General features: G+C 41.9%; 2 protein-coding genes across 2 annotated transcripts; both read left to right on the top strand.

Moving 5' to 3' along the window:
- The first annotated feature begins 16,260 nt into the window (after window positions 1-16,260).
- Window positions 16,261-17,169, top strand: LOC147453478 (uncharacterized). Its single transcript, XM_086517144.1, has one exon. It carries the CDS (start codon window positions 16,366-16,368, stop codon window positions 17,134-17,136), a length of 771 nt encoding a protein of 256 aa, XP_086373270.1. The 5' UTR covers window positions 16,261-16,365; the 3' UTR covers window positions 17,137-17,169.
- Window positions 17,170-93,925: 76,756 nt separating this feature from the next.
- LOC147453477 (Ribosomal protein S5 domain 2-like superfamily protein) lies at window positions 93,926-138,178 on the top strand. The gene is made up of 5 exons (XM_086515660.1): window positions 93,926-94,734; window positions 104,096-104,539; window positions 106,220-106,300; window positions 137,599-137,719; window positions 137,802-138,178. Exons 1-4 carry the CDS (start codon window positions 94,053-94,055, stop codon window positions 137,688-137,690), a joined length of 1,299 nt encoding a protein of 432 aa, XP_086371786.1. The 5' UTR covers window positions 93,926-94,052; the 3' UTR covers window positions 137,691-137,719; window positions 137,802-138,178.
- The last annotated feature ends 6,001 nt before the right edge of the window (window positions 138,179-144,179 follow it).

Below are 144,179 nucleotides of genomic sequence, written 5' to 3'. Positions count from 1 at the left end.
GCTTTATAGCACCAGTGTTAAAATACCACACATGTGAATCTGCAACAATTGATATGCATGCATCATTGACAACAAGATTATAGATACACTCTGCACTAAAAGCCTAATCTACATCAACTTCAGCATCACAATCTCCTTTCACAGAAGACTCAACAATAAATGCATTTTTAGTGGAACCAACATTTGCAGTGGAACCACCCTCTTTCTTCTTAGCCTCTTTGGCCTTCAACTTAGGACACTGCTTGATCAAGTGATCATTAGCTTTACAATAATGGCAACGCATCTTTTTTTTGCCCTTATCACCAAAATTTTGAGATGAATTGTTGCCAACAGAAGCATTAGGAATAGGTGATTTTCCACTCGCATAAGAACCATAAGAAGTGGCTACATTGTTGTTACCACCTTTTCTTTGAGCAGCAATAAAGGCTTGTTCAACTGCACGCTGTCTAGTCCTATTTTTTTGTAAAGCAACTCTTGCAATAGCAATGTTCATAATGCATCAAACTTGACAACTTCAGAATTTTGTTGGGTCATAAGTCTCCAAGTACTAGCAAAAGTCTGGTAAGAATTTGGCAAAGTGGCATCAAGAACAGTCTGCACAAGGGAACTCTCTGAAATGACTTCTCCTGCAAAAATAAGTTTCTCATTGATATCCTTGATGCTAGCAAGGAAAGTGTCCATGTCATCGTCGTCATGCATGATCTTTGACTCCAGCTCTTTATGCAGCAATGCAATTTTAGCCTCATTGCGACTTGCATAAAGATCAACCAGAATATCCCAAGCCTGTTTTGTAGATTTTGTTGAACAAATGTGAGGAGTAATAGTGCGCTTCACAGACAATGCAATCAAAGCATGAGCTTGCACATCTTTTACATCCCAACAAGCTTGTTCCCCCGTAGGCAAAAGAACTCTAACAGCAGCAATCTTTGCAGCAAGACCTGCAATATCCCTTGTATCCTTAGAACTAGGATGTACATCAATGCCCTGCACAATGTTCCTAACGCCCTTTGACACAAGAACATGTTGTATCAAATAAGCCCACATAGGGTAATTGTCCCCATCCTATATTTTCTCAATAGCAAACATCTTAAACATATCTGTGTTGTTGGCAGCCATGGTAAATGATGCACCTGATGTGAAAACTATCCGAAAAGAGGAGAAGGAAAGCGTGAACAACACGTGCTATATAGCTCAAACCGTAGAAGACCGTAAGGACCGGTTATGCAAAAAATGGCACTGGCAGCATTTTTGTACAAAATGACAAAATAGCCGACGCAGTACTACCTGTAGTGGAAATGGTGGCCGAAATGAGCCCGAAGCAAAAATCTGAGCAGACTAAGCTCTTCGAGATCCCAAAATTTTTGTCGACCTGCGAACGATCACCAAAGCTCATAGAAATCGCAGAAAGTGAGCAAGCATGTGTTGGAGCTGCTGGCAACTAAGCCCGGGAGGATGCAACCTGCTCTAATACCAATTATTGGAATTATGATTGCAAGAAAACACACAGATCTTGGAGAAGACGAAGGAAGCTCAAGGCACATAACAAAGAGTGTATTACTTAGTGTGCAATGAAAAGGGAGATAGCCCTAGAATGATGGATGTATATACAATGCATGGGGCAAAAAACTTTAGCATTCAAAATTTTGAAATTCTAATATTGCCAACATCTCCAAAACATTGATAAACTTTGGGATAGACTCTTACATCATATAGATCCGAGTTTAAGTGTGACAGATACGTCAAAAACAACGTTTTTTGACCTAAAAATACCAAATACATCTGTTGTTGTGCTTGTTGCAATTTTGAAAATAATTTCAAAAAGTTAACATCTCCATCGCATTTGGAATGTGCCAAAATATCAATCTAAACTCCTAGATTATATCCATCCGACTCTATGTAACAGAGATATGCAGACAATGGTATTTCAAAGCCCACAAATTGCAAAACGAGCTACAAATTTTTTATTCCTATTGTTGCTTTGTTGTCCATGATGAAATGTCAAGTATTTCGTTGCCACTACCCCTACGCTCTGATACCAATTGAAGAGTATGCCAATGGGGAGTCTGTGTGGTGTCGATGCATGTGCAATGAGTGTAGATTGATAGACTGTGTGCGGGTGAAGTGCTTACAACAACTAATGAGTGAGATCCTTTATTCTTTCTACATCTTTCATGTAGAAAGAATAAGGTTAGTGCTCATTGAAGTCAGTGAACGATCGAACATTGGGCGTCCTATCTCAAGGCAAGGCACATCCGCCTTTACCCCAAGACTGCAAACACACCAAACTAGCAAAATTCAGATAATGTGGATGGGTTTCCTAACCTCACTTTTATCTTATTACAGACATAGCAAGAATCACGAATATAATTGTCAAACCATGGGACGAAGCTGACTTGACTAGTGCATGAAGGCTACAAGAGGGTGTCAATCTTCTGGAAAAAAACGGACAACTTGCGTCTAACACAAGCTACACTCAAATGACCTAAGTCATCAAAAGCTATTCACTAATCGGAAAACAAAACATGACCATTACAGCATCAGACGACATATGAATGTTATGAGACTTCTAAGACAAGTATGTAAGAGCTAAACACACATGCTTATGGTCTCAAATCTCACTTTCGATGAAGTGAAAAAAATACGATTATTAACAGCAATTGAGATTGTAACCTAATCGTTTTTGACCCCGAATGCATCTAAATGATTAGCAATGATACCCCAATACCCCGTCTATGCTTATTTTGTGATTTCCTAGCTTAAATTTGTACTTATGATAAGATTAGGCCACGAGTTGGCGATGTCAAAAGCTATGATATATCATGATATGTTTACGTCAATGCGTAGAACTCTTACATGTGGTTGTAACGCAATAGACAGCACTTCAATGTGAAAATCAACAAGGGAGATAAAAGCATGAGAAAGAGAGAAGTGAGTGTCGTTAGCTCACGCTGTGTATTTCTTATCCAAAAACTTCTAATTAACTTTACAAATTGGCTTTTATACCTTAGCCAAGGTTTCTTTGATCAAAAACTAATCATTTGGGAGCTCTAACTAAGGATAATTTGATACAATCTAGAAGCTTAGAGCTCCGGCTCATAGATCACAATATTCACTCGTTCAATAGGAGTTGCAACATTCCCAATTTATCAAAAGAATAAATGTTTTTACAATAAATCTCCTGAAAAATGTTACATGGGTTAGCTTGCTACTAACATTCCCCCCTATCTTGACTGTGTCGTCCCTTGACACGGTTTCATGGATTGAAATAGTCTTCGGGTTGATGGCTGGCAAGGCGATCTTTAAGTGCTTGAATCGCTTTTTGATATCTGATGCGCCATCCTTTCTCAGGGACTTACAAAAACTAAATAGTAACTTTATTTTTGAGTTCTATGGCTGAATATCCAACGAACCTTGTTGTTAGATTGTTGATCACTGGTCCAAAAATCTTTGTATGCCATGTGAAGAATTCTGTGTAAAAAGCTTCTTCGAATGCCAACATATTGCTAGATGGCAAGAACATGCATCTGACATAGAAGCTGGGACTTCTTCTGAAGGTTGCCCACTCAAATCATATCACAAGCCTTGGTTACCTTCTAAAAAGGACATCGATGGGGCTCTTGCTTATTCAAGCTCATGAAAAATCTGGATGCACGTGAGCAGCATTCTGCAGATTTTAAATAGCATTGCACACAAGAGGTTAGGGAGGCTCTTGAAGAAGTTCATGGCGCCCGTTAGGATTTCCACCATGTATTCTTCAGTTGTCGGTCCTTGCTCTGTAAAACTGGCAGTTTTGGGTAGTTGAGCCAAGTCGGACTTTCCTTGTTTAATGCTTCATGTGCTTGCCATGTCCTTATCCTTGGTACATGACAGCATGTTGGGTCTTTTGGGATTGATGTCGGTGCCCTTGTAAACAAGATGAGATACCTTGAGTTTTTGTTGAGCCAATTTTTCCTCCATTTGGGGTGAGAGCATCCGACCCCTCTTCTTGCATATCCTTGTAGAGTCTTTCTTTTACTTGTAATAGCTCCACCTTTATCAAAGGATAAGGCAACTACTGTTGATGCCACTGAGAATTGATTTGATTAGGAGTGAGTTGAGTTACATTGACAGAGTGAGAATCCTCAACTCCCAATCCATAGCCGCTTTCCATTCAGCATCCACTTTGTGAACAATCTGCTCTTTAAGGACATCTTCTTCATCTAGGCTATTACCTTAGGATTTTTGGCCCAAATATCAGTGTTTCCTTGAAAGTAGCTTTGAGCAATGATCGACTCATTTGATGCTATCCACCCTATTACCTTTGGTTGTTGAGGTTGAACTTTGGCAGTGGTACATCCAAACCGAGTCTTTGACTTCGATGTGCTCTTTGGATACTAACACTTGGTTAATTCTTTTTGGATTTTTTTGGAGGCTTTGTTGTGATGGAAACTTTGGTTGATAAACTTTTTGCTTGGGTTTCCATTGCATTGTTGATAGTTTGGCTTTTGATGTAGAGGCTGTGTAGGAAGTTTGATGGAGACTCATTGAAGGTAAAGTTGATTGCGAGGGTGATCAGCTTCAATGTTTTCCGTAGCTTTATCTTTTTCCATTATGGATAGTTGTTTCTTCTTTGCATGGATTTGAGATGCTTCTTGGACTATTATCATTGTTGTTGTTGATGTTTTTGGTTGTTGGTGGAAGAAGATGTTCATCCAGCTTTTTGTTAGGACTATACTCTCTTTGATGTGATAGGAGTCGATGATGTAGAAGGTTTCCTTGAACTCCTTGGTACTCAACTTGATTATGGCTTTTGCCACACCAAAGCTAAGAATTGGTGTTGTATAACTTGTGTACACTGTTTCTTCTAGCTCTTTGATTGGTGGCTTTCCCATCATTATCCACATGCCATAAGACATTAGATTCTTTGTTGCATAAGGATTGATCACATTTGAACATGTGATTCCGAGTCTTGTTTCTCCAGATACGTTGAATTTGATCAATGTAGGAGACAATCAATCTTCTGTCATATCTTTGTTCTTCTCTTGATTTTGAGTTTGTTCAACATTTGATGTAGAACTTGGAAAGATTGCTTCTTCATCTCCTTTCACTTGTGCTTTTTTTTTTGGACTCGGATTCTTTGAAACAACTATTATTGATTCTTTAGGTGAGTTAATGATGACATATTCTCATGGTTTCTTTGCTTTCTTCGTTTGTGCTCTCGCACCATGCTTCATCACACAGTTGTTTGTCTCACTTGTTCTGCTTTCATACTCACAATTTTCATTAGATTCCTTCAACACCTCTATCATAAAATAGGGAGCTATGTCATAGCCATCCTCATCACAAAACTTCATAGGTATTATTTCATTTACGTACACATCTAGAGTAACCAATATATGAGGTATGAAGTTCATATTGCAAGTAGCCTGATGTGTACATGTGGAGACTTTGATACTTTGGATTGGATTTAAACCATAACGTGTTCATCCATTAGAGCAAGCTTTTGAATGAGGATCTGCTTCATGTGTTCAATTGTCATCATTACGAAATAACCAAGGAGTGCAATTGAGTTGCATCCCTTAAATCTCTTGGTCCAGTCATGTAATTGTATTGCATGAATTGTAACTGATCTTTTAATATAGTTTTTTTGAGACATTTAGTATATGCTAAATTCTCCCATTGAGAGAGACTTGTTTACAATACAATGTTTATGTTTTTTAAAGCCCATGAGAACATGGAGGGCAGTATGTGGCTTGTGTTGTCTTGTTTTGCAACTTATTGGTGTCATATAAATAAAGTCTAGAGTACCCTAAATAGAGGACATTGTGTTGAGCCTTGTGGATAAAATCCAAAGCATATTTTTTGACTTTGTACATATTGGTTTGAAGGTTCTATTTTCATCAAAAATTGCACAAAAAGCTCTCTCCATCCACGGTATGGAAAGATTTTTCACTTCAAACATCGCATTAGTGAACGTCTTTGAAAAAGCTCGCTCGTGAGGTTGCTCCATTTCCATCCCCTAGCACATGTGGTAATGAGTAAATGCAAACAATTATGGAATGCTACATTGCCATTAAGGAAAATTAAATTGCACTTGGTGAAATAAATTCATCAAGAGTTTTGGGCTTATGGATGAGTCTCTCAATTAATTACCTATGACTAAGGGTTAAAACAATTACTCGAGTACCACCTAAGTTAAGTAGATGATCTAAATGCAAGATTTCCTAATTGTGTTTTTCAGCTTTGATTAGCTAACTAACTCTCACAACTCCAAACAAAGCTCACTGGAGGTTTTTTCATTTCATTTTTTTGGATTTTTCCCCTTTTTTTTCTCACATTTATTCAAAGTCAATTGATGTGTGTGCTTATTTTGTATGCCTGAGGCTTTTTGCTTCTCAAAGAAAAGACCTCACATTGGGAACCTCTAGGGCTCTAGTACCATAGGCAATTCATGTGAATGAGGTACCAAAATCAAGCCAAGATTTATCTTCCAGCTTAAGCTTTTACACTTGTGGAACTTTTGTTTTTTGCTTTCATTTCCTTTGTATTCTCACTAGTGTTCTTTGTTGTTTAAGTGAGCGAGTCTCTCTATGCGTAAAACACTCCTAATGTCTCAAACACTCAAATATTTTTACTAACTAGGACTAGTAGTCAAGTAAATGAGCTAACCTAAAGGCCTCCTAACCTCATGGCTCATCCATAAGACTAAAATCTAGGTCATTTAATTAAGACAAAGATAGATTTATACATCTATAATGCTAGATAACAAAACCAATCAAACCATGGAAAACCACAATCAGCAAATATAAATGCACTCAATCAAACCATGAAAAACCACAATCAGAAAATATAAATGTCCACAAACTTGAAACATGGAAAGTAGTACACCTAGAGATATGTGATACGTCTCCTCCATAGCTATGGAAGCAAGCATGTGATGTTGAAGCTTGAGATATCCATGCTGCATGATGCAAGCTGAAGTCCATCTATGCTACAAAATCATAAAGAAAACACTACCACGAAAGGCATGACAACATATAAATGAAATTTTATTTCCGATATGTAAATAAAAAGAAATCATATACTAAGATCTCATACTTGAATGTCTAGAGGAAAAAAACCCAAAGAGAAAAAAGTGCCTCTAGTATATGTGCATGTATCTAGTGCACCATAGTCAATCTACACAAGTCAAGAGTATAGTGCAACTAGGAGGGATAAGAAAACTCTTTCCAAACAATAAAATCTGCAATATCCTAGCTCTTTGTCTAATGGAAATCAATTGGCTAGCACCTATCTCCATATGGATAGTAGAATTGATAGGACAACTAATGAGTCTAGGGATGACATCAACCTATGACTGTGTGTCAATGTACTCTGTGGTGCAGGATCCCTCAATGGCTGACTCCTGGCTAGCTCTAAGTCAACAATATGGTCAATTGAAATCTCACGTGATCTATGGCTAGTGTCAACCTGTGGTGTGAGAATGAGCTTCATAGCTCAGATCAACATGAGACTAACAACATAGAGTGTACATGTGTTACTCACCATCTCGATACATAGCAAAGTGACACCTTATTGAGTGATTCACCTACACAGCAGCCACATCATATAAATATTTCCATAGAGCCATCTGTTCTTACAGTTACACGACCACATTCCCCGATCATAGAGCTAGTAGATATTACTTGTGAGACACTGTCACATCAGGTTCCTATAGACCATGTTGATGAGACCACATTAGAGGCCACATCATAGATATTAGATCCATCTGATCCTAGTTTAGCCTCTAAACCCCATTGTAGTGCTACTTTAGCAAGGCACATGTAGGATTCTAGCCATAGATCAACTCCTAGAGCTTACAATAGGACTAGACAGGTTTATGTTCCCCTCAAAGAGCATCATGATAGATTTTTGCCTAGTGACAACACACTTGTGTTGATAGCAAGCCATAGAGCACATGATGGTGCATCGCATGGATGGCTAGCTTCTAGACGGTCATTAGAGGCACATCATTTTATGAGGGACATAGACAGGTTTGGGTCACTAGAGGTCGTGTGGTAGCACACTCCACGTTGAGCGCTCATAGTTCTTTTATGCTTTGTAGAGGAGATACATTACAATATAGGCATCTAGTAGAGGGACCACAATAGTATACAAGACGTTCATGACGGTGACAACAGTCCTCTACCACAAGAGAGTCTAGACCTAGAGTTCGACGAGCTAGACATTCATGATCACATGTGAGGAGAGCTCTACCTACATTCATTGAGACATCGGTAAGCTAAGCTCTAGAGCTACATATGGGGGTGGCATAGTCCTAGGAATCTCTCATGGAGGATCACAATCACTCATGGGTCTAGGAGGTGATTTATGACCTGATTGGGCTTGAGCTGTCGTAGATAGTTTAGCTCCGTAATGTGCTTGATTGATCAATGTTCTAGGTGTGTGTCTCAATCTGGTAGTCAACGCATAGATGGCATGATCAGTGCCTCTATATACCCGCTCTTGACAATCTTGATCAAACATGAGAATGACACTCACACTCGGAGGTAGATCGCCAAATGTGCTAGACTCTCGTGTGTACCTACATCCGGAGTGCTCAACATATGTCTACGTCTACTCAAGTCTATACAACTCTACCAATATTGAATGAGTATACGTATCTAGGGACTCGTTGTAAGATAAAGGCTCTATGGTCCGTAAGTCAATCTCAAACATCGGCAAGTATAATGCATCATACTTGTCTCTAAAGGATCTTGGCATGCTTGGGCTAGGCATAACTTGCACTAGTCGATGTGTGAGAGGATCCTAAACAAAGCACTTGAGTTTTCCAAAGAAAATCGAGCGGCTCAAATCATGAAATATAGACAATCCCATCCTCTCACCACACAAGATTAGCATGGGTCTATTTGTCTGCATAGTAGTGGCTGGCCAGTGTAGCTCATCTCTCGTTGTAGAACTTGTGACACTCATCAAAACTATAGCCTTATGTGACACAAATCTATCATGGTCATGTAGGTGAGGCATCTCCTTGAATGTAGGCTTCAATGGAACATCTACCTCTATGATAGGTGCACTAGAATCATCAATAAGTGTAGACTCTGGCATGCTTTCTCTCTGTACTAGATGGATACTCATCTTTTCGTGTAGGAGCTATCTCACTAGGCTATACCTCCTCTGTAGGACAAGTAGAAACCTCTAAAATAGTCACTCTAGGTGGATTTAGGGTAGTGCTCTCTGGTGTATTCGTCTTTTCATCAATCTAGGCATTCATCTCCTTCATCTCAATCACTCTAGACCTCAAATTGTTAAGTGTGCTCTGACTGACGGAGATTTGGGAGGTGACATGGTAGGGGAAGTTTGTCGAGCAAGTGTTTGTGGACTCTATGTGAACACTATAGAATCCTGGCCATGCCATGGAGAATAGGGTAATCCAATCATCAAAGAATATCGGGCTCCATCTGTGTCACTCTAAATCCTATCACGAGGGTCTCCAACAAGATATTCCATCATGCTCATGGTTGGCTCAAAACGTCCTAAGGTCTTCTCTCGTCGATATCTACGTCCACAACCATCAACATAGGTCATTGTGTGCTCCAGTCTATGTAACTACACTATCCTAGTATGTACCTGGGTGTTTAAAAACTCATCGGGATGTTCTTTTTCCACAACATTGTATGGGATGATCGACATGGACATGTATGTGTCGTGAGCTCATCAATAAGGGTCTCAGTCAATGTGATCCAATCTATGTAATTGCACTATCCTAGGAGGTACCTGGGTGTTTAAACAATCGTTGAGGTGTGCTTTGTCCACAACATCGTATGGACTGATCGGCAGGGACATGTATGTGCTCGCGAGCTCATCAATAAAGATATCAGTCAAACCAAGGTGATGTCTCTGAACTCTGACTACCTACCGTATCAAAGGGTCAATGTCATCCAAGAAGGCGTCTCTAGTGTAAGAATGTCCAACAAGGTCAACAAACCAAGGCATGGCTCCTCTATAGCCTAAGAAATGTAGCATAAGCTCAATATGGTTATCTCTGCTCATCATGTCAACTCTATCATGAGGTGGATCTGTGTGGTGTCTCTAAGCGGTGATACATGTCTCTTCATCGTATCTAATGCATGTCATCTAGTAAGAACAATGTTTCGTGTGCTCACAATCTGTGGTGTGGTCTTTGGTGCAGTCTCTACAGCCTCTCTAGTATGTGCACTAGTCATAACAGCCTGGGATGTGGCTGTATTTACTCTGACAGTGCATTGGTAAGGCTCTTTCTCTTGCACTCTATATAACAACATATATATAGCCCCATCGTAAACGCTCCTATAGGTACCTCGTAAGGAACCTAGTGGGATAGCACTGACTGTATCGTACCTCCAAATCTGGCTCTAGTGCTTATGTACATCCTCTAATCCCATTAGCATAAAAGGGTCCACCGTCAAACAAGTACAAAGACATAATTTGTGAAGGCTCAAGGGTGTTTGGGCGATCCTCACGAAGGGCTAACATGAAACTTTATGGAATATCCTCCATCGTATGTCTATATTGTGTACCAAAACCATCAAGAATGTGATTTGGCAAGGTTGGGTGTGCTCGGGCTTTAAGCACTTGGAAACTAGGTGTTTTTGACGATCGAGGCTGAAGCTGGCTATAACTTTGCTGGGTGTCTATATGTGTGTATATAGTCAATCCACTAACTCACCATAAATCCACAATAATCTATCAAACAAGGCCTCTGATCCATGATTGCCAAAAATCTATCAACTTAGGTCAAATCTGGTGCCAAGGAGGTGAATAAGCAAGTTCACTAGCTAGGGTGGGTAATCTGGCAATCGAAAGCTATCCAAGTGCTAATCTAGGATCATTGCGTGTGAACAAGCTCTAAGAATCATCTCTCAGCCCAAGTCGTGGTAAAAAATTAATCAACGGACCAAATTCCACTCCAATCGTGTGCAAGCGTGTGATCAATCGCTAAAGCTAGGCCAAGATCTCGCATGTGAATGGGCTCTATCTAGCGTGATCTAGTCAATATCAAGGCCACAAACAAATCTCTACAACAAATCAAGGACAAATGTGGCCAAGTGTGGAATCTGATGTCAATCAAGCCAAAATGGAATAATGCACGTGAACTGGCTCTAAAGCTAGTCAACTCGTCAAATGTGGAACAAAGTCATAATGCGTGTAAGAACAGGGTTTATACGTGCGATCTGGCTCAAATCTGGTCAAATTGGGCGTAGTCAGACAACATCAAACAAAATCTGATAAAATTTGACTCTCCAAGCTTATCTAGTATTAATGTGCATAACTGTGTGTTAATGCGTTGCATGTGGGAAGCTGGAAGAAGGAACATGAGAAAAAAGGAATTTTTTTTATTTTTATGGCTTTTTAAATAAAATAGAAATATACACAAAGAATAACAAACAAACAAATGAAAATAAAAAATAAAAAATAAAAAATTTTGAAAAGGAAAAGAAAAAGTACTCAAAAGAAAAAAAAGAGAAAAACAAATGCATCTTTTTTTGTTTTTATAAGTTTAATTTTGTTTTTTGTGATTTTTTTGAATTTGTATTGATTGTTGTCTTTTTTGTAAATTTTGGGATATTTTGATTTTTTTCTAAGATCTATTTAAGATTTCTATTTTTGGTGAATTTTTATTTTTTTCGAAAGGTTTTTTGGTGATTTACTTGGGTTTTTATATGATTTTTCTCTGTAATTTGTTTCTTTTTTTGAAAATTTTAGCTCTTTTTGAATATATGGATTTTTTGGTAAACTTTAAATCTTTTTCTCTTTTTTTGGGTTTTTAATTGCTTTTTGGTTTCTACTGTTTTTTTTGTTATTATTTTTTGGGTGGTTTTTTAGATTTTTATATTGTTTTTAAAAAATGAAAGTAATATGTAATTTGAAACAAAATAAAATTGGAATGAGATAAAATCAAAGTGAAATAAAACTCAAATAGAAATCAAATTAATGAACAAATGAAATAAAATGAGAAATTTAAATAAAGTTTTAAAAAAAACAAAGTGAACACTTAAAAAAATCAAAACTTGCAGGGTGCACATGGTAAAAGTAATATCGGGAAAAAAGAGGATTCATGGGGCCAACATGTGGGCGAAAAACGCAAGACTCCGGCTGAGAGAGAGAGAGAGAGAGAGAGAGAGAGAGAGAGAGAGAGAGAGAGAGAGAGAGAGAGAGAGAGAGAGAGAGAGAGAGAGAGAGAGAGAGAGAGAGTATATATGTCCGCATGATGTGTGTGTGTGTGTGTGTGTGTGTGTGTGTGTGTGTGTGTGTGTGTGTCTCTATGTGGGTTGTGTGCGTGTATATGATTGTGGGGTGTGTGTGTGTGTGTGTGTGTGTATGTTATTATTTATTTTTTGTTTCTTTTTTTTGTTTTCATAAATAATTGTTTTTGTTTTTACATTTTTTTATTTTTGTGGTTTTGTTTTTTTAATCTCTTATTTATTTCTTTTGTTTCTTTTTTAAAATATTTCTTTAATTTGTTTGAAAATGTTGTTTGGGGGAGGTGGGATTTTCTTTTTGTATGATCTTTTTTTGGGGAGAAATAAATCAAAAGCACAAAAAAGAAGATTTATAAAATTTTTAAAAAAATTAGACAGTAAAAAAACCATGAAAAAATCTCATAAAATGTGCAAAAAATAAAAAAAAATAGCAAGAAGAGCGGAAATGGGTGCATGTTATGTGGGATGTGTGTGGTGGATTTTATTAAAAAAAACCAAAAATCACAAATAGTGCAAAAAGTAAAAAACAATTGCTCAGGGTTCAAAAAATGCGCTAAAACTTTCAAAAAATGTCAATAATAGCTATAATTCATCGATTTGCAATGCACATTTTAGATCCATGTCAAAAAAAATTCAATTTTTAATCAATTTTGATTAAAAAAAAATAGCCATTTTAAACAATAAATTAGCAAAAAATGCCAAAAAGTCACAAAAAATATCCAAACAATTTCTACAAAATATGTAGCCAAATCAATTTAAATTGTAGCACTTATCAATGTAATCACTCTATTCAATGAATCATGCATCAAATTGCTAATCAAAATTGAATGATTTTGGACCGATTTTACTATTTTTGATTCAATTTTGACCAAAAATTAGTCTAATTAATGGTCTAATTAGGATTTTTCAACGTTTGAATCAATTTTGACCAAAAATTAGTCTAATTAATGGTCTAATTAGGATTTTTCAACGTTTGAATCAATACATTTTTCACATAAATTCACTCATTCAAATAAATTTTCTAGTGTGTAAATTGTACATTAACTTAACATGATTACACACACAAATTCTAACACAATTTGAACGACAATTTGAACATATCCCATAAGTGAATCATAACCGCAAATATTCAATTGCTTCACATCACTTGATTGGCACCAAAATTGCCATATATTTGCACTCAAATGTGTCTACTATGCCTACACATAGGCACACACTAACGCACATAAAATTGCACCAATTTTGATTCACGTAATTTACATGCACATAAATAAGGACATGAGTGGGTTAGTCGCACTTTAATTATTAGTTACTTAGTGAATAATTAGTGGAAAAGAGAGAAAAACATGAAAAATACACACAATCTCTTCACAAAATCTCATCAGAAATCAGCCATTCATCATCACCAATACCTAATGTATAGCCTAAACTACTCTATTTGGTGATTCATAACTCTTCTACACACTAACGGCTTCGCTAACTTAGGCGATCGATCTTGATAACGGCAACAAATGTTGGGGGGTTGTAGCATAGCTCAATCCATTGACATAATGTCAATCTGATGGATCAAAACCCGGCTAGTGCATGGAGGCATGGAGTCAAGAGAACGTGTAAGAAGAGAATCCTAATCAAGAGCGAGAAGAAGAAGGAAATGCAGTGCTAATAGAGGGTGCTACTCAATGCCTACTCTCTAATCTATGTTGATCTCACCAATCAAGAGGACAATGGTGCACACTCTCATTAATCACTCACACATATAGATCAAACTTAATGAGCTCACAAATCAGGTGAAAGAGAAGAGAAATGAGAGCAAGAAGCAATAATTAGAGACTAATTGATACTTAATCACACACTATTAACACAAATGACGAAGAGAGAGAAGAACAAGAGCACTTAGCTTTCTAGTGCATGCCATAGAAAGTGTGGAAGCACAAGAGTAAGGTCCACTACAAGCATCATCATCTCTACCTTCTTTACAAGCTTTCCATGAAAGCTCTACTCTCAAGAGGATAAGGGAAAAAGTGACATTTCAGTTTTATAACTAGGGCATTCAAAATTTTCAACAACACCATTTTTTTGAGGAGTATACGACACTGTACATTGTTGGTTTATCCCCTGACTAGCCAAAAAGGCATTAAACTCATGAGACATATACTCTCCCCCTCGATATGAACGGAGGGTGCCCATAGTACATTTAGAGACATTTTTAGCCATAGCCAATAAATTCTTGAAGCACATAAACACTTCGGACTTATGTTTAAGCGGATACACCCGTTCATGCCTAGAGTAATCATCAATGAAAGTCACGAAGTAAAGGTAATTGCCTAAGGACAAAGTCTGCATAGGCCCACAAACATCACTATGCACAAGTTGTAATCTGCATGTAGCACTAAATGAACCATCCTTTGAAAACTTCGAATGTTGTGTCTTACCCAAAATACAGCCTTCACAAACATGCTTCACAGGTGCTTCAAGAGGCGACAAAGAAGCAACCATATTAGATTTTTGCAAACGCAACAAACTGACAAAATTTAGATGTCAAAACGTGCATGCCAAAGTTTTGCATTTGAAACAGCCTTTGAATCCACAAATGCATTTGCAAAATTCTGCCCACACCTATCATACGAAGTGAGCTTATACAACCCATGACATAAAATGCCAGATTCAACAATTTCTGAGATCATGAACTGTACATTTGGCATTCACAAATTTCACAACAAGATTAAGTCTAGCAAGTGCAGATACAAACAAAAGGTTCTTTTTGATCCCAAGTACATAAAGTGCATCAAAAGTGTGAAAGAGCTGCCATTGGCAGTAGTCAACAAAATCTTTCCAACACCCTTGACCTGATAAAAGGCATTGTTGGCACAAGTGACTATATTCTCATGAGGGCCTTGAGAGAGGTAAACAAGTTACGATGTATTGTACTCACAATTGGTATAAGAGTGCATGGTGATCATGGAGAGAATGGCGATGTCGAGAGGTTTGAGGCGGTAGCTTGCTCGCTCTTGGTGGTAGAGAGATCAAGAAATCTTGGAAGCTTTGTGAGAATGCAATGGGAGCTTGTGAGCTCAGTTGAAAGTGGTGTATGCTCTTTTGGAAGCTCAGAAAGGAGTGCGAAAAAGAGAGTGTGTAAGTGAAGGTGTTGTGTGCACAACAACACTATTTTCAGATTTGTTTTTCTCCTTGTAGAATGTAGATCTAAAAATTCTATCTAAAGATGCCCCTCCGGTTTGACGTGGTCTACAACTTTGCAAAAGAAACTTCTTGATAATTCATCACCATTTTGCTAATATTCAACTCAAACTGACTTTATACAAAAAAATCAAGTTTTTTGTTTTCGCATAGTGTGCGAGTTTGATATACTTTTGGAAGCACAACAGGTGCTCGAAGTTAGGTGCATAAATTATGAGCTAAGGATGCAATTTGAGCTTGTGCAAAGCTTGTGATTTAAGGATTGTTTGGTAGATTTGGGCAACAAAGCACGGAGGCGTTTGCACACCATCGAAGCAGTCTCTTGAGAGACACCGTTTTCCGAGCACACATGTGGAGCTTCTTTCACAGGTTTTAACACGATGCTTTGGCAAAAATTTTGGGTTTCGGTTCATGGTCTTTGCGAATTAAGCGTACACTTGGCCAACAGTGTGACATTGTGACATAGACCCGGACTCTGTCCCCATCAAAGTTGGGAGTCGGAGGGCTACAAATCTCCAAAGTGGAATTCATGCTTGCAACCGTTGGCAGATGTTGGATCGATCAACATGCGGAATGTCACGGGCCACACATAGTCTGTACGCCAATCCATTACCTCCAATTGAGCATGCAGAATCGAAAACACATGAAATTTGGACACGTCAACCCTGGAATCACTTGCCTGCCTGCTTGGGTCTGATTTGTTGAGCCGGTAGCCCTCCTCCCCCCGATCATTGACGGCAAGGAATGGTCACAAAGTGACCATTTTCCACAATACAAGCTCGCATGTACATTATGGGGAATATTCGGACCATTCCCTACACCGTCGCTTCATTTCCGCCACAAGAGGTCTTGAGTTCAAACCTCGTCGGATAGAGCGTTGAGTGTCCCTTTCCTTTCTGTTCCGCGCGCACAGTCTTGACCCTTCGTCTCGCACTCGCCCACATACATCATGCAAACAGAGAGCGAGAGCGAGGATTATGTCGAGCAGCGCAGGCAATGGACCCAAGAGCAGAACAGGTTAAAAGGGCAGCTCCTGCTTCACGACGACTTCCCATGGAAGTTAAGCCCTCCTTTGTCAGATCCACATCAACCTCTGTGTTTGGTGGGTGGGGTTGATCTAAGCTTTTGCAAGCACGATCTTACAGTGGGCTGTGGGGCTCTTGTTGTTCTCAACATAAATACTATGAACGTGATCTATGAGGATTTCGCGGTCACGCATCTGCGCATGCCTTACATACCAGGTTTCCTGGCTTTCAGAGAGAGCCCTGTCTTGCTGGCACTCCTTGAGAAGTTATCCAGGAAGCATGTGGACATGTATCCACAAGTTCTCATGGTTGATGGCAATGGCATTCTCCATCCTCGCGGTTTTGGGCTTGCCAGTCATCTTGGAGTATTGGCAAACATCCCAACCATTGGCGTTGCAAAGAACCTTTACCACGTGGACGGCCTTTGCAGACAAGACCTTCGCATGGGCCATGACATCACAGACGCCTCCACCCCTCTGGTCGGCAATTCAGGCCAAGTTTTGGGCATGGCTCTCAGAAGCCATCCAGATTGCACGAAGCCCATTTTTGTTTCGGTTGGTCATCGAATTTCATTAGGAACTGCTGTGAGCGTGGTGCAAAAGTGCTGCAAGTATCGGATTCCCGAACCTGTAAGGCAGGCTGATATACGCTCTCGGAAGCAGATAAAGGTCATAACGGTCTCTTCAGATATGTAATTCGTTCTTGTACTTTGTAAAATACATTTGTGATATCTGTCTGCATTTTTGCAGTAGTGTGCAAATATCTTGAGTTTATTTGCACTATTTCAAGGTAATAACAGATAATCTTCTCGGGCCGGGGCACTCATAGTGGAGGCAAAGAACATTGCAATCCTAGTGTGAATTGGCTTCTCTAGCTTGAACATTAGGGGGGCTGCTAAAGGGTAGCATGTCATGAAGTCCATACCTACCAAGAACTACCTTTTTTGTCCAGCATTTTAAGGAAAATATGAGAACCCTTGGTGTTGAAGAAGCAGGGATTACCTTTCAATGAAGGCAATGAACAAGGTGATCCGTGGGGTGCATCCATTCTTGCAATACACAAGGTTTCAACGAATATTATATCTTTTAGCGTATTTTATTAGGGACTTCAGGGTTGTTTAGTCAAGGTCGCTTTACTATGATGGAAGGTGCCATGAAACCTCGATGGTTTGGAATTTGTAGTGAATTTCTTCACGTAGTGATGGCCGTCATTAGTTCAGCTGAATACCCCTTGTGTGGACAGTTGTGGACTCTCATAAGGCTTGCGTAGTGATGGCCATCATTATATATACAGTAGCTTCTGTGGACACTTGTGGACTCTCATAAGGCTTGCCTAGGGCTAAAGAGGATCTCATTCGGGTGTCTCTGATGTACAACCTTCGGTCTGCTCTTTTAGACTTTATGAACTGAAAAAACACTCTCTTACTCTTTACCGCTAGTTTCAGGTAACTATCTGCCAGAAACAATCAATCAGTTACTAGGGTTATTTAAGAATTCTTGCTTGTGATTAAGATTGAGGGAGGCTATAAATCATGAAACTTAATGAAGCCCAATTGCAGGTCACTTCCGCGGTTCCATCTATTCGTGTGACTTTTGATGAACACGCTTCTCCATAGAAAAGGGAGTCTTATCTCGATTAATAGCAATTTATTGAAAGATGAGTCGCCTGTCATGGACATTTAAGAGGATCAAGATAACATGCATGGCCGTGAGGAATGCTTCAATGCTCGAAATGAATGAAGAGGTGAAGTGTTATAGAGGAATGGTGTATGATGAAGCTCACTAAGGCATCGTTGTCCGGGCTCTCCAAACAGTGGCTTCCTAGCTAAATCAAAACGAATCTTTCTTGAAAAGTCGAAAAAATTCTAGACGTAGATCCCATTGATGAAGCACAAGCTAATATCTTCAAAAAGTTATCATGAGTGGTGGGCTTGCCTCAAGGTGCAAGGAAGAGAGCCGAAATGCAAATCTAATATTACGGAGGAATTCTTGAACAAGTAGGCAAGGTTGGTGTCTTTAGCATCTAGTTGCGCTTATGGATTTTCATCACAAACCCACTAATTTTAGAAGCTTTGATTTCTCTTAAAGTAACAATGTTCCTTTGTCACTTTGAGGTTATAGGTCACTCTGAAACGAAGAAAACTTTTTATCTTTGACATGAGACCATCAAATGACAGAGATATGACAGAGATAGAAGACAATGATTTGGCTGCTCTTTCATTGTGCCAGGAGCAACTATGAGAAAGAAGAGAAGAAGTTTAGTAAGGTCTCAACAAACTATTTCACAGATGGATAATTGATATGATAGGGTTGTGAGAAAGGATGCTATAAGGTGTGGGTGGTAGGGCATAAATGGCATGCTTGCTCTCACATGCATTAAAAGAACAAATTTGCAATTTGCAATTTCTTTTGCATGGTCTAAGGCATTAATCATGAAAATTTTATCCCTCTAACTAGTAAACGTATTGAGCTTTTTGAAGACCCCCTTTCCCACACTTATGTGGTGCAAAGGTCTGCCCCTAGTAATGTCTACTTCTAAACCTATACGTAGAGAGGGTACGATCTATGTTTCAATGGAGAGGGGAGGAGGAAGGAGAAGAGATAGAGATGTATAAGAAGGAGAGGGACATATAATCTTTGTATGAAGTCTATCAATAAAGAGTTTCATGAATACACTAGATGTCAACATTGCTTGCATAATATATATAATTCCCATGCGATATCTATCACGTGGACATGGCTCTGTGTGCCATGTGGGCATGCTTCATCGACTTTGTCATAATAATCAATATCTAATTCTCCTAAATGATTTTCTCATGTTAAACTGATCATTTAATATGGGGAAGTGCCAAGGGAGAAAAAGCTAGAATATTGGTTAAGCTAGCAGGCCGGCCACAGTAGGGATCCAAAGGGGGGGCCATCTGAAAAGAGCCATATGCAACAATGGGCTTAAAAGACCCTAAGGTTCAGCCCATTAAGACTTCCAAAATGCTAAGGTTCCAAAATTCAAAGGTTGTGTCCAAAGGTCAAACATTGGGGGAATTGGATGCTTTGTGTGAGTCCCAAAAGTCTTTGGCAATCCCTACATAGGAGGGGGCGAGCCTTGCAAGTAGGAGATGAGAGAGAAACTCACACACACACACACACACACACACACAATCTCCCTTTACACAAAGGGAATGAGGGACACATGTCAGTTCCCTAGCCCAGATGTCCACAAGGTGTACCCATTTCCTATTGGATGGCCTTGGAGGTGGACCAATGAGAGTTAGGCTAGAGTAAATCTAGTTTAATTAATTAAAAAACACTTAATAAAAGAACCAATAAGAATTAAGCTCTCTAGAAGACTATTGGACAGTCTCCTAAGGGGACCAATGAGCATTCATCAGCCCAATGGCTTGTCTGATTCCTATTGGCCAGGAGGCAAAGGGGTCCAATGAGAGTTTAGTTGAATGAAATAATTACCTAAAGCTCTCACAAAAGGGGAAAGGGAGACACATGTCAACAGACCATCACTTATGCTGCTTAATTACCATTGGCTAAGCCTGGGGAGGTCCAATAGGATGCTAACAAGAGCAAATAGCAAGAGGGGTCGACCAAGAGAGAGAGGGGGCTGATTTTTCAAAGGCATTATCACCTACACACTCACACTGGCTCATGGTGAAGTAAAGAAGACTCTCTCTCCTTCTCAAGCTTTAATGGAAAGCTTATCACCTACTCCAAGCTTGTGAGAAGGGAGGCCTACACCAACAACTCTTGGCTTTGTGATGCAAATCCAACCAAGAGCCAAGCTTCAATGCATGCTCATCTCCTCTACCATGCTAATTCCTAAGCTAAGCGATGCTAATATGAGTGATTATGTGAGGAGATGTACATCTTTCTCGTAAGAATACTTCTTCTTCCTCTCAACCTACTCTCATACCCCGCGAGCGCTCACCATCTTCGAAGGTGTGTGAGGTCTTGGGCCTGAGACCGTGAGGGAATTGATGTTGTGTTTGATAAGTGTTTTGCGTAGTGCATGACCTTTCCATCTTCATTGCACTAGCTAGTATTGAAGGAACACAAGAAATTGTATTGTAAAATGTCTCTCTTGATGGGAGAAACCATAATACAGAGCCTTTTGGAGGGGGGATGTAACAAACTTGGACACTCCAAGTCAAGAATCAACCGCGACAGCACCAAATAACCACTTCAAAACAATTCACAGATCACAATAGATTTGCACTGGCCCGGCGGAGTTCCGTGCCTAGAGATATTGGCCCCAAAGACTGGCGCCCCTTTCGGTATTTCTTTTTGTATTAATCAATCATCAAAGTACAAGAGAGCGGTTAGGGTTTCACTCTCAGACTCTGCGTCCAGATGCTCTGAGAAGTGAGGCCCTCACCACTAATTTAAAGGTTACAAGGGATGCCCAAAAGCAGAGCCCCAAAAGCTTTTAAAATCAAAAGCATCAGTTCTCTCTCTCTCTTAGAGAATCTTTTCTCTTTTTTTTTTATAAAAAAAAATCAAAAGCAAAATTCGCGTCGCTCATCATTTTCCAAAAAAATAAAAATAAAAAAAATTTAATAATCCGCCTCCGCGATTTCCGGAATTTAGGGTTTTTGGCAAAAATTAGGGTTTGCAGGAATTTTAGGGTTTCTGGCAGAAATTAGGGTTTCTGCTGTCCGCCACATCATCACTTTGTGACATACCCCCCTCTTGAAAGCATTGTAATCGACCGCGATTACGCCTGCAAAACCGACAAAAGCCATAAACCGTTTTAGCAGACACTGACTGTTAGTACCTACGTACTAGGAACACACATCTAGCACATGTACAAAATCGACAGTCACATCACACGACATCACAGGACATCACCAGACATCACAGGACATCACATGACATTCAACATTCATTCGGATCTTAGACCATGATTTATTGGCAATGTAGCTAGCAATCACATCTAGGTCCAATCGGGACCTCATCGATGTCCGATTGACTAACCCCTATTGCAACCATGTCTATTCGAGATCAATCAGACCAAAATGCTGCAGTCATTTCGGCTATCAGTTCCTGCACTCACAAGAAGTCGAGAACAAATCAGTATCATAATCAGGAATTCCATTTCATAAAGTCATCCAGCAGAATACTGTCAGCTCTCAGTATCCCTGAAGCTCAAAGAGACATCAATGACTTTAGTATCAAAATCGAGGCATCTGTTGACAAAGGAGTGGAGTAACTCCCCTCTTGTGCATCCCACTGCACCAGATCTTCAGCCAACCTGAATTCTGGGTTCCATTTGGAGTAGACTATGCTAAACCAAAAGCATCGAGGTAAAGTTTCACAAGCTGAGGAGTATCTGCTAGGTCCTCCTCCTCCATCCACTTCGCATCAAGTGCAGGATAATTCTTGAACTTAACCAAGAACCGCCTTCGAACTTTACCCTTATTCTTCGTATCATTATGTGCCAAAATCTGTTCAGGAACAAGGATCTCCTCGTTTTCTTCCACTTCGGGTTGCTCATCAGGCTCCCCATCATCAGGCACATCACCCTTAACAGGGTTCAAGAGACTCACATGCAATGCATTATGAATCCTCCAAGTATCTGGCAGGTCCAATCGGAAGGAGACATCATTTATCTTGTCAGTAATCTGGAAAGGTCCGTAGTATCACATACTAAGCTTTGGAAAAAGCCTCTCCTTTCCCTTTTTCTTTCTTAGGCGTGCCTTCTCAAAAGTAAGAGCACCCAATCATCCTCCTTCAGTTTCCAGTCGCGACGATGGCGATCCGCTGCCTTTTTCTGTCGTTCTTGAGACTTCTGTAAAGTCTCGCGAACCTTGGCAAAAGCCGTATCCAAATCTCGCGAATATTCATCCGCTTCAAATTTCTAATCTTTCGTGCTCAGGAAGGATGGAACCTTCGCAGCAGTTTCAACAATCTCTCATGGCGTCTTCCCCGTCGAAGAGTGTATCGTGTTATTGTAGGCAAATTCCACCAAAGGTAAGTTCTTTTCCCATTGAGTCTTCTGATGCGAGATACAAGACTTCAATAAATCTAAAATCACTGAATTGGCAATCTCAGATTGCCCGTCAGTCTGCAAGTGGAACGATGACGAGAACTGCAACCGCGTGCCAATGTTTTCCCAAATTGCCTTCCAAAACAAACTCATAAATCTGGGGTCTCTGTCGGAGACAATCGTCTCAGGCGTGCCATGTAATCGGAAAATCATCGTGATCATTCTGTATTCTCGGGAGATCAAAAAAAATGAAATCCATTTCAATACTTTCCCAGGGGCGGGTGGGTATGGGTAAAGGCTGTAACAATCCCTGTGCTTTATGCCTGTCAAACTTGACCTTCTGGCATACCAAGCAACTGCGCACAAACTCTTCCACATCCTTCTTCAGTCTCCGCCAAAAGAAATCTCTCTCTACCCCTTTCATGGTGGTAGCAATGCCGCGGTGACCCGTAAAAGGTGGACAGTGGCAATCAGTCATAACCTTTTCCCTCAACGGCTGTGTAACGCACAACATAGTCTTTTTCATCAAGTAGCCTTCCCGAAGGGTGTATCCAGCTACTGTCTCCCCATCCCATATCCGTGTGAAAATATCTGCAAAACCTGTATCTGTGGCATACTGATCGACCATATCCTCGAAGCTCCTATGATGTATCGCGGAAATAGCCAGAACCAACGATTTCCGAGACAAAGCTGCCACCACATTCTTCTGTCCCTGCACATGGACAATCTGGAAGTGGAACTGTGACAAGATGTTCACCCACCGCATCTGCTTTTCCGAAAGCTGCTTCTGTGACAAGAAGTAGCGCAAACTCTGATGGTTTGTAAAGACAGTAAAATCCGCTCCGAGTAGGTAATGCCGCCACTGAGTAAGAGCATGGATAACCGCCAAAAGCTCTTTCCCATAGATCTGTGTTGTCATCTCCGGCCTAGAGAACAAACGGCTCTCGTAAGCTATGACATGGCCTTCTTGCATCAAGACCGTACCCAGACTACGACCACAAGTATCACAAAATACTTCAAATGACTTCTGCAAGTCCGGCAAAGTCAAAATAGGTCCCGTAGTCAATTTCTCTTTCAATGTCCGAAAGGTAGTCACCTCTGTGGGTCCCCACGAAAAAGGTACTCCTTTCTGTGTCAAGGTATGCAAAGGGGAAGCAACCTCTGCAAACTTTCGTATGAACCGCCTGTAGTATGAACATAGTCCCAAGAAGCTTCTAACTTCATGGACATTCCTCAAATCGGGCCAATCACGGATAGTCTCTATCTTGGCCGGGTCCATTTGCACTCCTGTTGTGTTGCTGACACAATGTGTCCCAAAAAGTGTATCCATGGTAGGAAAAAATTCACTTTTCTTTGCATTAATCACTAGCGTGTGATCTCGTAATGCCTAAAAGACTTGAAGCAGATGATCTCTGTGTTCTGCCTCATTCTTCGAGAAAACAATGATGTCGTCAAAGAAAGTGCCAACAAATAGCCTGTACTCTCGAAAAATCCTGTCCATCATCCGGTTAAATGTCGCAGGAGCATTGGTTAAGCCAAAAGGCATCACCAAAAACTCAAATAACCCAAAAGTCGTCCGAAAAGCTGTCTTGTAGACATCTCCTGGCGCTATCCTGATCTGATGATATCCACTCTTCAAGTCAATCCTGCTAAAGCACGAGGATCCCTGTAACCTGTCGAGTATATCATCGATCCTAGGAATCGGAAATCTGTTCTTGATGGTGATTTCGTTGAGAGTGCTATAATCGATGCACATTCTCCAAGATCTGTCTTTCTTCAAAATCAACAACACTGGAGAGCAATATGGTGAAGTACTAAGCTGGACAAGACCCTTTTCCAAGAGGTCTTTCACTGAGTTCATAATCTTTTCATTCTGTACTCGGCTCACACAATAAGGTGGCCAATTCGGTGGTGTGCTTCCAGATATCAGATCAATGGTATGATCTTCAGGCCCTCTCAAAAGCAATCGGCATGAGCGTGGAGAAAAAAAATCTTGGCGTTCTTTTCTTCAGGTCAAAACATATTCAACTTTTATCCATGGTTCAGTTCTCCCAAAAGAATGAGTAAGAAAACTGAAGTTCATCAAGTACAATCTCTAAGCCCTTCATTTATCAAAGTCGCTTTCTCGGCCCGATAGTCAACCACGGCGTAGTTCTTGTGGTACCAAGGGATCCCGAGTAGAACGTCACTCACGTGCCCTGAACACCCCTGTCATTGCAAACGAAGTTTGCCAATGCTCGGTGTAATGGCAACATCCCATCCGGGTGCCAGTCGAACTACCTCCGCCAGTGGCGTCAGTCTGTCGGGCGCAGTTCCAAATCGAGCCGCCAATTCCAAGTGAAAAGAAGTTGGCCTTGGCTCCTTCAAAAGAGCTTCTTGATCCTTCACTTTGCCCCAAAAAAAAACGGCAAAGTTTGTACTTTCATTCATTTGATTCGGTGCAAGTCCCACGCCATGTGGTACCAGTTCTGCTTTTCTATCTGCCTTTCCTGCCACATTCCTCAGCTGCTCTCGAACTCTCAGACCTGTCGTCGTCTTTATCATTCTGTTCTTTATGTGCCTTATCAGGGCACTTTGCGGAAATATGTCCATGTTTCCCGCATCCAAAGCACTTCCCCTCTCTGATGAAGCGAGCTCTCTCCTCAGGAGTAAGCTTGGGTCGTGCATCCTTTTTTTTTCTCTGGGTTGCTCTTTTTCATTCTACTTTCATTCCCAGAAGTCTGTTTGGCTCGTTGTGTCATGGCCTCATCTGTGGGGTAGGTCAGACTGCCAGAGTGAATGGCAAAGCCCCGCTTCGCATGACTCATCAACTCCTGAATAGAAGCTGACTTCTGTTCCAAGCAGTGATCTCGGATCTCTGTAGGTAGACCCAAGGTAAACCGCTCAATCTGTTCTCTGAATGAAGAGGCGGGTAGAAAAGAGCTCCAGAATCTTTCACAATAAGAATTCACTGTATCGCTCTTGGTCATCCGGAGATGGTTCCAAGCAGCTCGTATATCTCGCTCAAACTCTTGAGTCAACCAAGAAGAAATAAAAAGCCTCTTGAATTTCAGCCATGTAACTGGCACAGTCTTGCTTAATAGAAGTATGGACCACCAAGTACGAGCATTCCCCTCAGAGTAAGAGGCAGCTCTCCGAATCTTGGAGTGCTCTGAATAGCGTCCTCCCGCGAAAGCGATGTCAAACTGCTGTATAAGAGACAAAGCCTTCGAAGCATCTGAGTATCCTGAAAAGTATCAAACTTGATCGAGTGGCCACCTTCCTTAATTTCTCGGACTTTCTTGCTGTTATCTTCGAGAAAGTCATACTGGTTGGCTTTGTAAAAATTCTTCTTGTTCGCATAAAACTTTCCGTCATCGGAATCTGAGCTGTCTGTAGACGAGTCCTCAGTAGAACTGTCAGTCTCTGGGCGAGATGTAGCCTTCTTTGCCTTTTTCTTGCCCGTTCCGAAGCTTTGTGTCTTGCTTCGCTTTTTGCTTTTTTTCTGTCTTCTTCGCTCTAATCCGAGGAGCTAGAAGAACTGTCAGAAGAAGAAGAAGAAGAACTGGGTACTCCTTCAAATCGAACACGCTTCTTCCGTTTCTTTGCTTTGTCGAATGTCGACTGACGACCCAAATATCCCGGGAAGTCAGTACCTTTGTTCTGCTTTTTGCCGTGCTTTTTGCCTTTCTTTTGCACGTCGAAAAGCTGAGCAATCCGTGCATCAACCACGTTCTCCAGTTCCTTCTCCGTATATTTCTTGGAGGTAGAAGGTTTCTTGAGAGCGGGTTTCGGGAGTGGTGTTGTGGTTCTCTGCCACTCCATCTGTACCTCTTTCAAAGAGGTCTGGTTCATATATTTTACCATCTTCGGGTCCTTGGCAAAATTGAGCATCATCTTTGTTGCATCGCCAATCAATTGACGACGCTCCATCTCTGTTTGCTCCGCCTGAGTAGGCCGAGGCGGGCCATACTCTCTGTCTGAATCTTCGTTGTGATCCCAGCCCGCATCTCCAGATGCAGAGGGAGTCGACTGATCATTGCCTGAAGCCATAGGTGCCGCGGAAAAAAAAATTCGGGGATCGGATTTCCCGTAGAAGAGAAATCGGCCGTGCTCTGATACCACTGTAACAAACTTGGACACTCCAAGTCAAGAATCAACCGCGACAGCACCAAATAACCACTTCAAAACAATTCACAGATCACAATAGATTTGCACTGGCCCGACGGAGTTCCGTGCCTAGAGATATTGGCCCCAAAGACTGGCGCCCCTTTCGGTATTTCTTTTTGTATTAATCAATCATCAAAGTACAAGAGAGCGGTTAGGGTTTCACTCTCAAACTCTGCGTCCAGATGCTCTGAGAAGTGAGGCCCTCACCACTAATTTAAAGGTTACAATGGATGCCCAAAAGCAGAGCCCCAAAAGCTTTTAAAATCAAAAGCATCAGTTCTCTCTCTCTCTTAGAGAGTCTTTTCTCTTTTTTTTTTATAAAAAAAAAAAGCAAAAGCAAAATTCGCGTCGCTCATCATTTTCCAAAAAAAAAAAAAAAAAATTTTAATAATCCGCCTCCGCGATTTCCGGAATTTAGGGTTTTTGGCAAAAATTAGGGTTTGCAGGAATTTTAGGGTTTCTGGCAGAAATTAGGGTTTCTGCTGTCCGCCACGTCATCACTTTGTGATAGGGGACCGGCTCCATGCAAATCCGATCCTCAATTGTTGTCAATTGCTTAATTTCTCTCTCTTTTGAAGTATTGTTAATGCTATCTAACTAGGTGTTATGCTTTTTGTTGCTCTCTCCACCCAAGCACTCTTGTTAATCTGATTAGGAATCTATTCTAATGAAATGCTCACTAAGTTCATGCTATTTTCCGCTACACACAAGTTACTAGTCCATTAAATGTTACATCGGTATCAGAGCACAAGGTTTCTCTTTTATTTACTAAATAAGGGAGGTCCTCAAGCTAGCTATAAATGGTTGGTACTATTAATTGCATGTGAGTAAGTAGAATAGGGATTTTTCAGCCTTGCAGTGCGCCTGTCTTTGTGCAGTTAACGGGGCATCACCGTCGAGAGCTATGGTCTTAATAGTGGAGTCTTACGGGGCTTGCCTACGGCTTAACCACTATTGAGCTATTAGAAGCTTGGCAGGAGCCGGTGCTATTTTGGTGTTGAACGACCCTCTCTTCCATTTTTTGCAATTAATGGTATTCGAGCCACGGGTACAGTAGCCTGAGTGCTTTTTCTAAAGGGGTAAAGAGGAGTAGCAACTAGGGCTTGAAGTGCCAAAGTACACCTAAAAAATTTACACCTAAAAGTTGTTAGAGTGGCTGACAATAGTAAAGAGAGTGAAATTAATGTTGATAACTTTGATTTTGCTAATGAGCAAGCTACTAATGATGCCCCGATGCTTGTTAACTATCTTGTTTCTAGGCTTCAACAAGCCATGCGCAATCCATCCCTCCAAAGTGAAGTGCAACGGCATCTTCGTGCTCATGGGATTCTCCAAGCTCCCCACCATGACGAGAGAACACCTAGGAAGCCTCCTTGCGAGACTTCCAAAGGAGGTCTCTCTCCGATTCAGGAAGAAGAAGAGGATCCCTATGAAGGGCTCAAATTTTCTCCTTTATGACGCATCTCCTTCTCAAAGGAGAATTCAAGAGCCTCCACCGAAGGAACGAGAAAGAAGTGAGTCTCCCGCCACCTCGGCGGAGATGGCTCCACAAAGACGGCAGGCTAAACGCTCTCCATCACCTCCAAAACGGAGAAGACCATCGCATACTTCTCCACACCATACTTCAAAGAGGGATGACAAAAAGCAAGAGAAGAAAAAGGCGAGAAAGAGGACACCCTCTTTTCCATCTTCTTCATCCTCTTCCTCTTATGAAAGTGATGGTCAAGACAACGAAGATCAAGGCAAGAAAAAGACGAGAAAGAGGTCACCCTCTTCTCCATCTTCCTCAAATTCTTCATCTTATGAAGAAAGTGATGGTGCAACCTTTGAACCATAAAAAAGAAGACGCCATAGGAAATCCTATGCCGCGTGGAAGAAGTCATCCAAGCTCAAGAAATTCAAAGAGGGAGGGAAGAGCATCTCTTTCCTTATCTACGATGGCACTTTTGGTGCTACGGACAAAGTCTTGGCCTTTATCCAACAATTTGATGCGGCGTTTGGAGATGAGGGCTTCACGGAGTCCTCTAAGCTACGCCATGTAGCTATGCACTTTCAAAAGTCCGCCAGACAATGGTGGTCTAGCCTACGGGCCAACGGTGAAGCTCCACGAACATGGAAATCTTTAAGAGCTTTCATTATGAAGCAGTTTTTGGCCACCGATGCCAAAGACAAAGTACTCACCGAATGGCGAAGTTTGAAGCTCTCTCCCTATGAATCCATCCACAAATATGTAGACAAATTTTGGGACCTACAACTCAAAGCCACTATCTTCAAAAAGTTGGATTTTGGAGAGCAAAAGCAGCAATTTTGTGCGGGCTTAACCGAAGAAATGGTGGAGTATGTCAACTCCCAAAGGCCACGCACCATATCGGCGGTAATACATCATACTATGGTGGCCTCTCGAATCAATTTCCAAACAGGGGCTAAGAGGAATTCTAAGCCCCCTGAAAACAAGGGTTCCAATGAGCCTAAGGGAAGGACAGTGTCCAAAAGTCTCCTAAGGGCAACTCCAACAAAGCTAAAGAGAAGGGAGTTTATAAAGGCAAAAATAAACTCTCTCCTGAAGAGTTTGAGCATTATCGCAAGGATAACCGATGTTTCAAGTGCGGCGAACAAGGGCATGCGTACCGCGCTTGTCCCCAAAATAACAACCGCCATGATCCTCCTAGAGCTACCTTGGTCGAAATCCAAGAGGAGGAAACTCACCACAAAGTATCCTCTATGCCATGCTTGGGGAAAGGTAAGAGAACATGATGCTTTTATTCTCTTTGACCCCGGTTCTACTCATAATTTTATATCTATAGAGTTGGCCACCAAGCTAGGCATACAAACCTACGAGATGGGAGATGTCCTACCTACAGACGGTGCTTTCAAGGGGCAAGAAGCTTCAGTCACTCCCTTAATCGGGAAATTGAGGCTCCATGTCCAAAGCTATGTGGACAAAGAGGACTTCTTTATCTCTCCTCTCAAGCATGAGGATGTAATCCTAGGGGCACCATGGTTTGATCGCATGGCTGCCAATGTTGAATTCCCTGAAAGGAGAATCTCCTTTAAGTTCATGAAAAAAGATATGTATATAGATGCTAAGGAAATGGATAACACTATACCCATTGTGCATACACAAGCTTTCAACAAGTCATTAAAGAGCTCTATTTCCGTGTACATGATTTTTGTTAAAGATTCTCAAAATGAACCTAATGTTTTAGCAAAAGAAAATATACACAACCAGAAGGAATTAGAGTTATCCAATTTTCTCAAGGGGTTTCAAGATGTCTTTATTGATGACATCCCTTGTGAGCTACCTCTTGAACGAGGTAATGATGACCATGCAATTGAACTTCTTCCAGGAAGTTCACCGCCTAACAAACCTCCTTATAGAGTTTCTCAAGCTCAACAAGAGGAGGTTGACCAATGAGAATTAGGCTAGAGTAAATCTAGTTTAATTAATTTAAAAACACTTAATAAAAGAACCAATAAGAATTAAGCTCTCTAGAAGACTATTGGACAGTCTCCTAAGGGGACCAATGAGCATTCATCAGCCCAATGGCTTGTCTGATTCCTATTGGCCAGGAGGCAAAGGGGTCCAATGAGAGTTTAGTTGAATGAAATAATTACCTAAAGCTCTCACAAAAGGGGAAAGGGAGACACATGTCAACAGACCATCACTTATGCTGCTTAATTACCATTGGCTAAGCCTGGGGAGGTCCAATAGGATGCTAACAAGAGCAAATAGCAAGAGGGGTCGACCAAGAGAGAGAGGGGGCTGATTTTTCAAAGGCATTATCACCTACACACTCACACTGGCTCATGGTGAAGTAAAGAAGACTCTCTCTCCTTCTCAAGCTTTAATGGAAAGCTTATCACCTACTCCAAGCTTGTGAGAAGGGAGGCCTACACCAACAACTCTTGGCTTTGTGATGCAAATCCAACCAAGAGCCAAGCTTCAATGCATGCTCATCTCCTCTACCATGCTAATTCCTAAGCTAAGCGATGCTAATATGAGTGATTATGTGAGGAGATGTACATCTTTCTCGTAAGAATACTTCTTCTTCCTCTCAACCTACTCTCATACCCCGCGAGCGCTCACCATCTTCGAAGGTGTGTGAGGTCTTGGGCCTGAGACCGTGAGGGAATTGATGTTGTGTTTGATAAGTGTTTTGCGTAGTGCATGACCTTTCCATCTTCATTGCACTAGCTAGTATTGAAGGAACACAAGAAATTGTATTGTAAAATGTCTCTCTTGATGGGAGAAACCATAATACAGAGCCTTTTGGAGGGGGGGACCGGCTCCATGCAAATTGGGTCCTCAACTGTTGTCAATTGCTTAATTTCTCTCTCTTTTGAAGTATTGTTAATGCTATCTAACTAGGTGTTATGCGTTTTGTTGCTCTCTCCACCCAAGCACTCTTGTTAATCTCATTAGGAATCTATTCTAATGAAATGCTCACTAAGTTCATGCTATTTTTCGCTACACACAAGTTACTAGGCCATTAAATGTTACAAACTTCCAGAGCCAAATTTCCTCTTCTTCCTAGATAGGAGTGTCTAAAATCATAGGAGGATTAGTACCAGCAATTTTGTGAGCTTGTTTGCAGGACCTGCATGTCTGAACAAGTCCATTATATTAGGTTTTCTAGTTTTGGAACCCTCTTGTATAAATGGATTGTACACGTGTTTTGACAGATGTTATTACACTACGGTGGGCATCTTGCATGACGTGCATGTAGTTCTAGGTTAGAGGATTCCATTGAGCCATTCCCCGCATTGATCAGATTCCCTAGTGGGCGGATGTGCGACAGTTTCACCCAAACGGACACCACCCCTTGGTTCAATTTTTAATAAATCATGTTTATGATTTATTTGTTTTGTGACCTGTGGGACAGTTACCCTACCTCTCAACCTAAATAAATTCATAAGACTTGTACCTCACCTATAAAGGGAGCTAGAGATCCCTCATTTGGCATAGGTTACACAAGGAAGATACATAGAAGTGCCTAGCACTAGCACAATTGCAGATCTACTTAGCGTTTTTAGCGTTTTCACAAATAGGATCAAACTGGTGCTTCTGGATATCAGCTAGCATTTTCAGCTTGTAGCCTCATCACCATCTCCCAATTGCAGATCAACCCTAGCGATTTCAGAATTCAACCCTTTCCTTCCGAATTGGCGCGGGTTTTGCAATCGCTAGTCATTCCTTTGGGGTCCGGTACTTTGGCAGCCCATCGAGCCTCCCCTTGGCCATTCCCTCGCCAGCATCGATTGCTCCATTGCTGTCCATCGTCGTCGTCATCAAGATCTGTGTTTTCAACCCTTTATTCCTCTCACATCGGGCATGTAGATCAGCCCTTTGGTGGCCATTCACAACCCACATCGAGAAGGATCCAAAGGTGCACCAAATCAGCCCCGAAGGCGCCTCATCTTGAGGAGTTACCACAGTGACATTCCCCATTTGAGTCAATAGAGCTTGCATTGAGGTATTGCATGTGTTTTTTTTCTATTTACGTAATCGAAATCAAATACCACATCGGCAACGGTGTGGGGGACCCTTGAGAGCGTTGGTTGGGACCCCATCAGGTGTCATTCTCTCGTCAAGTGCATTGGAATTGAAATGGTGAAGATCTAGTTATACACTTCCACAATCCTTTACTTCTTTCCTTGCGTTAGTGATTTCTTTTTTCTTGAATGAATGTTCTTTTTACTTTCCCTTGAAGAGAGGGGCTGAGAGAATGCAATAGAGGGAGAGAGAAAGAGAGAGAAGAGAAGAGTGACACCCAATGGTCCCAATAAACCCTCTCAATGGCCCCCACACCATTACCGACGTGGTGTTTGCTTTAGATCGCGTAAATGGAATGTATACAAGATGCAATACCTCAATGCAGACTTTACTTACTTGATGATGAAAAATCACCGCGGTAACTCCTCAAGAAGAGGCACCTCCGAGGTTGATTTGATGCACCTTGGATCCTTCTCAATGTGGGATTGCGGATGGCCGCCAAGAGGATGATTTGCACTCCCGATGTGAGAGGAAAGAAGGGCTAAAAAGGCAGATCTCGACGATGCCGATGATGGATAGCAATGGAGCACTCGATGCCGAGAGGGAATGGCTGAAGAGAGGCTCGAGAGGCTGCCGAAGTATCGGAGCTCAACAGGAAACACGCGTAGGCAATTTTCCAAGAAATCCCGTCGCGAGGACGTGCTAAAAACTGAAAACGTTGGCCTATTCTGCTAGATTCTTTTGGCACTTGGACTGAAACCAAAAAACTCTAGTTGTTTTGCTGCCTTCCCAAAACGCAAGGACTGAAACTAGAAAACGTTGGCTGCTTGCTACTCCTTCACTTAGCGCTAGCTGATCTAGATGTAAACGCTTGCTGAAGGTCCTTTTTATAGGTGGCATATGAGCCTTAAGAACTTTTTTGTTAGGCTTAGGTAGGGCAACTGTCCACCAAACTTTCCAATAAATGAATCAATAAATTGATTTATTTAAAATTGAGCCGGGGTTTCTGAACCGGGTGAAACTATCGCACATCTCACCATCCGGGAATTCGATCGACGCGGGGAATGGCTCTTTGGATTCCTCAAACCAGAAATTACATGCTCGTCATGCTAGATGCCCACCGTAGTGTAATAACATCTATCAAAACATGTATACAAACCATTATGCAAGAGGGTTCCAGAACTGAAAAACCTAATCAATGGACGTGTTCGAACATGCAGGTCCTGTTAACAGGCTCACAAAATTGCCGATACTAATCCTCCTAGGATTCTAGACATCCCTATCTAGGAAGAAGGGAAAAATTGGCTTTGGAAGTCGACGAAGCATGTCCATTTGACACACTAATCCATGTGCACGTGACATCTCTTCTCTCTCTCTCTCTCTCTCTCTCTCTCTCTCTCTCTCTCTCTCTCTCTCTCTCTCTCTCTCTACACATCTCTACTACACTCTTTCATTCCCTGTCTTTGGGGAAAGGTAAAAGGAATCACCATTCAAGCTAAAAGGAATCACTAACGCAAGGAAAGAAAGGAAGGACTGTGGAAGTGTAAAACTAGGTCTTCACCATTTCAATTCTATTGCACCTAACATTGATATCAGAGCCTTGAAAATTTTCACTAATTCGCTAATTCCCAAAAAAGTTTTTTTTTCCTCTCGTGTTTTTGGTTGTGTTGACAGCCCTTTGGTGTATATTCCTCCCACTCTTGGAAAGGCAAGCCTGCCATTGCGTGTACAGCTGTGCGCCTTGAGCATCAAGAAATAGCAACCAATTGTATACCGGGTGTTGCATGCAGGGTGCGTTGACAAGCGGGTAGATAATTTCCCAAAAATTAGTATGCGACCTTTCTTGAACCAAGAGCAGGAGATCCTTGCATGGTCGAGCCTCGTAGTGATATAGAGATCTCCACCAATCAAGAAGGCGAGCAAGTCCCACCTACAGATCCTCCCATGAGCCCTTCCCCTTCCCCTCCCTCTTTGCTACCAAATCCCATGGATTCTGTGATGTGGATGATGATGGAGATGATGATGCGGCAAGACGAAGCACACCGACAGGTGTGTGATGATGTAGAGGAGGTACGTCGCCTAGAGCGTGCGGAGGCACATCGATTAGAGCATGTGGAAGCGGGGGAGCGAGAGGATCATCAATTGGCAGCCGAAGCCGAGGCTCATAGACGAGAGCGCGATACGGACATTGAGGCTCAAAGGCAAATTATGCGTGATCTCCTCACCACTTTGGCGCTATGATTCGATACCTCTCCTTGGGATACTAATTATGAAAAGCTCGCCAAGACCATCACGGAGGTGACCAATGCTATATGTATGGCCCATGGACCAATTCTCGAGAAGATCACGTTGAGTAAGTATGATGGTAATATGGATGCTATAGTCATTTATTCTTGGTTGCATCAATTGACATCCTATTTTGTGGTTGTTAAAAATTTTGATAATAACAAATTTGTCTTGGCTTCGATGCATCTCACGAGTAATGTGTAAGGTACAACGGAAGTGAATGTTGAACTTTGCTCAAGATGAGTGCTCCTAACTATGCTCAAGGGTTCCTTTTACTTACAGAAGAGCCTTCCGTTCCTTTAGTGAGAGAGTGCAAATGATTACAAACAAAGTGGTAAACACTATGAACGAAGGTGCTAAGACTGAGAGATAGGGAGAGAAGAATACGACACCAGAATGTTGTCAAACCCTCCTTCAAGGGTCCCACTCTCTATGGCAAGAGCAGTCTACTATTGATTGCACAAATCTCTACAATGGTTTGAATGCAATGGTCTTGCCGACAATGTCGTCGACGATCATGACGATGACGAGACGGGTTGAAAAATGAAAACGCTAAGGGCTGAAATGTGAAAATCTTGTATCTGTTGAATTCTAACTCTATGTCGATGACGACGGCAAAGATGACGACGTTACCATGATGCGCTGAAAACGCAGATGCTGAAATCTGCGAATAGCAGATTGAATCTGCAAACACTGGCTGATATGACCATGTGGCAAGGATGTGAGATCTACGAGGTTTGGGAGTTGCGGTGCGGAGTCAGACGTTGAAAACTGAAAACATTGATGCAAAAAATGAGTCTTGTCGCAAGGAACTGCAAACGCTAGGGCTGATGAGGTATCTGCTGCAAAAACGCTATGGAATCTTCTGTTGCTAGGCTGATCTGCAACTTGCAAAATGTTGAGCTTGTTCTGCAGTTGATGAAAAACGCTGACTGGTCTTTGGTGGCTGAAAATTCTAGGTTCCTTTGCCGGTCTTGCTGAGAAGGTGCACTGCCATATGCTATTTGCTGCCTCTTCTGCCAGATATTGCTAGTTTGCTATGTTTTGTATATAGTTCCTTGTCAAAAATGCCCTATCCAGTTTCCCAACAAAGTCACTTATTAATAATAAGTGAAAAAAGGCTAAAATAGGAAAAATAGGTTTTGTGCACTGTAAAATGCTCCTGATGGATTCTGATGATAATGCTGCTAATCATGTTGTGTGCAACCAGAGGATATGCATCTACTCTAAGTGCTTGGACATGCACTGTAATGTGCAGCGGAAGTGAATGTTGAACTTTGCGCAAGATGAGTGCTCCGAACTGTGCTCAAGGTTCCTTTTACTTAGGGAAGGGAGAGCCTTTCGTTCTTTAATGAGAGAGTGCAAGTGATCACAAACAAAGTGGGTAAACACTGTGAATGAAGGTACTGAGACTGAGAGATAGGGAGAGAAGAATACGACACCAAAATGTTGTCAAACCCTCCTCCGGAGACCCCACTATCTATGGCGAGAGCGGTCTACTTATGATTGCACAAATCTCTACAATGCTTTGGACTTGCTGCCCCCGATGTCGATGACGATGAGGAGGACGACGAGACAAGCTGAAATGTGAAAATGCTAACGGCTGAAATCTGCAAATCTTTATCTGCTGAATTCTGACTCTATGTCGGTGATGATGTCGATGGCGACGACGTGACGACCACACGCTGAAAAGGCAGATGCTGAAATCTGTGTTTACGGGACTAAATCTGACTGTACGACAAGGATTTGCTACGAGAAGGTGAGATCTGCGAGGTTTGGGGGTTCTACTATTGAAAACTAACTGCTGAAAACTGAAAACGCTGAGTCTAGAGCTGATTCTGTCGCGAAGATGTGCAAAAACGCTGAGGCTGATCTGCAAACCAAAAACGCTAGGGTTGAAAATGGGTCTTGCTGCAAACACGCTGTGGATCTGCTGGTGCAAACCACTAACGCTAGTGCTGATCTGTCCTTTGTTGTCGCCAAGCTGATGCAGATACAAAAACACTAGCTGATCTGGGTTCTTGTCCAAAAACGCTAGCTCATCTGTAGTGATGCAAAAACGCTAGAGAATCTTGGGGTCCTGCTGAGAAGGTGCCTGTGAGCAAGCGCTCTTGCTGCCTCTTCTGTCAGAAAGTGCTAGCGCTAGGTTTCTATATATACAAACTTAGAAAAATTGCCCTACCTAGTTTCCAACAAAAGTCACTTAAAAATAATAAGTGAAAATTGGGAAAATAGATCTATGCACTGTGAAAATGCTCCTGATGGGTTCTAATGGAAATCTGATGATCATGATGTGTGCAACCAAAGGATCTGCATCTAATCTAAGTGTGTGGATATGCACGGTCTGCGAACAGACTCACAAAAGTGCCAAATCACTTCCTATTCCAGACTGACTTGATTGAAATGAATCCTGGTCATGCTATAGCTTGTCCACGGACACATAGGGTTGGATGTGTCACGTAACATCCCCTCCTTTTCAAAGTGAGGTACTAGTACCGAACTGTATGGCGTCGAGGGAGGTCGCCAAGAGAGTTTGGAATCCTGGAAAGGACTCTTTGCCGGACCACTCTGATGTGTGGGTCATGCGATACTTGAATCATAAAGGTCTGCAATGCTTTCCTCATTGGGCTGCGCCAAAAGCGACACAAAGTCATCTGTAGCTCCTTCAATGTGTCAACTTCGTCTATAGTCATGTGTCTATCTTCTTAAAGAATCTCCCTGGCTGAAAATTCATGAAACCACTTTCAACACAAAAACATGAACATACCCCTTCCATGTAAAGTGACTCGAAAAATACTATTCCTTCAAAAAGACTATGCATGCAATGCAGATGAACATAGTGACGGAGTGCCAAACTATTCATCAAACACACACAAACAATGGGGTCGAATCTTGACTTTCTGATCTAAATCAATGAACTGTGGCAAAACACAATGAAAATGCCTATGCTTGATGCTCAATCCTTCTTGTGCTCTTTCTACAACTGTGTTGTGCCCAGGAATAGACATGGAATGTGACTTCCTTGAATGCGTATTTTTCAATTTTCCATGAAAAGTCCGCATACATCCGTGCTCATTCATGAGTGAAACGTGCTCAACGTACAATATGTCATGCCTAGGAAAAGGGATCACATAAAGACGCTGACTAAAATACAGGAAACGATCACAAATGAAACACTCGTACAATACGTGCTGACTAATCATTCGAACACAAAATACTTCCTGTGGAGGTTCTTTGGACCTAAGCTCGAGATCCAAGATCGGTTCTTCTTGATTGATCGAATCTGCAATGAGGTTTACTTCACTAGAAAAAGTATCAACTAAACCATCATCCTTCTGAACAATCACATCTTTTTACTGCAAATCATCATGCTCATGCGAAATCACATCGTGATCATGCAAATCATCATGCTTATGATTGTCATCCAAATCGTCATTATCATTCAAATCATCATGCAAATCATGCGTGTCATGCTCTGGAGAAGAAGAGACTGAAAGAGTCTCCTTTATGCCGTTTGGTCTAATGAGTACACTAAGTACGTTTAGTCGTATGAAGATGCGTATCTTTATTGACTTGGGTAGTCAGCACATGTTTTTTTTTTTTTAATGACATTCTCATTTTCTCCTCTTCTTGAGAGCAACATGCTATTGATGTGGAGAAATTTTTGGCTCGATTGGATGTTAACTGACTTTATATTGTAGAAAAGGAGTCTGATTTTTTCGGACTACTGTGTGCTACTTGGGCTACATCATCTCTCTCTCGGACATTCGACTTGATCTTGCAAAGGTAAGTGAGGTAAGAGAGTGGCCTATGCTTGAGACAACATATGATGTTTGCTCCTTTTTGGGTTTGTGTCAAGTATACAGTTCTCACATTAAGCACTTTGCACATATTGTTGCACCATTGTCGGATTTGTTGAAGGGGTGTCAAGACTCGTTGTCACTGCGTTGTCATGATCCGCTAAGAGTGATTTTGAAGCACTCAAAGCAGCAGTCACTGAGGCGCCATGCCTTGCCCTTGCCTCTTGGGATGAGCCTTTTGAGGGTTGGATTGATGTTAGTAGCATTGCCATTGACGGAGTGTTATAATAAAACAATTATCCAGTGACATTTCTCTCTCGTAAACTAAATAGTGCGGAGAAAAATTATTGTGTCTATAATAAACAAGTTTTCTCTGTCATTCATGCATTAAAGCATTCGAAACATTTTATTTATGGACGTGTTAAGTAGGAAAGATCGAATTCTCTCTTTGGAGTCTTATTCTTTTCACTATTCTCTATTCAAGGTGTTAGTTTTGATGATCTCATAGACAATTACATGGGTTTTGAATTTGAAAAGCACTAGTTACAAGAACTAACTGCACAAGGTCCGTACAATTATGTCATTCATGATGGTTGGTTTTTCTAAAGGAATCGTTTGTGTATATTATGTTCTCATACGGCACCAATTTTGCATGATGCACATGATGCATTAACAGGTGGTCATATGTGTATTAATGTTGCATTGAAAAAAGTTGATGGTTTGTGTATTGACCAAAGATGCATAAGGATGTGTACAATTACGTTACTAAGTGTGTTGTGTATCAAAAAATTAAAGTTTTTCATGGTAAGCAACAAGGGCCACTCATGCCGTTGCCTATCCCGACGGACCATTTGAAGACATAAGTATAGATTTTGTAACTAATTTACCCCCTTCTATATCTGCATGAGACACACAATGTTTAACCATTGTTGATAGGTTTTTTTTTTTTGCATATTAATCCCTTGTTGCAAGGCCAATGTTACTGCACAAGATGTTGCAAGGTTGTTCATCAAGCATTGATATCCATTGTGTGGTTTACCTAAGTCTATTGTGTTGGATTGTGATACCCAGTTCACATCTGCTTTGTTTGAAAATTTTGACACCAAGTTAAACTTTTTGTCTGCATTTCATCCACAGTCTGATGGACAAACTGAGATTTACAACCAGTTGGCATTTGATGTTCTCTAATCGTATGTGCATGATAAGCAATCTAAGTGGGAACAATATTTTCCATTAGTTTAAGTTGTCCTCAATGATTCGTTCTCTAGTGGATTTGGTCATACTCTTTATAAGAATAAGGAGAATCTCATCTAGGTATATTATCATAAACTAATACTGGAATTCAATAAATTTAGCCATATTGAGTTTTCAAAGAACCATACAAACTTTATATGGAAGATAATAATATAATATTTTTTTTCAATACAGTTGACTCAAGTAACAAATGAACTTATGAGCACTACTCAGTCAGTACAAAAACTCCAAGTAGAGTTGAATGTAGCAAATGCCGCTTTGCAATATTCAGAACAAAGAATCAATGACTAAGTGGCATTTCTAAAGCAAATCAAGGAAAACCTAGTAGTAGCTTTACTCAAGGGGACCGATGAAGCTTACAAGACTTTATAAAAGAAGAACAAAGACTTGAAACTGGAACAAGCACAAAGAAGGGACCTCCTCCTAATTGTGTACAAAGAGAAGAGCAGTTGCTTAAAGAGATAGAGGAATTAAAGAGAGCCAATCAGTTGCTGAGAGAAGGGAATATGGAAGCTAGGTAGGTACATGTGATCAGCTAAATCTAGAGATACCATCAGTCTCCTTTGCACAAATGGAAACACAACTAACAGAAGGGCTGACACGAGGTTTTGAATTCCAAGTACCAATCACTGACGAGGAACAAATGCCAATGGTCCAAATCCTCAAGCAAAGATTTCTACAAAGAGAAAGGCGAGCTATCAATGGAAGACAAACACCTCAACTAGGAGAAAAAACAACCACAAAGGACAAAATGAAAGACCTTCAAGGAAGCAAGCAATGTAGCAAGTATGGGTACCAAAGTCAGACTTCAACCAAGCTACCCAACGAAGATAGGTGAAGCAATAATGATTTCAATCAAGTTATTCAAAGCACATGGATTGTATGAAGGTAACACTCAAATATAGTTACCCAAAGTAGTAGCTCAACTTGGAACAATGAAGAGAAATTATGTAGCAGAAAGCTCCCCCCAAAGGCAAGCAATCACTACCAGGAGCCAACATAAGCCAATCTCAATCAAGGGTGATACAACCTCCAAATGGATACCTTGTCTTATATCACAAAAACAAGGCTTTTATAATGGTAATCATCCTATATGGATACCAAAGCCTAGTGCTATCAATTCATAGAGAAAAAGGGGAGAATGCAAATGATGATCACATAGGGACCAAACACATTGAGTTGGGTTCCAAAATTACTATTGGAAGCTCAAACATCAAGCACGCACAAATAGCTACAACTGCTTCTTGTGGGAGATAAAGAAAATACTATATCAATCCCTACGGCAAATGAAGAATTGTTTCACAAAACCGTATCAACATTAAACAAACAAATCAAGAGATGCAGAAGTATGCTAACCTACTGGAAAAAATGGTGGCATCCAGATACCAAAACAATGCAAGAGGCCTAAATCTCAAGAACCTATGGAACTGGATGTTGGCCTTGAATAGGTACATCCAAGTCGCCATTAAAAATACATGGCATAAAAATCACAATCAGACAGCTAATCCATTAAATGAGCAAGGTGTTACTCCCAAAGCTTCAAGTAATATTCTCTATGGTCTAAGCGTCTTAGCTATTCAAGATACTACTCAAGCTCGAAGAGTTGAGCATATTTACATTGTATTGCTCATGCTGGTATAGATGAGCATATTTACGTTGTATCACTCATGCCGGTATAGGTGAGCATAAGAGTCAAAGTCTATGTATTTTAAGTCTGGTGATGTGAAGCAAGAAGTCCAAAAGACACTCACACATTGAGCACTATGAGGTATGATTGGAGAAGCCTTTACATCAAAAACCCTTCTTTGAAACATGGAAACTATTGCAACATCCTTTGATGTTACGTGCTACATTTGTTCCTTGAAGTACCCATCAACTCCATCTTTCATACCACATGCTTTTGTTTGACAAACTTCTTGTATGCATATAGTGTCCCATAATTGACAATCGTATGAGACACTCTTCCTTTGTTTCTCCCAAGCACTCACCTTGCATGAACATGTACTTCAAGTCCAATTGCTCAATTTCTATAAGAGCATATAACCAAAGGTAATTTTTTTCCATTGGGTTTTTCCCTTTGGTCATCCAGGTTTTAGACCCTAGTCTAGAAACACTCATCGCTATCCTCTTGTATATATTCCTTCTACATCAACAAGAAGGAAATGGTTATCCATATCCTTTGTCAAAGAATCAGAGCAACAGCTTTGCAAATGCCAACTATGCTTCTCAAAATCGATTCTCATCTTCAATAACTCCAACAAAGCTCCAATAAACAATGACAAGTCAAAGCTTGGCATACAAAACAATGTACAAGCAATGATAATTTCAGCAAGAGAGATCTCAACAACAATCATAAGGAGATCACACAGTACTTCAAAGTTGGCGAACTAATGTAGATGCCTCACAGTGGAGTGGAACTTGAGAGCATATCTATCATCAAGTCCCACAAAGGTAGGCACATCAAAATCCATCTTCACAACCAAAATTGGAAACAAAGAGAAGAATGTGCAACAAGATGCAAAGTTGCCTTGACAATAGAAGCCCAACTCATGTAAATGTTATGATCTATTTAAGGTCTAATAAGAATTAGGGTTTGTTAGAAACCTTACTTATAAATATATCTGGACACTAAAACTTTTTTAGAAAAAATCTGGAATACATTAACACTTTGGACAGTAGGTTTAAGTTCAAAAAAGTTGTAAGATGGACATGGATAACAACTGATACGGTCCATTGACACCTGTAAAACACATCCAAGGCTAACGTATTTGTTGTCTTGTTTGGATGGATGTATGTGAGGACTCTATCCTTTCTTGGAATTTTTTTTGGCTTAAAGCTATTGCCTGTTCGAGATTACACTTGCTCCTACTATTTGGGAAGTACTTCTTTATTGGGTCACTATCATTGTATACGAAAATGAGGCTTCATTCTCATAAGCCATGTACAAAGATAATTCTAAGGCTGTGCTGTTTTTCTACTAACTATTGCCTTTTCTCTAAATCTAGTTGTCTTTTGAATGTAAAAGTTCATTTATGTCCTATTATATAAGCTAAAATAGCTACATACACACACACACACACACACACACACAATCACTCACTCAAACGTAAGTAGGCAAAGTTAGAGATTATAACTAAATATTCAAGCTAGACACCTCTCTATCAAAAAGGTGGTTTATTTTTACTCTCTCTCTCTCTCTCTCTCTCTCTCTCTCTCTCTCTCTCTCTCTCTCTCTCTCTCTCTCTATGTATATATATATATATATGTATATATATATACATATATATATATATATATATATACATACATATATATATACATATATATATATGTGTGTGTGTGTATATATATGTGTGTGTGTGTGTGTTGCAGTATTAAATTAGATACATATACACAAAATAACATGATGTTCAAAGGACAATTGGCTTTAGATGACTAGGCAAGGATTTCTAGAGAAATGACTCAGTCTTTCATTCATTAATGTACAACATAATAAGAATGAGGTATCATTGTAATGATTTTATACAAAAGTAGTAGAACTGTTGAGGTCATCCTGGTTGAATCATCAGGGGTCTTCAAAGTCGAACTACAGCACGCTAAACCTTTTTAAGTCAAGATAGAATTCTCAACTACATCCATATAGTCAAGACAATGGATTTTTTAGACTTGTCTACGTATGGCAGGCTTCAAAGAACCTATTAGTTGTTATCCATGTCAACTTAAAAATTATTAGACTAGCTCTTGTTCTAAATAGTACTTAAAAGTATACGAGTATAACAAAACTTAAGTATTTCAACTTCTTTCCAAATTGCAGTGTCCAAGCAAAAACTTGCAAACTCTAAGTAGTTCTTACATGCTTTTGAAAGTATTCCTTTACAAACTCTTTTACTTTATTAGAAAAAATCTCAGGTAATTCCCAATCTTTTTTTAGTTAAAGTATTCCTGTCAAATTCACAATCTCATAATAGCACCCATATGATTGATCTGTTAAAGTAACCATATAGTGTATCAAAGAGTTCCAACATATCGAACCATCCCTAAGTTAAACCATAACCTGTAAGTACAACTGCCAAGTGATTAGAGAAGCTTTGTATTGTAACTACAATCATGTTGTATGGATCAAAGTCAAGCCGTTCAAATAGTGGAACCAAAACCTACTCTATAAAGAGAGTATTCCAAAGTCAGTACCCAGCAATATTAAAACCTAGCAGCAAGAAGTAGAGACCAAAACAAATCAGGGTCAACTAATGCAAATCCAGCAAGCTTGGTTGTCAAGAACCATCAAAAACCATATTTCCAAAAAGCCATAATGGAATTCCTCCAAGGTTCAGCATGCTTGATCAAAATTTTTATGCCAGAAGATAATTGCAAGCCAGCAAAAAGAGGAAAACATTATACTGTGTCAAGAGCCAACATCAGCTTGAGTCAGGAACCTCATACATGAAGCAAACAAAAAAATATCATTGAAAATATTAACTAAATAAGGAAAAATATTGTATCCAGCTAATGCAAGCAAAGTTATAGTAGCCTTATAGAGGTCAAGGCTTGGTTTGGGTACTTATGGATCTTTCAAGTTAATCAAGATGGTTATTCATCAAAATTGTTGATTTCTTAGCAATATTGTGAGGCATTGTGATCCCTGTTTACCAGTCATGTCGAAAGATTGTTTGTAAACAGTGGGGAAACACACCTCAGTACGATCATTTATTCAAAGATGATAAGCAGATTACAAGTGTAATCTTGTGCTAAAGGATATGAAAAGCACGTAGGTTAGCACCAAGCAAACCGATTAGAAAGCATATATCACTCTAGTTGTAGTTTGCTTATCATAAGGTAAAGCATGTTTGGGACTAGGTTTAGTCTCTTCATGTTTAAGTCAGGTTCTCAACCTTGAACACTAGTTATCATGGGGTTGTTTACTGAGGCGATAAGATAACAAGTCAAGGACTTAAGTTTTGCTGACAAGTTACGTCAGCTAGTTACTTTCATGGAAAGTGAAAAGAGATATTCTTTGCGGTACATCTTTGTTGTGATAACTCGTTTAGCAGGCTCACGTGGGTTCTAGATGGAGTCTACACACTATGTTGGTTATGGGCCAGTTAAACAAGATGGTTGCAAATGGACAACAACGTGAAAAGCCAAGATGTTATTCTTGCTTTTATTGAACCTCCTATTAACCTACTCCGGTCCAACAATTAGTTGGATCCATGAAGGATGTCACCATGGAAAACATTAGTGTTCTTATGAAGATACAACCACTTTTTTTTTTGAGGGCAAAAATGCTTCTCTAAGGGGGGATTAAATTAGGCCTAGTGTAAGACCGGGCAGGCCAAGGGCTATGACAAAGCCATGCGATCAAGGGGGACCTATTATTAGCAAGTACGGACCTATATAGGGCATGGCTGGGTGGAGAGTTGCAGGCTCTAGTCCCCTCGGTCTCATATAGAGTTGTTAATTTGCAACAAACTATCATATGAGAGATGACAGCCAAAAGGAAGGTGATAACTGATCTTCTAACTCATCTCAAGAATTATCCCAATCAAACCATAGCGAGAGAACATCAATCTTCCCAAGGCATCCAAATATAGTAAGCAAGTGTAAGGCCATCACATATTTAGGTCATGACAAGCCCCTCAATAGAAGTATTAGTATTAGAGAATTTCTCAATAGATTTGCAATAAAAAAACACTACTCCCCAAGTAATGCACACATTAAGCAGTTAAACAATGCCATCGATCAGCAATGTCAGTAGAACAAACACCATTCAGCGTGCAGTCCAACACACAAAAGGGTCAAAAAAATGTCAGTTTAGTCTCAGTGTTCTAAGGCAAGAACCAAGCCCTAGGTCTCCACATAATGAGTGAGCCATAAGAATTTTTTTACGTTCAAGGTCAAGTACAAGCAAGAGCAAAAGATGAAAAGTTAGTATGAGGAGGCAAAGCAACCTTGCATCAACAGAGGTAAGAAAGTTTTCCATATTCCTAAAGCACAAAATATAAGACCACTAGTAGTAGTTAGATGGGCACACCATATGTCCAGGTGGGTAAACTACTAGGTCAACCCCCCCCCCCCCCCCCCCCCCCCCCCCCCCCCCAAATTAGTTGTAAATCAAAAGTCTCCATTCACAAACTCAATAGAAACCATCCTGTAATCCATAATAACCATAAAAATCAAAGATCTAGCCCTATTAAGTGAAAATCAACTATCAAACCAAACCAAGAAATCTATGCAAGCAACATAGAAGCCAATACCAGTATCCACTAGATGCAACCCATGTCGTAATAGAATTAGCTTCTGCCAGAAACAAAATGAAGATTGGGGGTAAATGAAGATAAAAGTAATCAACACAAGCAAGTCATCTATCTTCGCTATCAAACACTAAGCCAAGAAAAGCCAGAGTAAAAATAACAACATTAGCACTAGCCATAATTGGGATCTAAGAGTAAGAAAAGAAGCCAACCATCCAAAAATTCCTTAGTTATCTAGCATGAGAAAACACAATCTGAGAAAACTTAGTAATCTAATGAACGCCAAGTAAAAGAACCATCAGAATTTCCATAAGAAAGTTCCCTCATATTAATTTTTTGCTCATCAAATGAGCCAGCCATATTAGGTAAAAGTCAACTATACAAATCAAACCAAAGAAATCTATGCAAGCAACTCAAAAGCCAATGCCAATATCCACTTGATTTCACTACAGATGCATCCTATGTCCTAAGGAAGCAATGGATACAATAGAATTAGCTTATGCCAAAGGGTGAGACCTTTGTACAACTTGCCCCCATTTCCATTGTTATGAGCAAGAGGGAAAATTTCCAGGAAGAGAGTAAAAACACTAGCAAAAAATAGGAATAGTAAAGTCCCTTAATTAAATGGCCCACGATCAGAGAAAGTAGAGACCACATCCAAAGAAGCATATAACTTAATGTACGCAAGTAAAGCAAGCAATAGGGAGTTTCATGAGTCAACGAAAAGTACACTTAAGACCAACAAATTGCAACCAATCCCACATGTGAATGTTGAAATAAGTATAACCAGAACAGTAGTAACCAGTTTTAAAACCTAAGTTATATCGAATCCAAAGGGTGAGATACACCTACAGCAGTAAAAAACCTAATGTTATGGAGCACTTTCAACCTTCAAAGTAGTTCAAAGAAGAAAACCTAATTTAGCCATCACATGTAGCATAACCGAGAACTTCTTGACATTTAAGGTAAAATAAAATAAGTGAAATGATAGAAGACCTGTTAAGTAGAGGCTTTCTCAATAGTTTCCATGGCAGCAAGGGATAAAAGCCCTCATAAATTTTTTATATTACAGACTAATATCCCTATCTCTCTTTAACTCATAAAGTAGAAAATGTATCCAAGACTAAGTAAGGATGAGAATCCCTCACCTTAAATGGAAGAAGAGATCAATCTAACAATTTGGCATCCACCTTCACAAAGTCAAGTCAAACCAAGCTTGTCCAATATGTACCTATAAATAGAGAGTGTATGTGTGTACATTTACTGTAGGAATGTGAAAGCCCATTCCATCAAGACAAAGCATACCATAGAAACACAACACGTATGTAGGTGAGAAAAGTGTGTGTATGTGTGTAGCTTTGAAACCTGAACCAAATAAGGAAAGGATACTCAGTACCAATTTACCACATGACAAGTGCTCGTCCGCCTACAAGAGGACCTCCATCAATGCGCTATTGGCACAAAAAGTATTTTGACCCCATCCATAGGTCATGAGACATCATCAATGAAAATGTCAGCAGCTTGAGGGGATGCAGAAAGATGGAGATATCGGTTATTAAGAATACATTGCCATAGAACATGGGAAGAGAGGCACATTTGGTCTATACATTGACACCAAGTCGGCAAACCGTAAGCACAAGGGATGGGCAGAAAGTGAAAGAGGGAAAGGTAATGAGTTCTTTAACCCAATTGAAGGGGACATTCCCACGTAGGTTTGACAAGTAAAGCTAATTCTTATAATCTAGGAAAAGCTTAGATTCATCCTTTAATAAGAATGCTAGGTATAGACATATAGTAGCTACCCACAAGATAGTATAGTCATTATCTCCATTAAGCAAGTATTTACCAAGTACTATGAAATTCCTATTATCTAGGTGATCAAAGTGCAATGATCCATTAGCTTTAACTCATTTAGCCAGATGCTTGAAGCTATAGGGATTCAAGATAGTTCATTTCTAGCATATTATTTTTAGCAAAGTTCAAGGTTAATCTCACTAGGCATGCCATCTATTGGTTTACCTGGGCATAAATCCCACAAGGCAAGGAACCCATTGGTTCATCCATTGAGAAAAATACAAGTGTATGTGTGTGTAGAGCTGAATGAAGCAATCATAGCCAGATGAAGTGACCAAGTGTGTGAGTGTGTAGAAAGAAAATGGGTTTCTTTAAAGCATTCAAACTGAAAAGTAGGGTCACCATTGAAATATGAGGATTGCATAGAAGTCACACCCAAACCAAGTTTTTTGTGACCATCAGGATATTATAAAAACAAAAAAATAACAAAATTATAAGTTTTTTGCGACCATCAAGATATTATAAAATGAAAAATTATAAGTTTTTTGTGACCATCAAGATATTATAAAATTAAAATGAACAAAATTAACAGAAGCTAGAGAACCAGAAGATTTTCTCCTAAAGTGAGTGTACTTTGTGTATTTTCTTCTTTCTTTGTAGAATAACAATACTTCGGCACAGAGATTATTAGCACACAAGAGGGTGTATGGCTATCACAAAGGCAATATGATTTGGACATGTTGACAAAGTATGGTATGGTTGATTGTAAGCCTATTGCAATGCCCTTTGATTAGAATTTGAAGCTAGGGAATGGTATAGGATGTATAAGAAGATTGTGGGTAGTTTTATCTACTTGACTATTTCATGCCCGTACTTGAGTTACACACTTGGATTGGTGAGTCAGTTTATGTAGTCTCCCATGAAGCCACACTTGGATGCAGTGAGATGCACATTGCACTATGTGAGTGCTACTTTGGATTATGTACTCTTTTATAGGGCTGATGTTAGGGCTAATGTTGAATTGTAACTCTATGGTTGTGCAAATACGAATTGGATTGGTAGCACATTGGTCGTAGGTCTACCAATGGCTTGATGTTTTCACTTGGGAGTGCTTCTATCACATGGAGTAGTAAGAAGCAAACTATGGTTGCTCTATCGAGTACAAGGTTGGAATACAAGTGTACTGCAATGGCAACATATGTGGTAGCATGGTTGCGATTGCTATTTCAAGACTTTAGAGTACAGATACCGAGGTTGGTTGTCATGTATTGTAACAACCTTAGTAACATACAATTGGCTCAGAACACAGTGTCTCATGCAAAGACAAAGCACATTGAGGTGCATTACCACTTCATCAAAGAAAGGTTCTTCGCAGGTGACATCATCCTTGAGTATGTGATGATGAATTAGCAAGTTGCAGATATCCTCACAAAGGCCTTGGAGCACAAAAGATGCAATGGTTTTGAGCAATGCTTGGCATACAGAAGATGGCATTGATATTGAGGGGCAGTGTTGCGATGTTAAGCTCGGCATGTAGTACTACTAAATTACTATTAGTGGCGGGAGAGTGTTGAGATGTCAAGCTCAACATGTACTAATCCTAGATTACTATTACCGATAGTCATTACATCATTGTTCTACTTGATGGATACACATATATTTTCCAATGATACTACAACTAGACTACAACAACTTGGTCTGCCTACAAGAGTGATGGCACACTTATCCATTCAGCTCACTCACTAGGAGTTCACACTAGACCAATGTACTAGTTTCCCTTTATGTTGTACTTTCTCTTTTATGCATTGTAGACTTCTTATCTTGAGTTAGTAAAGAAGAATAAGAAGGAGAAGGTTTTGCCTCCATCTTTTTGTGTGTGTGCTTGCAAGAGCTCAAGCTCTCTCCTTCTCTATCTTATAACAAATGAGGGTCTTGAGCAATGTACTCAAGAGTATTCAAGACTATTCTAATGGAGAATTTTGTTGTAAGTACTTACCAAATACCAGATTTTGCATTTGTAATGCTTGTTGCTTGAAAATAGGAAACATTTTGGCTGTTGCTTGGGTTCTCATATCCATTTACCTATGTTCTTGGGATGTTGTTTAATTGGCTTGGGGGTGGTGGTATCAATGTTGGTTGTTGTGGATTTTATTAGAGGATAAATGACCAATGAATTTTTTTCTTCCACCATACCAATCGATGTGTTCAATTTCATATATGAACTTGAGGACTCACTAGTCCTTGTGGCTATCTAAGGCAGGAAGCATCTTGTTGATGGAGGGAGGCGAGGTGGCTAGAGAGATGAACAATAAAGGACTCCAACACCTGGGCCAATTTTGGGACTACAATAGCTGTGACTAGAAAGGGTCACACCAACTCGCATCCCAGTTCCATCTCAATGGGACTCAAAGATTGCTCGTAAATAGAGTCTTAGAACTGCTTAACAATTGCTGCCTACTGACCAGCGAGTCTGGGTTTGAATGGAAAGCATGGTGTTAGAAAATAAGACGTAGCTAAATAGATTTTTGAGTAGATTACTTAATGGAGAGAGATAGATTTCACACACAAGAGATTATAGAGTAGAGAGAGAGAGAGAGAGTACACACGATATACGTGGTTCACCCAATGTGGGCTACGTCCACGGGAAAGCAGCCACTCAATGGCTTTAGCACTTCAAAAGAAGAAGTAGTTTACAAAGGGATTAAACCCTTGATAGAGCTCCCGCCTTGCTTCACTCTCACCACCTCACACTCACCTTGTTGCATCAACTTCACACTCTATGAAATGTGTGTAGAAATGGCCAAAAGGGATGCCCTCTCTTATGAGAGACAGCCATGTGTAGCCGCCCTTGTGCGAATAAGTCCAAATCGGACCCTCCAATCCGCCCATGTGTGGCCGCCCTTGAGAAGACAAGTCCGCTTTTGAATTCGGCCATCGGCCATTGAATTCGGCCATCGACCACCGGCCATTGACTTCTGACCACAAGCCACCGGCCATTGACTACCGGCCACCGGCGAACCGACTGGTTATTTTCCGACCACTTTCCGGCCGCCGGCCGGCCATAATATTCCGGCGAAAGGAATATTCCGGCGAAAAAAGTCTCGGGGGCAGAGGCCCCCGGGGCCTCTGAAGTTGCCCCTGATTCTTGTCTGTGTAAATTTTGGTTTCCGATGAGTGATTTTCCTTCACGCACGATGGCTTCTCCTCATAATGGGGGCCTTACAAATGTGCGCTTTTACCACAGAAAATTACAAGAGTAAATCACGCTCCATACTTAACAATCTCCCACTTGGAGACTGATCTCCAAACCAAGCCTGTGACTGATTTCCATTATGGCTTCTTATCCTTGAATGCCGATTGAAGATGAGCAAAAGCTCAACTTCTCCTTGTTGACCACCTTTGTAAACATGTCTGTAGGATTTTCACTTGTATGCACCTTTTCTAGCTTTAGTTGTCCCTCTTCCAAAAGAGTGCGTATGAAGTGATATCTCACCTCAATGTGCTTTGTCCTTGAATGAAAGGTTGAGTTCTTCGCAAGATGGATAGCGCTTTGGCTATCACTGTACAAGACACAATTGTCTTGTTTGAATCCAAGCTCTTCTAAGAATCTGTGGAGCCACATAATTTCTTTGCTTGCCTCCGTCATTGCTACATACTCTGCTTCCGTGGTAGAAAGTGAAACCACTTTCTGCAGCTTTGAAGCCCAGCTTCTTGCTGTGCCTCCAACCGTGAACACATAGCCAGTAGTGCTCCTTCGAGTATCTTTGTCACCTGCCATATCTGCATCAGCATACCCTTCTAGAAAAATATCAGTTCCTCCAAAATACAAAGCATTTGTTGTTGTCCCTTTTAGATACCTAAGTATCCACTTCACAGCTTGCCAATGCTCTTTACCTGGGTTGTCCATGAACCTACTCACAACTCCTACTGCATGTGCAATGTCTGGCCTTGTCCAGACCATAGCATACATTAGAGAACCTACCGTTGCAGCATATGGAACTTTAGACATATAGGCTATCTCCTCTTGTGTCTTTGGACACATATCCTTCGTTAGTTTAAAATGACCAGCCAAAGGTGTAGAAACCGGTTTTGCATTTTTCATTGCAAACCTTTCGAGTACCTTCTTGATGTAATCTTCTTGAGATAGCTTTATTGTCTTCTTCGTCCTATCCCTTGATATTTTCATACCAAGTATCCTCTTTGCAGCACCTAAATCTTTCATTGAAAAATATTTAGACAGCTCCTCTTTTAGGTCTTTGATGTCCTGCATGTTAGCACTTGCAATCAACATGTCATCAACATACAACATTAGGATGATGAATTTCCCATCTCCCAAATTCTTTGTGTAGACGCAGTGATCCGAGTTGCATCTTGTGAATCCATGATCCAACATCCATCGATCAAACTTCAAGTACCATTGTCTTTATGCTTGCTTTAAACCATAAAAGCTCTTCTTTAATCTGCAAACCATTTTCTCCTTACCTTTTACTTCATACCCCTTTGGTTGAAGCATGTAGATTTCCTCCTCTAAGTCACCATGAGGGAATGCCGTATTTACATCCATTTGCTCGAGATTTAGATGATGAGCATCCACAAGGCTTAAGACAAGCCTAATTGAGTTCATTTTTACAACAGGAGAAAATATTTCATTGAATTCAATACCTTTCTTTTGAGAAAACCCTTTTACCACAAGCCTAGACTTGTACCTTTTCTTCCCACCTTCTTCTTCCTTCAGCTTGTACACCCATTTGTTTTGAAGTGCCCGCTTACCTTTAGGCAACTCGACCAAGTTCCATGTTTGGTTGCGATGTAGTGAGTCCATCTCCACTTGCATGCTCTTCGTCCATTCTTATTTGGATTCATGTTGCATAGCTTCTTCGTATGATTCCGGCTCTCCAGAATCTGAGATCAAGAGATGGTTGAAGGAAGGAACAAACCTTTCTGGAGGTCTACTTGCTCTTGTAGATCTTCGGGGAATAGGTTGAGGCTCCTCATTTGGTTGACGTTGTTGCACATTGTCACCGTTTGCAGTCCTTGAGTCTTCACCGTCCTCAAGCTCCATGTACTCATCACCTGTTTCTTTTGTTTGTTTTCTTTCCAAGTAATCTTTGTACATATTTTGTTCCTTAAAAATTACATCCCTACTCCTTAAGATTTTACCATCTTCAGGATTCCATAGGCGATACCCAAAGTCTCTTTCTCCATGGCCAATGAAGAAACACTTTTTGGACTTTGCATCTAGCTCTGATCTTAGGCTTCTATCTATGCGCATGAAAGCCTCACACCCAAACACTTTGAGAAATGCATAATTCACCGGTTTACCTATCCATGCCTCTTCTGGAACTCCCCCATCCAATGCCGTTGAGGGTGACCGATTGATTAAGTACACAGACGTACTTACACCTTCCGCCCAAAGCTCAAGCGGTAGGCCTGCATGTAGCCGCATGCTTCGTGCTCGTTCCATGATTGTCATGTTCATCCTTTCTGAAATCCCATTTTGTTGAGGTGTCCTTGGGGTTGTCCTTTGCCTCCGAATGCCATTGGTAGCACAAAAGCTTTCAAAAGATTCGCTGCAGTATTCGCCTCCATTGTCGGATCTGAGGCATTTAACCTTGGTACCTGTTTCATTCTCCACAAAGGCTTTCCACCTTTGAAATATGGAAAATACATCAGATTTATTCTTCATGACATAAACCCATGTTTTTCTAGTATCTATGAATGTTACATAGTACAATGAGCCACCAAGTGATGGTGTACTTGCTGGACCCCAAACATCAGAATGAACCAACTCAAGTTTTTTAATTTTTCTTTCATTTCCTGATTTTTGAAATTTTACCCTCTTTTGTTTACCATAAACACAATCTTCACAGAACTCTAAGTCCACTTCTTTCAAACCTGGTAGAAGCTTCTTTGTTTGAAGGATTTGCATTCCTTTGGCACTCATATGCCCAAGCCGGTAGTGCCACACTACACTGCCAACTTCTGTAGTTGCTGCACAAGCTGAAGGTTGCGTGCTAACAGTACACAAGTAAAGTGTACCGACCTTTTCTCCCTTGGCAACCACCAAAGATCCCTTTGAGATCTTCCACCGTTTGTTTCCGAATGCAATGTTGTGACCTTCATCGTCCAATTGTCCTGTAGAGATCAAATTTTTGCGAAGAGAAGGAACATGCCTAACATCTTTAAGCTTCCATTCATTTCCGTTAGCAGTTTTGACAGAAACTGTACCTTTGCTGACAATCTCACAAGCTTCATCGTCTCCCAAGTATACATACCCAAAATTACCTTTGGTGTAATCTTGGAAATGTTGCTTGTGTGGTGTCGCATGGAATGAAGCCCCGGAATCTACTATCCAGGAATTAGACACATTGTCTAATGAGAGAATTAGAGCATCTTGCTCTACTTTACCTACCACATTGGCCTCCGATGTTGGCTTGTTGGCTTGTTGTCTTGAGACTCTGTCTCCTTCTTCTTCTTGGACCAGCAATCCTTCTTGACGTGGCCCTTCTTGTCGCAGTTCCAACATTCAAGAACTGACTTTGTGCGTGACTTGCTCCGCCTTGAGCGATCACGAACCTTTTGGTTTTTGAACCTCTCCTTAGGCCTTCCTCTTCTTTCCACTGATAGTGCAGCACTTGATGATTCTCCTGTGCTTCTCCTTCGCATTTCCTCGCTTAGGAGAACACCCACAACATCATCAAACTTAAGAGTATTTGTGCCAGAGATAGAATTACTTACAGCCATCACAAGGCTGTCCCAACTATCCGGTAGAGATGATAGTATAAGGAGAGCTCGCACTTCGTCATCGAAATTGATTTTCACTGATCGAAGTTGACTTATGTTTGTGTTAAAGTCATTTAGGTGTTCTGCAACTGAACCATTCTCTGCCATCTTTAGATTGAACAAGCGCTATATAAGAAATACCTTATTGGATGCCGATGGTTTCTCGTAGAAGTCGTCAAGTGACTTCATCAAGTCCTCCGTGGTCTTCATCTCCGAAACATTGAAGGCCACCGTTGACGCCAAGCTTAACCGGATTGTTCTCAGGGCCTTTCGATCAAGGACAATCCATGCTTCATCTGCCATCGTTGCGGGCTTCTTTGCAAGACCGCCTAGTGGCAAATAGAGGTCCTTCGTGTAGAGATAGTCTTCAATCTGCATCTTCCAATGTTGGTAGTTTTTGACGTTGAACTTCTCAATCTGGAGCTTCCCTTCCTCCGCCATAACTCCCACTCAATTCAAGGAATCCTTTCCTTGAGATAATTTAGCTACGAGCAAACCTTGCTCTAATACCATTTGTTAGAAAATAAGACGTAGCTAAATAGATTTTTGAGTAGATTACTTAATGGAGAGAGATAGATTTCACACACAAGAGATTATAGAGTAGAGAGAGAGAGAGAGAGTACACACGATATACGTGGTTCACCCAATGTGGGCTACGTCCACGGGAAAGCAGCCACTCAATAGCTTTAGCACTTCAAAAGAAGAAGTAGTTTACAAAGGGATTAAACCCTTGATAGAGCTCCCGCCTTGCTTCACTCTCACCACCTCACACTCACCTTGTTGCATCAACTTCACACTCTATGAAATGTGTGTAGAAATGGCCAAAAGGGATGCCCTCTCTTATGAGAGACAGCCATGTGTAGCCGCCCTTGTGCGAATAAGTCCAAATCGGACCCTCCAATCCGCCCATGTGTGGCCGCCCTTGAGAAGACAAGTCCGCTTTTGAATTCGGCCACCGGCCATTGAATTCGGCCACCGGCCACTGGCCATTGACTTCCGACCACCGACCACCAGCCATTGACTACCGGCTACCGGCGAACCGACTGGTTGTTTTCCAACCACTTTCCGGTCGTTGTCCGGCCATAATATTCCAGTGAAAGGAATATTCCGACGAAAAAAAGTCTCGGGGGCGGAGGCCCCTGAGGCCTCTAAAGTTGCCCCTGATTCTTGTCCACGAAAATTTTGGTTTCCGATGAGTGATTTTCCTTCACGCACGATGGCTTCTCCTCATAATGGGGGCCTTACAAATGTGCGCTTTTACCACAGAAAATTACAAGGGTAAATCAGGCTCCATACTTAACACATGGCAGTGGCCCACAGACAGATACTTCCATAAACCACACACCAAGGATGTGTACAACATCCTCATGGTCTCATTGGAGTGGTTCTCCCCCTTGAACAAGCAGTGGGACAAACAATGGTCGGAGGCAAGATGGGCGACAATTGTACAGAACACCGCCTCTCTAAGTTTGTCTATCTCTTTCCTACAAAGGTTTTGCTACACGTGTATGGTCTTTGTTTCATGGGTCTTGCGTCCTCTCTCATTGGAATAGTGTGTTAGTAGTTTTCAAGATCTACCTCTTATATGAACATCCCTATATTCCATCAAAGTTTTGATGGAGATATTCTCTTCCTCCTAAGTCAAGTCCATGGCCATGTAAGTCGGTTTTGGTTCTTTTCTTAGAGGAGCTAAATAAATTTTCTTTGTATTTTTAAGTCCATTTTAAGATTTTCCTAGCTCTTTCAACTCTTGCATTGGCTATTGTATCACAATTCTTCAATTTTGAGCTTATATTTCTTGCAATGGGATGGGACATTGATAGCATCGCTTCCCTTGTCATTTTCAGATTACATCTTTGTTTCAAAACTTCTTAGAGAGTCCTTTTGCGCTCTTGATACTTCCTTTTCTCTGAGCTCTAGTCAATTTAGTTTCCATTTCTTCCTTTTCTCTCTTTTTTTGGACTTTGTTTTCATTGTCTTCATGTTACTGATCTATTTTTTGTCTGTTATTTGTGTCAAATAACACCCCATTATCTTGTTCTTAAGGGGATCTTGGGCTTCCACTGACATGAGGTATTGCACCTTGTTTGCCAAGATTGGCATGGTTGATTTTTGTGCTTGTTTAATCTCTTTCTTCCTTTGATTATCTTGTTCTTAATGGGATCTTGGGCTTCCACTAACATGAGGTATTGCACCTTGTTTGCCAAGATTGGCATGGTTGGCTTTCATGCTTGTTTAATCTCTTTCTTCCTTTGATATCTCTTTTTTCAAATCTTCCACTAGTGTGGAAAGTAAAAAAGCTTATCCTCCCCAATTCTAAACTTTTAAGCCACTCGTGGTGATCTCGTTATCTTTTGGTTTATTGATGGCATTGTTATAGTCTTTACTCTCCTTAGGGTGCACTATATCTCTAATAGAGATTTCATTTTGTGTACGCAACAAAGGTATCTCCCTTGTTGTGTCACCATTGAGTTTATTGGATTGTTCTCCTCTTCTAATTCAATTTCAATTGTTTTATGGGTGTGACTTCATTCCCTTCCTCATCCAAGAACTTAGTTTGCCTAATTCATTGACACATATGTCCATGGTAGCTAATATATCCATCCAATGAACGATAAAAAAAGTGCTTAAAAAATGGTCCAAGAATATAAGCTTCATCACCCACATCTATTTTTAAAATACAGTCTTCCTTCTATAGGCTAATGTGTTTTGAAATAGCATACATCCACGTAGGTGTATCGTCCTTAAGCCATGATGGTAGCTCAATATTACTAGAGGCAAGTGATTTAGTATCTAGATCCTCTACTAGGGTTCTGTGTACGTCCCTGTAGGAATGATCCACTAGACTCACCTTCATCATAATCCCAAATTGTTTTAGATATATTGTGTTATATCCCCAATCTTGAATCATCTATACTTGTCTCATGAACGGTCTTTCCAATATGATTTCAAAATTTGATTTTGATCAAAAATTCATGATGGCAAAAGTGTGTTCGCAATCGATCCCACAAGATGTGACTATCACTCATTCTAGCAATCCTAGAGGTCTTTCCTCATGCCCATCTGTTGTAAGTTGCAGTTTCATTTGAGTCTTTCTAATTTTCAATTTTTCCTAGTTTTCCAAATCTATCTAGTAGTAATGGAAATACCCGCTCCTTTATCTAGTATGGCAAGAGACTTGACTCTAGCATATTTGACAGGTAATGTAGTATTATCTTCTTTCCCTTCTCAATAATCCCCCACTTTGTTTACATGTATATGTTTGATTCTTTTTCTCAATACATTTTCTTGTTTTAAGTGTTGAATGTGCTCATTGCTCAACCCTTTTACTCTCATTTTCTCAAGACTATTTTGCAGATCAGTCCATAGATGTATTTTAATCCCAAGAAACTCCCCGTGATGGTACATTTGATGAGTGTGGACAAAATAGAATGTAATTAGTTGCTTATATCGTCCAAGGTCCTTTTGATTGTGTGCAATCTCATAGTCTTGCATACCATTGGTTATCCTTCATACTCTCCTAAATATGAGGGTAGAGTTCTGAGGGTACTTAATTTGGAAGCCTCTGACGGTCCCATTTCCCAAATCCTTGTATAGAGATTTTATATCTACCTTCAAAAGAAGTTGATTTAAGCAGATTTCTTCAAAAGGAGCGTGTTTCTTATCCACATTTTCTTTTTTTTTTGTCCCTTATGCTTTTCCACAGTTGTCATGGCCAATCTTTGTCTAGATGGAATTACTTTTATCCTATCTTTAGTGTATGGCACTATTTGAACCGTTTCCCTCAATGGCTCAATGGGTTCAGATTGAATGACCTCTTTAGCGTTTGTCTCTCTAGTTTCTTTTCCTTCTAGTTTATCTGAGATTTGGGTGTTGGAAATTGTCTTGAGAAAATGTCAAGACTATATGAGCTTCAAGCTTTGGGTGTGGGTAGTGTTTCCACTTATTCTCTAGGTATTGCCAAGACTGTAAGCCAACTTTTTGATATACTTCCAAGGCAATGCTTATGGGTTCATAAATCTTATCTACCAAAATGGATCCTATAGATTTGATTGAGGACTCCACTATCTTTTCAAACACAGACTTGGTTTTTTTTCTGCTATAATATTTTGGGCCCTAGCCTCCACTTGAGCATTTTCCGATTTTCTCTCTTCATATCACTATTGTCTAGCTTTTTGAGTTTTTGTTTACAAATTTAACAATACTACCTGAACTCTTAGTTTTTTCCTATTTTTGCAATTTTTCTTCTATCTTTGTTACTACTTTGATGGATATTATCAGATCTCTTTCAAATGAACTTGATGGAACTACTTCTATCAAGCTCATAAGGATTTTTCCTTTCTTATTGGGATTTTTGGGCAATCCTTGTTAAGTATGGAGCTTGATTTACCCCTTGTAATTTTTTGTGGTAAAAATACACATTTGTAAGGCTCCCATTATGAGGAGAAGCCATCGTGCGTAAACGCCGAAATATTCCTTTTCGTCGGAATATTATTGCCGGACAGCGGCCGAAAAGTGGTCGGAAAATGACCGGTCGGTTGGCCGGTTGGCCAGTAGTCAATGGCCGGTGGCCGGTGGTCCGAAGTCAATGGCCGATGGCCGGTGGCCGAATTCAAAAAGCAGACTTGTCTTCTCAAGGGCGGGCACACATGGGCGGATTGGAGGGTCCGATTTGGACTTATCTACACAAGGGCGGCTACATATGGTTGCCTCTCATGAGAGAGGGCAGCCCTTTTGGCCTATAAAAGGAGGCCATTTCTACACACATTTCATAGTGTGAAGTTGATGCAACAAGGTGAGTGTGTGGTGGTGAGAGTGAAGCAAGGCGGGAGCTCTATTAAGGGTATAATTCCTTTGTAAACTAATTCTTGTTTTGAAGTACTAAAGCCATTGAGTGGTTGCTTTCCCGTGGACGTAGCCCACATTGGGTGAACCACGTATATCGTGTGTACTCTCTCTCTCTCTCTCTCTCTCTCTCTCTCTCTCTCTCTCTCTCTCTCTCTCTCTCTCTCTCTCTCTCTACTCTATAATCTCTTATGTGTGAAATCTATCTCTCTCCATTAAATAATCTACTCAAATATCTATTTAGCTACGTCTTACTTCCTAACAATCCTTAGGAAAGGGTCCTCCATTTTTGCTACAATAAAGTGATGATGGCACTAATTCCTCTCTATCTTGTAGGCACTCATTCTTTCAATGGTCGGGTGCTTTGCATTTATGACATCCCCCGCTTCTTTGTTGAGTTGGTGGCCCACTTACCACAGGTGGTTGGCCCCTTGGTTTGCAATAAAGTAAACTAGAGGGGTTTTTGGTTTTGCATAATATAACGGCTCATACATAGAAACTCATTAAGGATATTATATTTAAATAATTACCACAAATTTTGTGTGATCACAAGGTCTTATTGACGCATTTACATAATCACATTAACATGATCACAAAGAAGCCGATTTAGGGTAACCTGGAAACCCACAAAAAGCCCGCTGGGCTTCTATGTTTTCCCTACGGGCCCGCCAGGTTTTTAAGTTTTTTTTTTGCAGACCTGCCGAGAAAACCAAGAAGCCCAGCGGGCCGCAGAATTATATATATAGGGCCCCGATCGGGCCTACTGGGTGTTTTATCTTGAGCCATATTTTGAGAGAGAGAGAGAGAGAGAGAGAGAGAGAGAGAGAGAGAGAGAGAGAGGATCGCCTTTATAGGTATGTCAAGAGGAAAAGGGGTCGTGTGGGAGCGTGCTCTGCGTCGCAGTGCGCGACAGTAGCAGAGTACTTGACCACACGACCCGGGTATGTGTTTTGTGTGTGTGTATGTGTGTGTGTGTGTGTGTGTGTGTGTGTGTGTGTGTGTGTGTGTGTGTGTGTGTGTGTGTGTGTGTGTGTGGTAGCATGCCTTTTGTCGTATTGCACGACAATCGTAAGGTCCCTTACCACACAATGGGAGTGTGTGTGTAAGCTATTCTATGGAACAATGCTTACTACGGGGGCATCACCTCAATGATGCGGGGAAGATGATGTCTTTGTGCTAAGTATTGGCTTATTGTCTGGGTACTACGTCGGTAACGTGGCCCCCTTCCCAAAAAAACATATGGGCATCGATCGGTAATGTGGCTATATGATGTTCATATGCAAGCCATTATTTCTCCTTAGATTCGGGTGGCACTCGATCGGTAACGCGGCTAATTGAGTGTCATTTGTTAGAAGCATCTATTTTTGCATAAATATGGCGTTCAGGTCATTAACCCGGCCATGCGAACGCCATATAGTTTGTATGTGCATGTGTAGTTCATTTTTTTAAGTAATAAGTATATGAAATACTTGGTTAGTAATGCGACCGTGAAGAGTATTTCATATACAAATGTTTGAATTATTTGATATTGTTTTTTTTTAATGTTCTCATGAAAATATATATTAGCTAATCATATTCAAAAGAATGCTTTATTCAAATCAATCATCATCACTATTTTAAATGCTACATTCACATAAATTCTATGTAAGAAAGTATATGCACACAATTTGCATGGTAAATATTCATTTTTATCTTTTTAAAGAGCAAGACGTTCTTTGCAATTTCCTAGCCCGGTTTGTATACTTTCAATGTTTTAAATGAGCTAAAATAAGAGTGACAATATGTACATCATGATGCATGTATCTTCCAAGAGGCTTCATTTTTTTAATTGAATCGGAAATTTTTGAATTGTTTGGGATTTTTAACATGTTCTATTAGATCTAAACAATTTTATTAGGAGTGACTTATTTTTATTGCATTTTACACGAGTAAACATACCATTTTAAAGTCAAAATGGTTATCAATCTGAATAAATATAATCTTGCACAATTTTTTGAAGTCTTTAAGTCAATGTATGATTTCTTTGAACTAGTGTAAGAGTGCACGATGAAAAATATAAGTTAAAATTCTTAGATGAAATATAAAATGCTAAAATGTTTTAGATTTTTAACATGTATTGTTTGATCTGGATGAAGTTCTTATAAACTATTGGTTTGCTCTGTATTTTACACGTATAAACATTGCATCTTAAAGTGAAAATTATTTCCAATGTTTATCAATATATTCGTGCACACATTTCTTAAAGTCTTCAAGTCATGGTTGCAGTTTGTTTGAACTAGTGTGAGAGTGCTAGTGCAATGTACAGCCATGAATTTGTATTTGATATGTTGTTTTTTATTATCCGGTGCTAAAATGACGCTAGATCAAAAGAAAATTAATATGCATCCCATTCAAAAAGAATGTATTTTGGCAATATCATCATGTGCAGGTGGTCGCATATAGTAGATTAGTGAAAGCGACGTCTTCATCAAAGACCTCACTAGCGCTATATGGGAGAACACAGAGTGGAGGCTATGAGGTGAAGGCCAATATGAGTTGCTGATTCCAGCAGGGATCCAAGAATTTGAACCCTACCACAAGGTTAGGACAATGTTGGGCAATATGAAAGTCTGTTGGAGAGACTTAAAGGAAGATATCCCTCCTACCTGCGATATGAAAAAATTAGATCTCTGGGACAAATTATGGGAGGAACAAAAGGTCAAGATGAAGCGTGTGAAAGCTCAGGACCAAGCCTCCTTACCCAAGATGTGCAAGCAGTGGGTGGCCGATCAGATGCCAGTGGCACCGACACAATCATGCACACGGATTTGAATGCCAAGTACACGCATCTAATTGGCATTCCCCACGAGGCCTTGGTAGAAGGTACAAGGGTTGGAGCAGGCTCCTTTGGTGTGTGCACATTGTACACCATCAAAGGCACCTCTTTCTTTCCAGATCACATTATATACGTGGAAAACTGTTACAAGGGAGGGAGTGAGGCAAAATTTGACAGCTTTCAGAGAGAGCAAGGAATGCAAACGCTTCACCCCTCCATTGTAAGATGCATTGGCTTTACCACTGAATCCCCCTGGATCATAATATTTCCACACTACAATGGGGGCACCTTGGGCGACATGATGTGCCTCTTGCCATTCACCCACGAAGCGTTCAGACACCACATGCACAAGCTACAACACGGCTGTAGGTCATTGCCACCAGCAAATCAGTGCTTACTAGAGATAGAGACAATGCAGATCAAAGTAGTGATTGAGCAGATGCCAGCAATCTGTCATGCCTTAATTGATGGCGTTGCGGCTGCTCACTCAGATGGTATAGTGCACAACAACCTACACCCGTTCAACTTAATGTTGGACTTTACTCGTGCAAATAAACCTCGTCTTAGTATCATTGATTGGGGAATGATGCTCAGAACGCCAGCTAAGCGCGTGTCAGTTAATTATCTGCATCCAAGCGAACAGTCGGACCCTGCAATTTTGGAGGCACAGAAAGCAGGGGAAGCAGAGATTGCAAAGCGATCGTGGATTGCTCAGGAACTATACGATCCATGGTGCGTAGATGCGTACACAAAATTGAGCGACATTTATGCATTGGGTTATCTATTTGACATGCTGATAGATTTTTGGAGTGCAGCTAGGAAAGTTTATTTTCCAGAAGAAGTATTTTACCACCCCGAACAAGATGTTATGAAAGCCATTCAGATTAAAGTAGACTGTTGGATGAAGTAAAAAGAGCGAGAAAATAGAAGAAATGCATCTGATGTTATGATATTTTTCAAATAACGTTAAGACAGACCCTAATCCTGTCCAACGACCGCACCATCTTTTTACCTGACCTAAAAATTTTTGTGATATACATTTGTATTGTCCGGGGTATTTCATTTGTATTGATGTGTATTATCTGGTTTGGGGTGGTTCACCTCATTGAATCATGTCTTGTATTTCAATCAGATCCATTGTCTTGTATTTTAATCAGATTAATTATCTTTAGTCATTTCAAATTTCTCTTGTGGTCCAGTTGGGTTTGTCAGTTGTGATTTTGTTTAGTTGCATTGGTAGTGGAGAGACGGATCCACTTTGTGTATCTGTGAGACTGCTGAATCGTGAGAATATATTTTTTTCAATAATATTGAATATTTGTCTATTTGTCCATTGCAGCTCTACGATAAAATGGCCGATGAAGAACAAGTTTGTGACACCCAATCAGTGCATGATGATCAGCAACAAGCGGCTGTTAATGCATTTCAATGCATGAAGTCTCTAGTGCACGGTATGTTGGCACAACAAGCGACGTGCACTACTCGACGACTTTCAAATTGGGCAAATCCAAACCACATGCAATGGAAAGAGATCAATAAAGAAGTGACCAAGGACATAATCAAAACAATATGGCCATGTGAGGACATGTAGATAAAGAAAGGAAGGTGGAAGGTATACGAACTGCCTCCACAAAGCGATCAAAGAAAACATGAAAGGATCTACTTGGAAGTTTATGGTCATCCACTGCGCAATGCAGATTGTGCGTTACATTTTGCAAAAAATGCTATATGTTCATTTTGTGCAACAGTTAAAAATAGGCTCCCCCAAGCTCTCATTTTTTATTTTCAAGTGTCTCATGATCCCATAGTTGATTAATTTATAATCTAATAGCCCTATGGAAGGCGGTTCTTCCATGGTATCCTCTCTCAAAATCTAATTGTCTGCCTTGTTTCTCCATTTGTCCACAATGACTAGGTTTTGTACTGCAACATATATAATTTCCCCAGAATCCATACATATAAGTAGATATACACTCCATGCTCATTCTATTTTGAAAAAGTCAAGATGTAACGATACCTTAGGTTTGTGCTTGGAATCCCAATCTCTGAACCTATCTCCAATGAGATCAAATACATTTTTGAGCTAGTATTGGAGTATGTATCGAGTACTTCTATAAAGATGGTAAATAGTCTATCTCCTTGGTTCACAATATTCTGTGTCAAAGATCTATTAAATCTATCCCCAAAGGTACCAAGAATTTCCAACACTTTTCTAGATCTAAGGTCCATAAAGATTCACAATGACTAGTCAGTTAGCTGGAAACCTATGATTGACTCTTTAGATTGGAACCTCTTCCTTTGGAATAATCACCAACTGGTTGTATGCCAATTGTTAAATTAGCAGTCGAAGTAGCATGTGACGCTACAATTGTCCAACTAGCCAATTTTATTTTAATGCTACAATTATTTCCACTTAGGAGCTTAAAACTATCCAAAAATGTCTTGCTTGGCCCTATCACTATTTGGCGTGCCTAATAGTGAATTGTCGAAGATGGTATGATTTTTCCCAAATTTTAAATTCGTATAGGTGGTCCTGATGGAATTATACCCTTCTATGGAGTTTCCCCTATTTTTGGTTCTTCATGTTGGGTCCTATCTCAAAATCTAGTGATTTCAAAAGGTCCTTGATTTTTTAGCAATTTCCCTTTACAAGTAGTGCCAAATTCTTCCAAAATTAGTCAACAACTTTCAGCTATCAAGTGTAAGCCCTAGGGACCCAATTAGGAGCAAGATTGTGCTTATGTGATGATGCCAGATTTCAGGTGCACCTATGTCACTTCGAGGTTGCCCAAGGTTTGTGTACACTTCTTAGATTCATTGGTGCAATGATTTGACTTCTGGATGCCAAAATCCCTAGTTGAATCCCTTTTTTCACTTATTTTAATAGTTTTCTCCCAGTTTTAGCCCTATCTAGAGATATAGTGTTTCAAATGATACCAAAGTTGGTAGATGCTATCTGTATAATGCATAAGTGTCCAATTCCCAAGTTTTACACATGGATGTGTTGCTAGGGATGATCAAAGTATATTGAAGCTGTCGATTGTGCATAAGAAACTCCATTCAAGATGCTTGCAAGATTTGAATCCACTACAAATCATTTTAGCGCAGATTCAACCCTATCTTATTCTACTCCTACTAAAGCTAAAAAATAACACAAAATGAACTTGAAACCATAATTTCGCTTAATTTTTCCTTCCTACTTGGATTTATTCTTACCGACTCGAAACAAGTCTCAATGACCATCCACCACCCTTATCCTAACTAGCTTACAACTACCAAGGAACCTGGAAAGTTTCCCCACTGCCAAGTACCCTACGTAATCGGTGACTTGCCTTCCAATTGTGCAAAATTGAAAAGATGACTAATTTAGAAAAAATAATGGACATTATTTTTTTGGGGGTTTTTGTCCTTTCACACCAGATGTCCAGGGGGAAAAACCCAGTGGGAGAAAAGTGCCCCTGGTGAAGCGCGTATACACACTAACACTACTACATGTCTACAAATCCCCCCTGTAGTGATAGTGTGAATCCGTACAAGGTAGCAGATCATCATGTGTATGAGAGTAAGCCCAAAGCTTCAAACTTTTCTCGTGATAACGCCTTCGTAAATAGATCTTCAATGTTATCCTGTGTAGGACAGTAAGTTAGTGTGATCTCCCCTACATGTAGCCTTTCCCTGACATAGTGGTAGTGAACCTCTATGTGCTTTGTTCTTGCATGAAATACTAGATTCCTTGCAACTGCCATAGCACTCTGACTGTAAATGAAAATGGTAGTGGGTGCCTGTTGACACTCACAAAGATCTGCCAATAACCTGAGTATCCATACACAATCAACTGTTGCCGTGAAAGCTGCCCTGTACTCAGCTTCACAAGTTGATGTAGCCACTGTGGGTTGCTTCTTGCTTAGCCAAGATATACATGCATTTCCCAAGAAAAAACAATTCCCACTTGTGGAATGTCGTGTGTCAAAATCACCAGCCCAATCTGAATCTCTGTAACCAAGAAGCTGCATAAAACTGTGCTTTCCATACATATCCCCCCTTGGAAAGAACATGGAAAGATTAGGGGTACCTGAAAGGTAACGAAGTATGCGCTTCACAGCCTGCCAATGATGCATACCTGGGCTGTGCATAAATCTAGGCAAGTCCACTAGATCCCATGTATGATTCTTATGAATAGAATCAATTTCTTGCTGCATAGCATCTTTCCACTGAACACACTCTAAAGCTTGTTCAAATGAATCATGCTCATCTGCATCACAAAGAGTGCTAAAGCAAGCCAAATCTACTTGCTCTCTGCCAAAAGTAGTACCAGCACGTGTTTTTCATGGCAACGGTGCATCCAACTTGCTATCCTACAAAGTTTTTTGAACCCATTTAGGCAAGGTTCTTTCTTCCCTGAGAACTTCTTGCTCTTCACGCACAATTTCCTCTACATCATGAGGTGTCACATGCTGATCAAAAGATTGATCAAGATTATCAACCTGTTGTGATTCTTGATTCTCCACAAAAGAAGGAAGCAAACCTTCAAATACATCATGTGTCTGCATATGAGGTACATCAAAAGCAACCATAGGTTGAGCAGTAGTTTCTGCAAAAATTACATCACGACTTTCAAAAATCTTGTTTGTAGCAGGGTTGTAAAGTCTATAACCTTTACTTCCACTACTGTACCCCACAAATATACATTTGATTGCCTTATCATCAAGCTTCCCACGTAACTGTTGAGGGATGTGAGCATAAGCAAGACAACCAAAAACACGAAGATAACTAACTGAAGGTTTTCTGTCATACCAAGCTTCATATGGAGTAATGATCTTCAAGGCACGAGTAGGACACCTGTTCAAAACATGTGCTGCACAAGCAACTGCCTCCATCCATAGCTTATGAGGCAAACTCTTAGCCTTGAGCATACATCTAGCCGTCTCCATTAAAGACCTGTTCTTTCTTTCTGCAACACCATTCTGTTGTGGTGTGTATGGCATAGTGCATTGGTGTTTAATACCTTTCTTTCCCAAAAAATCCTTAAATGCACCTGACATGTATTCACCTCCTCGATTGGTACGAAGAGTCTGTACTTTGCAACCTGTTTCATTTTCAACCATGGCGACATAATGTTGAAAAATTGCAAACAAATCTGACTTTGCTTTGAGTGGATACACCCAACAAAACCTGGAAAAGTCATCAATGAAGTTCACAAAATAAAGGTTGTTTCCTATAGATGGCGTCCTCATAGGACCACATACATCACTGTGTACAAGCTGCAACTTTCGTGTCCCTCTAACTGAACCATCCTGCGAAAATGCAAATCTGTGCATCTTTCCAAGAACGTAACCTTCACATACATGTCTTGGTGGCATCTCCAATAAAGACAAATCATGCACCATATTATGACGTTGTAAAGTCATCAAATTGCCATAACCAACATGCCCAAATCTAGCATGCCACAACTCAGCATCCTGCATGGACTGAGTCTTTGTTTCTGCAATACATACCTGAATCTGCTTTTCATAACGATCTAGCACAAATAGTCCATTTTCTAGCGTACCTGTAGTGATAAGAGAATAACCATTCTCTCGATCTCGTACAACACATCTGTCATCCTCAAAAATGACCCGAAGACCATTTTTTGCAAGAGAGGATACAGACAACAAATTCTTCTTGATCCCTGGAACATATAAAACATCTGGCAAGCATAAATCTGAACCATATGAAATGGTAATCAAAATCTTACCAACGCCTTTGATTGGATAAGAAGCATTATTTGCACATGTCACCTTCTTTCCTGCTGGAGCTGCATCCAATGAACAAAACAAATCCTTCCTTGAAGTAATATGCCTGGATGCACCACTATCAAAGTACCAAATCATTTGTGTCTCGTCAACACTGTAAGCAGAAAAATCTGAATATACTAAGAAAGCATAAGAATCCTGCACAAAGTTTGCAGACTCTTCTTTAGCTGTAGAAGAATCACCAGAAGCTGAAACAACCAAACTTGACTCTTTCTTCTTTTCTTTAGCAATTCGCTTTTTACACTCACTAATGTAGTGACCAGGTTTCTTGCAGTAGTGACATTTACCTTTCTTCTTGGACTTGTCGGAATCACCTTTAGACTTCTCTGAAGACTGTCCTGCACCAGACTTGGAGTGATGAGCACTCTCTTTACCCTTGTTTTTGTTATGTACAACAAGAGCATGATCCATACCATCCACCTGTAAAGACTTGTTCTTACGTGATTGATCCTCCTGCAATAGCAAAGCCACTAACTCTTCAAAATGAAGAGGCTCAGGATTAGCTCGCAAAGACAGAGTCAAAGAAGTCTGAAAAGTCAAATAAGATGGTGGTAGTGAATTGAGTGTTTTGGAAACCAAGTCCTTCTCTGGAATCACTTCATCAATGCTAAGAAATTTCTCTTTAAGATCCCTGATTTTTGTAAGATGCTCGACGATATCGTCACCTTCGTCCATCTGTATTTTGTCAAGTTGTTTCTTCAAAAACTCTATTCTGGCAGCGTTTCTTCTCCCAAACATAGCTTGCAGAGTGTTCCAAGCATCCTCAAAAGTTCTGCAAGATCTGATATGTGGTGTGATTGTCCTCTTTATGGTTAAGGCAATCACAGCCATAGCTTGTGCATCTTTAGTATCCCATCTCTTTTGCTCTGGAGTGACTTGTGAGGGTCCTGCACCAACAGCTGCACCACGACCAGGCGTGGCAGGTGCAATGCTACCTGGACGAACTTCATCTCCAGATACATAATCCCACAATCCTTTACCAACCAAAATATTTTTGGCCATAAAAGACCAAAGAGAATAGTTGGTACCATCCAATTTGTCTTTGGATGTAAACGCACCAAAAATCTCTTTCTCTGTAGATTGAGCCATACTGTGGATGCACACAAGAGAGCAAAAGAACCTCCAAGAGATTCACAAATCTTCTCTCCAATGTAAGCAAAACTCTACACAAAATCTCAACATAAAGCTAAGACATACTGCTTCCCAAAAGAACTGTTTACCTAAAGAAAATATGTCAAAAAGCACACCCTCTTGATCTAAACGCCTCTGAAAAGTAACTTATGCTACGCTGCTCAGAACAAAATTATGAGGGCTCGAACGGCTTCAAAAGGGGGGTAAAACTGCAGGTCACCTGCTCAGAATACTCCCGGAACGTCGAGGATGCTCCCACGAGCAAATTTTTTGAAAACTACCTGAAAACTGCGATTGCACGCGCGGACGCGAAAACGCTAGTAGAGGCTATGGAAATCACCTTGCTCTGATACCAATTGTTGAAGATGATGAAACAGGAAACAGAAGGAAGATTGCAACTCAGAGTAGGAAGAAGATGGAGAAGGAGAAGACACAGAGCTTGCGTACGAGATCTCTGTAGTCTCTCTCTCTGTATTAGAATAATAGAGTCTATACAAACTGAGAGCTACAAAGCTTATATGAGACCCTAAGAGATAAGGTGTCCTTTCACACCAGATGTCCAGGGGGAAAAACCCAGTGGGAGAAAAGTGCCCCTGGTGAAGCGCGTATACACACTAACACTACTACATGTCTACAGTTTTCTCTAGTAGGTTTCCTCATCCCGACAATCGCACCAAAATGCCAGGCTAGCTACCAAGCCTAACCATCTCAATGGTAGCAAAGCAAGAACCACAAACACTATTATGTCAATCCGTGGGACGTAGCTAACCCATTTAGTAAATGGAGGCTAGAAGAGGTAGCTATATTCTCAAAAAACCCAAACCCCAATCTATCTTGCTAATCCAAAGTAAAAATGTCAAGTATGTGTCAAACACCAAAAGCTAGTCTACTTTCCTACAAGCATCAACTGAAGATTTGTGATAGCTATAGGACTCCAAATACATTCAAACGTACCACACAAATGGACCATGCCATATTAGATGTAGGCATGAAATCATTGTTTCAAAAATTGCTATTTTTAGCAAGTCATTTTGGAAATTCAAAGCACTCAATAGCTTTCTCTAAGCATACTCTATATGCTTCTATGCTCAAAACTTGATTTGTGAAGTATGAGAAAAAAATATGTACACTCATGTAATCAAAATCACAATTTTTTGCGTGAAACTTACATCAAACAAAAAGCTCTCACCTATGAACAGGCATCAATCCTCATAATAAAAACACCACATTGTACAAAGGAGAAAAGGGCCAAGAGAGAAGACTCTGTTGATAGAAATAGTCGTATGCTCATCTTCATTATCCAAAAAATAGGTTTCTTTTCTAAAAATGTCTTGTATACATTAGCAATTCTAAAAATAACATTTTTTGACTCAAACTCTAGGTAAAATAAGGATAATGATTGCATTCAATCAAAATGTAACTAGAAATTGGAAGCTCTTGGCACCATTTACCTATTACACATGTCTAAATGAATTGGAAGCGATACATGTCTAAATGAATGGATTTGATACAAAAATATTGGACTTTGTGTTACCATATAGGTGATGTGTGTGAACACACTAGGACCGCCGGGGCATTTTTTCCCTCTTTAGAAGGGTTTTCCCCCCGTGCATTGTATATACGCCCATCACTCTAGGGCTATCTATCTTTCCATTGCACACTAAGTAATACACTCTCTATTGTGTGCCTTGAGCTTCCTTCGTCTTCTCCAAGCTGTGTGTATTTCTCTGCAACCCTAATTCCAACAATTGGTATCAGAGCAGGTTGCGTCCTCCCGGGCTTAGTCGCCAGCTGCTCTAGTACATGCCTACTCACTTTCTCCGATTTCAGTGAGCTTTGGCGAGCGTTCACAGGTCGACAAATATTTCGGGCAAGCTCTTAGAGCTCGGTCTGGTCAGATTTTTGATTTGGGCTCATTTCGGCCTTTGTTTCCACTAATACAGGCAGTACTACACAGGCTATTTCATCATTTTGTGCAGAATTTCTGTCAGTGCCGTTTTCTGCATAACAGGTGCCTTATAGTCTTCTACGGTTTGTGTTATATAGCACGTGTTGTTCCCGCTCCATTTCTCCTATTTTCGAGCAGTTTTCACATCAGGTGCAGCATTTACCATGGCTGACAACCACAACACAAATGTGTTCAAGATTGTTTGCTGCTGAGGATAGGTTGGATGGGGACAACTATCCTATGTGGGCTTATATGATGCAGCATGTTCTTGTGTCAAAGGGCGTCTGGAACATTGTGCACGGCATTGATGTATGTCCTGGTTCTGACGATGTAGGCGATGTTGAGGATGTTGCAGGTCTTGCTACAAGGATTTCTACTGTTAGAGTTGTTTTGCCTATGACAGAACAAGCTCGTTGGGATGTAAAGGATGCACAGGCTCATCCATTGAATGCGTTTTTTGTGAATCACACCATTGTTCCTGACATCCGTTCAGCAAAATCTGCAAAACAGGCTTGGGATATTCTAGCAGGTCTTTATGCAAGCCGCAATTAGGCTAAAATTGCTTTGCTGCGTAAAGAGCTGGAGTCGAAGATTATGCATGAGGAATGATATGGACACTTTCCTTGCTAGTGTCAAGGATATCAATGAGCAACTTATTTCTGTAGGTGAAGTCATTTCAGACAGTTCCCTTGTGCAGACTGTTCTTGATGCCTTACCAGATTCCTACCAGACTTTTGCTAGTACTTGGAGACTGATGACCCAAGGAAATCCTGAAGTTGTCAAGTTTGATGCATTATGCACATTGCTGTTGCAAGAGTCACTTTCTAGAAAAAACAGGACTAGGCAGCAGTAATCCAACCACTTCTTATGGTTCTGCTGCAAGTGGCAAAAATTCTGTTCCTAATGCTTCTGCTAGCAGCAATTCATCTGGAAATTCTCGTGATAAGGGCAAAAAGAAGATGCGTTGCCATTATTGTAAAGCTAATGATCACTTGATCATGTCGTGTCCTAAGTTGAAGGCCAAAGAGGCTAAGAAGAAAGAGGGTGGTTCCACTGCAAATCCTGGTTCCACTACAAATGCATCCATTGTTGAGTCTTCTGTGAAAGGAGACTGTAATGTTGATGTTGATGCGGAATGGGCTTTTAGCGCAGAGTGCACTTACAATCCTACTGTCCATGATGCATGCTTGTCAGTTGCTGCAGATTCACATGTGTAGTATTTCGATAGTGGTGCTACAAAGCACATTACCTCACATCGTGAATTGTTTACCTCTCTCGAGTCTCTGTCCCTCATGGGAATTCAGTCACTAGTGCCAACAATGCCTCTTATCCAATTCAGGGAGTTGGAAAGATTGTGCTTACTGCTGCTAATGGTAGTTCTTTCACACTTGTTGATGCACTTTATGTACCTGGGATCAAGAAGAATCTCTTGTCTGTATCCACACTTGCTAGACTTGGACTTGTAGTCAAATTTGTGGATGACAGATGTACAGTTCATGATCTCAGTTTTAGTAATGAAATTGTTACATCTGGCCTTTTGTGGCGTGGGCTGTATAAGCTCACTTTGTATGAAAAGTGTGGACAAAATTTTGCAAATGCTGTTGCAGATTCAAGGGCTATTTCACATGCAAAACTTTGGCATGCACGCTTTGGTCATGTAAATTTTGCCAGTTTGCTGCGTTTGCAGAAATCTGATATGGTTGCTTCTTTGCCGCCACTTGAAGCACCTGTCAAACATGTTTGTGAAGGCTGTATTTTGGGTAAGATACAACGTTCTAAGTTTCCAAAGGATGGTTCAATTCCGGCCACATGCAGGTTGCAGATTGTGCATAGTGATGTTTGTGGGCCCATGCAAACTCCGTCCTTGGGCAATTACCTGTACTTCGTGACCTTTCTTTGATGATTACTCCAGGCATGCATGGGTATTTCCGCTTAAAGAGAAGTCCAAAGTTTTTATGTGCTTCAAACAATTTCTGGCTATGGCTGAAAATGTCTCGAAATGTACTATGGGCACCCTCCATTCCGATCGAGGGGGGGAGTATATGTCTCACGAATTTAATGCATTTTTGGCTAGTCGTGGGATAAAACACCAATGTACATTGCCTTATACACCTCAGCAAAATGGTGTTGCTGAGAGCAAAAATAGGTCACTAACGGAAATGGCACGATGTATGGTCAAAAGTCAAGCTTTGCCGCATTCTTTTTGGCTTGAGGCCATCATGTGTGCCGCTTATGTACTTAACAAGTGTCCTACGAAAGCTTTGCAGTCTATTACTCCATATGAAACATGGCATGATAGAAAGCCTTCTATTGAGCACATGCGTGTTTTTGGCTGTTTGGCATATGCTTTGGTGCCACAAACACATCGCAGAAAATTGGATGATAAGGTTGTCAAATGTATTTTTGTTGGTTATAGTGTTGAAAGCAAAGGTTACAGGTTCTATCATCCGCAAACAAAATGTATTCTAGTTTCACGGGATGTAGTGTTTGTGGAAGATTCTGTTCAGATCTTGCTGTCATGTACTAGAGACAGTAATGTAAGTGCACAGGACATTTATGACACTTTGTTGCCTCTTTTCAGTGGTGTAAATACGAATGTAATTTCCAAAGAGGCAAATGTACAGCCTATGGGGGTTTCTGAAAATGTTACAGATCAGCCTATTACTGATGCAGATGTACATGATCTACTTGATGAGGAAAGGGCTGAAAATGAGAAGGCTAGAGGTATGCCAAAATGGATGGTGCACACTTTGCGTGACAGTAAATTGGATCCACCTTTGTCTAGTCGTACTCGTTCAGTCTCTCGCCATGCATCTTATGCATCAGATTGGTATGCTTTGGCTGTGTCTAGTTTACATGATGTTGAGGAGCCCCTGTCTTTTGATGAAGCACCGAATTTAGAAAATTGGATGGCTGCCTTGCAATCAGAATATGATGCACTTATAGAAAATGACACATGGACTTTATGTGATTTGCCTCCTGGCAAAAAGGCCATTGGTACGAAGTGTGTTTACAAGTTGAAACGCAAGCCGGATGGTGAGATCGATCGCCATAAGGCTCGACTTGTTGCAAAGGGTTATGCACAGCAAAAATGCATAGATTATGAAGAGACTTTTGCTCCCACTTGTCGTATGACTACTGTGCGTTTTCTATGTGCATCGGCCGCTCATTTTGGTTGGGATGTACATCAATCTAACATTGTTACTGCTTTCTTGAATGGTGACATATTTGAGGAAGTTTATGTAACGCAGCCTCGCAGTTTTGTCATAAAAGGACAAGAGGACAAAGTGTGCAAATGTAACAAGGCTTTGTATGGGTTGAAGCAATCTCCTCATGCTTGGTATGAGAAAGCTGACACTCATTTGGTTAAACGAGGCTTTCGTAACAGTCCAACAGAAAGCACATTGTATGTAAAGCATGAGGGTGATGTACTTCTCATTGTGGTTCTTTATGTTGATGATTTGTTGATCACTCGACCAAATGAGAGACATATTGCTCAAATTAAGGTTGATTTGAATGCTACTTTCAAGATGAAAGATTTGGGGCTGTTGCATCATTACTTGGGTATACAGTTTAAGCAGTGTGACGGTGGTATTGCCTTGTGTGAGAAAAGTTTCATAGAGACATTGCTATGTAAGTTTGGACTTGAGGATTGCAAACCTATTGCCACTCCCATGGAAACAGGTTTGAAGTTGAGTCTACATGATGCTGGCGATCCTGCTGATGTCACTCTTTACCAAACTGTTGTTGGCTGCCTCATTTATGTATGCAACACGAGGCCAGATATACAGTTTGCAGTCTCACAGGTCAGCAGATTCATGCATAGCCCAGGGTCTAAGCATTGGTAGGCTGTCAAGAGCATTTTCCGCTACCTTAGTGGCACTTTACACCTTGGCTTGTTTTATCCCAAGGGGGGATCATTGCCGCCAGACTTACATGCTTTTTCGGACTCAGATTGGGTTGGTTGTTTTGACACGCGAGTGTCCACAAGTGGTTTTTGTTTCATGCTTAGCAATTCATGTATATCATGGTTGAGCAAGAAGCAACCTACTGTGGACACTTTGAGTTGTGAGGCTGAGTACAGGGCAGTCTTCACAGCTACGGTTGAGTGTGTATGGCTCATACGCCTTATGGCTGATTTGGGTGTTGGACAGGACACTGCCAACACTATCTACATTGACAGTCAGAGCGCATTGGGAGTTGTGAGGAACCCAGTTTTTCATGCTCGCACAAAGCACATTGAGGTGCATTACCACTATGTCAGGGAGAGGCTCTCAGAAAGAGAGATCAGCTTGGCTTATGTGCCAACACAGGACAACCTTGCAGATCTTTTCACAAAGGCATTGTCTCGTGAGAAGCTTGAAGCTTTCCGCAAAGCTTTGGGCTTACTCCCCTTTGTGGACTGATCATGTCCTCAGGGCATGGCACTTCCCTTTACTCATGTGCCAGCTCTCGTTCACCGCATCACTCTAGGGGGGATTTGTTACCATATACATGTGATAGTGATGTGTGTGAACACACTAGGACCGCCGGGGCATTTTTTGCCTCTTTAGGAGTTTTTTCCCCCATGCATTGTATATACGCCCATCACAATATCCATTGCACACTAAGTAATACACTCTCTATTGTGTGCCTTGAGCTTCCTTCGTCTTCTCCAAGCTATGTGTGTTTCTCTGCAACCCTAATTCCAACACTTTGATGGGAGTAGCCTCACTTCTATTGTTCAACTTTGATGATTTGATACTTCGGTTGGATTCAATGGTTAAGACTCCTTGGAGATCTAACCTTTATCTTTTCCTTCCAAAGCATAACTCCACCCAGCTTTATCCGTGTTCCTCTCTAGAATTGGGTATTTCACCTTCATACTCACATTGTAGTAAGTTCAAATTGCATCCCATCTTCCCACTTTTCTACCTTTGTGTGAGTGATTTCTTTCATCCAAAGTGCTTTCACGCACGCTATTTCTTGAATTATTTGTCTTTAAAGAAAGTAGGCGAAGGTGCTTCTATCATTCATATATATATATAGGACTCATGTAGCCCTTTGAGACTTTATGCTTGACACCTCATCAATACCAAAAGTATTTTGTACATGAACTTGAGAGAATCTTCTTTGTGCAACTCTTCTTTGCTAAGATCAATTACTCTCCATGTTATTCTATCACATCAATCACACACTATTTACTAATGTGGCACTCTTGTCTTTTGCCTCTTTGTTGCTCACTTTAGTATGTTGTTCTTGTCTTTAAATACTCCTACCTGACTTGGATAATTTGTAAAATATGCTCTATAGTTTTTTCACCAGCCTGGTACCAAGATGGGCATATGATCTTCTTTGTAACCTTCATTAGCTTGCTTCTCTCATATTATTCTTCTCATTTATGGCCAATTACATCTCACATAACATCAAGTCACCAAGGTAGAAAAAAGAAAAACAATTTTTGGCATAGTCAAGTGTCAAAACAATTGAGCTTGTTGCTCATGCTAGAAAAAGTGAGCGTTGGGAGAGATATAGCAAAAGGGGGTTAGCAGAGAGTTTAAAAGAGGAAGTGGGATAGGGGGCAGAGAGAGGGAGAATGGGGGGGAGAGAGAAAGAAAGAGAGGGAGACTATATATATGTATATATATATCAAATGCCAAATAACAAAAACCAAATACCAAATTTGTCAATCCATTGGGAATAACTAAATTGATTAGCGCACGGAGGCTATAAGAAGTTGTCAAACTCTCAAAAACATAGTGACAGCTCACTTCTAAACAAGTGTTGAATCTCAAGTGTTTGTCAAACATTAAAAGCTAGTCCTAAGAAAGTTGGCAAGCCTCAAGGAGGATAAAAGTCCACCTTGGAGTCTAAAGGTAGGAAGTAAAAGAACAACAAAGAACAAAAATAAGAAGAAGGAGAAGGAAGCTTACAAAAGTAACAACAAGCTCTCTCTCTAGGAGCTTTAGAGATATAAGTACGAGCATAAATGTTTTTTATTAACCCACCTTGGATTCTAAACTTAGGAACTTACAGAACAACAAAGAACAAAAAGAAGAAGGAGAAGGAAGCCTACAAAAGTTATAACAAGCTCTCTCTCGAGGAGCTTTAGAGATACAAGAAGGATCATAAATGTTTTTGATACTCTAATCATATATTCGAGCATGCATTTCACACTCCAACCCCTTGATAAATGCACACATACATGCTTAATTGCATGCCATCAGGAAGAGAGTTGAATGGGGGTTCCAAGAGGAATTAACTAGGCTCTTTGAGTGCTCATCCACCCCTCTAGCCACACCCACTCTAAGAATGCTTCAATCCAAAAATACAAGGTATGTGAGCGTTGTGACATGTATCACCTGCCTGCCCACACACACATTCATACCTTGACTTGTTTGCATATAGGCTTGCTCTCCCTTCACTCTCACACACTCATTCATGCTTAGCATCCGTAAGTAGTGGTTTCAGAAAGGTAGAAAGAGTTTGAATTTCCCACATCTTGAAACGTATGTGACTTGAGTCCACACTTGCCCATTAGCATTCATACATCCTCTACAGAAGTTTGTTTTCTTAAATAGTGTACCACAAGGACATGCACACATGACTACCTCATAAGTCAGCCGTAAGGGCCCTTTTACATGCTACTTACCTCAAAGTATTTTTGAAGCCAAACTTGCACAAATACATGAGTACATGCATCACAATCCACAAAAAAATCTCTAACTCGATCTCTACTCAAGCATTCATGCTCTGCCTGGAGAGTTTCCTTCCTATGTTCTAACACAAATTTTGCAGCCCTTTGAAAACATATGAAACCATCTTTCATATACCCTTTGGTTTCATTGGAGCCTTACGAAGGTTCCCTAGCATATTTTGTAGCTTATCTCCTCCTTTGAAATAGTTTTCACCTACTTTTTAGCTCATTTGATCAAGCAACTCCCCCGCATTTTACTAAATGACCAATTTAGGATATAAGAGAGGCCTCATCGTGCCCTTGAAATCATAGTTTCCCTCGGGTATATGAGTTTGATGAGATAAGCCTAGCCGCTAATCGGTTAGTGAAATTTTCTCCTTGTGTCATAGCCCCCAGCTATGACCTTTGGGAGCAAAAGTTAGTCTCTTTTACAAAAGAATTGGAATGAGGACCCCCTTTCAACCAACTAAACACACTCAGTAATAGATGACCAGTCTATTAAGCGATTGGGAGACTCTTCTACCACAAGCGTGTTTAGCATGACATGCATACCATTCTTAAGACGAATTGAAATAGATAAGAAAATAGGTAAGATAACCAAAATTTTCATTTCTTTACATCAATGTACATTGTCTTTGTAATGCCTATGAAGAAACAACATACTCACAAGGTTCTTATTGTCCTTTAGTTAAGTTCCTTGCTTCCACCTAACAACTTCAAAAGAATGATGCTTAAATTTAACCAAATACTCACATAATTATTTTCCGTTACATAGAATTTTGTCTTCACGGTAAGGCATAATTAAGTTCGTAACTCAACTCATTAATAGGTCTTTGAATTTGAAATGGACCATAGTACCTTATTGTTAAGTATGGAGCCTGATTTACCCCTTGTAATTTTATGTGGTACAAACGCACATTTGTAAGGCCCCCATTACGAGGAGAAGCCATCATGCGTGCTTTTTGCTGGAATATTATGGCCGGACGGCGGTCGGAAAGTGGTTGGAAAACGACCGATCGGTTGGCCGGTTGGCCGATGGCTGGAAGTCAATGGCCAATGGCCGGTGGTCGGAAGTCAATGGCCAGTGGCCGAAATCAAAAGCGGACTTGTCTTCTCAAGGGAGGCCACACATGGACGGATTGGATGGTCCGATTTGGACTTATCTACACAAGGGCGGCTAAACATGGCTGCCTCTCATGAGAGAGGGCAGCCCTTTTGGCCTATAAAAGGAGGCCATTTTTACACACATTTCATAGTGTGAGGTTGATGCAACAAGGTGAGTGTGAGGTGGTGAGAGTGAAGCAAGGCGGGAGCTCTATTAAGGGTATAATCCCTTGGTAAACTACTTCTTGTTTTGAAGTACTAAAGCCATTGAGTGGTTGCTTTCTTGTGGACGTAGCCCACATTGGGTGAACCACGTATATCGTGTGTACTCTCTCTCTCTCTCTCTACTCTATAATCTCTTGTGTGTGAAATCCATCTCTCTCCATTAAGTAATCTACTCAAGTATCTATTTAGCTACGTCTTATTTCCTAACAACTACTATCAAAGCAAGGTTTGCTCGTAGCTAAATTATCTCAAGGAAAGGACTCCTTGAATTGAGTGGGAGTTATGGCGGAGAAAGGGAAGCTCAAGATTGAGAAGTTCAACGACAAAAACTACCAACATTGGAAGATGCACATTGAAGATTATCTCTACCAAAAGAACCTCTATTTGCCATTAGGCGGTATTGCGAAGAAGCCCGCAACAATGGCATATTAAGCATGGATTGTCCTTGATCGAAAGGCACTGGGAACAATCCGGTTAAGCTTGGCATCAACGGTGGCCTTCAATGTTTCGGAGATGAAGACCACGGAGGACTTGATGAAGTCACTTGACGACTTCTACGAAAAACCATCGGCATCCAATAAGGTATTTCTTATGATGCGCTTGTTCAATCTAAAGATGGCAAAGAATGGTTCAGTTGCAGAACACCTAAATGAGTTTAACACAAACATAAGTCAACTTCGATCGGTGAAAATCAATTTCGATGACGAAGTGCGAGTTCTCCTTATACTATCATCGCTACCAGATAGTTGGGACAGCCTTGTGATGGCTGTAAGTAATTCTATCTCTGGCACAAATACTCTTAAGTTTGATGATGTTGTGGGTGTTCTCCTAAGCGAGGAAATACGAAGGAGAAGCACAGGAGAATCATCAAGTGTTGCATTGTTAGTGGAAACAAGAGGAAGGCCTAAGGAGAGGTTCAAAAACCAAAAGGGTCGTGATCGCTCAAGGTGGAGCAAGTCACACACAAAGTCAGTTCTTGAATGTTGGAACTACGGCAAGAAGGGCCACGTCAAGAAGGATTGCTGGTCCAAGAAGAAGAAGGAGACAGGGTCTCAAGACAACAAGCCAACATCGGAGGCCAATGTGGCAGGTAAAGTAGAGCAAGATGCTCTAATTCTCTCATTAGACAATGTGTCTAATTCCTGGATAGTAGATTCTGAGGCTTCATTCCATGTGACACCACACAAGCAACATTTCCAAGATTACACCAAAGGTAATTTTGGGTATGTATACTTGGGAGATGATGAAGCTTGTGAGATTGTCGGCAAAGGTACAGTTTTTGTCAAAACTACTAACAGAAATGAATGGAAGCTTAAAGATGTTAGGCATGTTCCTTCTCTTCGCAAAAATTTGATCTCTATAGGACAATTGGACGATGAAGGTCACAACATTGCATTCGGAAACAAACGGTGGAAGATCTCAAAGGGATCTTTGGTGGTTGCCAAGAGAGAAAAGGTCGGTACACTTTACTTGTGTACTGCTAGCACGCAACCTTCAGCATGTGCAACAACTACAGAAGTTGACAGTGCGGTGTGGCACTACCGGCTTGGGCATATGAGTGCCAAAGGAATGCAAATCCTTCAAACGAAGAAGCTTCTACTAGGTTTGAAAGAAGTGGACTTAGAGTTCTGTGAAGATTGTGTTTATGCTAAACAAAAGAAGGTAAAATTTCAAAGATCAAAAAATGAAAGAAAAAATAAAAAACTTGAGTTGGTTCATTCTGATGTTTGGGGTCCTGCAAGTACACCATCACTTGGTGGCTCATTGTACTATATAACATTCATAGACGATGCAACTAGAAAAGCATGGGTTTATGTCATGAAGAATAAGTCCGATGTATTTTCCAGATTTCAAAGGTGGAAAGCCTCTGTGGAGAATGAAACAAGTACCAAGGTTAAATGCCTCAGATTCGACAATGGAGGCAAATATTGCAGCCAAGCTTTTGAAAGCTTTTGTGCTAGCAATGGCATTCGGAGGCAAAGGACAACCCCAAGGACACCTCAACAATATGGGATTTTGGAAAGGATGAACAGGACAATCATAGAACGAGCACGAAGCATGCGGCTACATGCAGGCCTGCCGCTTGAGCTTTGGGCGGAAGCTGTAAGTACATTTGTATACTTAATCAACCGGTGACCCTCAACGACATTGGATGGGGGGGATCCAAAAGAGGCATGGACAGGTAAACCGGTGAATTATGCATTCCTCAAAGTGTTTGGGTGTGAGGCTTTCATGCACATAGATAGAAGCCTAAGATCAAAGCTAGATGCAAAGTCCAAAAAGTGTTTCTTCATTGGCTATGGAGAAGAGACTTTGGGTATCGCCTATGGAATCATGAAGATTATAAAATCTTAAGGAGTAGGGATGCAAATTTTTAACGAACAAAATATGTACAAAGATTACTTGGAAAGAAAACAAACAAAATAAACAGGTGATGAATACATGTTTCTCGAGGACGATGAAGACTCAAGCACTACAAACGGTGACAATGTGCAACAACGTCAACCAAATGAGGAGCCTCAACCTATTCCCCGAAGATCTACAAGAGCAAGTAGACCTCCAGAAAGGTTTATTTCTTCCTTCAATCATCTCCTGATCTCAGATTCTGGAGAGCCGGAATCATACGAAGAAGCTATGCAACACGAATCCAAAGAAGAATGGACGAAAAGCATGCAAGTGGAGATGGATTCACTACATCGCAACCAAACAAGGGAGTTGGTTGAGTTTCCTAAAGGTAAGCGGGCACTTAAAAATGAATGGGTGTACAACCTGAAGGAAGAAGAAGGTGGGAAGAAAAGATACAAGTCTAAGCTTGTGGTAAAAGGGTTTTCTCAAAAGAAAGGTATTGACTTCAATAAAATATTTTCTAATGTTGTAAAAATGAACTCAATTAGGCTTGTCTTAAGCCTTGTGGATGCTCATCATCTAAATCTCGAGAAAATGGATGTAAATACGGCATTCCCTCACGGTGACTTAGAGGAGGAAATCTACATGCTTCAACCAAAGGGGTATGAAGTAAAAGATAAGGAGAAAATGGTTTGCAGATTAAAGAAGAGCTTGTTTGGTTTAAAGCAAGCATCAAGACAATGGTACTTGAAGTTTGATCGATGGATGTTGGATCATGGATTCACAAGATGCAACTCGGATCACTGCGTCTACACAAAGAATTTGGGAGATGGGAAATTCATCATCCTAATGTTGTATGTTGATGACATGTTGATTGCAAGTGTTAACATGCAGGACAACAAAGACTTAAAAGAGGAGTTGTCTAAATCTTTTTTCAATGAAAGATTTAGGTGTTGCAAAGAGGATACTTGGTATGAAAATATCAAGGGACGGAACGAAGAAGACAATAAAGCTATCTCAAGAGGATTACATCAAGAAGGCACTAGAAAGGTTTGCAATGCAAAATGCAAAACCAGTTTCTACACCTTTGGCTGGTCACTTTAAACTAACAAAGGATATGTGTCCAAAGACACAAGAGGAGATAGCCTATATGTCTAAAGTTCCATATGCTGCAGTGGTAGGTTCTCTAATGTATACTATGGTCTGGAAAAGGCTAGATATTACACATGCAGTGGGAGTTGTGAGTAGGTTCATGGACAACCAAGGTAAAGAACACTGGCAAGCTGTGAAGTGGATACTTAGGTAACTAAAAGGGACAACAATGAATGCTTTGTATTTTGGAGGAACTATTATTTTTCTAGAAGGGTATGCTGATGTAGATATGGCAGGTGACAAAGATACTTGAAGGAGTACTACTGGCTATGTCTTCACGGTTGGAGGCACAGCAGTAAGCTGGGCTTCAAAGTTGCAGAAAGTGGTCTCACTTTCTACCACGGAAGCAGAGTATGTAGCAATGACAGAGGCAAGCAAAGAAATTCTGCGGCTTCACAGATTCTTAGAAGAGCTTGGATTCAAACAAGAAAATTGTGTCTTGTACAATGATAGCCAAAGCGCTATCTATCTTGCAAAAAACTCAGCCTTTCATTCAAGGACAAAGCACATTGAGGTGAGATATCACTTTATATGCACTCTTTTGGAAGAGGGACAGCTAAAGCTAGGAAAGGTGCATACAAGTGAAAATCCTGCAGACATGTTTACAAAGGTGGTCAACCAGGAGAAGTTGAGCTTTTGCTCATCTTCAATCGGCATTCAAGGGTAAGAAGCCAGATGGAAAGCAGTCATCACAGGCTTCGTTTGGAGATCAGTCTCCAAGTGGGAGATTGTTAAGTATGGAGCCTGATTTACCCTTTGTAATTTTTTGTGGTAAAAATGCACATTTGTAAGGTCCCCATTATGAGGAGAAGCCATCGTGCGTGAAGACCGGAATATTCCTTTTCTCCAGAATATTATGGCCGGACGGTGGCCGAAAAGTGATCGGAAAACGACCGATCAGTTGGCCAGTGGGGCCGGTAGTCAATGGCCGGTGGCCAGTGGTTGAAAGTCAATGGCCGGTGGCCGAATTCAAAAGCGGACTTGTCTTCTCAAGGGCGGCCACACATGGGCGGATTGGATGGTCCGATTTGGATTTATCTACACAAGGGCGGCTACACATGGCTGCCTCTCATGAGAGAGGGCAGCCCTTTTGGCCTATAAAAGGAGGCCATTTCTACACACATTTCATAGTGTGAGGTTGATGCAACAAGGTGAGTGTGAGGTGGTGAGAGTGAAGCAAGGCGGGAGATCTATTAAGGGTATAATCCCTTTGTAAACTACTTCTTGTTTTGAAGTACTAAAGCCATTGAGTGGTTGCTTTCTCGTGGACGTAGCCCACATTGGGTGAACCACGTATATCGTGTGTACTCTCTCTCTCTCTACTCTATAATCTCTTGTGTGTGAAATCCATCTCTCTCCATTAAGTAATCTACTCAAGTATCTATTTAGCTACGTCTTATTTCCTAACAACTGCTATCAGAGCAAGGTTTGCTCGTAGCTAAATTATCTCAAGGAAAGGACTCCTTGAATTGAGTGAGAGTTATGGCGGAGAAAGGGAAGCTCAAGATTGAGAAGTTCAACAGCAAAAACTACCAACATTGGAAGATGCAGATTGAAGATTATCTCTACCAAAAGGACCTCTATTTGCCATTAGGCAGTATTGCGAAGAAGCCCGCAACAATGGCATATGAAGCATGCATCGTCCTTGATCGAAAGGCACTGGGAACAATCCGGTTAAGCTTGGCGTCAACGGTGGCCTTCAATGTTTCGGAGATGAAGACCACGGAGGACTTGATGAAGTCACTTGATGACTTCTACGAGAAATCATCGGCATCCAATAAGGTATTTCTTATGATGCGCTTGTTCAATCTAAAGATGGCAGAGAATGGTTCAGTTGCAGAACACCTAAATGACTTTAACACAAACATAAGTCAACTTCGATCGGTGAAAATCAATTTCGATGACGAAGTGCGAGTTCTCCTTATACTATCATCGCTACCAGATAGTTGGGATAGCCTTGTGATGGCTGTAAGTAATTCTATCTCTGGCACAAATACTCTTAAGTTTGATGATGTTGTGGGTGTTCTCCTAAGCGAGGAAATACGAAGGAGAAGCATAGGAGAATCATCAAGTGTTGCATTGTTAGTGGAAACAAGAGGAAGGCCTAAGGAGAGGTTCAAAAACCAAAAGGGTCGTGATCGCTCAAGGCAGAGCAAGTCACGCACAACGTCAGTTCTTGAATGTTGGAACTGCGGCAAGAAGGGCCACGTCAAGAAGGATTGCTGGTCCAAGAATAAGAAGGAGACAGAGTCTCAAGACAACAAGCCAACATCGGAGGCCAATGTGGTAGGTAAAGTAGAGCAAGATGCTCTAATTCTCTCATTAGACAAAATGTCTAATTCCTGGATAGTAGATTCCGGGGCTTCATTCCATGTGACACCACATAAGCAACATTTCCAAGATTACACCAAAGGTAATTTTGGGTATGTATACTTGGGAGATGATGAAGCTTCTGAGATTGTCGGCAAAGATACAGTTTCTGTCAAAACTGCTAACATAAATGAATGGAAGCTTAAAGATGTTAGGCATGTTCCTTCTCTTCGCAAAAATTTGATCTCTACAGGACAATTGGACGATGAAGGTCACAACATTGCATTCGGAAACAAATGGTGGAAGATCTCAAAGGGATCTTTTGTTGTTGCCAAGGGAGAAAAGGTCGGTACACTTTACTTGTGTAATAATAGCACGCAACCTTCAGCTTGTGCAACAACTACAGAAGTTGACAGTGCGGTGTGGCACTACCGGCTTGAGCATATGAATGCCAAAGGAATGCAAATCCTTCAAACGAAGAAGCTTCTACCAAGTTTGAAAGAAGTGGACTTAGAGTTCTATGAAGATTGTGTTTATGGTAAACAAAAGAAGGTAAAATTTCAAAAATCAAGAAATGAAAGAAAAAAAAAACCTTGAGTTGGTTCATTCTGATGTTTGGGGTCCTGCAAGTACACCATCACGTGGTGGTTCATTGTACTATGTAACATTCATATACAATGCGACTACAAAAACATGGGTTTATGTCATGAAGAATAAGTCCGATGTATTTTCCATATTTCAAAGGTGGAAAGCCTTTGTGGAGAATGAAACAGGTACCAAGGTTAAATGCCTCAAATCCAACAATGGAGGCAAATATTGCAGCCAAGCTTTTGTGCTAGCAATGGCATTCGGAGGCAAAGGAAAACCCCAAGGATGTTTGAATTAGGGTTGCAGAGAAACGCACACAGCTTGGAGAAGACGAAGGAAGCTCAAGGCACACAATAGAGAGTGTATTACTTAGTTTGCAATGGAAAGATAGATAGCCCTAGAGTGATGGGCTTATGTACAATGCACGGGGGGGAAAACCTCCTAAAGAGGGAAAAAATGCCCCGGCAGTCCTAGTGTGTTCACACACATCACTACCACATGTATATGGTAACAAATCCCCCCTAGAGTGATGCGGTGAAAGAGAGCTGACACATGAGTAAGAGGAAGTGCCATTCCCTAAGGACATGATCAGTCCACAAAGGGGAGTAAGCTCAAAGCTTTGCGGAAAGCTTCAAGATTCTCACGAGACAATGCCTTTGTGAAAAGATCTGCAAGGTTGTCTTGTGTTGGCACATAAGCCAAGCTGATCTCTCCTACTGAGAGCCTCTCCCTGACATAGTGGTAATGCACCTCAATGTTCTTTGTGCGAGCATGAAAAACTGGGTTCCTCGCAACTGCCAATGTGCTCTGACTGTCAATGTAGATAGTGTTGGCAGTGTCCTGTCCAACACCCAAATTAGCCATAAGGCGTCTGAGCCATACACACTCAACCGTAGCTGTGAAGACTGCCCTGTACTCAGCCTCAGAACTTGAAGTGGCCACAGTAGGTTGCTTCTTGCTCAACCATGATATAAATGAACTGCCAAGCATGAAACAAAAACCACTTGTGGACACTCGCGTGTCAAAACAACCAGTCCAATCTGAGTCTGAAAAAGCATGTAAGTCTGGTGGCAATGATCTCCCCTTGGGATAAAACAAGCAAGATGTAAAGTGCCACTAAGGTAGCGGAAAATCCTCTTGACAGCCTGCCAATGCTTAGACCCTGGGCTATGCATAAATCTGCCGAGCTGTGAGACTGCAAACTGGATATCTGGCCTCGTGTTGCATACATAAATGAGACAGCCAACAACAGTTTGGTAAAGAGTGACATCAGCAGGATCGCCAGCAGCATCATGTAGACTCAACTTCAAACTTGTTTCCATGGGAGTGGCAATAGGTTTGCAATCCTCAAGTCCAAACTTACATAGCAATGTCTCTATGTAACTTTTCTGACACAAGGCAATACCACCATCACATTGCTTAAATTGTATACCCAAGTAATGATGCAATAGCCCCAAATCTTTCATCTTGAAAGTAGCATTCAAATCAGCCTTAAATTCAGCAATATGTCTCTCATTTGGTCGAGTGATCAGCAAATCATCAACATAAAGAACCACAATGAGAAGTACATCACCCTCACGCTTTACATACAATGTGATTTCTGTTGGATTGTTACGAAAGCCTTGTTTGACCAAATGAGTGTCAGCTTTCTCATACCAAGCCCGAGGAGATTTCTTCAACCCATACAAAGCCTTGTTTGACCAAATGAGTGTCAGCTTTCTCATACCAAGCACGAGGAGATTTCTTCAACCCATACAAAGCCTTGTTACATTTGCACACTTTGTCCTCTTGTCCTTTTATGACAAAACCGTGAGGCTGCGTTACATAAACTTCCTCAAATATGTCACCATTCAAGAAAGCAGTAACAATGTTAGATTGATGTACATCCCAACCAAAATGAGCTGCCAATGCACATAGAAAACGCACAGTAGTCATACGACAAGTGGGAGCAAAAGTCTCTTCATAATCTATGCCTTTTTGTTGTGCATAACCCTTTGCAACAAGTCGAGCCTTATGGCGATCGATCTCACCATTCGACTTGCATTTCAACTTGTAAACCCACTTAGTACCAATGGCCTTTTTGCCAGGAGGCAAATCACATAAAGTACATGTGTCATTTTCTATAAGTGCATCATATTCTGATTGCATGGCAGCCATCCAATTTTCTGAATTCTGTGCTTCATCAAAAGACAGAGGCTCCTCAACATCATGTAAGCTAGACACAGCCAAAGCATAACAATCTGATGCATAAGATGCATGGCGAGAGCCTGAACGAGTACGACTAGACAAAGGTGCATCCAATTTATTGTCACGCAAAGTGTGCACCAACCATTTTGGCATACCTCTAGCCTGCTCATTTTCAGCCCTTTTCTCATCAAGTACATCATGTATATCTGCATCAGTAATAGGCTGATCTAGAACATTTTCAGAAACCCCCATAGGCTGTACATTTGCCTCATTGGAACTTACATTCGTATTTCCACCACTGAAAAGAGGCAAGAAAGTGTCATAAATGTCATGTGAGCTTACATTACTGTCTCTGGTACATGACAGCAAGGGTTGAACAGAATCTTCCACAAACACTACATCCCAAGAAACCAGAATACGTTTTGTTTGCGGATGATACAACCTGTGAGTGAGCATGCGTGTACTAGAGCAGTTGGCGACTAAGCCCGCGAGGACGCAACCTGCTCTGATACCAATTGTTGGAATTAGGGTTGCAGAGAAACGCACACAGCTTGGAGAAGATGAAGGAAGCTCAAGGCACACAATAGAGAGTGTATTACTTAGTGTGCAATGGAAAGATAGATAGCCCTAGAGTGATGGGCATATATACAATGTACGGGGGAAAAAACCTCCTAAAGAGGGAAAAAATGCCCCCGGCGGTCCTAGTGTGTTCACACACATCACTACCACATGTATATGGTAACAAAGGACACCTCAACAAAATGGGATTTCGGAAAGGATGAGCAGGACAATCATGGAGCAAGCACGAAGCATGCGGCTACATGCAAGCCTGCCGCTTGCGCTTTGGGCGGCAGCTGTAAGTACGTCTCTATACTTAATCAACCGGTAACCCTCAACATCATTGGATGGGGGGGTTCCAAAAGAGGCGTGGACAGGTAAACCGATTAATTATGCATTTCTGAAAGTGTTTGAGTGTGAGGATTTCATGCACATAGATAGAAGCCTAAGATCAAAGCTAAATGCAAAGTCCAAAAAGTGTTTCTTCATTGGCTATGGAAAAGAGACTTTGGGTATCGCCTATGGAATCCTGAAGATGGTAAAATCTTAAGGAGTAGGGATGCAATTTTTAATGAACAAAATATGTACAAAGATTACTTGGAAAGAAAACAAACAAAAGAAACAAGTGATGAGTACATGTTTCTCGAGGACGATGAAGACTCAAGCACTACAAACGGTGACAATGTGCAACAACATCAACCAAATGAGGAGCCTCAACCTATTCCCCGAAGATATACAAGAGCAAGTAGACCTCCAGAAAGGTTTGTTCCATCCTTCAATCATCTCTTGATCTCAGATTCTGGAGAGCCGGAATCATACGAAGAAGCTATGCAACACGAATCCAAAGAAGAATGGACGAAAAGCATGCAAGTGGAGATGGATTCACTACATCGCAACCAAACAAGGGAGTTGGTTGAGTTTCCTAAAGGTAAGCGGGCACTTAAAAACGAATGGGTGTACAAGCTGAAGGAAGAAGAAGGTGGGAAGAAAAGGTACAAGTCTAGGCTTGTGGTAAAAGGGTTTTCTCAAAAGAAAGGTATTGACTTCAATGAAATATTTTCTCCTGTTGTAAAAATGAACTCAATTAGGCTTGTCTTAAGCCTTGTGGCTGCTCATGATCTAAATCTCGAGCAAATGGATATAAATATGGCATTCCCTCATGGTGACTTAGAGGAGGAAATCTACATGCTTCAACCAAAGGGGTATGAAGTAAAAGGTAAGGAGAAAATGGTTTGCAGATTAAAGAAGAGCTTATTTGCTTTAAAGCAAGCATCAAGACAATGGTACTTGAAGTTTGATCGATGGATGTTGGATCATGGATTCACAAGATGCAACTCGGATCACTGCGTCTACACAAAGAATTTGGGAGATGGGAAATTCATCATCCTAATGTTGTATGTTGATGCATGTTAATTGCAAGTGCTAACATGCAGGACATCAAAGACCTAAAAGAGGAGCTGTCTAAATCTTTTTTCAATGAAAGATTTAGGTGCTGCAAAGAGGATACTTGGTATGAAAATATCAAGGGACAGGACGAAGAAGACAATAAAGCTATCTCAAGAGGATTACATCAAGACGGTACTAGAAAGGTTTGCAATGCAAAATGAAAAACCAGTTTCTACACCTTTGGCTGGTCACTTTAAACTAACGAAGGATATGTATCCAAAGACATAAGAGGAGATAGCCTATATGTCTAAAGTTCCATATGCTGTAGCGGTAGGTTCTCTAACGTATGCTATGGTCTGGACAAGGCCAAATATTACACATGCAGTGGGAGTTGTGAGTAGGTTCATGGACAACCTAGGTAAAGAACACTGGCTAGCTGTGAAGTGGATACTTAGGTAGTTAAAAGGGACAACAACAAATGCTTTGTATTTTGGAGGAACTGATATTTTTCTAGAAGGGTATGCTGATGCAGATATGGCAGGTGACAAAGATACTCGAAGGAGCACTACTGGCTATGTCTTCACAGTTGGAGGCGCAACCGTAAGGTGGACTTCAAAGTTGCAGAAAGTGGTCTCACTTTCTATCACGGAAGCAGAGTATGTAGCAATGACAGAGGCAAGCAAAGAAATTCAGTGGCTTGACAGATTCTTAGAAGAGCTTGGATTCAAACAAGACAATTGTGTCTTGTACAGTGATAGCCAAAGCGCTATCTATCTTGCGAAGAACTCAGCCTTTCATTCAAGGACAAAGCACATTGAGGTGAGATATCACTTCGTACGCACTCTTTTGGAAGAGGGACAACTAAAGCTAGGAAAGGTGCATACAAGTGAAAATCCTACAGACATGTTTACAAAGGTGGTCAACAAGGAGAAGTTGAGCTTTTCCTCATCTTCAATCGGCATTCAAGGATAAGAAGCCAGGATGGAAAGCATTCACATGTTTGGTTTGGAGATCAGTCTCGGGGAGATTGTTAAGTATGGAGCCTGATTTACCCCTTGTAATTTTTTGTGGTAAAAACGCACATTTGTAAAGCTCCCATTATGAGGAGAAGCCATCGTGCGTGAAGGCCGGAATATTCCTTTTCGTCGGAATATTATGACATGACGGCGGCCGAAAAGTGGTCGGAAAACGACCAATCGGTTGGCCGGTGGCCGGTGGCCGAATTCAAAATGGACTTGTCTTCTCAAGGGCGGCCACACATGGGCGGATTGGAGGGTCCTATTTGGACTTATCTACACAAGGGCGGCTACACATGGCTGCCTCTCATGAGAGAGGGCAACCCTTTTGGCCTATAAAAGGAGGCCATTTCTACACATATTTCATAGTGTGAAGCTGATGCAACAAGGTGAGTGTGAGGTGGTGAGAGTGAAGGAAGGCGGGAGCTCTATTAAGGGTATAATCCCTTTGTAAACTACTTCTTGTTTTGAAGTATTAAAGCCATTGAGTGGCTGCTTTCCCGTGGACGTAGCCCACATTGGGTGAACCACGTATATCGTGTGTACTCTCTCTCTCTCTCTCTCTCTCTCTACTCTATAATCTCTTGTGTGTGAAATCCATCTCTCTCCATTAAGTAATCTACTCAAATATCTATTTAGCTATGTCTTATTTCCTAACACTTTTTGCAAGCTTTGCATAGTACTTTTAATGATCATGAAAGTTGCCTTGCCAATCCTTCGTTGACATGCACTTAAGTTGGGATTTAGGAAAATCAAGCAAGACCCAGTGATCCCTTTTGAAGCTTAAGGCCCCTCTATGGTTGTTCGTGTTAGTAAGATCGCTTTGCTTTTCTCAGGCAACATGTATGTTTCTTTTGATCTTAGTAAAAGACTCTCCAAAATCTTGGGTCATCTCATCTACTGCAAAGACCTTTCCACGAGTCTTCAAAAGAAGGTGAACTTTTGATCATGCTTCTATCACTTCAAAGGGTGTTTTATCTGTAGTAGTATGCATAGTGTTGTTGTGAGCATTGTCTCCTAGCAACAAATACTTTTTCCATTTCTTCCTTTGATCTACTTCTATGAAATAAGCTATAAGTACACCTAGGACTATGGAGTTTGCAATTTCACTTCGGCCATTAGTTTGCGGATGATAGGTTGAAGGAAAATTTTGCACATGGTGCCCAAGTTTTCAAATAATCCTTGCCATAAATTGCTAGTCATTCTAGGATCTCTGTCTGGCACAATTGAGCTAGGAAGTCCATAATATTTCAAACTTTGAGATATAAAGATAATTTTCAGATGGTGTGCTTTTTCTTTTTTTTTTGGGCAAGAATGAAATGTGATGGTGTACCAAAACGTGTCAAATGTCATCCATATTCCTATATTTCCATGGATTGATTTGAATAATTCCCAAGGTGCGTTGGGAATTGGCATGGTTGAAATAAACCGTGTTGTTACCATTTGTCATACTTTATCTTTTGGCAAACAAGGCACTTACACACATAGTCATGTACATCCACCTTCATTTTTCGCCAATAAAAATACGGGCACATTTTAAATGGAACAATGGACATAAAAGTGTCAAAAGCTCTAAACTACCCGTTATGATGTGGAAAATTATTTAAGGAACATGGCATAATATTTTGGGATCAAAATAGGCTCAAACTTAATGATACTCATGGAAGGTACATTTGCCAATGTACTCCCCAAATAAAGAACATGTGAAGTGCCAACATGAGCACCTTGCTTGAGTAGCCACAAGGGTACAATCTAGATTATCCTTTTTTTCTTATAGTGCGCCTCTTCCGAGCTCATATACAATAGTGAATCAAACTTTATAGCTTCACACTTTCCCACAATCAAAAGTGTCCAAGTGGAAGCAAAAGTACTTTGTGAATATGGTAACACATCAATACAATATGCTTGGGATGACCTCATCTATAATCAGTTAGTCTTTGACAACTTTAATTTTTTGTGCAAAAAGCATCCATTTTTAATCCTCCTCTTGCGTAAGTTTCAACAATAGCTATTTATGTAGAAAAGCATTCTTTGCCTCATTATAGCATAGATATATTCTAGATAAACTACTACAAGCTAATTTGTCATTTTATATAAAAAGATACGTGGAGTAATGATTTATGAAATAAAATAATTCCTTTTCAAGAAATTTCAATTGTAGATAGGTGGAAAATTTATTTTACCCATAATCATAGAAGCAAGAATTTGGGGCAATTTTTTTCGATTGTTGACAAGAAAATGCTACTTTACATTGTGTTGTTGATTAGTCAAAAGGTGGGAATTCTAATCTTATGAGGTTTTTTTGGTGACTTAGCCAAATGATGTTGAAGAGCCTTGATTGAGCTATGAATAGCCCCTATTCTTTTCCTTGGTACTAATCAAGGCATGCATCTCCGCATTATTACCATGCAATAAGTTGCCTAGCAGAGGGCAAAACCAATATAGAAGCGCAAAGCTAGAACTTGCAACAACACAACAACAATAACCTCAATGGACTATGAATGCATAAATAGAATGTACATCAAACACTTGCACAATCTTCTACATGCCCATCAAAACCAACACATGCTACATCTTGTTTTCCCATAGTGGGTAGTTGTCTCCAAATTTTCTTCACTAGACATGTACAAATTATTGTCAGCCATGGCCAATGATTGCACCTAATGCAACCATTGCTTGCATTGAGAAGAAATTAAACAAAATCAGTTTATGGTATGCATCAAAACCTGCACAAGACTACAAGATGCATGTTTTGTGAAAAGTTGCATTGGAAAAATTGATGTTGAAAAGCAGAATTTGCTTAAGGAAGATCAAGTTTAACCTAAATGGAAATATTGAAGGCAACAAGCTCTACAACCCAGCTTGAGGTATACATGTACTTGGGAACGGTCACCAAGTATCAACATGATGTAAAACCAATTTTGGTCTTGAGGGAGAAGAAGTAGAAACTCAAGGGCCTAAGGGGATTTAGCTCTATTATACAAGGTTTGGGAGAAGAAGTAGAAACTCAAGGGCCTAAGGGGCTTTAGCTCTATCATGGTGGGCGTACCTACAATGCATGGGAAAATACCCTCTTTATGGGGGAAGAAAATGCTTTAAGGGTCCTACGTATGTTCATATGCATCAATATCAAAACACGACAACAATAAGGTAGCTATACAAGGAAATTGTAAAATATTCAAGAAGATTGAGACTTAAGCTTTGTGTTTCTTTTGTCCTTTAAGAGCGAGACTATCATGCTTCCATGTCACATCAAGTATGAATCACATGTGCTTTGTGACAAAAGTATCTCATTGTTACCTTCCTTATGTATTGATTCTTTTATTTACTTGATAGCCACAAATGTCCCATGTTAGTCTATACATTCAAATTGTGCTTATAAGACCTTGTTTCATTTGTTAACCAAAGGATAGGTAGTGTAGCTAGCTCTTAAAACAAGGTTCTTTTTCTAAATGCACTTGTTGGAGATGTTGGGTGTGAGGATTTTTCTCATAATGCTGTCTCAATCCTTAAGGCTTTGCTATTGTGAAATTTCACCTTGTTTAGAAGAAATGCGATTCCCATAGTAGGTCACTCACAAGGGAGTGCTCCCTTGGGCTTGATCTCACTCTCTGCTCATTATAATGCTAGAAAAAATTGCACGTAAACAAGAGCTCTTTGTCTCTATTACCATCGCTACTTGGAAGTTCAAAAACCACGAGCATGTGAGCTTGTGGGCGCCGTATTGGCAATGGCGCCCTCCCCTTCGTCAGGTCTCTTAAAGGCAATCCTCTCTGTTTCTCGACACAGAAGCTGCGCTTTGAAGCCAGTGCTGCCACGGTTTCGGGAACCCCTCATTGGCCCCAAAATCCCCTCTCCCTGGAAATGCATGCTGCACAGAAACCTTTCTGCTGGTCGCAATGGCGGAGAAGATGAAGGAGGTGGCAGAAAGCCCTTCAAAGACAGTTCCACTCATGAAGAGTTTCGCTTGTTTGGTGAAGGTGGCCTATTCGATGAACCTGCATCCAGCCGCGATGCCGATGATTTGGACAAACAAGAGGACGATGCATCATCTCAATGGGCCTCCGCTCAGGAGCAAAGATTTGAAGACTTTGAGGATGACTATGAGGAGCGATCCTGGAGTGAGACTGGAGTTGATAAAGCTCAACCCCCTATGCAGGAGTTTGTTCCTGGCTATGCGGCAGAAGGTGGAGAGGGCTGGACAGTTGGTGTATCTGCTGAGGGGTTGAGTGATGATGTCGCTGTGGATGGCCGTGCCCAAGAAGGCTCCACTGAGGCAGGTGATGTGGATTATGAAGAGTGGGCAACTCCCGTAGAAACAGGACCATCCTACATTGGTAGATGGGACCGTGATGGCCGCCTTCTTAAGGCTCAGCCTGGGACAACAGAGGGTCTATATCCTTCCATGGAAGGTAACATCTTTCACAGTGTGACAAGTTTCTTAATTTTGCTACTATCACTTGCAATGTGCACCATGTTAGTGCTGTCGACTGCAAACAATTGTTTTGATTAACTGAATTGCTTGGGTGAACATAGAGGAATTATGGGTCGATGCTTTCTGCTTCTTGTGACCTCTCACTTTTTGTAGCGTGTTGGCTAGTATGAACAATCCTTTAAGGTTGTGGAAACACTGTGATGACTCATAATTCTCTCGAGTAGTGCCTCAGCCTGCATCTCTTCACCAATCAGCCTCTACAATTCATGCATTCAGCCAGCTCATCCTTTTTCCTCTTAGTTTATCCTTAGAGCCCTCTTAGAGCGTGCAGCAAAAGAGAGACACGGACACGGGAAGCATGCGAGAACATGAGAGAGAGAAATGAAATGATATATTAACGTCTTCAAAAGGCCCAAGTGACCTATAAGACAAAAGAGTTTACAAATGGTGAATCTGATACAATGTCTGTGTAAAAGACTGAAAACTGAAAAAACTGAAAACTGAAACTGAGCTGAGCTAAAGTGAAATGAAATGAAAGGCTGAGATGCTGGGATGTCGCGTATGTAGTCTGAAGAAATCAGTGATCTCCCTCTTTGAGTGTCTCCTACTGTCTGGTCTCCTCAAGAGGCTCTCCCTAGGCGCAACTCCAATAAAAATAGCCCAAGGCATCTCTGATCCTGATATCTCATAACATTGGCCAGTGGTCCAAAACTCTCTCTGAATAGGCAGTGGAAATGGCCTCATATCTCATAGTAGACTGGGCAGTGACATTTGATGTAAGTTGTAACTCTGTCTCTGGCTCTATATGGCATAATTGACAAATCCTGGCCTCTATTGGTACTCCTCTAAATCCACCAGCCTCATTCTCTAACTGATGTGATGATGTGCGCATCTGTCCAATAGCACATTGTAATCCATGGGATAGATGAGTGTCCATGTAGGTGGGTCTCGTCACAAAACCATCCTCAGTAAGCTCAAGGAGATGCTCTTTGTAGAAATCCATTTTCGTGCCAAGCACATGCATAGGCTGTATCCATGTCCTCCTAGTGTCTAACTGAATCAATTCCTGTGTGATGAGTTGAGTGATCTTGGTCCGTGTGAGAGACAAGGAGGGTGCGCGTCCAACGAATACTGGAAAGGGTGTAATCTATCCATGTCAAAACCATGCAGCTTGAACCAAGCTGTCATTTGTGCAGATCAACAAGAGGTGTCTCCTTGTGAGGCAAGCTGTCGAGAAAACTCCAAAGCTAGATGGGCATATCTGTCTCTGGGGAGATCCCAGATACTGTGTATGAAAGAAACGGATCTGGTAAGTGCCTCGATGACCAATGGGGGAGCAATGAGCTTTGCACGGATAATCTCATGAGGTACAGAGGCCTTCATCCGAGAAATCATAGAGACCAAAGGCCTCTTGTCACGTGCACATCTAACCCTATGTGCATGTGGACAAGCTACTTCAGGTCTAGGGTTCAACTCAGCTTAGGAAGTGTTTTGGCACCTTTGTGAGTCTGTTCGCAGGCCGTGCATGTCCAGGCACTTAGAGTAGTTGCATATCCTCTGGTTGCACACATCATGATCATCAACATTACAGTCAGTAGCCATCATGAGCATTTTACAGTGCATAGAACCCATTTTCCCTATTTTAGCCATTTTTCACTTATTATTAATAAGTGACTTCGTTGGGAAACTGGGTAGGGCAATTCTGGTAAGTCAATATATAAGAAAAGCTAGCGCTAGCACTTTCTGGCAAAAGAGGCAGCAAATACACAACATCTGTCAGTGCACCTTCTCAGCAAGACCGGCAGGATCTCCTAGCGTTTTCCAGCCATCAAGACTCCCAATGTTTCTGTAGCAAATCAGCGCCAGCGTTTTGTAGATGGCAGATCAGCCCTGGCGTCAGCAGTTTCCAGCAGACCAGCCCAACGTTTTTGCAACTTGCAGATTAGTCTAGTGTTTTGCAGATTCCCGACGATCAGCACCTCCATTGCATCAGCGTTTTCAGTTTTTAGCACTTAGACACCGCAGATCAAGTCCCAAACCTTGCAGATCTCACCTTCCCGCAGCAAATCCTCTCCGCATGGCTAGATCAGCTAGCGTTTAAAGTTTCAGCCCGCTATTCGCAGATCTCAACATCTGTATTTTCAGCGCATCGTCGTCGCGTCGATGGCGAGAGTGGTCTACTATCGATTGCACAATCTGATACAAGATGTTGATGCAAATCTAAATGGTGCTATGTCGAAGGCGACGGTGGTGCCGACGATGACGATACTATGGCTGAAAACTGAATGCTCGGCGAATTGGAATCGCTAATCTTGCTGTCTTCAAGTGCTGGTTTGGCTGACTGTAAAGCACCGCCTTGGCAGCCCTTGAAAACGCTGGTTCTGTCCCTAAAAACGCTAGCTTGCTGGCATTGAGAAACGCTGGTACTGCTGTGTGCCGAAACGCTGTCCAAGGCCTGCAATGGCTGTATGCAGTTGGCTGAAAAACGCTGTGAGCAGCTAGCTGAGATCGCTGAATTTGCTGTCCAGAAAACGCTGAGGTTGCTGGTTTGGTTCTTGCTAAATTCCACTGCTGAAACGGTGCTGCAACCACTGCTGAAAACGCCAAGCTGCTGGACTGAAAACGCTGGCCTTTCTTTGCTGAAAACACCAGGTTGAAGTGGGGGTTGTTCTTGCTGAGAAGGTTCTCCAGAGGCCTGCTGCACTGGGTGCCTGTTGCTCTCCTTCCTTCTTCTGCCAAAAAGTGTTAGCTCTGGTTTGCTTGTATATTTCATTAGCAAAATTGCCCTACCTACTTCCCAACAAAAGTCACTTAATAAATAAGTGAAAAATGTCAAAAATAGGGAAAATAGGTTTAATGCATTGGAAAATTCCCCTGATGGATTCTGATGGGAATGCTGATGATCATGCTGTGTGCAACCGGAGGATATGCATCTACTCTACGTGACTGGTCATGCACGGTCTGCGAACAGACTCACAAAAGTGCCATATCACTTCCTATTCTAGACTGACTTGAGTGAACTGAACCCTGGTCATGCTGTAGCTTGTCAATGGACACATAGGGTTGGATGTGTCACGTGACATACCCTCCTTTTCAAAGTGAGGTACTGGTACCGAACTGTATGGCGTCGAGGGAGATCGCCAACAGGATCTGGAATCCTGGAAAGGACTCTTTGCTGGCCCACTCTGATGCGTGGGTCATGCAATACTTGAACTCATAAAGGTCTGCAACGCTTGCTTCTATGGGCCATGCCGAAAGCGGCACAAAGTCTTATGTGGCTCCTTCAATGCTTCAACTTCGTCTAGAGTCATGCGTCTATGTTCTTCAAGAATCTCCGAGGCTGAAAATTTCTGAAACCACTTCCAACTCAAAAAACATGAACATACCCATTCCATGTAAAGTGACTGTAAAAAATCTAGTCTTTTCTAAAGGCTGTGCATGCAATGTAGATGAACAAAGAGACGGAGTGCCAGACCGTTCACCACACACACGCAAACAATGAGATCGAATCTTGTGTTGCTGATCTAAATCAATCATGATCTAAATCAATCAACTGTGGCAATTCACAACGGAAATGCCCATGCTTGGTGCTTATACTTTCTTGTGCTCTTGCTACGATTGTGTCATGCCTAGGTCTCTTGCAGATGCAAAAACGCTAGGCTGATTTGGGATCCTGCTGCAAAAACGCTAAGTCCCTTGCTGTGCAATCTGCTAACGCTAGGGTGATCTGTCTTCTGCTGGTTCTGCTACCGTCGGTTTGGATCTGCAAAAGCAAAACGCTTGCTGATCTGCTTGCAAATGAAACGCTAGCTGATCTTTGGTCCTTCGTTGAAAACGCTAGGTTTACTGCCGGTGGTGGGTCTTGTTGAGAAGGTGCCTGTTGAACAAGTTGTTCCTGCTGCCTCTTCTGCGAAAAAGTGCTAGCGCTAGCTTTACTTATATACTTGCTTGCTAAAATTGCCCTACCTAGTTCCCAACAAAAGTCACTAAAAAATAATAAGTGAAAATTAGCTAAAATAGGGAAAATAGGTCTATGCACTGTAAAAATGCTCTTGATGGGTCCTGATGGAAATCTGATGATCATGCTGTGTGCAACCAGAGGATATGCATCTACTCTTAAGTGTCTGGGCATGCACGGTCTGCGAACAGACTCACAAAAGTGCCAGAATACTTCCTAATCTAACTGAACTGAACTGAACTGAACCGAACCCTTGCCATGAAGTAGCTTGTCCACGTACACATAGGGTTAGATGTGCACGTGACATCCCCTCCTTTTCAAAGTGAGGTACTGGTACTGAACTGTATGGCATCCGGAAGAATCCTAGGAAGGACTCTTCGCCAGCCCAATTCAATGCGTGGATCATACGATACTTGAACTTCATAAAAGTCTGCAACGCTTGCTTCTTTGGGCAGCGCCGAAAGCGACAGTGTTCTGTGGCTCCTTCAATACTTCAACTTCGTTTATAGTCATGCGTCTACCTTCTTCAAGAATCTCCGAGGATGAAAATTCCAGAAACCACTTTCAACACAAAAACATGAACATACCCATTCCATGTAAAGTGACTAGAAAAATTCTAGTCTTCCTAAAAGATTGTGCATGCAATGTAGATGAACACAAAGACGGAGTGCCAAACCGTTCATCAAACACACGGAAACAATGGGGTCGAATCTTGACTTTCTGATGTAAATCAATCAACAGTGGCAAAACACCATGGAAATGCCGATGCCTGATGCTCAATTCTTCTTGTACTCTTTCGGATACCGTCATGCCAAGGAAGAGACATGGAATGTGAATTCCTTGAATGCAAACATTTCATCTTTTCATGAGTAATCCGCATACATCCGTGTTCATTCATCAGTGAATTGTGCTTAGCGTACAATATGTCATGCCTATGAAAAGGAATCACATAAGGACGATGACTAAAATACAGGAAAACATCACGAATGAAACACTCGAACAATGCGTGCTGACTAATTATTCGAACACATAATACTTCCTGTGGGGGTCCTTTGGACCTCGACTCGAGAGCCAAGATCGGTTCTTCGTGATCGATCGGATCTTCCTTTGGGGGTTTTGTGGACCTCGACTCGAAAGCCAAGATCGGTTCATCGAATCTGCAACGAGGTTAGCTTCGATAGAAAAAGCATCAACTAAACTATCATCCTTGTGAACAATCACATCTTTTTCCTGCAAATCATCATGCTTGTGAGTAATCACATCTTGATCATGCAAATCATCATGCTTATCATTATTATGCAAATCATGCGTGTCATGCTTTGGAAAAGAAGAGATTGAGAGGCTCCTTCTCCTGATCCTTTGCAATCTGTGCCTGCACATTAGAAAATAGTCGCAACAACTCTTTCATGTGTTGGTTTCTCTGTTCGGCCACCAAGCGCGCTTGCTCATGCTCACGCTCTATGGCTGCCATGCTTTCTTTATATTCACGATCTATGGCTGCCAGTCTTTCTACGGATTCACGATCTATGGCTGCCTCTCTTTCTTCGCGACTATAACAGACTTGGACACTCCAAGTAGAGAATCTACCGCAACAGCACAAATAATCACTTCAAAACAGTTCACAGTTTACAATTTATTCGACATTGGCCCGGCGGAGTTCCGTGCCTAGAGATATTGGCCCCAAAGACTGGCGCCCCTTTCGGTATTTTTTTTAATATTAATCTGTGTGCAAAGTACAAGAGTGCGGGCAGGCACTCACACTCAGACTCTGCGTCCAGATGCTCTGAGTTATGAGAGGCCTACTCACATATTTAAAGATTACAAGGGATGCTAAAAGCAGAGTTGTACACTCCAAGTCGAGAATCTACCGCGACACCACAAATAATCACTTCAAAACAGTTCACAGTTCACAATTTATTCGACACTGGCCCGACGGAGTTCCGTGCCTAGAGATATTGGCTCCAAAGACTGGCGCCCCTTTCGTTATTTCTTTTTATATTAATCTGTGTTCAAAGTACAAGAGTGCGGGGAGGCGCTCACACTCAGACTCTGCGTCCAGATGCTCTGAGTTATGAGAGGCCTGCTCACATAGTTCAAGATTACAAGGGATGCTAAAAGCAAAGCCCCAAAAACTTGAAAACTCAAAAGCATTAAAAATAAAGCAGCTTTAATTTTTCCTCCCATAGGCCTTGGTGGAAAATAAAGCAACTTGCTTTCTTTCTCTCTCTCCACTGCTTGCGTAGAATAAAGCAATGATTTTCCACGCTCAAATGCCCCAAAATGCAGCGCCGTAAATCAGCCTTGCTTTTTTGTTAATCTCGCCACAAAACGCGGAGGCTGCCACGTGTCCTTTTCTCCGCCATTTTCGGGGCTGCTGTAGCAGCCAGCCACGTCAGTCTTTCAAGTGCTTTCCGGGGTTCCTAGGGCAGCCACATCATCCATAGATAGTGTGTGTGTGTATACTGGGCAGCCACGTCACTGTTTGTGACATACCACCCTCTTGAAAGCATTGTAATCGCCCTCGATTACGCCTGCAAAACAGACAGAAGCTATAAACTGTCTTAGTAGACACTGACTGTTAGTACCTACGCACTAGGAACTCACATCTAGCACATGTACCAATCGACAGTCACATCACTCAACATCACATGACATCACTAGACATCACAAGACATCACATGATATTCAAGATTCATTCGGATCTTAGACCATGATTTATCGGCAATGCAGTTAGCAATCGCATCTAGATCCACTCAGGACCTCATAGATGCCCGATTGACTAACCCCTATTGCAACCATGTCTATTCGAGATCATTTAGACCAAAATGCTGCAATCATTTCGCCTATCAGTTCCTGCACTTAAAAACAAGTCAAGAACAAATCAGTTTCATATTTCAGAATTCCATTTCATAAAGTCATCCAGCAGAATACTGTCAGCTCTCAGTATCCCTGAAGCTCAAAGATTACAAGGGATGCTTTTTAGCATCCCTTGTAATCTTTAAATATGTGAGCAGGCCTCTCATAACTCAGAGCATTTGGACGCAGAGTTTGAGTGTGAGCGCCTGCCCGCACTCTTGTACTTTGAACATAGATTAATATAAAAAGAAGTAGCGAAAGGAGCGCCAGTCTATGGGGCCAATATCTCTAGGCACGGAACTCCGGCGGGCCAGTGTCGAATAAATTGTGAACTATGAATTGTTTTGAAGTGATTATTTGTGGTGTCGCGGTAGATTTTCGACTTGGAGTGTCCAAGTCTGTTACACGTTCTAGCTTCCTTGCTTCGCGTTCTAACTTCCTTTCCATAAACATCTGCTCCAAAGCCTCCATAGGAGTTAGTGCAGTCCTTGGCGTAGATGGGGAAGGGGGAGGGTCGGAAAAACCTCCTGGTGGGGACAACTCTTCTTCGACTCTCCCATGCTCATGACCTCCATGCGAAGTATCCATTCCGCTTCGGGTGATGACCATACACTGAATTCGTGGGTTCTTAAGTTCACGAGGAACTTGGGTTCTTATGGTTCTTGGTTCTGGAGGGTCGTGAGGTTCTTGAGGGTCTTGAGGTTCTTCTTTAGCTTGCAATCTGTATTAGAGAAGGATCTTCTCTTTACACTCGAGTTCTTCTCTTTCGTGCGGGCGCACCCCTTGGCGGCCTTGCACTCACACCAAGATTGCTTTTTCCCACCTCACGTCGATTGGCCAGTCGCTAAGTACACTGTCCGCTCTCAATGAGTGAAAAGAGGCACAAGGGGAGGTTGGACAAGCCCTTCTTTCTTGGGTTTCCTTTCACTTTTCAAAAACACGATTAAAAATCGACACGCTTAAGTGGTCTTGGGTTACGTGCGACCGCAACAAGCAAAATAAAATTCTGTGGTTCTTTCCTTGAGTGATACAAAACACTGCCAAAGCTGTGATACCAATGTAAGGTGGAGCGGAAGTGAATGTTGAACTTTGCTCAAGATGAGTGCTTCGAACTGTGCTCAAGGTTCCTTTTACTTACGAAAGGGAGAGCCTTCCGTTCCTTTAGTGTGAGAGTGCAATGGACACAAACAAAGTGGTGAACACTGTGAATGAGGGTGCATGAGACTGAGAGATAGAGAGAGAAGAATACGACATCAGAATGTTGTCAAAACCCTCCTCCAAAGGCCCCACTCTCTATGGCGAGAGTGGTCTACTATTGATTGCATAAATCTGTACAATGCTTGGACTTGCCGACGATGTCGACGACGACGAGACGGACTGAAATCTGAAAATGCTAAGGCTGAAATCTGTAAATCTTTATCTGTTGAATTCTGACTCTATGTCGGTGATGATGTCGAGGGCGACGATGCAATGATGACGCGCTGAAAACTGTGGTTCTATCGCGAAGATCTGCAAAAACGTTAGGTCTCATGCAGATGCAAAAACGCTAGGCTGATTTGGGATCCACTTGCAAAAACGCTACGTCCCTTGCTGTGCAATCTGCTAACGCTAGGGCTGATCTGTCTTTTGCTGGTTCTGCTCGGATTGGGTCTGCAAAAGCAAAACGCTGGCTGATTTGCCTACAAATGAAACGCTGGTTGATCTTTGGTCCTTGGCTAAAAACGCTAGGTTTACCGCCGGTGGGGGGTCTTGTTGAGAAGGTGCCTGTTGAACAAGTTGTTCTTGCTGCCTCTTCTGCGAGAAAGTGCTAGCACTAGCTTTACTTATATACTTGCTTGCTAAAATTGCCGTACCTAGTTCCCAACAAAAGTCACTTAAAAATAATAAGTGAAAATTGGCCAAAATAGGGAAAATAGGTCTATGCATTGTAAAAATGCTCTTAATGGGTTTTGATGGAAATCTGATGATCATGCTGCGTGCAACTAGAGGATATGCATCTACAGTGTCTGGACATGCACGGTTTGCGAACAGACTCACAAAAGTGCCAGAACACTTCCTAATCTAACTGAACTGAACCCTTGCCATGAAGTAGCTTGTCCACGTACACGTAGGGTTAGATGTGCACGTGATAATCGGTACTTGTTTCGGGTTTGGTTTTTCCTCTTTGTCACTCCTTCCTGTTGTCTTTGTTTCTGTTTTGTTTTTGCTTTTATGTTAGTGTGGTGATGGTTTGCTTGTGGGTGTCTGGGTACGAGTGCGTGGGGGGGTGTGCGCGTGCAAACTTTCCCTTCAGAGTCTGTGTGTGTGTGTGTGCGCCTACCGTCCTGCTATGTAAAGAATGATGTTCTTGCTTTGAGAATAGACACCATTTGGGCGTTCTGGGAGATTTCGAAGTAATAGAATCAGCCTCCTCTCCTTGCACACACACACACACACACACACACACACACACACACACACACACAGAGAGAGAGAGAGAGAGAGAGAGAGAGAGAGAGAGAAATGATTGTCATAATTTTTGCAGATGCCAGCGCTTCTCAAGATGCTGCGTTCGGAGACTTAATCAGGAAAAAAGGCTACACTGACGATGATATTGCAAATTTGCTAGCTGGCTTCTATGTGCCGGTCGGGATGCCTCACTTGGATGACTATAAATACGTTGATTTGGAAGAGGCGAGAAGACAAAAGCGAAGAGAGATGGAACTTCAAAAGATAGCTGAGATGGCAAAGCGTTGGGTGAGGAAAGTGGATGAACATGGTTTTGCTCATGGTGTTGGTCGGAGGAAAACAAGCAGTGCTAGAGTGTGGATCAAGGAAGGTCAAGGAAGAATAGTCATAAACAAAAAGCATCATGATATGTATTTTGTTTCCATGGACGACCGGGTCAAGTATTTGCAGCCATTTGTTGCAACTGACACTCTGGGCATGTTTGATACTTTTGTGCTTGTCAGGGGGGGAGGGATTACAGGTATGGCTTCATTCCACAATGTATGACTGCCTCATATTTTGTCTGCTCCTTCATGGATTGCACAAATTTGTGGGTTGTAGGTCAGTTTCAAAACGTGTCTAGGGCTTTCAGGTTCATTTTGGAGTTTCTAGTGAAATCAAAACATCGGGTTCAGAAATAAGTTTTAGATCAGTGAATGCTAAATTTCTAGATTTTAGCTTTTGAATTTTAGCTCAAGTTCTGATGAGAGGGCTATTGAAGATGATATACCACTTACAACAGTTTTATTCATAAAGACATGCCATGCATAAAAAAGAAGGGTGATACATTAAATACTCTTGTATGGTAAATCAAGCTGGCGAGAAGCCAACCTTCGAGTCATCTGCCCACGGCTAACTAAACTTAGGCTAGATATGAAAGAGCAATGACAGAGTAAATAGGGTGAAGCGTGAACAAGAACCTGACTGGTCTATACACTGCATACAAATGCCTGCCCTTACGTAGTAGGCAAAAAAAGAACCTCATATATCAAAGCTATCGCACTCAATCACTTATTTAGATATGCAAAGCTTCTTCATAATTTGCCTTGTGTGTTTTTTTTGGGGGGAGAGTGTGTGTAGGGCAGCACTGAAGAATTCATTCTTGGGATAAATTGGACCTGTCTTGCAATTTTCAAGCTAAAGCCAGAGCGGGTTTGATGGCTCTGTGTCGGATCTAAATGGAAGTATGTCAAGGGTATTATTGATTAGAACAATGTTGAGGTCGTAATGGCAAATCACATCAAGAGGTTTGAGAGCTTTTTTTATAAAGATGTTCACATCCTGGTGCCACTGTGCCTCCTCCCAAATGTTCAGACATAGACCATGGTTGGCCAAGCTCCAAGGGCCACCTACTGGACAGGAGCAGCATTTAGGCATTCCCCCTGGACCATTGATGGGCTGTGCATTGAATTTTTAGAACCAGTGGAGGATTTACAGAGGGAGATCCCTCTTTGGGTCATTTGCTCTCTCAGAATATGTTGTTTTGGTGGTTGCAACTTTAAACCCAGGTATACTGAGCAGTTTCAAGGGGTTTGGAATCCTCTTGATGCTCAATCATGTTTTCATGAAGTGCTAGCTTTACTGTGAGACTGATTCTTGGGGAACCTTTCTTTCTTAGGACTTCTTTTGCAATAGCTTATTGCTAATCCATTTGAGTTAAATAATAACTTTGTCCGACTGACAATTTCTAGTTAGCTTGCTTCTTTAAGTAGGGGTACCATAATTTCTTAAACCCCATGATTTATTTGAGTTTGTGAATTACTTTCTTTAGAGAGAACAATGTCTGCACGGACTTCTGTCATTATATTCCTGTGTTTTTTGTGTAGGTGCTACAGTAGGGAACTGCCTATGTAGCACCTGCTTTACATTGTTAAATCTCCTCCTTCCTTTATTAATAGAAAGCACCGTGCTTAACATATCTTTCTGGAGTATCAAAAATGTAAAGAAACACTTTTTACGTCTAAGGTCAATCAGACTTTTGCAAATCCATTGCATATGATCATATTTTTCCTAGACACGTTTCAAAAATGTAAAGAAACACTTTTTGCTTCTGAGGTCAATCAGACTTTTGCAAATCCATTGCAGATGGTCATATTTTTCCTATTCTAAGAATTGATGCTCATGATTTGAGGATGTAGCTTATTAAGTTAACTTTGTGCAGGTCAAGCCGGTGCTATAAGACTTGGAGTGAGCAGGGCATTGATGTGGTTTGAACCATCTTGGCGAAAAGTTCTGAAACAAGGTATGCAGTGTCTGTGTGTGAAAAAAAAGTAAGAAAGATTTTTCTGTCTACTGGTGGCCAAAAAGTTTGATATATGAGACTTAACTACGGACAAGTCCTCTAGTCATCAATATTCATCATGAAAGTACAAGGATACAAAGGGAGGCTGTAAAAGGGGAACTGAAAATGCAGAGAGAACCGAGAGGTTGGGGTGAGCTGTATAACTGGGAGCTTTTTGGATACGCAAAATCTTGATGCCTGGGCAGTGGGTACATACATCATACTCAGGGGGGTCCTAATTAGTTTCATCCTGTGATTGGTGGGTGTAGGATTTGTACATCGCTTATGTGGTTAGTGCTTGAATGTCAGTGTCAGGATTAGTAAAACGCCTTTTGGGTCTTCTTTAGATGTAACACTGTTGTCATATCCTTATCTCCTAGGTCTCCTTGGTGTGCTTGTGAGGAGTTTTGTGTCTGGGAGCTCTCGGCAGCCACCTAGGGCTAGTCTCCTCTGATCGTTTTGTGACATTCTGCTGTACACGATTGGGAGAGTCTGTAGTACAGATTGTGAAAGAAAGCAGTGAGCTGTGCGCGCTTGCAATGATCTAAGCAGTGCTTGTCTGGAGGCTCCTCTCCCTTTGTTGATGCATCACTATGAGGAAACAGAGCTGCGTCTGCCATCAGCAGTCATTATGATTGAGTGCAGATGAGCTCTAAGCACAACTCTCTATCTTTGCTCCACCTAGCTCTTTGGCTGGCTGCAGTGTAGGCCTGCCCTCTTGTATCACAATCATCGTGCTGACAGAAGCCATGGGTGTCACCAGCATGTGACTACTATCTATCCTTTTTGTTGATTTCTTTCTTATTATTTATTTACTTTCACTTTTTGGAAACACCCCTCGGGAAATCTAACTGCCCTGCATTGCATAGCTAGTGTGGAACTGTCCAGAGGGAGTCCAGGCCTGAGGGCAAGAGAGCACTAAGGTTGGACAAAGACTATGGTTAGCCAAAGTGGGGTCATTGACTAGCCAAAGTGGAATCCTTTGCTACAGAGGCTACATTTCAGTTTTGGGTGTGGCTGCAGTGTACAAAGGGGGTCAGATGACCTAGAAAGATACAATGGCAGCATCTCCTAAAATTTAGGGCATTGCTATTTTGGGACCTGAAAATGTGTTTGCGTCATTATTTCCGGAATGACAAGGAGAACATTTTCTTACTCTGCCGTGAAGTCAACTGGGCAACCGGTTGGGAGATTTTTAGGCGGCAACCCCGAAACGGGAAAATGCTTGTAAATGCGCCAAGTGGCACATTCTGGTGCACTTTCCTCATGCATGGAAAAGTGGCGCTGAATTTGAAGGGAAAAGAGGCTCATTTGCAGATTTTGTCACAGGTTAAGAGCTATGGAGTGCTTCCTTTCCCTCCTATGTACAGTGCGGTGTCAGGAGTGATGCCCTGCACGCTACGCACTGCCCTCTCTCCCCTATGGCAGTATGTTATGCCCCTCTAGTGGGCTTTTCAATTGACCAATGTACAGTTGTGTGGGTTCATGCGTGATTGCCGAGGCAAGAGCCTCTTGCACAGGTGATTCATACTGCACAGTCAATGGAAACACTTGTACACTTGACGGAGAACATGCAGTCTCCACTACCTGGGCCTAAGGTGCAAGAACAGGTGGCTGAGATGCCAGTCTTTCAAGCTGTACCAGTTCAGCCAGCCACTTTTTAGAAGCCTATAGCTGGTTCTAATGGGCAGGGAAGCAACCTACAAGCTATGCAACAGGTCTTCCCACCACCTTCAGTACACCCTGGCTATTTTGGAGGTGGATCGGTATTCCAGAGCATGGCTGGTCATGCACCTGGAAATCAGTTTTACATGCCAGGAACAGTGTTTGGGGGTGCTCAAACAATGATGCCTAACTCCATGTATGGTGTCACGGGCATGCTACTAGGGTTTCAAAGCACTCAGGGCCAATTTGGGATGCCACAGGCAAATTTTGGTATGGCTGGAATTACAAATCCGCAGCCAAATATAGCATTTCCAGGTCAACTTAATTGCGGTCAGGGAACACAAATGAACCCTAACAGTGTTCCCATGTTTCAGTCACTTCCATATGACAACTTAACGCCATTGGAGAGGCCAACTCCGTACAAAGAAGGTGGCAAAGGTGTGACATTCACGACCTTTACAGGGTTTGATGACAGGAAGAAGGCTCTCTCATTCCTCCAGCAGTTTGACAAGGCCTATGTAGGGGGAAACTTTACAGAGGCTTCAAAGGTCCGCAAGGCAACCACTTTCTTGACAGGGAATGCGGGACAATGGTGGACAACTTTATTGCTTCAAGGGCAAGCTCCGTCCACATGGATTTACTTCAAGCAGATTTTTGCAGCAGCATGGTTATCTGATGACTTTGAAGCAGATGTCATGACAGAATGGCACCAGCTTAATGCTGCCACTTGCAAGAATCTCGATGACTACAATCGGAAGTTTTGGAAAGCTCTACTTCCAGTAACTTCCTATAGGTTTGTGCCATTGACAGAACAGATTGAAAAATACTGTTGTGGCCTACCCAAAGGATTGAGAAAGTACTGCACGAAGACCAAAGTCACTACTTTGACGCAGCTTATCGAGGTAGCAAACACTGGCAATGGTTTGCTCAAGGGAGAAGATTGTGAATTCAATACTGCCGTCAAGGAAGGATTTTCCAAGAAAAATTCAGCGAAGAAGTATGTTCCCAAGGAGGTTCCTAAAGTGACTCGGGAGCCAGCCAACGTAGGGAAAGACAAAGCTACGGCTGAATCAGAAAAGGGACCAATGAAGAAATGGAAAAGACGTTTTCCTCGCAAGTCGGAAGAGCAAAAGAAGGTCCTGAGGTTAGAGAACAAACGGTTCATCTGTGAGCAGCCTGGCCACATTGCTTACAATTGTCCTACAAAGAAAAGGCCATCTGATTCTGAAGACAAGGAAGACAAGAAAGGAAAGAAGTCAATGGCTGGTCTAGTGCCAGATATGGTGGGTGACAAGCCAAATTCAGATGCAAGTGAGCTTTGCAGAGCATGGGGAAAGGTCAGGGATCAAACATTTCTTATCTTCTTTGATCCAGGTGCCAAAGCCAACTTCATTTCCCCAAAATTGGTTTCAAAGTTGGGAATCAGACCTGAAGAGATGGGGTATACAGTAGAGGCAGGTTTGGCATATCCTGGCCATACAGAGGCTGTGACACCCATCATTGGAAAGTTGCGCCTACATATCCAGTCCTATGTAGACGCTGAAGAATTTTACATCATGCCATTGGACGGATGTGATGTGTTGTTAGGTATTTCTTGGTTGTTTCGTGTACAGGGAATCATGGATGCCTACAACAAAAAGATCACTGTACAGAGCAAGGGAAAGACTCACATTTTGGATGTAAAGCTTAAAGGGAAGTCTATTCCCACTGTATCAGCTTCTGCTATTACTTTTGTAATGAAAAAGAATCTTTCTGCGTACTTGGTTTTTGCACGTGAAGTGTCAGATTGTGATGAATCAAATTTATCTGTGCTAGATAAAGAAAGGTCAATGTTTTTACAACAGTATAGTGACTGTTTCTCCGATTCATTACCGTCTCAATTATTGCCAGAGAGACCCGAGGATCATGCGATAGATTTGGTGCCAGGCAGTAGCCCACCGAATAAGCCTCCGTACAGGGTTAGTGCGGCTCAACAGAAAGAGATAATGGGCCAAGTACAGGAGTTGTTAGAAAAGGGGCTGATTCAGCCCAGTTCATCTCCATTCTGTTCTCCAGTGTTGTTGGCGCAGAAAAAGGATGGCTCATGGCGTATGTGCATCGACTATTGTGCACTGAACAAGAATACCATCAAGAATAGATTCCCTATACCTAGAATTGATGATATTCTGGACAAATTAGAAGGAGCAGCTATGTTTAGCAGGATAGATCTAAAGAGTGGGTACCATCAGATCCGCATTAGATCAGAGGATGTGCACAAGACTGCTTTTAGAACGACGTTTGGCCTTTACGAATTTTAGTGATGCCCTTTGGTCTCACAAATGCTCCTGCTACGTTCAATAGGATGATGGACAGAATTTTCCGTCCACACCAGCAGTTTGTTGGTACATTCTTTGATGACATGATAGTCTACTTAAAGAATGAAGAGGAGCATAGGCATCACTTGGCCATTGTGTTCGAAGAGCTACGCAGTCATAGGTTGCTCATCAATGCAAAGAAAAGTGAATTTTTTCTGGAAGAGATTCATTTTCTCGGACACATTGTCTCAAAGGATGGTGTCAGAATGGATCCTGCAAAAGTTGAAGCGATCAAGTCGTGGCCAGATTTGAAGACGGTGCACGATGTCCGAAGTTTCTTGGGACTATGCTCCTATTACAGAAGGTTTATCCGAAATTTCACTGAGATTGCTTCACCTTTACATGCTCTTCAAAAGAAGGCAGTCACCTTTAGATGGACACAGAAAGAGATTTCAGCTTTTAATCTCTTAAAGGAAAAGATGACTTCAGATCCAGTCATTGTGTTGCCAGATCTTAGGAAGTCATTTGTGGTCCAATGTGACGCCTGTCGTAGTAGCATTGGTGCAGTGCTAATGCAAGATGGCAAGGTAGTAGCCTATGAGAGCAGAATTTTGCAAGGGCCAGAGATGACCATGCAGGTTTATGAGAAAGAGTTACTGGCTGTGATTCATGCGCTCTTAAGTTGGAAACACTACCTGTTAGGTGCAGATTTCGTTGTCTAAACGGACCATCAGACCTTGCGATACTTCTTGACACAGACAAAGTTATCTGAGAAACATATGCGATGGGCAAATATCTTGTCCATGTTCCATTTTCAGATTGTGCATGTGGAAGGCAAGAAGAACGTTGTGGCTGATGCCTTGTCAAGGAAGCCACAAATTTCAGTTGTGTCAATTCCTTATCATCATGAACTTGATGATATGAGGGAACAGTATGCAAATGATGAAGATTTTGCAAGGGTCTTCGAGTAGCTAATGAATGGACAACGTCATGAACACTATCTTCTCAAAGATGGGTTCATGATGATGCATGGCAGATTGTGTGTCACAAAGCCATTGCGACGCAAAGTTATGGAAGAGAGTCATGTCCCACCGTATGCAGGGCATCGTGGTATCGATGCTACAGTTAAAGCGGTTGAGACATTCTTCTATTGGCCTACATTGAGAAGAGATGTGGATGCCTTTGTGCGAGAATGCCTAATTTGCCAAAAGGTCAAGTTTGACAGGCAAAAGGCACCAGGGTTATTGCAACCACTACCTATTCCAGATAAACCATGGGAAAGTATTGCTATGGATTTTATCTTTGATCTTTCGAGAACGCAGACAGGAAACGATGGTATTTGGACCATCATTTGTAGATTCAGCAAACAGGCTCATTTTATTCCTGTCATGAAGAAGATAAAGCCAGATTAGATGGCACGCTTGTTTATGAGCAATATTTTCAAGTATCATGGCATGCCACAGTCGATTGTTAGCGACCGTGATCCACGCATGACAAGTTTATTCTGGAGAGGCTTGTTTGAGAATATGGGCACCATGCTCAAATTCTCTTCGTCATTTCATCCTCAAACAGATGGGAAGTGAGAAGAGGCAAATTCTATTGTCCTAGATCTGCTAAAGTGCTACGTGTCAGAGCATAAAGGAAAGTGGGAGCAGTATTTGCCATTGGTGGAGTATGCATACAATAATATAGTGCATTCATCAACTGGCAAGGCACCTTTTGAGATAGTTGAAGGTGGCAAGAAAGTTCCTCCCATACTGCATACAAAGGACAAGATATTTGAAGTAGATAAGTATGTTCAAGACATGGATGAAATGTACCAGAAGGTCAAAGTGGCCTTAGAAAAGACTCAGGCAAAGCAAAAGAAAGCAGCTGATCGTCACCGTCGTGAAGTAGTATATTCACTTGGTGATTGGGTGCTATTACGCTTTGAAAAGGCAAGGTTAAAGAAGATGAAGGGCAAGGAAAGACTGTTTCCAAAGCTCAGCATGCATTACTATGGGCCTTTTCAAGTGTGCGACATAATCAATGATGTAGCATATAGACTGAAATTGCCTGACAGTTGGAAGATTCACAATGCGTTTCATGTGAGTCTTCTCAGACCCTATGTGGGTGATGTGCCAGAAGATATGCTAGCTGAAGATCAGCCGGAAGTCGAGGAGCTTGACGAGATCCTGGTCCCGGAACATATTTTGGCACATAAGGAAAGAAAAGTGAAAGGCAAGGTTGCTAGGCGTTACTTGGTGAAGTTCAGAAACTATCCACCAATGGATGCTAAGTGGATGGAAGAAGGTGAACTTGCAGAGTCACCAACTGTGTTATCACTTTACCTTGAAGCCTTCGATTTGCAACCTACCTTGACCCCTTGAGTTTCAAAGCTACATGGATTGTTAGTGTGACAATGGCTTCTGAAACAAATGATGTACATGGTATTTAAAGTGAGCTCAAATGAAATACCTGTTACATGAATGTTAGAGCTGTACAGATTGTCAGTTTGGCAATTGCTCTTATGGAATGTCCAAAAGTTTGGTTAGTGCTATAGAAGTGAGTATTTCTTGTTAGTTTGTCAAGGATACAGTAATTGCTTCTATTAAAGGGTACATGTGTAATTGCATTCTTAAACTGTTGGTTTGGGTATGCTCGAAAGTGTTACTGGGCCCAATGTGTACTATAAGACAGTGGCAAAATGTGTGGCTACCATTTTGTCATTGGAAAGTTAGTGACTCAAAGCAATGGCAGAGTGCGAAGCTACCACTATGTCATTGGGACCCCAAGAGACATGAGGTTTGCTACCAACCATGTGGCCTTGCTGAATGCTGACCATAGGGTTCTAGACAAGTGGCTGCCTCAAACGCTCCTCAATGCATGTGGGCTGGTATTGCTCAATGCACCCCCCCCCCCCAGATGCTCCCAAGACCGAAGCAGGCTCACTGCGAAGTGGTTCTCCCATCTCCTGCTTAGGCCTACGCTGCGCATCTCTGTGAAAATCCAGCGGGTGGAAGGGCTGCATGGGCCTCCTGTCTGTGGGACCTTGGCTTGAATTCGGTGAAGCAACAGCCTTTCCAGGGCTCCTCCCTTGGAAGAAGTCCTCTGATCACAATCTTCCCAAGGAGGGCTCTCTACTATGTCGTGGTGGGTCTATGATCCTCGAGAACAAGGTAAAGTAATGACCTGCCAAGAAACTTTGGCCTAAGCTGACTATGTCCCGTTCTATCCACAAAAAGTTCCTGATTAGTCTCTCCAGTTGGCTGATGCAAGAGCTGGAGAAAAACTAGCAAGACGTGATGTACCACATAGTAGCCAACAACACCTGGTTGGCCCTGCCTGCAAGAGAAAGCTTGGCTGAGCTCCAATGGAGCAATTTCCTCCTAATGGAAAGAAAGAGAGGAGCAATCTGCTGCTCTAGTGACAGATCAAAACCAACCTGACTGTCACAAACTACTGACGTGTCAAGCCACTGAAGAACGGAGCCAACCTGAAGATCGCGGCCGAGGGGCCTAAACCCTAAGAGAGGAAACAGAAGTAGCAGAAGAGGTTTTACCAACTTGCAAAGTCTTGCCGAGTGGCCTATTTTTAAAGAAAAGTTCCCACCAACTTATGGGACCCCGTCCGATGGGGCGTAAGTGACCTAAAGGCAAAATTAAAGCGGGGCCAACACACACACACACACACACACACACACAGCGTAAAAATTGATGACGTGGCAACTGTACAAAATGCTGGATTTCGCATTGACATGTTGACGTGGTAGTTGTACGGATTTTTGCAAAACGCGCTGATAGCTTTTTGCGCTAGTGCTTTTGGGACCAGTTGCTTTTGAGTTTGACTGCTTTTCACGTAACTATTTTTCAAGGCCTAGGGCCTTTAAATATGTGAAGAGGGCTCATTCTCTGGCATGCTTTAGTGTGAAGGTGCAGGGATTGGAGTACCGGCATTGTACTCAGTTGAAGCAATATAAAGAAATACCAAAAGGGGTGCCAACGTTTGGGGCCAATGCTCTCTTGGGGTGGAACTCTGCCTCTCTGTGTCGTGTGCTCTCTCTCTCTCTCTCTCTCTCTCTCTCAGTTCAGTTTTTATTGAAGTGCTAAAAGTCTGTTTAGTCTGTTCTTTTCCGTTGGCACGTAGTGCCTGTCTCATGATAGTGGTATCAGAGCTTCAGGCTTGTGCTTTTCTAAAAGTATACTTGTCCTACCCAAGAGCAGATAGAGAAAGATGGCGCTTCCACACAATATTATCAAAGAATCTTCATGCCTCGACCCCGGACTTATTAGCCAGTCCTACCTTTACTTCATCGCGCATCGGGCGCTCCCGTCTTCATCGCTCTGCCCTTACAAGGCATACGCCATAAAGATCACTTGCAAGAGAAGGATCCAAGATTTGTTTCGAGTTGCTGCTTTTCTCAGAGGTAGTGCCATGCAGTGGTTGATGTCTATAGCTACCAAGCTGCTCACTCCAAGGACTAGGCAAGCTTTCAAGAAAATTTTTGCCCAAAGTTATATAGCTTCTAGCAGTGTAGGGTATCCTGAAATGCTTGCCACGGAAACCTTGCAGATTACGACTTGAAATTTATTGACATCTCTCATCAGGTGTCTCTTCTCGAGCTAAAAACCTTGGAGGTCCGGTGTGATTGCTATGCCTTGGGACTACCATCGTCGCCAGAGGAACAATGTCTTCCAAGAGTGGATGGACCATGCTGTGGTCGGCTACGACCTTATGGAAGGAACCTAATCCTAATTTTTGGTGTAGGTTTTAGGATGGAAAGTCAGTTGACTTTTCGAGCTCAACTGATGTCGAGATCGCTTTTTAAGTTTGAGTTCTGTTTGGAACTTGTTTGGAATTTGTTTGAAATGGATGGTACCTGTTTTGAACCTGTCTTGAACCTGTCTTGGTGCCGATTTGAATTGATTTGAATTGTTTGACTCTGGTCTAATATTGGTTTCAATGACTGGTGATTTTACTCCCGGGTGGAGTACTGAGAAATGATGTTTGAGAATGCTTGACCGGGAAATCTGATCCTTCTCTCGCGGCACTTATGGATCCCAACAAGAATCAGTTGATTTCTTGTGCATCTGCGAATGCGGGAGGAGATCACGAAGAAGATTCTCATGAGCAAACAGAGGAAGAGTACGGCCTACCTCGGCCTGCTCAGTTCGAGATTGAAGAGATGGAACGTCGACAACTGGTCGACGAAGCAACAAATCCAAAAAGCACAAGAAAGGGACTGACTTCCCAGGTTATTTGGGTTGTCAATCTTCTTTTGCATCGGCAAGAAAGTAGAAGAAGCGTGTACGAATTGAAGGATGACCCAATTCTTCTTCTTCTTCTGACAGTTCTTCTAGCTCTTCTGACTCGAGTGAAGAAGACAGAAAAGGCAAAAAGCCTAGATTTCGCCCAGTTTCTGATAGTTCTACAGAGGAGTCATCCTCAGACAGTTCGGACTCCGACGATCACATGTTTTATGCAAAGAAGAAGCATTTTTACAGAGCCAACCAATATTACTTTCTCGAAAATAAAAACAAGAAAGTAAAAGAATTCAAAGAAGGTGGACCGTCAGTAAAGTTTGACTCTTTTTTTGGATTCCGAGATGCTCCGAGGGCTTTGGTCTTCATTCAACAATTTGACATAGCTTTCTCTGGAGTGCAGTACTCAGAGCACTCCAAGATTCGGAGGGCTACACCTTTCTTCAAGGGAAATGCTCGAACATGATGGTCCACTCTTCTTCTGAGGCAGGAAGCTCCAATTAAATGGTTGAAATTCAAAAGGCTCTTTATTTCTTCTTGGCTGACTCGGCAGTACGAACGAGATATACGAACCGCTTGGAATCATCTTCGGATGACCAAGGGAGATTCTCTGGATGCTTATTGCGAGAGATTTTGGAACTCTTTTCTACCAACCTCTTCATTTAAGGTCTTGTTTAAGGAACAGATTGAACAGTTTTGCTGCAGACTTCCTACAGAGATCCGAGACTACTGCTTGGAATAAAAGTCTAATTCTATTCAAGAATTGATGGGTCATGCGAAAAGGGGTTTTGCGATACATTCAGGAAATTTGATTTACCTCAGCGATGAGATCTTGACTCAGAGAACCCAACAGACTTCTAACCATGAAAGTAGAAAGAGAAAGAGCTCCCAAGAAAAGAAAGACAAGGATACACGACCCCGGCTTACACTTCGAGAGAGGGCTAGTTATATCAAAGAAGGGAAGTGTTTTGGATGCGGGGAACATAGGCACGTCCCTGCGAAGTGCCCTAAAAAGGCACAACAAGAACAAAATGAAGAGAGGCCAGAGAGCTCGAGAGTAGCTTAGGAACCTGGCAGAAAAGGCAAGATGAAAGCAGGACTGGTACCAGATTGCATGGGTACTAACCCAAGCATGATTGATGAAAGTACAGAACTTTGCCGAGCTTGGGGCAAAGTGAAAGATTAAGAAGACCTGATTTTCTTGGATGGAGGAGCCAAGGCCAACTTCATTTCACCTGAATTGGCGGCGCGGCTTGAGATTACACTTGATCAAATGAGACCACTAGCAGAGGGAGTTCTAGCGGCACCCGGACGGGACATAGCCATTACACCTGTCATTGGCAAACTTCGGTTGCATTGTCAGGGGTATTTGGGGCATGAAGACTTTTACATAATGCCCTTGGAAGGTTGTGACGTCCTCCTTTGAGTCCCTTCGTACTATAAGAACAACGCCGTGGTCGATTATCGGGCGAAGAAAGCGACATTGACAAATGAAAAGGGCCGAAAAGTTATACTTGATATGAAATTGAAGGGCAATTTTGTCCCTATTGTATCGGCTTTGGCCATTTCCAAATTAATGAAATCCAATCTGTTTGTTTTCTCGATCTGTTTGAAAGAGTTAAATAATGAACACAGAACGAATACGTCTGAACTTGATAAAGAATGCCAAGATTTTCTCCACACTCATGCCGATTGCTTTTCTGAGGGCCTGCCAGGCGAGTTGCCAGGATCATACCATTGATCTGATACCTAGAAGCACTCCGCCGAACAGGCCACCTTATCGTGTGAGGCGAGCTCAGAATGAAGAGATTATGAACCAAGTGAAAGACCTCTTGGAAAGGGGTCTTATCCAGTCGAGTACTTCACCCTACTGCTCTTCGGTGTTGTTGGTTCTAAAGAAAGATAGATCTTGAAGAATGTGTATTGATCATAGAGCTCTCCATAAAATCACCATCAAGAATAGATTTCCGATTCCGAGGATCGAAGATATTCTTGAACAATTACATGGATCCTCTTGTTTCAGCAGGATCGATTTGAAATGCGGATATCATTAGATCCGAATCGCATCGAGAGATGTCTACAAAACAGCTTTTCGGATGAGCTTCGATTTATATGAATTTTTGGTGATGCCTTTTGGCCTTACCAATGCTCCAGTGACTTTCAATCGAATGAAGGATAGGATTTTCAAAGAGTACATATCTTTTGTTGGCATTTTCGTTGATGACATTATAGTCTTCTTCAAGGATGAGGCAGAACATAGACACCATCTGCTACAGGTCTTTCAGGCATTGCGAGACCACAAGTTAGTAATCAATGCCAAGAAGAGTGAATTTTTCTTACCGGAGATACACATTTTGGGACACATTGTCTCAGCAGCAGGAGTACAGATGGACCCGGCCAAGATTGAGGCTATACGTGATTGGCCCGATTTGAAGAATGTCCATGAAGTTAGAAGCTTTTTGGGCTTATGTTCTTACTACCGGCGGTTCATTAGAAAGTCTGTAGAAAGTTTGCAGAGCTCGCTTCCCCTTTGCATATTCTGACACAGAAAGGAGTCCCTTTTTTGTGGGGACCCACAGAGGTGACTGCCTTTCAGACTTTGAAAGAGAAATTGTCACAAGACGGGCACCACGTGCGAATAGAAAAGAACAGACTTGAACAAACTTTTAGCACTTCAATAACAACTGAACTAAGAGAGAGAGAGAGAGAGAGAGAGAGAGAGAGAGAGAGAGAGAGAGAGAGAGAGAGAGAGAGAGAGAGAGAGAGAGAGAGAGAGACGACACGCGACACGGAGTGGCGGAATTCCACCCCAGAGAGTATTGGCCCCAAACCTTGGCGCCCCTTTCGGTTTTTCTTTATATTGCATCAACACAGTACAAGCCGGTACTCCAGACTCTGCACATTCTCCAGGAAGCATGCCAGAGAATGAGCACTAACCTCATATTTAAAGGCCCTTGGCCTAAAAAGCAATTACAGTGAAAAGCCTTCAAACTTAAAAGCATCTGGTCCAAAAGCAAAGCCAAAAAGCTACTAGCGTTAATCACGGAAATCCGTACAGCCTGCCACGTCATCAGCCAACGCAATTTTCAAAAATCTCCCTGTTGCCCTAAGGGTTAGGGTTAGGGTTCGGGTTTTTGTAGTTTTAGGGTTAGGGTTTCCAAAATTAGGGTTTCAACAGTTAGGGTTTTTGGCAGAAATTAGGGTTAGGGTTTTTGCTCTTGGGCAGCCACGTCATCACTTTGTGACAGTTTAGGCCCCTTGGCCACATCTGTAAGTTGGCTCCCTTCTTTAGGCTTTGACACGTCAGCAATTTGTTACAGAAATTGACTATAGGACCAGTTTTGACTTTTCCGGATTTGCAAAAGTGATTCGAAGTATATTTGTGGTCGTAGTCTACGTGCGGTCTTAATGCAAGAAGGCCATTCATTGCCTATGAGAGCCGATTTTTTGAAGGCCGGAATTGACAGCACGGATTTATGAGAAAGAGTTGACTCTGCAACTTCTCCAAGAAGCATGCCAGAGAATGAGCACTAACCTCATATGTAAAGGCCCTTGGCCTAAAAAGCAATTACAGTGAAAAGCCTTCAAACTTAAAAGCATATGGTCCAAAAGCAAAGCCAAAAAGCTGCCAACGTAAATCACGGAAATCCGTACAACCTGCCACGTCATCAGCCAACGCAATTTACGAAAATCTCCCTGTTGCCCTTAGGGTTAGGGTTAGGGTTTCTGTAGTTTTAGGGTTAGGGTTTCCAGAATTAGGGTTTTCAGGTTTTAGGGTTAGGTTTCCAGAATTAGGATTTCAGTAGTTAGGGTTTTTGGCAGAAATTAGGGTTAGGGTTTTTGCTCTCTGGCAGCCACGTCATCACTTTGTGACAGTCTAGGCCCCTCGGCCACATCTGTAAGTTGGCTCCCTTCTTTAGGCTTTGACACTTCAGCAGTTTGTTACAGAAATTGACTACAAGACCAATTTTGACTTTTCCGGATTTGCAAAAGTGATTCGAAGTATATTTGTGGTCGTAGTCTACGTGCGGTCTTAATGCAAGAAGGCCATTCATTGCCTATGAGAGCCGATTGTTTGAAGGCCGGAATTGACAGCATAGATTTATGAGAAAGAGCTTTTGGTGGTTATCCATGCTCTTACTCAGTGGCGACATTACCTACTCGGAGCCGATTTTACGGTCTTCACTGATCATCAGAGTTTACGCTACTTCTTGTCACAAAAGCAACTTTTTGGAAAGCAGATACGGTGGGCTAACATCTTGTCATAGTTTTACTTCCGGATTGTCTATGTATAGGGATAGAAGAACTTGGTGGCAGATGCTTTGTCCCGGAAGTCGTTAGTCTTGGCTATTTCTGCGATTCATCATAGAAACTTCGAGGACATGGTCCATCAGTACGCCATAGATCCAGATTTTTCGGATGTATTCACACGAATACAGAATGGCGAGGTAGTAGCGGGATATTTCATACGGGATGGCTACTTAATGAAGAAAACGATGTTGTGCTTTACACAACCGTTGAGGGAAAAGTTCTAACTGAATGCCATTGTCACTGCGGCTTGACACCACCTTGAGAGGTGTGGAGCGTTATTTCTTTTGGCCGAGACTCAAGAAGGAGGTGGACGACTTTGTACGCAGTTGCTTGGTATTCCAGAAGGTCAAGTTTGATAGGCATAAAGCACAAGGATTGTTACAGCCTTTACCCATTCCCGCCTGCCCCTATGAAAGAATTGCTATGGATTTCATTTTTGATCTCCCGAAGACACAGAGTGGGCACAATGGTATCTGAATTGTTATTGACAGATTAAGCAAGCAAGCTCATTTCATTTCAGTGAAGAAAACAATCAAGCCGAATCATTTAGCGAGACTATTCATTGCCCAAATATTTAGATTACATGGCATGCCTGAGACAATAGTCTCTGACATAGATCCCCGATTTACGAGTTTGTTTTGGAAGGCTATTTGGGAGAACAATGGCACACGGTTGTAGTTCTCGTCATCTTTCCACCCACAAACAGATGCGCAATCTAAGGTTGCAAATTCAATCGTACTGGATTTATTGAAGTCTTACATTTTTTATTAGAAGACTCAATGGGAATTTTTTTTGCACTTGGTGGAATTTGCCTACAATAACACAATCCACTCTTCGACGGGGAAGGCGCCATTTGAGATTATTGCAGGTGCTACGAAGGTTCCACCCTTCCTTAGCACGAAAGATAAGATTTTCGAAGCCGACCAATACACGAAGGACTTGGACACTGCTTTTGCCAAGGTCCAGGAGGCTTTAGCAAAATCTCAAGAAAGACACAAGAAGGCAGCAGATCGACAGCGTCGCGATTTGAAATTAAAGGAAGACGATTGGGTGCTCTTACGTTTTGAGAAGGCATGCCTAAGAAAGAAAAAGGGAAAGGAGCGGCTTTTTCCAAGGCTTAGCATGAGATACTATGGACTTTTCCAGATAAAAGAAAAGATAAATGATGTCTCCTTTAGATTGAAGTTACCCGATACTGGGAGAATTCACAATGCCTTTCATGTGAGTCTCTTGAAGCCTTTTAAAGGCTATGTGCCCAATGATGGGGAGCCGGATGAGCAACCCGAAGTGGAAGAAAGCGAGGAGATCCTCGTTCCAGAACAGATATTGGCACAATAAGATAGAAAGATTAAAGGTAAAGTGATTAGGCGGTTCTTGGTTAAATTCAAGAACTATCCTGCATTGGATGTGAAGTGGGGATGGAAGAGGAGGACCTAGCGGATACTCCTCAGATTTTGGAACTTGACCGTTGGAGCATTCGGTTTAACGTAGTCTACTCCGATAGAACCCCGATTTCAGCATGGGTGAATCTAGTGCAGCGGGCTTGCACAAGAGGGGAGCTGCTCCGCTCCTTTGTCAACAGATTACCTCGATTTTTGATATAGAGTCATTGATGTCCCTTTGGGTTTCAGGGATACTGCTGGGTTGACAGTATTCTGCGGTATGACTTCATGAATTGGAATTTCCAAAAATGAAAATGATACTGATTGATTTGTACTTGATTTGTTTGAGTGCAGGAACTGAAAGATGAAATGATTGCATCATTTCGGTCTCATAAATCTCTATAGACATGATTACAATATGGATTAGTTAATTGGGCATCTATGAGGTCCCGATTGGATCTAGATACGATTACTAAATACGTTGCCGATTAATCATGGTCTGAGATTTGGAATGAATTTGAATGTGATTTGTCATGTGATGTGAAGTGATGTGAATGTTGATTGGTACATGTGCTAGATGTGTTGTGCCTAGTGCGTCAGTACTAACAGTTAGTGTCTACTAAGACAGTTTATGGCCTCTGTCAGGTTTTGCAGGCGTAATCAAGGGTGATTACAATTCTTTCAAGAGGGGGTATGTCACAAATTGGTGACGTGGCTGGCCCTCGGACACACACTCACATAGGCTGGCTGACATGTGGCAGGCCGTACAGATCGTTGGAAATCACGTTGACGTGGCAGGTCGGATTTTACGGTGCAGATTACGTTGATGACATGGCAGTCCGTACGCTGTACGGACTTACGCGAATTACGTTGTTTGGCAGCTTTTGGGACAATTGCTTTTGAGTTTAAAGATTTTTGGGGCTCTGCTTTTGGTCATCCCTTGTACTTATAAATAAGTGGGCTAGGCCTCACTTCTTAGAGCATTTGGATGCAGAGTCTGAGAGTGAGCGCCTGCATACTCTCTTGTACTTTGAGCACAGATTAATATAAAAAGAAATACCGAAAGGGGCGTCAGTCTTTGGGGCCAATACCTTTGGGCACGGGACTACGTCGGGCCGTGTCAACTTTGTGAACTGTTTTCAAATGAATTTCTGTGGTGTCGCGGTAGAATCTTGACTTGGAGTGTCCAAGTTTGTTTCACATGTTGAAGTCCCTCCAATACACCAATACTCTATATGTGGCAAGACTCCACAATACGTGACCAAAACTCAGCTCGTTCACTCGCATGGTTGGGTGCATAAATGTTCAGGAAGTACGCAAGGCTACCTTGAGCCTGCATGGTGACCCACTGTGCCGTGCTGGCACAAGAATGCCTCTGTCTACAATGGCCTATTGCCATGAGTCCACAATAGTTGTACATACACCCCGTGAATGCCACCAGGCTGAAAAGCAGTGGACCAAAAAGTCTCATAGCGGCCATGCAAGATCTGTCCACAACGTCGAATACGGCTCTTACAAAGGTGGTGCTTTTGAAGCATAAGAATACCTATCGTGCCACCCACAATGTATCTTTGTAGCTCCTGTCGCAAGCAACCCCTATGGCATAGAAATTGCGGTCCACCTAGGCCCTGCAAGACAATCCGCAGCAACGAACCTTGCAATCTTCGAGGCTCGCTTGGATGGGGAGGAATCCGCACCCGAGTGACCTTGAGAAAGCCGTGTTTTGAAGTGACTGTCTAACCCATGCCCAAGAAGAGCGTGCAATCCGTACGGTTGCATCCTCTATCCAAGAATCTTCATGTAAAAATACAAAAACAGGGAGCACTCCGCGTATCTGCAAAAAAGTTTATCACAATGTGCCTACAACCAACTGCATCAGGCGGCCAAAGTGTTTATAGCCAGCGGCCAAAGTGTCTGAAGCAAGCTTGTCACTCCCAAGTTCCCCGTGTGGTGCGAGCGTGGACCCCAAGCCAATTGAGTACTGTATGCAAAGTATACTATGTGTGATCCCTGCCACACAGCGAGAAGGAAAAACTAACCACCGTATCCAAGGCTCCGGTACCTGTGGCGGTCAAAAAGAGAACATGCACTTTGAAATATGCTGCCTCGAGGTCAGGGAGTGGTCGCCAAGAAACTGTGTAAAGTCGTAGTCGAAGAAGTCCCACCATATGCGAATATCGAAAATGGTCAGCTTGCATGTAAAAGGAGAGGTCTTCATGACAAGGTGGCGTCCTCAGGAAGGGCAATCCCTCCCAAGCCAGCCTGCTTGTAGCGAAAGCACTACCCAGAGATCTTCAAGTTGTTGAGGAGTGTCCTGTCCCTTGAGTCGGTGGTGTAGTGTGGATAGGGTCAGGAGAGGAGAGTATGGGGGCGGTGGGGGTGATGGGAGGAGGGGGTGGGGGGGGGTTGGGGGTGGTTGTGGCGGCGAGGCTGAGATGGAGGGAGGCTCCACAAAAGTATCCTATTGTAGAGGGTCAAAACAGTTCCGTGTAGGAACCCAATGCTGCTCGAGTGTCGTAGGTCGGCCACCAGGGGGGCAGTATGGTGAGCTTGCCCCTGGTGGCGACGGCCATGTAGTTGCTGCTAGCCATGAGCTGACTAGCCACCCATAGCGAGCTGCAATTTCTCGCCAGGTTTTGCAAAGAGCTCTAAAGTTCGTGGAAAGTCAATGTTTGCTTGGGATTTTGTCCGTGGAGACGTCTACTGTGGTTATGTTGCCGAAATCGGGTTGAAGTAGAGGAATTTCAGCCCGATGAAAGTGGGACAGCTTGTAGAAGTTTACAGGTTTTCTCAAGTATAATAAGAATAAAGAAATACCGAAAGGGGCGCCAGTCTTTGGGGCCAACATGGTGTCGTTGTCTGCTTGGTAGCACTCTAGCTGCCAGGCCATGGTTTGTCTTGAAGTGTTGAATTCCAGTCACCACAGGCTTATTTGTGAAGTTCGTTCATGTCGTAAAGTTGAAGTAAAGAATTTCGGGTTGAAAGTCAAAAGTCCACCGCCCCACGGGCCGGTTTCAACAATAAAATCGGAATGTATATTTTCATATTCATCACATTTGGAGGTGACTTTGTAGTCATGCTTTTGCAAGAGGCTAGACTTTGGCTTTGGAAGAGTTTCCTAAGCTAAGATCCTCTAAATTCGCACAAAGGAAGGAGAAGGGACTTGAGAAATTCAACGACGGAGATGGGTTTCACACATGGCAAAACAAATTGAAGCGATCTAATGAAAGAGGGGTTGTGGGAATATTCAAGCCGACAATTAGTCACCCTCATCTAGTGATGGAGTACAAGTGCAGACACGGGCTATGCAGAACCATGCCAAGGATGAGGAAGCACTAGGAATCATATCACTACAGTACACAACAATTCTCTATATTTTACTTATGATTGTGAAACCTCATTAGCTGCATGGGAAGCCCTAAAGAAAATTTTTAGAGCTGTTAGAAAGAAAAGTAGGATGAGCCTAAAGAAAGATCTCTAAAAACTAAAAATGGGGCTTGATGAGGATATTACAAGCCTTTGTCAATCGCCTTAAGAGCATGGCCACACAACTCGATTACGTGAACTGTGTTGTATCAGAGAAGGACAAGGTTGCAGTTCTACTAGGAGCCTTGCCATCTAGCTTTGACCAAATAGTGACCATCGTTGAAGAGAAGGATTCAACGTCCAACTTGCAAGATGTAGTCAACTCTTTACAATCTGAGGAGAGACAAAGGAGGAATTCCACTTGAAAGGGAGCAGCATTTGCAGATAGTTCTAACAATAAAATTTGTTTCAAGTGTGGCAAAGGACACAACCAAATATTGCCTCGCATCGAAAGCTTGTAGTATTTGTGGGAAGAGTCCTTCCAAGTGCTTCAAGAAAGACAACACCAGTAGCAATCCGAAGCTCAGAAGGTCAGTTTGTCTGGGAGAAGAAGACAAAAAAGAAGTTGAAGAAGAAGACGGCAACAACCTTCTAGTCTCTTGTGACTACGACCATGAGGACATTTTTTAGCTTTTTTTAAACTTTTAGCTCTTAGTGTATTTTGTTAAAGATAGCTTGGATTACTTGGTCTTGGTCTTTATACATCTGTTCGAGGGGGGCTTGGTCTTTATACATCTGTTCAAGGGGAGGTATGTAGTGTCCAAGCAAGTTTCGACTATTCAAGAGCTTATGGACGATGCTGCAGCTGGCTACAACTTTATGAAGGGAACCTCACCCTAACTTGGGTGCAGGCTGGAAAGCCAGTTGTCTTTTGAGCTAGATTGCCCGATAATAATTTTAAGTTTGTTTTGCTTTTAGATACTATTTGGAATTTGTTTGAAATGGAATTTATCTGTTTTGAACTTGTATTGGTGCCAATTGAGATTGCTTGATTCTAGTTTGCATGAAAACCTTCCGAATGACTCATGGCTCGGACATTGGTCTGGAAGGAGTACTGAAGAGAAGGATCGTGCTTGATAATAGCTGAATATCTTATGGCTCGAGTATTCATGTTAGTTGTGAAACCTTTGCTGATGAACGACGAAAGCCACGGTTTGGGGAGCATTTGGTTGTAATAGGCCTCTATATCTCATGGCCCGAAACCTTTGGTTAGTTACAGGGGAAGTGTTTATGGGCTATTGTATGTTTTTATGTCATGTAACATGCATCTGTAATCATTTGTGTTGCACTGTGATGTGTCTACCATTGAATATTTCCAAATTGGGTGAGATTGCCTTGGTATGTGAATTTAGTGCATCAAGACACCTTTGTAAACATAACGCAGTTTGGATGTGATGGCTAACCTTGCTACATGAGTATATCAAGAGCTCCGATATTAATGAGAAACCCTCGTGATTGACCCTCAGATATTTTTGAGCTAACTTGATTGAGTTTTGTAGATATAATTGGGGACAATTACTCCTCTTTTAAGAGGGGGGATATGTCACAAACTGTTGACGTGTCGACCATTGAAGACCAAAGGGGTCAGGACTCCGTGATCCTAACTCTAGCCAACATGTAGATCCTAGCTTAGGGGCTTAAACCCTAGCAGAAGAAGCAGAAGAAGAGCTACTTACTTATTGATGTGGTAGGTTGTACGGACATCCCGGATTTTACACTAACAGGTTGTACGGATGTCACGTGCACATCTAACCCTATGTGTACGTGGACAAGCTACTCCATGACAAGGATTCAGTTCAGTTCAGTTCAATTAGTCTAGCTTAGGAAGTGTTCTGGCACTTTTGTGAGTCTGTTCGCAGACCGTGCATGTTCAGACACTTACAATAGATGCATATCCTCTGGTTGCACATAGCATGATCATCAGATTACTATCAGAACCCATCAAGAGCATTTTTAAAGTGCACATACCTATTTTCTATTTTAGCCATTTTTCACTTATTATTAATAAGTGACTTTGTTGGGAAATTGGGTAGGGCAATTTGACAAGCAAGTATATAAGAAACCTAGCGCTAGCAATATCTGGCAGAAGAGGCAGTAGATCAAGTGCACCTTCTCAACAAGAACAACAAGAAGACCTAGCGTTTTCAAGCTACCAAGACCGGCCAACGTTTTCTCAGCATTGTAGATCAGCCCAACGTTTTGCATTTGTAGACCCAACCTAGCGACAACAGGACACAGCAGAAGCCCTAGCGTTTTTGCAGCAGACACCCCTAGCGTTTTCTGCAGAGCACAGCTAGCGTTTTCATCAATGATCAGCCCCAGCGTTTTGCAGTTGCAGATCAGCGGGTGGTAGCAGATACAGAGCAGTTACCATAGTTTTTTTGCAACAGATCAATTTTCAGCCCTAGTGTTTTTGCGTCATGCAGTCAACCTAGCGTTTTGCAGACTCTTCTTGATAGATTCAGCCCTTGCATCAGTGTTTTGCATTTTCAGCCTATAGAGGCCGCAGTACAACCCCCAAACCTCGCAGATCTCACCTTCCCGCAGCAGATCCTTGCAGCACGGTCAGATCAGCCAGCGTTTGCAGATTCAGCCCGCTATTCGCAGATTTCAGCATCTGCGTTTTCAGTGTGTCGTCGTCACATCGTCGTCATCGACATAGAGTCAGAATTCAGCAGATACAAGATTTATAGATTTCAGCCCTTAGAGTTTTCAGTTTTCAGCCCGTCTCGTCGTCGTCCTCATCGTCGTCGACATCGTCGGCAAGTCCATTGTATTGTAGAGATAATGTGCAATCAATAGTAGACCGCTCTCGCCATAGAGAGTGGGGCCTTCGGAGGAGGGTTTGACAACTCTTTTGGTGTCGTATTCTCTTCTCTCTCTATCTCTCAGTCTCAGCACCTTCATTCACAATGTTTATCCACTTTGTTTGTGATCATTTGCACTCTCACTAAAGGAACAAAAGGCTCTCCCTTCCGTAAGTAAAAGGAACCTTGAGCACAATTCGGGGCACTCATCTTGAGCAAAGTTCAACATTCACTTCCGCTGCACGTTACATTGATATCAGAGCTTTGGCAGTGTTCTGTATCACTTAAGGAAAGAACCACAAGATTTTTTTTTTGCTTGTTGCGATCACACGTAACCCAAGTTCTCTTGGGCGTGTCAATTCCTAATCATGTTTTTGAAGAGTGACAGGAAACCCAAGAAAGAAGAAGACCCACAAGAACCCAAGTTCCTCGTGAACTTAAGAACCCAAGACTTCAGTGTATGGTCATCACCCGAAGCGGAATGGATACGTCGCATGGAGGTGGTGAGCATGGGAGTGGCGAAGAAGAGTTTTCCCCATCTACGCCAAGGATTGTACCAAATCCAATGGAGGCTTTGGTCAAGTCGATGATGGACATGATGTCACAACAAGAAGCGAATCGTGTTGCCTTGGAGCGCGAGCGCGAAGAAAGAAAAGCAATCTTGGATCATGATCGCGAAGAGTGCAATGAAAGAAAGGCAATCTTGGATCGCAAGCGCGAAGAAAGAAAAGCGGAATTGGATCGCGAACGCGAAGAGAAAAGAGCGGCCTTGGAGTTAGAGCGTGACGCGCTGCAAGACCAACGCATGCAAGAGGTGATCCTACAGGTACTTACCTCGAAACCCGACCCGGCCAAAGAGGTTGGTGGTTCATCCAGTAGCGCAAGCCGAGATTCGGACCATAACAACCCTGTCACCGAGAAGTTGAGGTTCAGTAAGTATGACGGTAAGATGGATGCTACTATTATTCATTCTTGGTTGCATCAATTTAATGCTTACTTTGCGACAAGTCAAAAGACAGAAATAACAAGGTTTTGACGGAAGCTATGTATCTTGCCGGTGATGCCATTAATTGGTACCACGCATGGCAAGAGGACCAGTTGGTTGCGCACCTAGAGACAACCGACGAAGACGCGTCCCCTTTCCTTCAATTGGGCCGACTTCCAAGACAAGCTCAAGGCGCAGTTTATAGGGTCACATAAAAAGAACATGTCCTAAGCTTGACTCTAACGAATCTAAAAGAACCCACAAAACCCACTTCCTCTGTCAATGCAATAAATGAGAACACGAGTGTGACCCAAGTTTCTCATGATCCTCCTATTGATGAGTCTCTCATTAAGTGTTATGGTCATGTGAAGGGTCAGCGTTTTGTCATATTGTTTGACCCAGGCAGTATGCATGACTCTCTTGTCGGAAGAGCCCGCTTGGAGGTTAGCAAGACATCTCCTTTCGAGGTGTTGGGCTTCTCTCCTGGTATAGACTCTCTCATCACGCAAGAGTGCCTTGATGTTTTGTTCACTGTTCAACAAACGTCCTTCCGTAGAAAAGTTGTAGTGTCTCCTCTTTCAGGATGTGATATGCTTTTGGGCATTCGATGGTTTCGTGAGCATAACCCTTTCATTGATTGGACGGAAAATACATTCACTTTCAATGCCAAAAGTGACTCTCCCATTGTCATTCGTGGAGAGCAAGTCGTTCATTCTTCATCTCTCATTTCTAATGTGCAGGCGAGATAGACAAGAATCAGGAGAAGGAGACTCTCTCAATCTTGTCTTCTCCAAAGCATGACACACATGATTTGTATGATCAAGATGTGATTATTCACGAGCATGATGAATTCCATGATCAGGATAAGCATGATGATTTGCATGATAATGATAAGCATGATGATTTGCATGATAAAGATGTGATTGTTCACAAGGATGATGGTTTAGTTAATGTTTTTTCTAGTGAAGCTAACCTCATTGCAGATTCGATCAATCACGACGAACTGATCTTGGCTCTCGAGGCGAGGTCCAAAGAACCCTCATAGGAAGTATTCTGAGTTCGAATGATTAGTCAGCACGCATTGTTAGAGTGTTTCATTTGTGATGCTTTCCTGTAATTTAGTCACGGTCCTTATGTGATCCCTTTTCATAGGCATGACATATGGTACGATGAACACGATTCACTCATGAATGAGCACCGATGTATGCGGATTACTCATGAAAAGGTGAAATGTTTGCATTCAAGGAATTCACATTCCATGTCTCTTCCTTGGCATGACACAATATTCGGCAGAGCACAAGAAGGATTGAGCATCAAGCATCGGCATTTCCATTGTGATTTGCCACAATTGATTGATTTAGATCAGAAAGTCAAGATTCAACCCCATTGTTTGCGTGTGTTTGATGAACGGTTTGGCACTTTGTCACTTTGTTCATCTGCAGTGCATGCACAGTTTTTTTGAAAGACTAGAATTTTTCCAATCACTTTACATGGAATGGGTATGTTCATGTTTTTATGTTGGAAGTGGTTTCAGGATTTTTCATCCTCGAAGATTCCTGAAGAAGGTAGACGCATGATTATAGACGAAGTTGAAGCATTGGAGGAGCCATAGATGACTTTGTGTCGCTTTCAGTGCCGCCCAAAGAAGCAAGCGTTGCGGACCTTTATGAAGTTCAAGTATCGCACGACCCACACATCAGAGTGCGCTGACGAAGAGTCCTTCCCAGGATTCATCCAGAGGCTGTTGGCGATCTCCCTCGACGCCATACAGTTCGGTACCAATATCTCACTTTGAAAAGGAGGGGATGTCACGTGCACATCTAACCCTATGTGTACGTGAACAAACTACTCCATGACAAGGGTTCAATTGAGTTCAGTTAGCCTAGCTTAGGAAGTGTTCTGGCACTTTTGTGAGTCTGTTCGCAGACCGTGTATGTCCAGGCACTTAGAGTAGATGCATATCCTCTGGCTGTACACAACATAATCATCAAATTACCATCAAAACCCATCAGGAGCATTTTTATAGTGCACAGACCTATTTTAGCCATTTTTTTACTTATTATTAATAAGTGACTTTGTTGGGAAACTGGGTAGGGCAATTTGACAAGCAAGTATATAAGAAACCTAGAGCTAGCAATATCTGGTAGAAGAGGCAACAGACCAAGTGCACCTTCTCAGCAAGAACAACAAGAAGACCTAGCATTTTCAAGCTATCAAGACCGGCCAGCGTTTTCTCAGCATTGCAGATCAGCCCAGCGTTTTGCATTTGCAGATCCAACCTGGCGACGGCAGGACACTGCAGGAGCCCTAGCGTTTTGCAGCAGATACCCCTAGCGTTTTCTATAGAGCATAGCTAGCGTTTTCATCAATGATCAGCCCCAGCTTTTTGCAGTTGCAGATCAGCCGGTGGTAGCAGATACACAGCAGTTACCATAGCGTTTTTGCAACATATCAATTTTCAGCCCTAGGGTTTTTGCATCATGCAGCCAACTTGGTGTTTTGCAGACTCTCCGCGACAGATTCAGCCCTTGCATCAGCGTTTTGCATTTTCAGCCTATAGACACCGCAATACAACTCCCAAACCTCGCAGATCTCACCTATCCGCAGTAGATCCTCGCCGCACGGTCAGATCAGCCAGCATCATTTGCAGATTCAGCCTGCTCTCCGCAGATTTCAGCATTTGCATTTTCAGTGTGTCGTCATCACCGTCATCATCGACATAGAGTCAGAATTCAACAGATACAAGGTTTGCAGATTTCAGCCCTTAGAGTTTTCAGTTTTCAGCTCGTCTCGTCTCGTCCTCATCGTCGGCAAGTCCATTGCATTGTAGAGATTTGTGCAATCAATAGTAGACCGCTCTCCCATAGAGAGTGGGGCCTTCGGGGGAGGGTTTGACAACTCTTCTGGTGTCGTATTCTCTTCTCTCTCTATCTCTCAGTCTCAACACCTTCATTCACAGTGTTTAACCACTTTGTTTGTGATCATTTGCACTCTCTCACTAAAGGAACGGAAGGCTCTCCCTTCCGTAAGTAAAAGGAACCTTGAGCACAGTTCGGGGCACTCATCTTGAGCAAAGTTCAACATTCACTTCTTACAACGGATTTCCGTAATTTTCGTAATTTCCGTTGCAGCTTTTGGGACGCAAGATTTTGCACCTCATGCTTTTGGAGCAAGTGCTTTTCATGTACCTAATTTTGGACAGACTAGGGCCTTCAAATAAGTGGTGTGAGCTCTCTTTGGCATTCTACCCGCGGGAGAAGCAGAGTAGAGACATAGGGTTGTAACTTGTAACTTGTTGGACCAATATAAAGAAATACCAAAAGGGGCGCCATAGTTTGGGGCCATTGTAGTTCGAGAGTGGAGCTCCGTCCACTCCGTGTCGTGTGGATTCTCTTTCTCTCTCTCTTTTAGTTTAGTGTTTTGAAGTGCTAAAAGTCTATTCCAGTCTGTGTTCTTTTAGTTGGCACGTGGTGCCATCCTGTTACATTTACAATCAAGTCCACCAAGGCTTTGGCACGTTTGGAAGGTTGAGAATTAGTTGGCAAGTTTGGTTTTTGTAAAGAAGGTAAGTACGAAAGTATGGCTAGTTTGGAAGCTTCGAAGCCCTCATGTTACAAATGTTGATTGCTTAGTCCAACTCCCCGAGGGGTCTTTCTTTTGAGGAACTGAGGGGGGAGTTTGGTGTCTCTTTGGATTCGTTCAGTCAGTCTTGTTATTTCCCAAGGACATGTTACAGTTTCAGATTCCTTTCCCATGGTGGCTTCAGTATCTCTGAGGAGCAAATTAGGGAGTGTGGGTTGTTTTGTGGCTGTGCTTGGCCATACCTGAGGTAGATGTATTGATTCGGTGCTGCATTCCACTGTGTTGCCCACGGCATCAGGTGGGACCCTGTTTCTAGGTTTCGCAAGTCTCGTACGAAGGCGACCTTCATGCTTACAAACAAGTGGATAACACAAGTGGAAAGGGAGATGAAGGAATGGAAAGCAGAGATGGAAGGATGGTGGAAGGAGAAGGCCAACCTTCTTGAAATGTTCCTCAACGAAGGCACACAATGGAAGAAGGAGAAAGAGGACCTGCACGTAGTGATACAAGCACTTAATGCGGATTCACAAGCACTCAAAGAAGAGGTCTCAGCCCTCAAGCGAGAGCTTGCTGATAGAGCTAGCAATAGACTAGAGGAAGGCGAATTCTAGCCCTTGGTGATAGAGGAAATCAAGGTCATCAAGGAACAGGTACGGAGGATCAAAGAGGAAGAGAAACAGAATGGGGCGAAGACGTCTTCGTGGGTAGATGTAATCACGAAGACATAGAAGAAGGTGGATGAGGCCGAGAAATGGATAGAAGTCGTTAAGAAAGGAAAAGGGAAAGAAACCACGTCTATCCCCACTCCTACAATCATCAACATGACTTTAGAAGAAGAGCAGGGAAGGAAGAGTAGAGCTTTGCACATACGAATAACCGGTCTAAAAGACCGAGATGATGTGGAAGGGGAAGTCAAAGAACTTCTCCGCATGATGGTCAATGAGGCTACTCATACAAAGGCATGGAGGGTAGGGAAGAAGACACAAGGAAATGGGGAGACTTCAAAAGAAAGAGCTCTAATCATGCGCTTCTCATCCATGGAGCAAAGAAGGACTTCTTGAAGAAGCATCCTACACTAAAGAAAACGGCATATTCTTTGGAGATGACCTCACACTCACACAGCTTGCTCATATGAAAGAAGTTATGCCCGAGATAATGACAGCTGGAGAAAAGGGGAAAGTGGCCTTCTATAGCGATGGACGAGTGGTTATTCTGGAGAAGCGCCCCGCAGGATGGCACGAGACCTGTGGGACCACACTTAGAGTGGCTACATGGAATTGTAATGTATCTTTGCGCCTTGATGTAGGGCCTTTGAGGATAGTTTCACAGGGAGAGACATCATTTTCTACTATGAGACGCATCAAGCCCCGAGGCAGTCCATGCCCCATGTTAGCGGATACAGATGGGAAACAACTTGTAGACAGGAGACTCGATCAGAGCGCAGAGGACAAGGTTTAGGAGGAGTGGCAGTCTTATTCATGGAGGAGCTACAGTCTCTGATACATATAGCTCGTAGGGATGAGCATGCGAGGTACATATGGGTGAGACTGAAGGCAGAGACAAGCAGATATCTCTACATCGCTATTTGCTATTTTCCTCCTAGTACGTCAGTATATGCATCACCTAGAGGACAGTCCCCCTTCTCTATTTTAGATGATGATATATGGGAGTTTTCCAGAGACGGTGACATTATTATCTTGGGGGATTTCAATGCTAGGACTGCCTACCACCAGACAGTATTCTATGATACCTCAAAGGAGTTGATGCGGGAGCTTGATATTACATAAATGGGCCTGTCTAGATTATCACAGGATGAGGAGCACACTGAGTATGGCAGATACTTGATTGATCTAGGGACTGCACATGGATTGGCCATTTTGAACGGCCTATAGAGATTCCCTGCAGCTAGTGGTTTTAATGCTTTCCACATCGGCATGGCGCTAGTATAGTGGATTATGTTATGGCTCCGCTAGGACTCATTCATTCCTTTCAGGATTTCGTGGTGGGAACTAGACTGGTTGGGGTAGCAGTCAATCATGCTATCTTGTCTTTCACTCTATCATTCCAGTTCAACACAGCTCCATTGGGAGAGGCCTCCCCACATACTCGGTATACCTTCACGAGAGAGACGGATCACGTGTACACTGATGAGATATACAGGCAGCTATGCACTCAGTAGCTAGGACGACCACTAGATGAGCTCACCCAGATTCTGACAGAGATGTTGCATGATGCAGCATCAAAGGCATATCCCCACAGCCAGCCTACACAGAGACGATCTGGGAGCATGCCTCATAACAATTGGTATGATGAGGAGTGTAGAGAGACGAGGATTAGATTACAGAGTGAGGTGCTCATGGGTACTACTACACACAGACAGTCACGTATTATCTTTTGCTGCCTAGTGCGACGAAAGAAGAGGGCTTACCTATCTCAATTAGAGCGTGATTTGTATCAGCTGTTTATGAGTCAGGACTCAAGTGAGGCATGGAGGCTTTTTAATGAGTAGTTGCCACCGCCAACCATCACTTCCACAGAGATATGGGGGGAATATGCTACATCTCTCTATACAGCATCGGGGCAGCCACCCTTGCTTGACCCTGCAGAGGCATGCCCAAAAACATGTACTTTCTTTGAGGAAAGCCATGGACAAGATGAAGACAGGAAGAGCACAGGATCATGATGGTCCAGCAGCAGAGCACTTTATCCATGCCAGAGATATGCTTGCAGAGCCTCTTGCAGTGGATTGTCTGTGAACCTTGGTAAGACCAAGGTAGCGGTGTTTAACACCACGGGGCTGTGGGTAAGGAGGTGACAGGTCCACCCCCACTTTTACATATGGTCGAGAGACTGTGTAGTATGCAGATACATACACTTATATTGGGGTGGTTTTAAGTGGTCGAGTAGTTTCCCTGAAGCGTGCAGCAGATACGCGATTGACCAGAGCCTATGCAGCATTGGGGAGACTTGAGAGGATATGTTCGCAGGTTCAGTTCCAGGAACCTCGGACAAAGCTTTGGCTCTTTGACACTTTGGTCACTTCGGCCATGCTGTAGGGAGTGGAGATATGGGGCCCCTCAATTGATCATCATAGTAGATGATCATAGCAGAACTGGCAGTACTGATGGATGGAGATGTACGGAGAAGCCATTGGTGTCTATGATTTCTCGGATGATTAGGACCAAGGCCTCAGTACCACATGATATTGTTAGGGCGGAGCTCGCTGCTCCTCCATTGGTAGTGGAGGCACTCACTCGATCAGTTTCATTTATGCATAGCACTTGGGCTCTCCCTAGAGACAAATATGCTCGATTAACACTAGAGTCTTCGTGACAGCTGGCATTGCAGGGAGATAGATCATGTTGGTATGCAGAGATGGCATCTTGGTTTCAATTACATGGCTTTAGTATGGACCGGCTACCCCCATTTCAGTACTCTCTGGATGCACCCTCCATCCCCCTCACAAGGGCAAAGATTACTAGGCTCATCCGACAGGACTTGATTCAGTTGGATATGAAGAGGACATGGATACAACCTAGACATGAGCTAGGTACGAAGATGACTTTCTATAGAGAGCATCTTCTCCAACTCACGGAGGATGGTTTTGTGATCAGACCAGGATATATGGATACTCATATATCCCACGGGATACGATGTGCTATTGGTCAGATACACACATCCTCACATCAGCTAGAGATCGAGACAGGCAGATTTAGAGGAGTACCCGCTGAGTCCAGGATTTATCAGGTGTGCCAAATAGAGCCAGAGACAAAGCTACATTACATATGTCACTGCCCTGTATACTATGAGATACAAGGCCGCTTTCACTGTCTATTCAGAGAGGGTTTTGGGACACTTTCTACAGTCATGAGATACCAGGATCAGAGATGCCTCCGATTATACTTACTGGAGATTCGCAAACACAGAGAGGATCTCTTGAAGAGGGGCACAATGAGAGAGATCCAGCGACAGCGGAAGGTCACAGATTTCTTTCAGTCACAGACAGAGGAGTTCGAGCAGCCCCCACAGCGTAGCAACACCAGAGGTACCAGAGGCATACTGCTTGATCAGGCGATAGAGTTGGGGCGGTCTCGTCGCCCACGGATGAGAGGGCCCTCTCGATATCGACGCAGACTGCAACAGAGGATCCATACCGTACTGGCGCGACATAGGAGCCGTCCCGGATACTGATGTATATGTATATGATGCCTCGACTGTCAGAGAGCTCCATTGTATCAGCTCACGCTTTGTCTTCCTTTCGTATCAGCTTTCATCCCACCCCTACCCACTAAGTTCTTTTCAATTCTTTGTACTTTTCGTACCCAGACCTGGTATTAGATTCACCGTATGTAACCTTTTGGTCTCATAGGTCATTTTGGCCTTTTGAAGACATTAATATTACATTTCATTTCATTTCATCTCTCTCTCTCTCTCTCTCTCTCTCTCTCTCTCTCTCTCTCCGCTCTGACCCCCTCCATGGAAGGTTATATTGTAGATGGAGTCCCTGTGCCTGTTTGGTGGGTGGTAGGCAATAGGAGAATGTTTTCAAGGAGATGTGTGGCGATAGATCTGAGATCCATTGGCTGCCCGCCACCCGGTCTTGAGAGGACGTTTGCTCGTGGCTGCAGATGAGATCATCACCTGATTCACCCTTATCCGTTGCACCTTTGATGTGATAGGTGATACGGAGTGAGGGCTGTTTTGTGGCTGTGCCCAGCTGAGGCCTGGAGGTTTTTTCCCTTAGCCTTCTGGGTGGTCAAAGAAGACTGGAGAAGGATCAAGAGGAGTAGAAATTGGAGGAAGAAAAATTTTCAGGTCCGGAATGGCATACGAAAAGGTACAGATCCCATGGTTATTGGTGGAACAGGGGGAACAGATGCCACAACAGAGAATTGAGGTTGAGAAAAAGGTACCGGCTGAGGTAAAATTTCCAAAGTCCATCAAATATTCCTGTCATGAGATAGGATCAGACACAAGAATTCATGTCTAAACCAAGAATTACCTTAGATGTGAATAGAAAATCGAAAGTAAATGGAAGATTGAAGCCTATCTGGTCTTATGGTGTAGGGAATGGTCCCATTCCCTCACTATCGGGAGGCATGGGGGAGCAGACATTGCAGGGATTGGTCACCGGGGGACCATTCTCGGCCATCAAGATTTTGGGGGAGGGGGGCCAATCATAAGGTGCCACCAGGGCTGCTGACAGCCCTGCAGGCCTATTCCTTGCGCTGACCTGGTGCATTGCCATTGTAGCTTGGACGGCTATTTTCCGGGTGCTGATCTGTCAAACATCTAATGGTGCTGCCATGGATGCTGGTGAGGAAAGACCAGCAGATGGACGGCTGGGAGGGGCTGCCCCTCGACCATGGACCTGGACATAACTGTACTGTCATGCATAGAGAGAGTGGGATAAAATTGCCATGTGATTATGGTTTACAATTTTTTTGGTTTTGTTTGGTTATAACAGCAGTCCTGGTATTGAGAGAGTTCGATTGATTTCCATGTGGTTTTGAACTACTGTTCTTTTGAATAATCATAAATTAAATGTTATTCAAATATTTTTTTGGTCCAGCAATTTGAGTTCTTATTTTGGTTGTCTTGGTTTGTTTCTGGGTGGAATGTTACAGCGGGTATGCTGACTAGAGATCCCCGTATGGTTGAGAGGAAGAAGCCTGGAAAAGCAAAGGCACGCAGAAGCTTCCAGTGGGTCAAGAGGTGAAAGTCTTTTGGGGAGAATATAACTTGCAGGTACTGCCTAGGAGATTGCAGCATTTCTCCTTTCTGGTATCTAAAGACCATTTTTCAATCTGATATCAAGTTGTTGAATCAGTGAAGAAAGAGGAGGGTGTTTAAATGAATGATTAAGCAACCTTTGAGGGCTTGCAAGTAACCCTTCACGTGGGGTTTTGGGCTGGTGCCGTCATATGGTAGTTGGATGAAAAAGCTGTTCTCAGGTTCTCAACAGATCGAGTTTTCACAAATGTACTTGGAATCTTGAGTTTGATAATGCAGGCACAGAGTGGCAGTTGCAATAATACATTAGAGTTTAATGCTAGAAAGCTAATATTTTACAACGTAACCATTCCCTTTTTCTGCAAGGTGTTCTGTGTAGTGTTTTGCACATGTGCATTGCAGCACATCAAGGAGTCATTTTGTAGTGATGGGACACCGACTCTGAGATCTCCATACAGGTGAGAATTACTTGCTTTTGGCTTTGTAGGGTTCGGCTTGTCATGATTAGCAGAGGGGAAAAAAAGGTGACTAGTGCAATTCCAAGTTGCTTTTTCTTGCATATACTTTGTATAATTTGCTTTTTGTTGGGGCCTGTGTCTATCGAATTTGGGTCCGGAACAAGCACAGGACATCAAAAAAGAAGCTTTCTTTCCATCCTGACCTTGGGCTTAATGTCTACTAGATGCTGTGTTGTGTATGCCAAACAAGGCCTGCTTCTGAAAACTACATGCTCTCGCCGCGGAGACTGCACACCATCTAAACTGCAACACCTTGTGGGCATAGAGGTACGGTACTGTATAAAGCAAGGAAAATAAGTCAAAAGGCCAAGGGCAGGTAAAAGAGGAGCGAAATAAGAAGACCCACACACGATTTATGTATGTGCTGGAAAGCTCTGCATAGCTCAAGGTAAGGAGCTTTAAGGAGGTTGGGAAAAGTTTTTTGAGTCGTGGTTGGAAATATTATGGTTCCAAATGAAGATCACTATGTGATTGGGGGTTTGTTCTTTCACCTTTGTAAACGATCCTTGGTACTTTCTATCTCAAGGTATGTTACAAATAATTCTATACATTGGCTTACTTTCTTATTGCGCAGAGATTACACAAATTTTGTGCGGTAGGTGGATAGCAACGCTGACCCTCACAATGCAAACTTGGAAGCTCGATAACGATGCCTCTAGATGAGTGCGCCATATAGCTTCCTTGCCAATCTCAAGTGCACCATCATGTTTTGTTTATGTGGTTGAATGAGGTGTGCAGTCTTGCAAACATGATCATGATGAAATTGTCGTAATCGTATTGATTGATTGATTGATTGATTGAGAGAGAGAGAGAAAGAGAGACTTTTGACTCTTGCAATGGATGTAGTTAGGTTTAATTGTGTGTTTATTCACTCGTTTAGAGATGAGAATGATAGGATTATTGGTGAGGTTAGTAATGCGTGGGTGGTCTGATTATTGATTGAGAGAGAGAGAGAGAGAGAGAGAGAGAGAGAGAGAGAGAGAGAGAGAGAGAGAGAGCTCTTTGACTCTTGCAATCAATATAGTTGCATTTAATTGTGTGATTTACTTGGCACATGGACCCTTCACCTAGCAACGTCTCATTTAACATGTCAGTGCCTGTTAAAGCAAGCTACAAACATGTATGTAAGATATGTCAAACTCTGAATCCAATATCATAAGCACTTAATAGTGTGCAGCTGCAGCGGGCTTAAAAAACGACGCCAAACACGAAGCTCTCGGCCATACCCACAGCGAGCTTTGCAGTTCTTGTAGCCGGGCCACACTTCTCAAAGTGTAGACCTTTGATTAGTAGTTGAACAAGGTTATCATGTGTGTGAATCGTCACAAGCTCAATGCGCTTGCCCTTGAGCACCTCGCAAATGAAGTGATGCTTCACATCCATGTATTTCGTGATTGCAAGAAACATTGGATTTCGTGCTAGCATGATTGCACTCTATTACTGAACAAAATTGGAACTACTACATTGATGTCCAAATCTCTCACTAGTTGAGTAAGTGATAGAGCTTTCTTGCTTGCATATGATGGAACACATATTCAGCTTATGTGCTAGATTGAGACGCACAACCTTGTAAGCAAGATCTTCATAATATTGCATCGTGTTTGAAAGACTTAACTTGATAACCTAATGTAGACCTCCACATTCCTTGCATAACATGACAACTTGACGTAGACCTTTTGGTGTTCACAATCCTTGCCTAATTTGCATCGTGTAGCCAACTATATATGTGTCATTACCTCCAAAGCAAGTGCAAAACAGTTTTGTACCATTTAATTGTCTTATCACACTTTTCTTTGTGTGCTAGCTCATGCTTCGATAAACTTGTGATCAACTTTTGCATGTAATCACATTGTAAACGTAATATCTTTATGAGTTTCAATCACGGTAAAGAACCAACAATAGATGCATAAAAAATCTTTGCTATCCCAACCCTTTTTCATCAAATTGAGGACAATCTTCTTTGCCAAGTTTTACATATGTAAGCAGTAGAGCAGATATTGCTTTCCTCTGTCGCATATTGGAGTAGTTCGGTACACAATTGAGGTGACAAGCGAAAAAACTTTTTCACATGTGCCACATGCTTTGCTTCACCCAAATTCTTCATGTCAAAAGATCTAAGCATCAATGAGTTATTGTTAATGTTGGAGGAGATGCGTGCTCTGTTAAGCTTTGGGCTATGGAGGGTGATATCGAAGAGCTGCCATGCTTGGAGGGAGTGCACAGAAACGCGAGAGAGAGAGAGAGAGAGAGAGAGAGAGAGAGAGAGAGAGAGAGAGAGAGAGTTTGACACAATATTAAATAAAACACTCTTTTATTATATTTTGTGTTGAAGCCTTACATATAAGAACTTGGCCATGTAAACTAGCTCTCCTAATTGCATGCCTTTGGAGTGTTTCCCACGGGTTGACACCAAAAACTGAATGAGGGCTTGGAAAACCAAGATGCTCTTGTACACACACACACACACAATTAAACAAATATGAAGTGCTCAATCAACTCATACATTCGAGCATATGATTAGAAGTAAGTGCAATTTGCATCCGTTGCCAATTGCAAGCTTCTTCAAAATGTCATGGCCATTCTTGTATCTCTTCTCATCCTTCTCCATTCAAGCATATTTGTGAAAATTATTTCCAAGTTCGAGTTAGCCCTCTGCTTTGCAAAGGCAAGTCGAATGGTACAAGCAAAACATATGTACAGAAACATGAGTTTTTCAGCGATCCTGCAAAGTGCATGCATTGTGCATATACGTGAACCCTAGCTAGTGGAATATCCAAAATTGACTAGAAGTCTAGGTCTTGTAGATGTCAGTCTGACGCTCTCCTCCAATACCATTTTTCAAGGCCCTTGACCCCTCTATGCAATACAAGCAAGGGATTTTACTTGTTGCTGCTTTCAAGATGTTGTACATGCACTTGAAGGTCTTTGTATCTCCAGTCGTATGCCATTCCACGATGTAGGTTTCCAAGAGAGTTAGAATACAATCAGATTCGTGTGCTTTGTAAAAAGGGTTGTCTTGCCTAGCAAGAGAATCAAAAATAAAAAACTAATCGAAATCACACAATCAAATTCCTCTGCTTTCTTAAAAAAATGGCCTTGGCTCATCATCCGGGTCTCCAAGTAACATGATGTCACGCTTCAAATGAAGGCTTGTATTGGGCATTCTCCACATAGTTCTAAAGAGAGCTTACTTAAGGGTAAATAGAGTGAAAATGTAAGCTTTACGCATAATTAATAGAAACTCTTCCGATGCCTTGAATCAAGATCTCCTTCCACGAGTTTGGATGCAAGATCTCATGCATCTAATACACCCACTACAAGTCTAGGATGTGGTATTGAGCTTGTTAGCAGAATGCATGTGATGAAATAGGGATGTACATAAGAATTCGGTATGCTTTGACCATGTTCATCGCGTGATCGGATGGACAACCATGGCGGCTCACGTTTATGGCCCAATGCAACATTTCTTGTTATAAATAAAATGTAAACAGATTCTAATACTCTCATCTTGCTATAAATAACATGTATACACTGTGTCTAATAATCTCATCTTGCATTCGCAGCGTACAAGAGATACAAATCATCGCGGTTTGTGAGATGAAGGAAGAAGACACCACATCACAAACAAAAATGATTATTGAGGTAATGTAAAATAATGGCCATCCACTTGCAGACTTCAAAGGGTTCACGGCTGATGAGATTGCTGCAAATTGGAGGTTGATGGTTCAGAGCTTCACATTCACCTGAGCGGTTTTTGTCAGGCATAGATTATGTTTTAGTGACTGACTGTAGAGAACCATCTTGCCTTGTACGCTTTGCCGTACGTGTCAGAAGTTGGGAACTTGCGTGTGCACCGTGTGCAAGACTCGAAAGGCTACATGCAACACACACAACTAGAGAGTCTAGCAAGCTCAAAGAAACAATGGTGTATCCCTCACCGCTCAATGCTTCCATCATGAAGGATCCTGTGCTGCGAAGAAGAAGGAGCTGCCGTGCTCAACCGCCGCTGATGCCGTCACAATGCTCTCTCTCTCTCTCTCTCTCTCTCTCTCTCTCTCAAGCATGCACACACACACACACACACACACACACACACACACACACACACACACACAAACACACACACACACACACACACACACACACACACACACACACACACACACACACACACACACACACACACACGAGCATACACGGGAGAAGAAGACAGAGATGGAGCAAGAGCACTTCTTAGTTTACACCTTACACAATATGGATTTTAGATCAAAATAGACCTTTTATAAGAGTTTAGCATTCACACATGGGCGCCCACAATGATTGGTCAAAGTAAAAATAGTATCAAATGAGATATGTGGTGCGCCTCTCATCGGTTATCACCCAAGCACCTATAGGAATGATAAGCCTGGTCGCTGACTCAAAACAAGATGATATCGGTGGATGTTAACTGGATTGATGTCCATTTGCCAAGGTCAGCACGAAGCGATAGGGAGCGTTGGGCAGTCACCAAGCCTTCTATTCGCTTGGTACTGACTCCACTGTCGCATGTAATGACTTTAAAACCAAGGTCAATATCAAGCTATATGGAGCGTTGGGCAGCCCCCAAGCTTCCTATTCGCCCATTATTGACTCCATTACATGACTTGTAATCACATCACCAAAAGGGTCTCCATCGTCGGTTACACCAAGGTCAACACCAAGCGATAGGGAGCGTTGGGTAGTTCCCAAGCTTCCTATTCACCCAGTATTGACTCCACTGTCTGACTTGTCGGTTAACATGTCCCCCTTCCTAATGTAGATTCTGTCCTCGGAAGCTATTGAGATGAAGCTTGCTCGTTGAGCTGGAAGAGCATTCGAGATTGAAGGCCCTTTCCTTCAATATCACTGTAGAATCAACCAAAATTGGCACAATAATTGCCAAATATAATATAAAAGCATATGCAATTGTAGGCACACAAATCGATTGGTAACAGAATAGTAAATAATTTGTTAGTAGTAAAACATTTAACTGTAATATAATCCAACGCATAAAGAGTTGTAAAGGCAAAAAACTAAACAAGTCTGGAGTCGCTAATTTAATGGTCAAAAGGTATTAGAGGTCAACTATTAATACCATGGGCAAGCTTCTCAATTTTCTCTGGTGAATTAAGGTGTTTAATCGCAAGTCAAGTATTTGAATCCGAGGGCTGACTAGAGGCTATACCTAGAAGACATTGTAGTTAAGCTACGATAAAAGGAATTTCTCATGAAATCATCGCTTGACTTATTTCCTTTTCCTTGACCCCCCAAACTCTTTTCACATTGGTTCAATTTTAATGAGTGTGTTTATTTTGTATGCCTTGGGTTTTTTGCTTTTCAAGGAAAAGCGCCTACACTGGGAACCTCTAGGACTCTAGTACCATAGGCAATACATGTGAGTGAAGTTCGAAATCAAGAGTTTGCATTGGTGGCACTTTTGATTTTTTTATTTGTTCATTTTCATCATTTCAATTTTGTAACTTTAGGGGGTCATATGACATTGTTACCCTCCCCAGGCTAATCACACTAGTAAAATCCCTTTATAATACTTAAGCTAAAGGTCAATAGGGACTAAGCCCACTAGAAAACCCTAGTACATTGCACACAATGCTGCCTAAATCGGATTAAGAACTTAAAGTAACCATTGATTATTAGGAAGGATTCCTCGTGGTATTAATAGAAGATCTTTAACTCTTAACTTGGTCAAACTAGCTTAGTCAGACTGCTTAATTCTGAAACTTGGACAAGGGATTATGATAGAAAATTATATAGAATCTAATATTTAATCTAAGAAAATGTATGGAATATTGTGCTACCAATCACATTTTAAGCAGAAAAACATGGATGTAAAAACAAAGACAAGGGGCAATGCTAATGGTCAAGAAAAAATCAAACTCAAGGAGAATTAACAACCATCGTGTAATTCTTCCCGTGGAACA

The sequence above is a fragment of the Adiantum capillus-veneris genome, chromosome 7 (genome assembly GCF_014529385.1).
Source record: "Adiantum capillus-veneris isolate H3 chromosome 7, ASM1452938v2, whole genome shotgun sequence".
Classification (NCBI taxonomy): Eukaryota; Viridiplantae; Streptophyta; class Polypodiopsida; order Polypodiales; family Pteridaceae; genus Adiantum; species Adiantum capillus-veneris.
This window is presented reverse-complemented; position numbering and strand designations above follow the sequence as displayed.

What these genes read in the sequence shown, in the direction of transcription:
- LOC147453478 (XM_086517144.1), top strand. Translation starts at nt 16,366, where the DNA reads ATGCAAACAGAGAGCGAGAGCGAGGATTATGTCGAGCAGCGCAGGCAA.
- LOC147453477 (XM_086515660.1), top strand. Translation starts at nt 94,053, where the DNA reads ATGGCGCCCTCCCCTTCGTCAGGTCTCTTAAAGGCAATCCTCTCTGTT. An exon ending in CAGGGGGGGAGGGATTACAG is followed by an intron (nt 104,540 to 106,219) that starts GTATGGCTTCAT and finishes AACTTTGTGCAG; the next exon opens with GTCAAGCCGGTGCTATAAGA. An exon ending in GCGAAAAGTTCTGAAACAAG is followed by an intron (nt 106,301 to 137,598) that starts GTATGCAGTGTC and finishes GGAATGTTACAG; the next exon opens with CGGGTATGCTGACTAGAGAT.